Raw genomic sequence first — 122329 nt, 5'->3', positions numbered from 1 at the left:
ATTGGTGAAGATGATGTCACATTGGATCAGAGGAGGCACAAATCTAATGACTGGTGTCCTTTGGGACATTTGGACATAGACACACAGAGAAGGGGATGTCCATGTGACTGCAGAGTCTGAAATGAGATTTATGTTGCTCTGAGCCAGAAAATGGCAAAGGTGGTGGCTGCCTGAAGCTTGGTGGTTGGAAGGAGCCCCTCTTATGCCTTCAGAGGGAGGACAGATGTCCTGCCGGCACCTTGACTTTCAACATCCAGACTCCAGAATGGGCAGAGGACACGGTTCTGTTGTTTGGAGCCACTCAGTTTGTGGCTCTGTTATGGCAGCAGCAGGGAACCAATGCAGGGGCAATGGTATTTCTCAGTGCCAGGGAAACCCCCGGGGTCAGTCCCGTCCATGTCTGATGTGTGTGGTGCTTCCATCCACCACTGTGTATTGATGGAGAATATCGACTGCCCCATGATACAAAATGAGTAAGACCCTCAGCCCTGTCCCCAGGAGGCGGGACACACACATACAAACAGCAGCTTCCAGAGGCAGCAGGATGTGACAGAGAGGGCTGTAGGGAGTTGCATTGTGTGATAACGGCCACACCCAAGCTTGGTCCATCCTGACCCTGCAGCTTCCAGGGAGAAAATTCCAGGGGTCCCTCCCAGCTCAAACTCAGACTTGGTCCTGCACCTCTGGGTTGTCTGCCTCCTGGTCTCCTCTGGGAGACCTTCTCATGTAGGCAGATGTTTGGCATATAACAAAGAACCAACTACCGACCACCATTCCTAGGCTTACCACGAGTAATTCTCTTTAAAATCTGTTCCCAATGGGCCTGCTCAGCACAGGGCCAGCCCAGCTGCTGGGCCCAAGTAATACATTTCCACCAACTATATTAAGCTTTTCCACTTTTTGCCAATCTCAGTAGATGATTATGCTCCAGTTGCCAGGTGTTCAACAGTTCAGATCTGTGACTGGGAAATGATTTTTTGAAAATATTCATCACGTATGCACATTTGTATTTCTACTGAAACCACCTGGCAGCCCCAGGAAAATGTAAAAGGGAATCTCTGAGATGTGAGAGAAACAAGCCATGAGAATTGATGCAGGAGCTTTATTAGAATCTCTGTTATTCTTGCAGTCGGCGATTGATAAACTCATTCAGAAAAGCACTTGCTTTCAGGGATCTAGAGTCCACAGTCGCGTGTGCAATCTAGCTTGGAGTTTATGGAACGTGCCTCTGGAAAAACTGGCGTGCCTCTGGCGGCAGGAGGTCCTTTCAACAAGACAGGGGCAGGCTGCTCCTGTGGCGTGTTCCCTGGCAGTACTGCCAGCCTAGTCCGGGTCTCCAAAGACACCCTCTGTTCATACCTATGTTTCAGCGGTTAAGAAATATGAAATTGGCAACGTGGGCCTTGAGGGTTATGCCCTGGCATCCCAGGAAACCAATGCTGCCCATCAAGGTGGTGCTGGGCTTCTCCCCCAGGGAAGAGGACAAGCTGACCCTGACCAGCTTGCCTTGGTTTTTGCCACCTGGCACACAAGCCTGGAGAAGGTACCAGAAAGGCTGGTCACATGAACGATGCCCACAGTGCCACCTGGACCTGCAGCAGACTCCACTGCTGGTGGGTGGGATGGTCAGGCACACCCTCTCCTGAGCAGCGCTCCAGAAGCTTCTAATGTCTGCTTTTTTGGAAAAGCAGAGCACACCACAGCCTCAAGACAAGGACTAATCTAGTGCATCTCGGGGCAGGAGACACGTGTAGAAACTGCACAATCTGATGTGCCCAAGCAAGGGTGGGTGCAGGCGGATGTGTGCCTGGGTAGGAGGGATTCTGGTCTCAGGGAGACAGACCACGCTCTGGGGGATGTGGTGATCCCTGGGGAGGCAAAGGGCAGGCCTTGACCCCATCTCTCATGCTTTCAACTCTTGTGTGAAGCACCCCAGAGCTAGCTGTGTCCTCCTCCACCCTGGGAGGTGGTCACCTCCAGAAGGCCAGAGCAGCCCTAGAGGTGACTGCTGAACCTTGAGGTCTGCCTCCTTCTTCCCAGAGCCTGGACTGGGACGATCTCACTGGGCAAGTGCTCCTGGGATCCCCTGCCCACGACCTCAGCACAATGGCCTCTGGAAAGAAAGAGCCTTTTCAGAGCCGATCGCTTTCCTTTGTGTCCTGTGATGCTTGGGCACCTTGAACTGAGACCCTTGTTGCCCAGGGAGGGGATTCAGTGTCAGGTGCCTGCTCAAAGGCCCTCCCTGCGACCTGCCAGCCCAGCCCTTATGTCATACCCTCCCGTGGCCATGCAGACTGTTACGTTTTTACTAAAAAGCATGAAATGGTTGCGCTTTTCCTTAACCTTACTGAATCTTGCCACACTGTGCCCTCTTGTTCTCAGGACCACAGGCAGGACTTCAGAACACCGCGAAAACAGAATTAGGCTAAAGGGTGAAGGACTTCATTTTACTTGGGTCTCAGCAAATTCTGCTAATGGCACTTCTGGGGGAGGGTGCGAGGATCTTTTCAATGACATCCCGCCAAGACTCCTAGAATCCATTTGGGGTTTGAATGTTTCTAATTTTAAATATGGAAATTTAAGACAAAGGAAGGGGTGCTTGGCTTTGTCTTAGATTTCCCAGGTTGAGCAGCTCTTGGAGAAGGTGCTGGGTCTCCACTGGGGACGTCACAGGGAAGCGAAGCCAGGACTGCTGGGGTGTCGGGGTGCAGGTGCTCGTTCACTTGCGAGGCTGCTGGATGTGCTGGGTCCTGGGGGAAGGGTGCTTGTCTATGGAGGCGTGAGGCTTCTGGTGAGCCACCTGTGCAGCTGCTGGGGGGAAGTCCTTGTCACCCTGTCGGAGACAGAAATGAGCCACTGTGAAAGGGTGGGCTAGGTGCCAGGGCCCCACACCCAGCGTCCACTGGTTTCCTGCAGGGAGAGCAGAGGCTGAGGGGCAATGGGGCAGTGACCTCTCAGCAGCGAGGAGCCCCTCTCTTGTGGCTGGGAGCCGAGGCTCTCAGGGAGCCTCAGGACCAGGGGCCGGTGGGGAGGGCAGCACAGAGACTGTGTTCGCTGGCTCTGCCCCAGGTCACCAGACAGATGCACAACAGGACTGGCTCTGCCCTGAGCTGGGTGCTGGCAGCTTCCCCTGCTAGATCTTTGTGATCATCCACATTAGGGGCAAGAAAGGACCAAAACCTGAGCCTCAGATTTGCCATCATGGCTGTGGGCCAGGCCTGGGTGCTGGTGGGGAAAGAAAGGCACAGGAGAAGGGGCCTGGCTGTTTTCCAGGGGGTGGGGGGTCAGTTGGCTTCTTGCACCAACAGTGGGCTGTGACGGGGCTGGGGTGGGCGAAAGCCCTGGTGTGCTTGGTGGAGCCTGGCCACAGGGTGGCCTCACACTTGTGCTGGTGTGGCAGACATGTCTGTCTGCCCCAGGGTGTCTGGATGGCTGTGGCTACAGCTCCATCACAGAGCTGACCTCACTAGTGGCCCTTTCTTCAGGCATGGCGTGATCAGGACCTGGATGTGCGGAGAGCAGCAGAGCCCAGGTGGCATTATGGAGAGAGCCCGCAGACAGGCAGAGTGTAGTCTCCCCGGATGAGGGGGATTCGAAGGGTTAGGGTGCAACTAAACCATGGGTTTAACTCGGCAGAGGGCAGAAGAAAGAGCCATCTCTAGGACATAGTGGACGACGTAGCTGTGTGCTACTAAAGCTATTCATGGACACCAAGTTGTATTTCTTAAATTCTCTTGTGTCGTGACATGATTCTTATGTTGACGTTTAAAGTCATTTAAAAATGTGAGAAAACTTTTAGCTGAGGTCACTGAAGAACGCCTGACCTGGGGCATGGTTTCTGGAGCCCTGGCTGTCTGCAGAGGGCAGGGGCAGAGGCAGGTGGTCCCTGACCACGGGGCAGCCAGGTCCCCTCTGCAGCAGAAACGTGCTGCATGAAGGAAACGGGACAAAAAAGAAAGTCACAGGCCCCGGGTGGGTGGGGAGGGGGTGCGCAGCACTGCGGGTTAGTCTAGGAGGGGTTCCCAAGAACCAGCATGGGGAGGCAGTGTGATGCTCCCATCTGATGCACGGCGTGGGTGTTGCAGGTGCTGCAGGGCGGACAGGTGAGCTTACCCGGGCGATGACTCCCGAGATGAACACGGTCGGTTTAGGCGGGCTGGAAAACAAGGAGGGAAAGGCGGGTTTAACAGGCAGGCCTCAGAAGGCTGGAACGACGGAGGCTTCGGGACTGAAGAGGCCCAAGGAGGATGGGAGCAGACCCCTCCCTGGGTGCTGGTGTCCACAAGCACCAGGTGGTGGGGCTCTAAGTCTGAAGGCCCTTTGGAAAGGCCACTAGGAAGCTTTGCTCTGAAGTGAGTCCAAGCAAAGAGTGAGAGAGGAAAACAGGTGGCAGAAGACACAGCCTCAAAGAACTTCTTTTGGCTTGTTTTTCGGTCAGTCCTCAAATTCTCACTGTGAGGAAGCTGGGCAGTTCTGATTTGGTGGGATTGTGGAAACAGGGAAGTAGCTTGGCTCTGGGGTGAATTTCCCTCCCTCTCCACAAGGGGCTTCCCTGCCCAGTGTCCCCATGGAGTCCATGAGTTCCAGAAACTTCTAACCAGTGAGACCCCACAACCGATGCAAGCTCCTGGCACCTGTGGACCACCAAGCATCATGGACTCAAGGCCCTTATGATGGCAGCTGTCACTTTTTCACCTGTAAATTAATACCCATCTTCCCAAACTGTCAACGGTATTGAGAGGGCAGAATATGGCACCCTAGTAGCATATGGTCCTTCATGAAGAGGAGACAAACCAAAGCATGTTGGTGATGACCACTGTTAACATGCGGTCCCTGTCTGTGGACAGATGCACATGCTTTTCTTAATAATTTGAGCCTCCAGCTGCCCTGGGAGCCTCTCAATGAGATGGTCCCATCATGGCTGCTTAGTGGCCTTCAGACTTAGGGCTGAAGCAGAACTTAGCAGTAGGAATGACCCCAGTCCAGTCATCCCAGGGCTGTCTGCGGGAGCACCCACAGGAGGCCACTCCTGGGCCTCTAGCCCAGCCAACACACCCCTGCCCACCTGCCGAGGTTTAGCTGCCCTTTGGCTCTTGCTCATTAAGGGAGACAGTCAGTGAAACGTGTAAGGAACTCAGAGTAAAGAACATGCTCTGACAACAATCGGGTGACAGTGGAGAGGAAGGCTCCATGGGGTGCAGCTGCGCTGGGTGCGGCCAGCTTTGTGTTATGTTCTGCACAATGTGGCTAGCTAGGCTTCGGGGGAGGGAATTTCTGGATCATTATACCTAAAATTGATGGACACTTCTGGGTTAGGGAAGACAGGAGGGGACAGGTTACAGGGTTCCCACAGCAGTGGCCTCCCACAGGGTGGGGATATCCCTTTGGAAAGGAATCTGGAAATGGTAAATATTAAGCACCACAGAAGTAAATATTAAATTTTCATATTGAATTATCATTAAATATTTTTAAATGAGTAAATACTGATGAATAAAGAAGTAAAAATTCAAGTATCACCTTTCAAGCCTACTTTGGGGATATATGTCTTAAAATGTACACTGCCTATCTGTGCGCATCCAGATCACACATGATGGGCACCCATCGGTAGCGATGGGCATGCATCAAGAGCATCACGCAAGCTCTCCCGTCACCGGAGCCCACCGGGGCTCCAGGGAGTCAAGTGGACTGGAGGGAGGGCAGGTGTGTGCACGGTGTCTGCCACAGTGGCTCAGGAAGTGGCTGCGGCCACACCAACCCTGTGTCTCAGCGTTGCAGCCACGGCAGGCTCTGTTCACCCTGTTGGGGTTGGAGTTTGAGACTGAGGAGTGGTCGGCGTGACTCAGGGTCTGATGGCCACAGCTTAAAGGAGAAGTACAGAAAGGGTGTGGACCTAACCTATGTGCTCCCCTGAGGGCTGATTCTGGTCCGTAGCAGGGACAGTGATAGGACTGGGGGATGAGCTGTGTGCAGAGCAGACTTTGGGCGCGACCCAAACACTGTGCGTTCTATTAGACTAGCAGGCTCAAGGGTAGGGCATCAGTAACGCCTCAAAGGCTCCATCCTCCGTTGCTCTTCTCCCATGCCTCTGTTTGGTGCCAGTCAGAAATAAAGTAGTAAAAGAAATGAAGCTAATTCCTGCATATGAGGCATGCTCGCAGGCAAGGCTTTTACTTTAAAATGATACTTCAAAAATTAAGAATTGTGCTTGCACGTGCAGAGCCTTCTAGCCACGAGGAGGAGGCTGGGGGTAGTTTAAACAAGGACCCCTGGTAAAAAGTCAGGTGCACCGCTGTGCTTGGGAAACACTGGCACATTAGATTCCACCAGGGCCCGTGCCCAGGGTAACCTACTTTCCAGGTTCTATACAGCGTGAGAGCTGCTTTGAGGATTTATGTAATCTGATGAGATCGTCTGACAGGTGTTGTTTTGAAGATGCACCATTATTCTCTCTCAGGAAACGGAGACAGGGAAGACTGTCCTCCCTTGTTCCCCGCACCCTCAGGCCTTGGCAGTCTCACCCAACACACTCACTGAACTCCAAGGCACTGCGAGTCAGTCAGTCTGGATTGGAGTCCTGGGGACACTTCCCAACACCAGCAGGAACTGAAGCTGTGCCCAGTGGGGACGAGGCAGTGCTGAGCCTGGTCCCGTGTCTCACCTGATAATGACCACGTCAAACCCTCTACAGGGTCACTGGTCTTGACTGGTCTTCCCTGTTCCTTATTCTCTAAATTTCCTTGGTGAGCAAAGCTTGGCATTTTATGGACCCACAGACAGACAGGATGAAGTGCCAGAAACAGCACTTAGGGAGCAGCACTTAGGGAGTGGCGCCCTCCCACCCCAGAGAGCAGCTGACATCAACACTGAGCTCAGGGACTCAGTTCCCCTAGAGTCCCGAAGGCCGAGAACCTGAATTCACATTCTTTTTTTTTTTTTTTTTTTTAGAAAGAGTGTGTGTGTGTGTGTGTGTGTGTGTGTGTGTGTGTGTGAGAGAGAGAGAGAGAGAGAGAGAGAGAGAGAGAGAGAGAATTTAATATTTATTTTGTAGTTCTCGGCGGACACAACATCTTTGTTTGTATGTGGTGCTGAGGATCGAACCCAGGCGAGCGCGCTACCGCTTGAGCCACATCCCCAGCCCAATGAATTCACATTCTTAAACTCCGCTGGACTCCAAAGCAGCAATGACTGAAGTCAATTCCAACACACTGTATTCATGCCCCACTTACTACCCTCTCAACATGTGATTAATAGATAAATCACCAGGAAGACTTTTGAGTGTTCTAGGACTTCACGAAGATTTCCTGTCAGTAGGGGTCCCAACAACTCGGCATTTCTGCCCCGCCTCTGAGAGGTTCAAGCCACACCTCTGGCCTTAAGGGCCAGATGGGAACTTAGGGCTGACAGGAGTGCTCTTGTGCTTCTACAGGCCAAGGGTCTCGGTGACGTGAATTAGGGCTCCTGTACTCTGCCCGTAGGCCCTTCCCCGGGTCTACCCTCTTCAGTGGGACAGCCCTGCCAAATTTGAGGAAGTCTGCCATAGCCTCTGGGACATCCCCTTGCAGGCTCAGGGGTGGCTTCAAATTCCTTCACTCCTGCAGGCTGCCCCTCCCTAATGCATTCCAGTGTGGTTTCCAGCATCGCCCAGAACCTCCCCATCGCCCCACAGGTACCCACCCTGTCCTCACAGGGCACCCACGTTGACACTGCTCTCCCTGAGCAAATGATTATGAAAGGACCCACGGCTAATAATTGTCACACAGCATGGCTACTGCTAGGCTGCTGTGCTTGGGGCAGCCTACCCAGTGCCCTCTTCTCCTCAGCCAGTGGTGTGAGGTCCCCCTTCACCCTGGGGTGTGCTGCACCGCCCTTGGAAAAATGCAAAGCCCTCGCCACCCCAAACAGGATTCTGCACAGCAGGGAGGGTTCACTGCCCTTGGACTGGTCAGCCTGTCCTTCCCAAGCAGGCTGATAAGGACTGGGGTCGGGGTGCTACCCTGTGAGAGGATTTGGGGAGGGGGAGATGCACACCATGCACGCATGCACATCAGTAAGCCTGGAAACCCAGGCGCAGCGCAGGTCCTAGGGAAGGCCGAGATGGCGGCACAGGCAGAACCATTTTCAGGTTAGTTTTGACATGGGTTCATTTTCTGCAAATGCTTTTTCCTATTCACATGGACACCTTCTAAAAGAGCCAGTGGAGGTGTTTCTTGGAAAAATGCAAAGCCCTCCATCACCCCAAACAGGATTCTACATAGCAGGGAGGGTTCACCTCTCCATTTTCCAGATAAGGATGATAAATCAGAGATGGTCAATAATTTTCCTGAAAGCTATACAATAGCTAAGTGCTGGGAGCCAGACTTGGGACAAAGGCCATCCAGGGTACATGAGTGTGGCCAGGAGCCCACCCCCTCATTTTAAGGGACCTCAAATTATAGGTCTGTCTTCTATGATTTGGAGTACAGATAGTCATCTAAATGCAATATAAGAGTCTCTTGTTCAACCAGCTAGTACATTAAGTCTATCTAAACATTCATTTTCTAATGTGAAATGAAGTTTTTTTCTTAAAACTATCATTTATGTCTGTAGCACTTAATTGGAATGCAGAATACTTCTGCTCACCTGAGTCTCCTCAGCAGGTGTGATTTCTATTTGAAGGCGGAAACGGAGGGTCAGAGGGCGTTGTAAATGTGTTCAAGGTCCCGGGGCAGAGCTTGGGGACTCTCAGGCCACACTCTACCCACCTCATAGGTCTCTGTTCCCAGGCTTCAGGAATACAGTGCTTTCCTAACTGACCAGTCAAGATGCAGTGGTCAGGTTTACGTGGAAGGACAGGAGGAAAGGTGGCAAACCCACACCTTCCAGGTGGGCTCTGCTGTCAGACATCTATGTTCAAATCTGAGTCTGCCAGGGACCAGCTGGTGGGCGGGTGCTTGGCCTTTCTGAGGCTAGGTTTCCTCCTCTGTGGAATGGGCTAGCAGCAGACCCTACCACACCAGGTGACTGTATGCTTATGAGTACACACACACACACACACACACACACACACACACTGCTTAGCACACAGAAAGCACTCCATCAATGTTAGCTGTGGATGGTGACGATGACAATGACAACACAACCCCACCTGACAAGGGTTTGACAGGGTTTAGGCAGCAACTTAGCTTCCTAGCCCACTGAAGACAAGAAGAAACAAATGCAAGTAGCACGGTGGCCGAGCACCCTGAGAACTGTCAGGGGACCCTAGGGAAGAGGGCTGGAGGAGAGGGTGAGGGGCCGTCAGGGATGGGCCACCAGCTCCTCCTCCACTCCCACTCTCGATGCAGCCCATGAAACAGGGACAAAAGGAACACCACCCACTGATGACAGTGGTCAGTGGTGCATAGTGCCATCGGGAGCTGGGAAGGGGCCCATCATGTGCCACTTCCCTCTCTTCCTGGTACAAAAGTAGTCAGTGTTCAGAAAGGATATTCCCCTAAAATCTCCCTGCAAGTCCAAGTTGCCCAATGATCCAGGGGTGGGGTATGAAGCTATGTGCAGAATCTCAATTTCACTTTCTAAAGCAAAGCCACTCAGTTCCATGGAAAGGAGCTTATCTGAGGCCAAACCATAGCAAAGCCCTAGTTCATCAGCAGCACGCTTGGGAGGAGCGTCAGGCTGCTCCAAGACCAGGAAGCCCATGAGGGTATCTGTGCCATGTCAACAGAGGGGGGAGAGGGTGCTGTCATACCAGATCCAGTCCTACTAGTGGACATTTCCAGTGTGTTCCCATCTGCTGGTGGGTCAGGTGGGTGAGCACCGGCTGGAAAGAATGTGATCATCTCTGTGGGGGCTTCAAAATCATTCCCATGCTTCAATTGACAACACTGTGCCCTCCTCTGCACCAGGCAGAACAGATGGGGACAATTAAAGTCCACCAAGGACTCCAAGTGCCTCTCCACAGTAGAGGTTCTGAGCGCCTAGGGCAAGGCGCAGGCACCTGCTGTGGGAGTCCATGCAGACCCAGACATGGCCACTGAGCTCTGCATGTGTGCACATGAGTGTGCATATCTGTGTAAGAGAACAGAGAGCTCAGTTTCAGGAAGAAGGGCATGTTTTAGTTAGTATTCACCAGTGCGAAGTGAACGAGATTGGGGGGTGGGGTGGGGGGGCTTGTGTGGCACCCAGTTTGGGTGGGTGGGTGAGGTGGGGCCGCCTCTTGTGGCCATTCTCTGGAAAGCCTTCCTTCTACCCACCCTCCTAATGGAAGTGTGGGTTCTTAAGGCAACCCAGAAACAAATTCTGAAACTCTTCTTTGACTTTGCTCTGAACATGTGGCTTTGTGTTTTCATGAAATTTATGGAAAAGTCTATTCCCATCTGAGGGGCTTTCATGATCACTTTCTAGTAAACAGCCGGAAAACAAATGCTTTCCTGCTATTTTTAGTTCTTGAAATATCTTCCTGATCTGGTCTTACTTTACTGGGCTTTTTAATTTTCTGGACACCAAAATAACAACGAGCGTGGCTAGTGAGCAGAGGGACAGCCTTGCCCCACTTACGTCCCTCTGCCCTGTTATTCTTCAAAGCCTGACAGTCAAGGGCTTCGTTCCTGTGGCCTGACTTCAGGTGCTGAGATCACCCCACAAGATGGCACTGCTGGTCCTCTCAGGGCCCGCAAGGCTCAACGCTACCCCCAGGATGACAGGAACCAGGTGTCCCCTGCTGGCAAGCATGTCCTTTCTCTCTAAGGAGTCCCTTAATTGTCAAGTGAGTCTGAATGAAGGTGAAAAACAAAAACAAAACCTCAGCATAAATGCTTTAAGTATAATTCTAAACCCAGGAGAAAAGACTCTGGAACCCAATTCCTTCCAGATTTGGTATGTGGAATTTATAGTGTTGTTCAAAAGAGCCCTAGCAAAAGAACTTGGCTGGGGTGGAGCTTGTGAGCTCTGTTCAGTCTGGTTCAATGACATTGGATTTCCAGTGAGAAGATGGTGCTTCGTGACACCAAAATCCCAGTCTTCAGATCCTCCAGTGAAGGGCCCGTGACCCAGCAAACCAGCTCTGCTTTCTTAGTGATCCACTCCCTCCTGCAGAGGGGGGAAGAGGCTGCTTCCTTCATCAGGGCCGCAAATACACAAAGTCTAACCCTGCTGGTTCCCGAGTGTCTCCAGATGAGCAGGGGCCAGTTGCCACTGGGAGGACAGTTCTTGCCTGGGTTCTAAAACACTCCTCCCAGGTGCTTGGCTAGCTGTTGATGGACACTTGAAACCTCACCGGCCCCCTTATGCAGCTAGAGAAGACTTGAACCCCCACTCCTGAGTATGGGGTGTTCACGGCTTGCACGTAGAGATGGGGTCCACCCTCTTCATGGTGAGGAGGAGGTAGGCACCTGCTATGGGAGTCCATGCAGACCCAGACATGGCCACTGAGCCACAGGTGCTGGGATCTTCATTGTACCCATGGACATAGTTCCAGAGCTGCTTTCTCTCTTGACAACCAGAGAATTTGACTTGGGCTTTTCCCACTCCTTCTTCCCTCTGCTGTCACCTAGTCCCCTCCTTCCCTGGATGCAAAGAAGACAAATGATCACAGTATGTGTTCTGGTTACTTATCTTGCATCTCACAGATTTAATACAGTGATGGTCCAGGGCCACTGTGGGCCTCTACCTCCATCCCTACACGGAGGAGAGGACGTCCTGACAGGTGAGGGTGTAAGGGCTTTGGCCTAGCAGTTCTGCTGCTGCCCCTGCAGAGTGCAGAGCATCTGAAGCCCAGAGGAAAGCCCCATGCAGTGGTGCATTTAAGAGCCTGGGCTTTGGAGACAGAGAGCCCTGGGTCCGCACAAGAAGCTCCTCTGTGCTCAGTGTCCATCTGTAAAATGGAAACAACACCCGATTCATAGAATATTTGGGAGTTTTAATGAAATAACATTTTTAATTTGCTTAGAATGAACCTCTATTGACAAGCTCATATTTAGTGGTAATAACTGAATTAACTGACTGTATAAAGTCAGTCTAGAGCTGGGCATGGTGGTACATGCCTGTAATCCTAGCCACTTGGGGGCTGACGCAGAGGGATTCCAAGTTTTCTAAGGCCAGCCCTGGAAACTTAGCAAGATCCTCTCTCAAAAAATAAAATAAAATAAATAAAATAAAATAAAATAAAAAAATCAAAAGGGCTGGCGAGGCAATTCAGTGGTATAGAGCCTCTTGGTTCAATTTCCAATACTGGGGGAAAAAAGTCTAGAAGTTGCTAATTTTTCTTCTAAATTATAATTTGAGAATGATTTTTTTCTCCTTTCTTTTCTTTTCTACCTTCCTACTCCCTTTTCTCCCTCCCTTTCTTCCTGGGGTGGCTAAAGAATTTTGGGGTATCTTAGAGCATCTCCGAGGAACTCGAGGTTGCCCACATTGAGTTTTCTCTCCTTTGTTCTAAGCACCATGGGTACCACAGGGTGGGACTGGAGGTATTTCAGTGAGAAAAGATCCCTCAGTGCCACAGAATTTGGATTCCTCTGTCCCACCCCCATCCTGTGTGTCTCCAACAATATATCCCCACTAGCACACGGCAACAGCCTCAGTAAATGTGCCAGAGAGGATCATTTTTAGGGAGCTGTTAGGGAGGCTAAGATCAAAGGCAAGGCTCCTGTTTAAAAATGAAGCCATTCTGTGCATGTGTTTTACCAAGTGGTAGTGCAGAAGGAAGACGGTAGATGCTGGGGGTGGGGTGGGGAGCCCCCTGCTGCTCTGCTCCACTGCTAAGCTGCTGGAAGACCCCTGCCAGTAGCCGCCAGCCCCCAGTCTGCAGGTGTCTCTGGGATGCTGGGGAAGGCTCCCAGGCCTGGCTGGGAAGCGCCTGCTCATCACACAGCGAGGAACAAGTTGTGTGGTCGTTGGACAGTCTGTATGACCATGTTACATGTATTAAAACTTTACAAGTCACTCAATTTCAGTAAGTACCACACTTAAAGTGATTCCATCTTTTATTCTGAACACATTGATGTTTTAGGCTCCTTCCTTTGAATTTCAATTATGAGGAAGTGCCGGTGAATAAGCCGTGCTTATTAGACAGCTGGTGAAAATCAGAGCATTAATCGTTCCATCTTGAAATGGGAGCTTCAGGTTCAAGGGTCATGTTTTACAATGGTTTTGGGGAGGAGGGTATCCCCGGTTCAGAATGCAAAGTGTGTGGTTAGTACAAGACAGCTATTATGGCTTAAAAAGGAGAAGGATTACGTAAGTAGAAAAATTTCACAAGACAACTGCTAATAAAATTCCTATTAGAAAGGACATGATAATCAAATATAGACACTGAGAATCTCATTCTCTGCATCTCATCCCATCCCCAGAAGTACAGGTGGCTGGCTTTAAATGAGACAGCTGTCACTAGGTTTTTGCACAGAACTCAGAAATAAAAGAAGAGAAAAGTGATTTCCCTGCTCTCGTGTGCCTTCAGCTGCTCTCCTGGTGGCAGGAGTGTGCATCTAGCAAGGGCGAAGCTCAGCCGGGGACGGTGAAGCTCAGCTGGGCCAAAGCCCAGCACACTGAGCAATGGAGAGAGCTTTCTGGCTTCCCTGTAGCTGAACTGTACGGGAACTGTACCTGTAACCCCCTCTTCCATGTGCCTGCGGGAGGGGCTTGGTGACCTGGGAGAGCAGTTCTGCCCAGCTGGCAGATGAGCTGCCGACAGCAGTGGCCTCAGGATGTGCAAATCCGACAGCTGTCTGATTGGAAAGGCCAGTTCTGGGGACCACCTCAAACTACATCCAGTGCTCAAGCCTTTTCTGGAATTAGCAGAAGGGGAGCAGAGTCAAATATGAAGGAAATCAAACTCCACCAATTCTGCTTCCTTTCAACAGCAGCTGGTGGGGAGGACTTCTGTTTCATCCAGGAGCCCATGTGCCCTGGATGTTCAGAGCAAGCAGTGATGGCGGAGCATGGAGCACAGCAGTGTGGACTGCAGGCAGACTAGCACCAGGCCACTTCAGCTGTGGGGTCTGAGCGTACTCGGAGCACTGAATAAAGTCTCTACCCCTGTCAGTTAGTACCTCTGTCCTCTGCACTAACAAGCGTTTGGTGATCACACACCATACAGGGTTCTGGGCTCAGGGCTGGGGTAAGGACATGGACTGGTCCTGAAAGGCCCTTTGAGAGGCCAGTGGGACAGCTGTGAGGTTTGCCGGAAGCTGGCGTGGGAAACAGGTCATCAGGATTTTCTGGGAATAGGTTGTCCCTGTGTCAGTGTGGACAGCATCTGTCACAACCAAGAGGAAACTGTCCTTATGGGTGGGAAGAACTTCCACAAGTCCGAGCCTCTGTTGAGAGTTAATTCCCTCCAGTTCCCTGGGACATCCAGGGCACCACACAGCATCTCTTTAAACTTCTCAAATGAGGGTTTTGGGGGAGGAGTGAAGGAGCGGGTCATGGGCAGAGCAGGCATCAAGCCATGCACAACTTGCAGGTTGTGGCCCAGGGCCTCAACCTTCCTGCTTCCCCACGCTCCCTGAGGGGCTGCCCTGGGGCCTCTCCATGCTTCCCAGAGGACAGCCAGGTCCCATCTTACCCATGGGACAGTCAACCTGCCTTGTTATCTACAAAGTGAGGAGGCAGATGAGAGCTGAAGGGGCAGTCCCACAGGGGGACATGAGACCAGGGCTAGGAGACAAAAGACAAGTGTTCTAACCCAGAGCCAGACTGGAACTCCTGGAACTTCTGCTTCCTTCCTGAATCAAGGAGCCAAGCATCTCCTCTGGAGCTTGCATGAAGGAGTTTGGGGAAGGTCAAATGAGCTCCCAGACATTAGGTTTGTAGCACATGCAGTGTGACTCAGGAAGAGACCTTTTAGTAAGTGACATGTCAGTGGAAGCAGTTGTAGAGGTGAAATGAGAGTGTGGGGACAGCAGGACAGGATGAAGGCTACAAACGTCAGAGCAGACAGGCACTGTCCTTAGGTGTTGAGGATGCTCTCAGTTTGAGCTCGGGCTCTGGGACCACAGGGTGAAACTTCCCATTGCTCTGCAGGCAGGATGGGATGAGCAGTACCCTGCAGGACACTTGAGGAGCTGAGATGCACCCTGCCACAGGACAGAGAGGGGACCTGGAGGCTGGACATGACTTGCTTCCAGGGAACGACAGGGCTAAGTATACACTCACAGTTAAGAAGTTGGAGGAGAACTTATATTTGTAGATCTCACTTTGAGATCATGTGCGTGTTGAGACCCCCGACACTGGAAACTTCTGGCATGGGCCAGAAGACCCACTGTCCCACTCCCAGACTGGCTATTGTGAGCAGGGGGGAGTGCAAGAACAGTATGGGTGTTTTTCAGAGAAGTTTGGGAACAACCACTGGCCATCACCAGCCAAGGCCACAAAGATGTCTGGCCTAGAACGTAAACTAAGCTTGGGGCCAATGGGGGAGCTGGAAGGAGGCGGGGGTTGTGTTGGGGAAAGGCATTTTCAGTGACATGCCTACCTGGCGCTGTGGAGCCCAGGACACAGCAATCAGCACGAGAGGAACCTGTGCCCGCCATCACCTATGCTGTGGGGGCCCATCAGATACTGTCCCCAAGCAGCCCTCGGGCCTGCCACAGAGTTAGGTGCTGCAGGCTCAGTGGCTGACAACACAGATGGGCCTGCCCTGCTGGAGCCTAACTAGAGCAGGGTGCTGGGCTCCACAATGGTGTGGACTCAGGGCATCCCTGACCTGCTCTGCCTACTCACCCAGGGCCCCCGTGTCTCTGGATCACATGCTACTTTTCAGGTAACGCCACTGTCTTGCATTCTGCCATCTAGGACCAGAACACACTGCCTGCCATCTACCGGTCCTTGTGTAGACAATGGGAAAGAACGCAGAGACTAGCACTGTCCCAGAAAACCTGCTGTGTGGCCCAAGCTCTGGAGTAGCAGGCTGTGCCTGTGCTGCCCTGTTCTGAGCATCCAGGGAAGGACCCAGGGAGAGGCAACCCCAGGAGGAAAAGCAGGGAGTCTGGCTGAGGCACCTGGGTGCACGGCCAACACCTGAAACGTCTGTTTATGATGAAGACTTCTTTTTCCAAGAAAATAAAGGGCATTGTGTCTAAAATGAGCTACCTGGGCAAAGCCCTCAGAGAAGCTGATTGTATCTCTGCTGCTTGTTCTGCAGGGAAGGTGAGGAGGGAAAACAAGGCTAGCTAGAACACTGTGTAAAGGCAGTGAATTCTGTCATGCATGAAGAGCGCAAGACAAACCAGCAGTTCTTTTCAAGTTCAAGATTCAATTTGTTGCTTTTCCTGAGCATTTGCCTCAAAAGGTACCAATTTGAATATAAAGAAAACACCAGCATCTTTATGGTTCAATAACAGGGCTTAATGATAGTCCTAAAATGGTTATCAGGGACACAAGTACAAACATTTTTCTGCACTGTAGTTTCAGAATGATTGCAATGGCAGATGGCATTTGTATTTGTCTTCCACCCTTAAAAAAAAAAAAAAAAGACAACAAATGACCTGCTGTTTCTCCTCTGACCAGTAGAGGGAGACACTTCACTCAGGGAGACAGACATAGGCCTCAAGTGTTCTGCAGGTTAGTCATAGGATCCCAATTCCCAGAGTAGCTGGGTTCAGGTAGCTGTCCTCTGTCCTGGTATAATTACTGATAGTGCCTTCTTTCTCTCTCAAAGGTATTCCAGACTACACATGCTGTTGCAGTCACTCCAGGTTGAGACAATTCCAAAATGATCCTCAACTATACCTGGGCTCTCAAGAGTTTCACTTCTGATGGGAGAAATGTTGGCATTCCCTCTGCCTGGCACAACCTTAATGTTTGAGGCAGCTGGGGCACCAGCTTCAAAGGCTGGCTCACTTCTTAACTTTCCACAGTCTCCCCTGACCCTCCCAGGGCAGACCTTTCCCAGCTGTGTGGCTACAGGAACTTCCCACTCCTGCTTGCCTGACTCCCCTTCAAGGTCAAGAACAGGGTGGAGTTTGCTGTATGCCTAGCATCCTGCCTGACAGATGCTCAACAAATGCTGTTAGCACCATGAACATGGCTAGCCAGCGAGCCTTAGCTTGGTATAAGTTTGCAACAGTGGCCAGGGGGTGAATTCACCAGGATGGCTAACCTGAGCCATTTGTAGCTCCCTTCTTAGAAATGAAACTCCTTGTGCACAGTAAGCCTGAAAGCGCTGTAAGAGAGTCATCAGATGTATGTGGGTTTATTTCTGTTGACTAACAATCTGGCAGAGCTGGATCCACTGGTGATGGGGCACTGCCTTGGATTTCCCAAGCAAAAGGGCTCTTCCTGCAGCTTTTGCTGGACCTTGAAGATTTCCAACAGTTTTTCTCCCTCTTAAGAGGGAGCCCAGGCTAAGATGTACTTCTTCAAACAGTCTCAAGTTAAACTTGAGAATTATGATAGAACCAAGTTCAATCTTAACCAATGAGGTCGCTTAGCTGGGGGCAGGTAGGGAAAGAGGGTGTGCACCTTATCAAAGACCCCTTCCAAGAGACTGAATGAGTACATTTAATGGGGGAAAAAACTCCAACCGCTTTCCATGTGGCAACTCCAGGCAGTGGTGACAGCACAACATTCCTCGGCAGGACTCTCGCCGTATTTCCCAAACATCTGGAATGGTCCAGAAGATACAGGGGCAGACTCAAAGGCAGCTCGTCCTGTAAAGAGCTCAATGTGTTCTCAGTGTGTGATGTCACTCATGACAACCCACCTCAATGCAAAAGGGACCACAGCCCCCCGGGCATTCTCACAGGACTAAGACCTCCTGCCACAATTCTCACCCCTAGCCAGGACCACCTCGGCTTCTTCAGCCTGAAGGGTGCACACCTTAGTTTTAAAGTTCTCCTTATCCAGGGCCAGCCAGGTCATCACGTGTAACTCCTAGGAAACAGGCTATTTCCGTGACTTCCTTTTCTCCACGAGCACAGCTAACAGGAGCGAGGCACCAGAGCCTGTGGGAATGACTCTGGGGCTGAAGGCCACTTAGGAAGGGTGCTCCCCAAGTAGAGGGCGCACGTGGTGGACACAGTAGGGCTTTCCCAGGTCTCTAAGCTGCTGTGATTCACGGAATACAGGTGGCTATTAATTCTCAGGCTGAGACCTGAGACTGGCTGTCTTCCACAGAGCTGTGGCAGCCCAGGGGAGGGCAGGGGCCCCTCTGATTCCTGCGAGTAGGTCTATTTACTGTACACTGGGTGACTTCAACTCAGGGACAAATGTTCAGGATTCTATTTTAGAATTCTGGAAGTATCATTTCAAGGGAGTAGCCCAGTGAACTTAGCTCCAAAAAGACTCTTTCCTTTATTAATTAAAAGAAATAGACAGAAGGACCCACAAGGGATAAATAAATTATTAAACTATTAAGACGTTGCTATAAATATGCAATGGTGATTCAATAATTCATAATGGACTACTACAACAAGATTCTTAGGTTTCACAAAGCATCGCTGCTTTGGCGTAGCCAGCTTCCTGGGGCATGGGCCAACTGCTTCTCTACCCAGCAGCCTGGGTGCAGGGGTGCCAGGGAGCCTGTGGCAGGGGCAGAGCAAGGCCTTGCTGTGTGATGTTTCCTGTAGTGTGGCATGCACTCTACGAGCTTCTGCTTGATCCTGTTTCCTGTTTTGAAAGTGCTGATCTCCACTCACTAACCTGACTTCATGGACCCCCGGTGGGTGACAACCTAGTTTGAAGGAACAGGTTAAAGGAGCTTCCATTTCCTATGTAACCATATGCAGAGAGTGATGTCACTGTGGCTCTGCAGGTCAGTTCCTACGCTGCAGGTCTGTCGCAGGAATGGGGTTTGGGACAACAATCGACAGTGTTCTTAGAACCTGTGACCAGACACATTGGGAGCTCAGGGGACCAATCACATGTGCTTCTCAGGAGGGAATCATTTCTCCAACAGACGCAAGCCTTATTTAGCTGAATTTCACTAATTTGAAATTTGTGCTCATTGATTTAAGGGCCATAGACAACACAAACAAGATGGAAGAATATTAAAATCCCCCAAGAAAACAAGGTTGGGAAAACCATATTCTGTAGTGAAAGCTTACACACAAATAATTGATGTGCTTATTACAAATAATTCTATTTGTACATTGAATCATGCATCCTGTAAGAGGAATTTACTGGGCCCCTCTGCTAGACAAGTCTGAGCCACGGTGTGATCTGAAAGTAACACCACATTTCCTTATAAATATTTTATAATTTGGATTTTTAGAAAGCAGATCAATCTACTATTCACTATAATTAATACAAGATGGTGAGGTTCTACAGCACAAGGGCATATTTCATAAACGTTTCTATGTTTGCTATTCAGAATACGCACACGTGTCCTATAAAGACCCCTAGGAATCGCCTGCCATGGAAGACAAACAGGAGCCCAATCCCAGCACCCAGTGGGCAAGGTGCAGCTCCAGCCTGTGCACAAGACCCGGACCCAGCACACGAGGGAAGCAGGAAAGAGGTGAATAAGCCCCACTGGAGAGGTTTGATGAGGGTCCTGTAGCCCAGGTGGGCTCATAAACATTCCTCTGGGCTGCTTCATGGTCGGGCGGGTTTGGCAGGTGTGGGTTAAACAGGATGTGCGGCCTTCTCTCAGGCAGGCATACCCCTTGGCTGGGTTCTAAGCCCTGCACCCTCAGAGGATTTGTGTCGGTGACCCCTGGCCAGAACTTTTCATCAGAGTGCTTGACATAAATGGCTAAGAAAGATGTCACACAACAAAGAACATGCCCACACTCCACAAGGTGGTGACAGGGCTGTGTTAAAGAAGCTGAGAGTCACCTGTGTGTACCATGTCCCAGGCGATGCCTCAAAGGGAACAATAAGGTCTGCTGCCCCAAATTCGTCAGCGTTTCTCTCTTATTCATTAGGGCAGTAGGTCAAAGCAGAGGTCCAGGACTTAGGCATCAGCACTGATTCACCCAGGAAACCGAATCACATATTCTGAAGCCACACCCAGACACCTCCTTTGGAATCTTGGGGGCCAGTGACCTGCTTTGAGCCAGCCCCTGGTGATGCTGGTGTGGCCCAAGGTCGAGAATCTGGCTCTGCTTGGAGGGTCCAGTGCCCACAGGGAGGGGCAGTCCTGGGCGGTCTCTACCACTTCCACCTTTAGAAACAAATCAGGGAAAAGCCAGTACCCAGGGCCGGGCAATGAGAAAAACAAGGAAGTACTTTTCAGTTGCCCTCCTTCCCAGCCCTTTCTAGAGAAATCCAGTCCTGAGGCCCTGGGTGGAGCTGAGCAAATGTATTTCAGAGCCTGCTGCTGGCCAGGTGCCATTCACAGAGAGCCTTGGCCAGCCTCGATCATGGAAAATCCTATGGGAGGACATGACAAGGCTCAGAGCGTTGTAGACTCTCCAGGTAGAGTTTATCTGGCAAACACCACCCAGCAGCCATGGCAGACATGAGCAGGCCCCTGCTCTCGCCCTATGCTAAGCCCTGCATCAAGGTCCTCCTGGGAATCGGGTCCACGGTCACAACACCAGACAACACTGTGGGAGATTCTTAGGGGGGATCAGGGTGGCCAATGGCTCTGTGTGGAGTCATGCTGCCTTTGTCACTGGGTCTGGACACATAGTTGGATAGTAGGGAGCACAGGAAAGCTCAGAGAGGAAGGGAGAGAGGGACCAGCCTGGAGGACGGGCCAGTGGCCAGGCAGCATATAGAGAGTGAGGCCAGAGAGGCATTTCCAGGGAGGACAAATGCATGCGGCCTTCTGGGGACGATGGTGGCAGCGGGTGGGCTTACTCTGCAAGCCTGAGCCTGGCACAGCTGGGTATGGGCAGCTGGTGGCTTCCATGGGAACCTGGGCCCTGCCCTGGGGAAAATGACCAGGTTGGACGGCCAGTGTCCCAGCTCCAGCCCCTCCCAGGGTGACACACACGACCCCTGAGGACAGGTGGCCTGCTGTAGAGCACAGCCCTTGTCCACCCATCTCATGGCTTCCCCTGACCTATGCCAGAGCTGGCGAGGACTCTGTGGTGGGGACTCTGTGGCGGGGAGGTAGGTTAAAACACACCCGTCAGCACACCCAGGCTTAAAGGCTACTCAGCGCTCCAGGGAAGCCAGGAAGGGGCGTGTCACCGTGCTGGGCGCTCAGGCCTAGTGCTGGGGTCAGGAGGAGCTGGGCTCAGGAGGTGGGAAGGGGAAGGCTTGCGCATTTTACCGGTTGGGAAATGGCCCCTTGCCAGGGCTGGAGACACATGATGGCTGAGGCCCACTGAGGCCCCAGCGGCTCCCACACGGGGCCCCAGAGTGCACACAGGCCGAAGAGGAACTGAGATGAGCAACCAGCTCAGGAATGGGGATTCCCACTAACGGAACCGCAGAGCACCTGCTGTGAGGCTTACTTGAGTCACCACACTGTGACTTTGGTTACAAACATCTAGACTTTTTATCACAGGCACAAGAATCCCCTACACACAGGGCTGCAGGCGCACACACACAGTGGTGTGTGTGTGTGTGTGTGTGTGTGTGCATGCGCATGAACGTGTGGGTTCATGTTGGGGAAACCATGGGGCAAATGAGAAGTGGGTATAGAGGAGGGGCAAATGGGATTTGGTTTGGGACAATCCAAGCAAGATGACTTGGGCATGCGTGTTGGGGTGTAACCAGCAATGTGCTGCCGCAGGGCAGTAATAGGTGCGAAATGCACAGGGGTTCTCTGCAGATGCACTGCCTGGAAAGCTGAAGTGGAAAGGAGATCCCTCTGAGCATGTGTGAAAGGACAGGGGACAGAGAGGAAATGTCATGTGGTTGATCAGGAGCAACTGAGGGTGTTGGTTAAACATGAGTGAATGTGGGACTCAACCCCTTGAATATTCAAAATCTTTAAACATGAAACAAATCCTACCATGGGTACATGCTTCCAGGCTTGAGGACAGGGCAGAGGACAGGGTTACATTCCTCTGCATGTTGAAAGGCGCAGTGAGGGCTGGGCAGAACCAGGACTCAGCATGGCCACGGTTCCTACAGCTGCTCTGGGAGGTGGATGGTCTTCCACAGGGTTGGTCTGGAGCCTTTATGTTCATCATCCACAGAGGCCTGAGGATGGGTATCAGGGACCCCTCATCATCCGGGGAAAATCCCACCAGTCTGCATGTGTGTTTTCCCCTGCCTATTTGCAATGGAAAACATTAATTTAGACTGGCAGTGAGCAGATTTGCCAAGAGCCTCTTAAATGAAGACGCAGGTTCTTTCCTCAGAGGAGATACACATGGGGCTCAGAACCATCAGAGCTCCACGGAAATCCAGACCTTAGGAAAGCTGTCTGATGTCACAGAAAATCAGAGGAGACCTGATAGGAGTTTAGACATGCATGCTTTACTACAAAATGTACCAAGACATAAGGACAGATCACCTCCAACACATCCAAAAGTAGAACCCAGGGCACCCAGGAACCAGGTGGGGGAACCGACTAACGACCAATTGACCGTCCCTCCGTCTCTGCTTCCCCCAACATCTCATTGGTACTTGGCATTCCCTCTCGCAAAGAGATAGTAGCCCAGTTCCTACTTTAGAAGAGAGGGAAAGGAGGACCACACCTAAGACACTGCAGAGGCTGAAGAACTGTCATCAGACGTCCCATGGAAGTGTGCTGCTGTACCCCACCCTGTGGCAACCTCCTGCAGTAACAGAAATGCTGGCTGAAGTCCAAGAGTCAGGATGGCAGTGGGAGTAACTCTCTGGCCTGTCCACTACTGACACTCACCCATGTCCAGGGCCACTCGAATGCCTGGCCACACCTGCTCCAATCCACCCACAGGGACACAGAGCGTAGGCTGGATCAGTCCTGGTTCCCAACTCAGTGCATGTTGACCTGGAGAGACCCCCACACGCTGGCTTTAACAGGCAGCTCCTGAGGACCTAGCAAATGGCCTTCTAAAATAGCTGCTGCGTGACTTCTAGGTAAATAGCACCCCTCTCCAAAGCAGCAGAAGGATGCTACGAGTAAACGCAATGGTGGGAGGCAGTGGGTTAAGGAAGGCCTCACGAAAACCAGGAAGTTCGGGCAGGTTGCTCTCAGTGGGTGGAAGCCAGCAGCCTCCTTCACCCTCCGCCTCACGGGTGGAGTTTCAGCACCAGCTATTTATCACCTTCTGCACATGTCAGCTTGTAACATGTAACAATTAATTTGATGATACCAAACTGGGCCTGAAGGATGCCTTGATGGTTCCCTGGGCCTAGATTTAGCAGAGATACACACCCTTGCTGATTTCTCCTGCAGAGGATGCTGGCATCAGCCCAGGGCAGCTTTCCTTCATCCCAGTCCTCTCGCCTGGGAACCTCCTCCTATCGACCTGCTCCCTGTTCCTAATCGCATGGCCAGTGTCAGGACACACGGGCTGTCATGGACGTCTACTGACCACTTAACAGTTTAGAGGCAAAGAGGACATGAGGGGGAGAAACAGAAATTGAGTGCTGTCAATGGAGAATCAGAGGGAAACAGGCTCAAACTGTGGTATGCAAGGAGCAAAGCAAACCTCTGAGATCTAGATACCCGTAGGCAGCAAGAAAAAATAATATTATCCAGCCCTTCTCCCCAAACTAACTCTAAACTGTTGATGGCTGCATGGTGGCTGGCCATTGTCTGCCATACCTCACCTGGACCCAGATGCCATGGGAATGCCACCCTAATGAAAACCACTGGGGTTGGTCCTCAGTTCCTTCCTCACGAATCCTTTAAGACCATCCTGGGGAGGATGACACAGAAGCCACCATCAGCAATGCCCTCCCCAAACCCGCCACCCAGTGACTGATGGAGCATGCCAATTTTTTTCTGAAATTACTATTCCCCAGCATGCTTTAGGGAGTGCAGTTAGGAAGGAGCACACAGAAATGGGTATCAATCACAGGAGCCGCTGAGCCAGGCGCTCAGTGCTCCATGTACCGAGAAATCCTCTTTACACGTCTTTATGCTTCTGGCCATTGCGGCCGCAAAGTCCCAGCCATTAGAAGGGACAGCCATCTTTCAGAGCCGTGTTCCCTGGTGAAATGAAATGTCAAAGCCAAGGAAATCCAGACAGACACGCCTTGCTTGTTTGCTCTCTCTCTTCCCTCTTGCCATCATGTTCTCCTCCAAGAGAGTAAGTTATTAAAGATAAAAAGCCAAATATTTAGTTCCTCTGAAACAGCATTTGTGACAGACTTATGCTGACAGAGGGGGACAGATATGGTATTAATAGTCCACCAGATTAAAAAAAAAACTAGGAGAATGATAATAATCAGAGAAACTAATTCAACTCTCTCTCTAGATATTTCTTTTTCTATCCTATAAATATAGTTTGATTCATGCAAGGTCACTGGCCAGTGGTGGGACTGCCCACCTCAGGTCTTTCATCAGGAGTTTGATGGGGGGTCTTGCACTTCATTCACCCCATGCCTCGTAAGAAAAATGCAGCCTACGGAACTTTGCAAATAATGCCGGCTGCTCTGGTCAGTAAGTAGAGACCAGGATTCTGTTTACTGTGAGTGAGTACCTGGGGAAGGCATGGCAGAGAGATGGAGAAACAAGCAGTAAGAGGACCAGGCAGGAGATCAAACAAAAGAGTCCTGAGCATTTTTAGTAAAGAAAAAGACAGCAGGCTCTAGTCACTAATTAACACATAGCACTCTCCAAGGAGAGGCTCCAGCCCAGGCTGCAGGCCAGAAAGCAAGAGAATAAAAGTGTGAAATCCAGATCCCCTCTCATTAAACGCCTGTCTACCTTGGCTATACATTTCATTACCGTCCTTACTCCGCCCTCAGCAGTTCCCACAGACAGCCCCCAGCAGTTCCCACAGACAGCCCCGAGTTGGCAGAGCTCCCCAGGCTTCTGAGAACAGGCTGGTCCATCTTGCTGTGCATCACGGGGCTGTTTGTCATCCCCAGCATTTGCCAAGTGTCTATTTGGATGGTCATGGAAGCAAAGGTCACAACACAAATGACGCGTTGTTTGGGTGCGGAAGAGAAAGAAAACATACAGCTCAAAAGTGAACCATGAGGCTGGTTCAGTGTTTCCTGTGCTGCCCTACAATTGTTTCACAATCATCTCTGGTAAAAACCTTAAATTAAAAATATTTAAAGCACAGCACCTCTAATCCTGCATGACTGAAATAATTTTTGAACACCTACCCAGGACCTACCCTCCCACCAAAGCCGCGCACTGAGGACTAGCCAGCTCTGGGGGTTTCTTGCAGACTAACTTCTCTTTTCTTATCTCCTTCAGCGTCTAGTGAGGTTCACCCTCATTAACAGAAAACACACAAGAATGAGGCTGTTATTGATTCATGCTGTGCTTTTAATTCTTTTCATAACTTTCAGATTCTCATTTTTATCTCATCTTGTTTTTATCATAAAAGTCCTAAAAGAGGAGCAGACACATGCATAAATCGGCTACAGCCATGAAAACAGGTGCCACAGCCAGTGATTTACCTGAGCCCCCCCCCCCACAACTGCCTCCAGGCTTGTCCTAGGACCCTGGGGAGCCCAGGGCTCCTCCCCTAAGCTCAGGATGCTCCCAGACAAAAAGTGTGAAATGCACATTTCAGGAGGACAAGAGCAGGCTGACTTTTAGGGACTGTATGCACCTAATTTGCTTAATTCAGGGTCATTACCAAGGTCTCTGATAAAAAAAGAAGTTAGAAAGACCAACAGAGGAAAGGGCAGGGCTGTCTGGGTTGCTTCAAGGTCATGCCCCTGGCAAACACTTTCCTTTTCTGGTTCCATTACCTCAGGGATGTGGGGAGCTCAGGGACTCTAAGGAGGCAGAGCCCTTCTGCTCCCTGGGACCTGGGTTTTCAGTGCCCGTCACCTAGGAAGTGGGCACAGCCAAGCTCTGTAGGGCTGGTTTCCTCCCTCTTCCAGGAGAAGAAGGGTCCCACAGAGCTCGTAGGACCTGCCTTTCTCCTGTCCCAAGGGCGGTCCCTCTACCCAGCACCTGGCTCTGCCTTGCCACAGTTGGTCTGGTTCCTTTCTATCCACCCCCACATTTGGACCCTGCAAAAGGAAAGACACTCTTCTAATTCCTTAGCAGCTCTTGTCGGGGCCCAGAGGTGCCACCCTTTCCATTTAAGGGTAGGGCCCCACCCCCCACTAAAAGTCATCTTGAATTCAGTAGCAGGGACTCATCAGGTTTTACTGACTCCAATTTCCTTTTTGTGCTTTCCCCTCCGGATTTCCTTTCTTGGAAGCTTCCTTGGGGAACCCCACTTTCTGGCCTTGAAATCGAGGTGGGGGTGTCGCTGTGCCAGCAGGCAGGGCCAGGTGTTCCCCTGGGATGGTCCTTTTGCTGGTTCTGGGACTCCTGGTGTGGCGGGTGCTAGGGAGGGGGCAGTTCCACAGAAGCGATGCCCCTGCACAGCATCCTGCACTGTCCTGGTACCTTGTAAAACCACAAGCCCAAGCTGACAATCAGAGACGGAAAATAACAGAAACTCCTGCATCTTAACTGAGCTTGGGTGGAAGCCGGTGCCTAGTAGTGTACTCTACTAGCAAAAAGACCTCTGAATTTAAAATAGCAGGTAGAATTGCAGGTGTTCTTCTTAACCACACCCCCCAGTGCTTTAGAGAAGGACCACCAGCTGCTAGAAGAGAGATGGTGGGCAGGGGAGTGGCCAGAGCCTCTACAATCCACACATTCAGACTGAAATATTATTTTTGATAGTTCGCTGGATGACAATGGGCACTTCCTCAGCTTTCCACAGCAGATCTCCTTGACCATCCAGTGGGGTTGCGTCCACACCCCTATAAGATGTGAAGACAAAGGAAGGCTAAGGATGAAAGCATTTGCCATTATTTGGCTTCTAGACTTTTAGAATGATGCTGAATTGCTTGTTAAACACCAGGACAATATTCTAACCTTCTCATTCCCCGAGGTCACACGAAGATGAGGCCTAAGCATAAATTCAACAGGCTGAATGTCACACATTTCCAAAATACAAAAAGTCCCATGGGGAAAAAAAATCCAGTTCTGCTCTACCAGCAGCTCTCATTCACACTGTCTCCCAGTTCCCCTGCAGAGCACCTGTAAACACGGTGGTAATTTCTCAGCTACAACTAACAGGTAAGTTATTCACAAAGCGTTTCTTCTTTCTACAGAGACTGGGGTGCAGGCCTTAAAGCTTTGCTGCTAGTGTGGGTGGGGGGAGGCCCAGGCAGCACCACCATGGCCAGGCTGGAGAGAAGTAGCCCCAGGTCCTGCCCAGACCTGCTAGTGCAGAGCCTGAGGTTTGACCTGGTTCCCAAGTGATTTGCAATGAGAAGCTCTGCTCACTCCTCAGTCACACAGAGGAGGCAGGTCATGCAGAGGTCAAGGTGCTGGCCAGGGACTCAGGAGACCAGGATTCTGATTGTTCAGCCTCTGAACTTGCCACAGTGTGTGTGTGTGTGTGTGAGAGGGGGGGGTCAGAGAAAAGGAACATTTGTCACTCACAGCAAAAACAGACAAACCAAACCCCCGGATACGAGTGGTGGACTGGCATTTGTTCCTGGAGCATTGGTTCCTACAGTGACAGAGACAGGGGTCACCTGTGCATGCAGGGCCCCCTCACAGGAGAGGGGTCTGAAATCAGGGAACCCTCATCTTACGCAGGGCTCTGCTGACCTCCCTCCCTCTTGTCTGGAGAGACAGGGGCGAGGTGGCGGTGGGAGGGTCACTGCGCTGGGTCACCTCTGGGGAGGGAGGCTCTCTGAGCCTCCCTGGTCTGAAACTCCCTTACAGGAACACTGTTAACCGGGCTGCGGCTCTCTTTGCTCAGAGAATCCGAAGTGCAGGAGCAAGAGATGTCTGTGGAGAAGTGATGCCTGGTGTGTCTGTGTCCAGACGACAGGTGGCTGGAACACAGCAGCGGACAAGGCTGCTCTGCCCCAGGAGCTAGTAGCAGGGGGTGCCACATCAAGTGGCCCTGCTGGGACAGGGGAAGTCCCAGGTGTCCTTGGGAACACCAGGCCACCAAAGCCTGCCTCCCCCACCCTCAGCCCAGGGAGGTGGGGGAGATGCTGTTTGGGAAGGGTCCCCAGGGCTGCTGACTCCCAGCTGAGCTCAGTGTTCAGAATGGCAGGAGGTACATGGGAGGGGGCTGCAGCCTCGTTCTTGATGCCCAAGGACCTGGTTTATTCTGAGGTTTTGGTCATGGGGGGCTGGGGAGAAGGAGAAATAAACACCAATTTCCTGATCCTGGTGTGGTTAACTCAGAAATGAGAGCCCAACAAGGGTCTGAAAAGCCATGAGGAGAGAGAAGGGAGAGGGAGAAATGGCAGGGCTTACAGACTGAGAGCGGATCCGACTATGATTAGTAGGAATGAGATACAACATCAAGGAGGTGAGCTCTTTTTCTAGATGCCAGGGAGAGTGAAGTTTTATTTATTTTTTGTTTATTCACTAATAGTATTTACTTACAAATATTTACTCTTGTGAATCGTTTGTGTTCTTTTTAATCTGTTGGGAGTTTGATGTATTTATTATTCATTTATATGAACTTCCCATTCATTTGGACAGTCTGTACTGGGTTTTAATTATCATGCTTACTTTTAAGAAGATAAATATGGAGCTATTTAAAACCCTGGGGGAAGACTTAGACTTACCCAGGTACAGGCAAGAAAGATACAGTGGGGACCCTGGTGGCCCACAACCAGTCTTCTGCCCTACTCTTCAGAGCTTCAGGGAAAGGAGATACAAATAGATGTACAGAGCAGCAGATCCTGGGGTTAAGGAGGTAAAGCAGTGATACAGATTTATGATCTTACCAATTCTGAGTGCTCTTTAGAAACTCGGCCTGCCAGTAAGTCTAGGTGTGGAGAGTCACCAAACTCCTATGTTCCAATTCATGGCAAACCAGGAAAACCTATCCTGTCCCCAAATGCAACTGTTTGTGGCCCACACAGCACTTGGACCAGGGGCCCCTATCAGACACTGAAGCCTTGGGGAGAAATATGCCCCCATGATACCCTTATGAGAGAGGGGGAGGGGGAGGGAGAAAGAGAGGGAGGGAGGGAGAGAGAGGGGGAGAAATAGAGGAGGGAGGGAGGGAGAGAGGGAGGAGGAGGGAGAAAAGAAGTGAGGGAGGGAGAGAGGGAGGGAGGGGGAGGGAGAAAAAGAGAGAAAGAGAGAGAGGGAAGGAGAGAGAAAGAGGGAGGAGAAAGGGAGGAGAGAGAGAAAGAGAAAGAGAAGAGGGAGGGAGGGAGAGAGGGGGAGGGGCAGAGTGGGAGAAAGGGAGGGAGAGAGAGAGGGAGGAGGAAGAGAGGGAGGGGAGGAGAGAGGGAGAAAGGGAGGGAAGGAGGGAGGGGAGAGAGAGAAAGAGAGATGAGAGAGATGAGAGGGGAAGGGAAGGAGGCAGCCCCGTCCTCTCTCCAGCATCAGCACCAAAGATTCTGCCTTTTTCAAAAAGTCCATGGATGCACTGCCTCCTGACTAGCACAGACTGCCTGTGTAGCAACCTATCAAAATTCTACGTGTGCTTTTAGGTTCAGAGAGAATCACTTTTAACATATAAGTTAAACTGCTTATTAGTTAGTAACTAATGTTAATTGTCTGAGTTTTTCTCTCAACGCACAGAACTTACTTAATATTCCAGGTGCTGTGGTTGGATATGGTTGGCGTGTGTCTCCAAGGGGTCACGTGTTGAACTTTAGTTGCCACCTTGAGGTTTTAGAGGGTCAAGACTTCATCACACCACGGTGGTGCCTCTGGGCGCTTAGGGTTAGATAAGGTCAGTGGGGTGGGGGCCCCATGACTGAATGAATCCTGGTGGCTTTATAAAGAGAGGGGCAGAGACCAGAAGAGGCACACACACACGTGCACACTCCTTGTTCTTGCCATGTGATTCCATGCACAGCCTTGGAATTCTGCTTGCAGGAAGGATATCACCGGTTATGGCCCCTTGGCCTTGGGTATTTGGAACCAAGAGACAGAATAAACCTTTTTTTCTTGATAAATTTATCCAACCCCAGGTAATTAGTGAAAGTAATGCAAAATGGAGGAACTGCTACAAAGGAACACCTAGCAGATGTCACTCACAATCTTCTTATTCTCAGCGTAAATAAATTCCAAGTTATCTAGTTAGTGGTGGGAGTCCAGGTTTTTTGACAAATTCTTGGCACTCTGAAGATGGTGCTCTTTCTCTGGTGCTCTGTGGTTTTCCACTTGGGGATCTGTTTTGTAGAATACCAGGGAGGCAGCAGCCAACCAAACTCGGACCAGAGCTCCAAACAACTCTGATGTGACTGTGTGTTATTGGCAAAATCCTTAGCCTCCGACCTGTGGTCGGTCTTGAAGCCACACCCATAAGATTGCATTCTGGCTTTATTAGCAGAAAACTCTTTGTGGTGTGCAAGTCAGCAGCGGGGTGGAAGCGTGCTGTCATCCTGGCACGCAGCAAGAGCATGGCTCAGAGCTCCCGCCGGCTCCTGGGCCACGTCTGGGACATCTGCTCAGCATCCGTCTTCATTTCTCTCTTCCCACATGCGTTCTGCACAGGCCTTGGCTGTCATCACGTGGTTAAGAGCACTCCATCAGGCCGTCTTCCCGTGCAGTTTTCTTAGGAGTTGAAGCACCCAATGCCCTCTGCCTGCTCTGGTTTCTTTGCAGCACCAATAACTTAACTTGCCATGGCACAAATTCGATCATCTGTGTGCTTATCACCCCCACTGGACTGTAAGGTCTGGGAAAAGAGGGATGGGTTTTGTTTTGTCTACAAACGTGTCCCCACTGTGTAGAAGAGTGCCTAGTGGATAGCAGGTGTGTGCAGGGGCCGGAGGATAAGCGAATGGTCAAGGACCTCAGAGTTGGCCACGTGGATGTGTGCACCCTTGGAAATAGGTAACGGCTGCTGCTGAGAAATTAGTGACCTAACCTCTCTGTCCCATGCCTGTCTACTGGACAGTGGGGGACAGAGGATTCTAGGATCACATCCAGGCATCTCTAGTCTGTGCCGATGGTGCATGCAGGGACTGAACTTTAAAATGGTTTGGCTTTCCTCAGAAGCCCCAGTTTTCCACTCTGTGTGCCTGGGCACTGCTGTGTCGACCTCTGGGTTCAAGTGTGTGCATTCTGGGGACAGGTCTGACTTTCTTCGGGGCTTTACTGGGGGCACTGGGAGGGGAATCTTTCTGCAGTTTTTGCTGGAAGCCAGTTGTTCTCAGAGCCCGGGATGGGATGCTGTCCTCCTGCTGCCAGCCACACAGGGTAGGATCCTGAGCCCTGGTCTGGAACCCTGTTCCCATGTTCTTGTTGTAGGCTCTGATGCACTACTCAGCTGCCCTCCCTGGACTTCACTCCTTGTCTGCATATCTGGAGCACCTGCTCATCCCACAGGTCCACGTGACATTCCTGGCCTGGCCTCTGCCTGATGCCTGGTCTGTGGGACTGGTCTTTGTGTCTAAATTCCTCCCATGCTCTCCACTGCACACCGTGGGCCTAAGCCTGTCAGCCACGTTGGACTTAGGGAGTCACATGACCCAATCGTGGCCGATGGCTTTGTCAGGGGGCTTCCAGCAAAACTTGTCTTGCGCCTAAACAGAGATGCAAGAGATGCCTGTTTTGTCTTTTGGATCCCACTTGTCTGGGTGTGAGCCTGGACCAGCTGTGCCGAGCCCCCTGTAGCTGGGAAGCAACTCCAGGAGGAGCCCAGGGGCCCCACCTCTGCTGCAGCCAATGCCACGCTGGCTGGCCCTTCTTCACAGAACCCGGCATGCCTGCACCACCTGAGCATCCGCCCTTGCTGCACGAGGATGCCTTGCTTCCCACCTCCCCCAGGAGCGCCCTGGTGTCCTGGGGACTGTGACCATGTCCCCCAGAAGTGAGCTTCCACTTTCCCAGCTGAAAAAATTGGGCTAGACCAAAGACTCTTTATACATAAAGCCTTTTGTTTGGGGAGGAAACATTCATAGGACATGGAATTCACCATTTTAACCATCTTAAATTTTGCATTCACTATTAGATAGTGACTGGTCATCACTATCTGATCCTGGACACTTTCTCTGCTCTCAGAAGGAGCTATACACAGGCACTGCCCAGCCACTGATCTGCTTTCTGTTTTTATAGATTTGCTTCTTCTGGACATTTAACATAAGTGGAATCAAATAACCTGTGAGCAGTTGGGTCTACCTTCTTTTACTTAGCCTAATGTTTTTCAAGGTCCATCTGGTGCTGTGACAGCAGTCAGTACTTCATTCCTTTTTATGGCTAAATAATATTCCACTGCATGGATAGACCGTTTGTTTACCCATTCATCAGTTGATGGATGTGTGGCTTGTTTCCATTTTCTGGCTATTGTCAATAGTAAGATGATAAACATTCAAGAATACATTTGTTTTGAACACTTATTTTCAATCCTCTTGGGTAAACACCTAGAAGTAGAATTGTTGCTCATATGTGAATGCTCTTTAGCTCTTTTAGGAGCCATTTATAATAGCAGCCAGTGCTTCTTTGTTGTCTTTTAAAATTATTTTTTAAATAATTTAAAATTATTTTTAAAGTGGTAAAAATACATAAAAAAACTTATCATCTTAAACACTTTTAAAGTGTACACTTCTGTAGTGCCAGGTCTATTGACATGGTTATGAAACCAAGCACCAAAACTTCTCTGTCTTGTGAATCTGGAACTCCAGATATATGAAATGCTAACTCCCCACCCCTCGCGCCCAGCCCTCGGTAGCCACTGCCCTACTTCCTAATCTATGAAGTGGCCACTTTAGATGTCTCATAAGGGGAATTATACAGTATTTGTCCCTTGGTGACTGGCTTCTCTCAATCAGTTCCACATCCTTGTGGCTCACCCATGCCGCAGCCTGTGGCAGGATTTCCTTTGTTTACCCCCCTCTGTCAATGGACATCGGGCTGCTCCCTGCTCTTGGCTATGCACACAGTGCATCTGTGAATGTAGGAGATCCTGCATTAGGATACCTACTCAGAAGTGGGTGGGGGTTTGCTTTTAGCATGAAAGAACTCTGTGGGTCCTTACTGTTATGGTTTAGATGTGGTGTCCCCCAAAAACATATGTGTGAGACAATGCAAGGTTTAGAGGAGAAACAATTGGATTATAAGAACCTTAATCCAATCAGTGGATTAATCTCCTGATGAGGATTGACTGAGTGGTAGCTGAAGGCTGGCAGAGTGTGGCTGGAGGAGGTGGGTCCCTAGAGGTGTGGTTTATTTTTTATCTGTTGAATGGAGTGTCTCTGCTTACTGATCATTATCTGAGCTGCTTTCCTCTGTCACACTCTGCTGCCATGATGTCCTGCCTCATCTTGAGCCCCGAGGAAGGGAGTCTGCTGTCTATGGACTGAGACCTCTGAAACTGTGAACCCCCAAAGAAACTTTCCTCTTCCACAATTGTGCTGGTTGGGTCTTTTAGTTGCAGCCATGAAGAAAGCTGATAAGACACTTATCTGGCACATGTTTTGCTTTTGGTGTCTGAATCCTTCTGGATCTTCAGCAAAGTCTTGGATTTTGCCCCTTGGGGGTCCCATTTGAGAGCGCTAGGTCTGGGGATCCCTCAGGTGGGTCCAGCTCAGTCTCTGGGTACAGCTCCACCTGCATCCCTCAACATTACCTCCTTCAGTCCACATCATTTCTATATTCATGACTGTAGCCCAGTCTGATGTACACAACCAAAAATCAAGTAAACACACTGCCCAGAGAGAGCGGAGAGCCTGCAAAACGTGGCTACAAAGACTAAGAATTTTCTTCCCCAACACTGACACTGCCCCATTCACCCATTTTCATCAGCTGAAAAGTAAGAAGTAATTATGCTACTAATTACATAACTGTCAAAGAATCAAAGCCTAAGCTAATTTCACTGATGTGCCAAGCATTTTCAGAGTGCTGTGTGTTCCTACACAGTTGAAGTCAATGGGGTTTGCTTAGATGCTTAAGTTTCAGGCAAAGTAATTTTGAAGTAATAAGTTCAATAGAGGGCTCTTGTTTCTATGTAGTTATTATGTATTCATCCCATAAAATCCAGTTGCTAGACTGCTGATTTGAATCTGGCTCACACATTTACATAGAACACTCCTGATAGCCGCCATACAACAGAAGCACAGAGCATTACTTGTTGGGTGAGGCCGACTCCAGCACAGATGTGCAGAGCAGGGTCTGGGAGGGAAGGCCCCGGGCTGCACCTCCTATCTGTCCCTTCCCATCTGACAAGAAGGGCTCTCCTGGTGTGAGGCGGCTCAGAAGCTAGTAAATCACACCTGGTTTCCACACCTGTCACACAACCAGATGTTGTACAAACACTGCCACGAAGCCTCTCGCCAGCACCAGGGTGGAAAGAAGCCGGCCTGCTGGGCTTTCCTTCCCCCAGACTTGAGGAGTCCAGCCCAGATCATATGGGCGCCCATATGCTCCACAGCTGCAGAGCACTGGAATCTGCCCGACCTGGGCCTTCCTCTGCTGCCCATCCAGCGAGAGGAGGAATCAGAGACAGAGATCCTGACAGCACAGAAGCCGTGACTTCTAGTACATGGTGACATGTTAGAGGAGAAATAAGTGTCTGCATCCCGCACATCCTGATCTGCACTCACAGGCGACACTGGGCGAAGCTTCTTAAAACACACATATCACACTCCTGTTGATTGTGCTAAAACACACATGCCTGCAGGTTTTGGAATGAAATGTTTAATTTCTATCATGCACAACAATGAAACTGTATTGGGATCACCAGGAGGCAAGCAATGGTTAAGGCAATTCCTTCTGCTTAAGAAGGCTATGATTTAGATGGGAAATTGAGATCAACATGAAAATCTGTTCTGTTCACATTTTTTTTTTAATCCAAAGAAACAAAACAAATTGTGTTTTGTCACTGTTTACTATGTGCACTGTAAAAATTATCCACAGGCAAACTGTCCCTCAGCTGGCCCCATGGTCCTAAGGGCTCCTGAGGAAGATCTGGGGTCACCACCCTCAGGCTCTGTGTCCCAACACTTGCTCTCAGTGTCTTGAAACTCACACGGGACCGTGTCTGAGGGACAGGGTGATTGAATTCTCTGGTTCTATCTTCAATGTATCCCAAGTATGAGAATTATGCCCAAATGTTACATTATGAATGAATTTAAACTAACTTTTACAAAATGGACAAGTGGATTAAGAAAATTCCTGAAAGCCAGGTGTGGTGGCACATGCTGGTGATCCCAGCAGCTTCAGAGGCTGAGGCAGGAGGATTGCGAGTTCCAAGCCAGCCTCAGCAACTTAGTGAGGACCTAAGCCACTTAGTGAACCCTGCCTCTAAATAAAATATACAAAAGAACTGGGGATGTTGCTCAGTGGTTAAGCACCCTTGGGTTCATTCCCTGGTACAAAAAAAAAGAAAAAAGAAAAAAGAAAAAAAGAAAGGAAAATTCCTGCAAAAAAGACACTCTGGATGCTGGATGCTGACGTTGATCGTTGATCTGTATACAGCACAGCGAACAATAGGAGAGGAATGAGCTCACACCTCCCCTCATCAACAGCAGCACAGATACCAGGGATCTAATCAGACCTGACAAGGAGCACCCTCCCCCACAAAACCCGGAATCACTGGCAGGTCGTTAGAAATTCAGATTCGGGCTGGGGATGTGGCTCAAGCGGTAGCGTGCTCGCCTGGCATGCGTGCGGCCTGGGTTCGATCCTCAGCACCACATACAAAGAAAGATGTTGTGTCCGCCAAAAAATAAAAATAAAAAAATAAATATTTTAAAAAAAAAAAAAAAAGAAATTCAGATTCACACCCTGAATCGTGAATGAGAAACTTCACCTCAAGGGTATTTGGACTTTGTGATCTTAGCTAAGGAGAGTATGAAGTCACAGTGCTTAGCAACACATTTAAAATACTGCTTATTTCTCCTCTAACATGTCACCATCCATTTTTGTATACATGTTACAACCTACACATGTGTAATTTACATATGCATGTATGTTGGAGATGAATGCGGAGCACATTCCTTTTAACTTGACGAGCAGGCTAATGGATCGGCAGAGTGCCCGCCTGATTTGGAAGGCAGGCTGCTGCAGCGCTCAACGGGACGTGCTGGCCCAGGAGGAGGAGGGACTTGTTTGCCACATAGACCTCAGTTAATAAATTATTGTGCAGCCATTCATTCATCCAAAGGACTGGGGAGCGGGGCTCTGCCAACCAATGCCTACAGCAGGATTGTGCCCTAAAGAAAAAAAAGTATGTCAGAAGTCCTAACCCCCAGAACCTCAAAATGTGACCGTATTTGGAAATAAGGTTGTTGCAGATGTAGTTAGTTAGGAGGAGAGGGTTCTGAAGTAGGGTATGTGCCATAGGCCAGCTCTCCTTCTGAGAAGGGGCATTTGAACAGACATGTGCACAGGGAGAAATGGAAGACTAGAGTTCTGTGGCCACATTCAAGGAACTAAGGAGGCTAAGAGAGGGCCCTGGGGCAGACCCTTCCCAGCACCTCCAGGGGGAGCGCAGTCCTGCTGCTACCTTCAAACATCAGGCCTCCGGAACTGCGAATCAACAAATTTCAGTTAAACCACCCAGTTTGTGGCACGTTACTAGGGTAGCCCCAGGAAGCCAATAGTCTGTGCCAGAGGAGAGGCAGCCTGCTAGGCAGTGCTGCCCGTTGCGGCCTGCTGGCAATGAGAGCGAGTCAGCCTGAGCCTCTGCAGGGCAATGGACAGATGTGGCCTCTAGGGAAGGCTGTGGGGATAAGGCAGGCTGTCACCAAATCTCCCTCGATGGCCTCTGGTGATGCCACCTCAGAGGTACGTAGTGTGCAGTTGATGCTCTCAGTGGACCTGGGCTCTGGCGAGGGATGCGGGGCCTGAGCTGGCTCTGCCCACCTTTCACTGCCCAGGTTACCACAGGCAAATGATGACCTGCACCGCTCCATGGCTGGTATGAAAACTGCTCACTTCAGCAATGCCCCCTTTGCCTACAGAGTTAGAGCATTAATTCTGAGGCTCATGTGGACAGCCCCAATGGAAGAGCCACCTAATGGCCACTACTCTTCCCATTTTTCTTACCAGGGCAGACTGGATATTTATTACCGTTTTGTGCTGCCATAAAATTTACCTTTCAAGTGCTTTGGATCTGAGCATCTCGCTGTGCCTTCTGAGAGCTTCATTACTGAGGCATGTCAGTCCACAAGCAGGGGACAACTAATTAGCTACCTCATAAGGACATGGTATGTCACACAAGGCACTGAATACATGGAAAGGCTGCCTTTGGCAGGACAGGGCTCTGTGGCCCCTACACATCACACCTGGGCTGGCTGTTGCTGCCTTGTTGTAGGGGATCCAAAGCAACACTGGACTTGGTGCTGGCTGGCGCTCAGTATCTTTGCTCAACTGGTATCTCTGCAGATACCACGGGGAAAAGGATGTACTCTTTAAAAAGGCAGCCGACAACCAGCCTGTATACAAAATACGACATTGGGACTTGTGGGGGGTATGGACATTGGTTCGCCACAAGGAGCCATTAAAGTCACACCTGTAGACCACAGCTCTCAGCTCAAAGACAGACATTCTCAGGCAGGTAGGTCATGAAATCCTAGCTGGCTCACAGCTGTGCCACTTTTCAGCTTCAGAGATCTTAATATTTTATTTCTTAACAATTAATTTTATCAAGAGAACCTTTAAAAACTGCCATGGATCACAATATGGCATCTGTTTTGGGTTCACTTATATCTTCCAAAAAGAATGTGTTGAAGTTCTAAACCTCCAGGCTAACAAAATATGACCTTACTTGGAAATAGGGACTTCTCGGATGTAATCAGTTAAAATGAAGTCATCAGAGTGGCCCTGATCCAATAAAAAGGGGAAATTTGGACACAGAGACAGACACATAGAGGGAAAATGCTGAGAAAGACAGAGGGAGAGCACCGGGTATAGGCAGAGGATCCTAGGGATGCATCTGCAGGCCAAGCAACACAGGACAGCCAGTAAGTCCCCAGAAGCCAGGGGGAGGCTGGGAATGGGTCCCCCCCCCAAGCCTTCAGATGAACTCACTCTGTTGATACCTGGATTTTAGACTTCCAGCCCGAAGGACAGTGAAACACTATCCGGTTTAAGGTACTTAGTTAAGGCAGCCCCCCAAATCTAAAAAGCGTACCCTGACAGTAATAATTGTCAGGCAAAATCATCAGTAAATGCTAATGTAGCAGGTCAAAGTTTGATGAGAATCAGAACATTTAGATAGCCTCAAAGTTATTTCCCCACAAGACAAATACTGATAACCAAGGGAAAAATAGAAAGTTTACAGAGGAGAATCTTGGCCGAGACCACCAGGTTGATGAAGTGGACACTGCCAGGAGAGGGACATGAAGACATCATGTGCCTTCTGATTTGATGCATCCTATAGGTGTGTTATCCCTGCCCAACATGACTTGGACGCCATCTGCAGATTAGATAATTACTATTTTGACACTAATTTCCTGATTTTAATGCTCATGGGATACTTGTTTTAAGTAAGGTAGTTGAAGCATTCAAAAGTAAAAGGCTTTATATCTGGAACTCATTCTGAAATGATTCAGGAGAGAGTTCATGTCGACAGATGAAGATTTGATGTATACAATAGTAAGAAACAGAAGCAAACAAGGTAAAAATCTTATCATGCAGGAAGTGTGGTGGGGGTAGATGAGATTTTTTTGGTACTTTTTTTTGCAACTTTTCATTATTTTTCAAAACTGTATTTTTTTCAAAATTCAGTTTTAAAAAATAATGATTATCCTTTGTTGAATACCTGAAATGGTTTGAGGCATTAATATATATTTCAAATATAATTTCTGCCAGTACTCCAAACCTCACCCAGAGTACCATGGAGAGGCCCAGCAAGGTAGGAGAGGCAGGGGAGCAGAGAACCTTCCACTGTATGTCAGCATCACACAAGGGGCCTGCTGACGTCTGAGACCAGGACAGGAAAACAGAGACAAAACTCAGCACTCAAAATCTAGACCATAAGTAGTGGGAAGGTTATGATCCCACCTTCAAATCTTAACTTGAAATTTGTGGCCACTTGAATCCAAATAGAGGAATGACAAAGCCCTGGCCCAGTAGAGACACTAGATTGGCTCAGCATGCATTCACGCACACACACACATAACTAATGAGCTTGATCTGAAAGGCATACTTTTTTCTGGACTAGAGTAAAAATCATTTACATCAGTCTCCAGTATTCTTACTTCTGCCACTGCCATTCTTTCACATATGAGTTATTACTTCAACTAAAAGTTATTGGACACATGAAAAGATGATGTGATCCACTGTAAAGAAATAAACAGTAAGTAGAACTAGAAAACAGACCTGAAAACAGAACCAGAAAACATGGCCCAGATGTTGGATTCATCAGGTGTAAATCTAAAAATAACTATGATAAAAGTTTGAAAAGATAGGAAATTTCAGCAGAGAAATGGAAATGATATAATTTTAAAATTAAATTTTTAAATTTTAATTTTAAGATTTTTAAAAAAAAATTAGTATACAACCAGAGATATGAAAAATTGTGCTCTATATGTGTAATAAGAATTGTAATGCATTCTGCTGTCATATATATATATAAATAAAAAAAGAATAATGAAAAATGAAAAAAAAACTCTGAATTTTTAACTCTGAATTTTTTTAAAAGAATTTTTTAAAAATTTAAATGTTAGAAATGAAAAAAACAGGATATCAGAAATGAAGAATCTTTTTGAGGGACTTAGAATGAGACTGGGTACAACAGAGGAGGGAACTGGTGGTCATGAATACAGGGTAATGGAAATTAATCAGAAATACAAAGATGAAAAAGAGTTGGGGCACAGGAGAAGGACAGAGCATCTGAGACCTGAGGGCACACCATTGGTTTAATGAAGCAACTGGAGTCTTAGAAAAGGAGAGTGAAACAGAGGCAATTTTTAAAAAGTTAATGGCTAACAATTTTTCTAAATGGATAATATTAAACCATAAACCCAAGAAGCTCAGAGAACCTTAAATAAAACAAATACAAAAAAAAATCATGCTTATTGTATCACAAACTATTGAAAAACAAAAACAAAGAGAGAGTATTCCCGGAGATCCAACATGGCGGCGGGCGAGGAGAGATCAAGTCTCTGACCTCTTCAGCTGCGCGGGCATAGGGAGTCGTAAACTGTCTAAATGCCGTTTGCTCAGGATCACTAGGCAATGCTGAGCTGATGTGGATCTGGGGCAAACAGTTTGGGCCTCTCAGAACACATTCCGAGCCCGGATCGGCTGCATTCAAGCTCCGGTTCACCTGCTTCTCGTGACTCAGCACTAACGATCCCGCTGAAATAACTGGTCGGCCCTTCTGAACTTACAGAGGTAAAAGCCAACCGAGCCTTCATAGGCAGTGGCCACAGGATTGAAACGGGGCTTGGGAGAGACAGTCAGGACTCACCCGTTGCATTGGTCACCCGGCAAAGGGAACGAACGGTCACCATTTGCATGGGATAGCACCATGGCAGAGAACTGACGTCACGGGTGGAGGAGATAACTTCATTGAAACCAGCGGCAACAGGTGTGTAATCCCCTAGCCATCCCTCTACACACAGCGGGGAAACCTTAAGGGCCCCTCCCAGCTCTCCCGTGAGCACGATAGCCAGACCGACGGAATCAGGAGTGGCGGGGACTCGTGGCACGGAACTCCCCGCTACCGCTCCCACCAGTGCTGACAACTGAGGTCTCTTGCACCAGCTACTGGGGGCATGGCTACCAGAGGGCAAGCAAATTAGCTGGGGGTTCTCAGCCCCAAGCTCTACAAACGTAGGGTCTGAGGGAGGCAAACAGGGAGAGTGTGCCCAGGCGTTCATGAAAACAGGGCTCCCAGGAGCAGGAGACCTGGCGTGTAGCCAGTATTGTGGTGAGCGTCACAGGTGAGTGGGGCCTGGCTTGAGGAAACACAAGAGAAGGCCATAGACACTCAGGATTGGAGACCCGCCCAGTCTGGGAGGAAGAGCTGCTGCACAGTGATTGGTTCCCACCTATTGAGAGGAGAAGCTTGGCCCAGTGGGCACAGCTCCACCTACTGGAAGAGAAGTTAATCGAACTCTATGACTGCATTTATTATGATTATTATTATTATTTATTTATTTTTTTTAAATTTGGGTTTTTTTCTTTCATTTTCATTTTTTGTTGTTGTTCTTTAACTTTTTTTAATGTTTTTAATTTTTTAAAATTATTTTATTTTATTATTATTATTTTTTTAAATTTAAATTTTCATTTTTTTCTATTATCACTATTTTTTAAAAATTTTCTTTCTTTCTTTCTTTATTTTCTACTTTTTTTCTCTTTTGTCTTTTCATTTCTTTTCAATTTTCTTACTCCCCCTTCCTTGAATTCTACCTGCCTACTCTCATTCTCTTTAGTGACTTCTTCCCTTCCCTTCTAATATCTTTCCTCCCAAGCATCAAATAAATTTATAAGAGTAAACAGTAACTCAGCAGTCAAACAGAACAAGAAGTAACATGAGCAGCATCAAAAAGCAAGGAAGAAAAGGAGTACAAACAATGAAGGACAGCCTAAATATTCAGGAGGACCTAGAGTCATCAGAGAAATAAAAGAACTCAAGGAATACCTTAGACAGATGGAATGCAACCTTAAAGAGGATACAAGACAGCAAATCCAAACAGTAAAAGAACACATTGAAAATGAATTACATAAACAGATAAAAGAAGAAGTTAAGCATCTTTATCAGGAGATAGAGATTACAAAAAAAAATCAAACAATAATTCTAGAAATGAAGGAAATGATGAACCAAATTAAAAACTCAATTGAGAGTATCACTAACAGAGTGGATCAAGTATAAGCCAGAACGTCAGATAATGAAGAAAAAATATATCATCCTGAAAAGAGTCTAGCCAACTCAGAAAGGCTGGTAAAAAGTCACGAGAAAAACATCCAAGAGATATGGGATAACATAAAAAACCAAACTTACGAGTCATTGGGATAGAGGAAGGTACAGAGATTCAAACCAAGGGAATGAGTAACCTGCTGAAGGAAATAATTACAGAAAACTTTCCAGAAATAAAAAAGGAAACAGATATACAAATTGAAGATGCATACAGGACACCGAGCACACAAAATCACAGTAGACCAACGCCAAGACACATTGTTATGAAGATATCCAATATACAGAACAAAGAGAAAATATTAAAAGCTACAAGAGAAAGGAGACAGATTACATTCAGGGGTAAACCAATAAGGTTAACAACGGATTTTTCATTACAGACGCTGAAAGCGAGAAGATCCTGGAACAATGTATTTCAAACACTGAAAGACAATGGATGCCAACCAAGAATTCTGTATCCAGCAAAATTAAGCTTCAGGTATGACAACGAAATAAAAATCTTTCATGATAAACAAAAGCTAAAAGACTTTGCAGCCAGAAAACCAGCATTGCAAAGCGTCTTGAGCAAAACACTACACGAGGAAGAAATGAAAAACAATAACCAAAACCATCAGTGGGAAGTGCCGCAGTAAAGACAGAGGGCAGGGGGTGAAAGCTAATCATGGAGAAACAAACTAAATTTAAAAAAAAGGATAAATAATCAAACATGGCTGGCAGTACAAACCATATATCAATAGTAACTCTAAACGTTAATGGCTTAAACTCTCCAATAAAGCGACATAGGCTGGTACCATGGATTAAAAAAAACAAATCCAACAATATGTTCCCTCCAGGAGACACATCTTATTGGAAAAGACATACACAGGCTGAAGGTGAAAGGATGGGAAAAAATATACAACGCACACGGTCCTCGTAAGCAAGCAGGGGTGGCTATCCTCATATCGAATAAAATCGACTTCAAGACTAAGTTAATCAAAAGGGATAAGGAAGGACATTATATACTGTTAAAAGGAACCATTCACCAACAAGACATAACAATTATCAATATTTATGCACCAAATAATGGTGCTGCGACGTTCATAAAACAAATTCTCCTCAAGTTCAAGAATCAAATAGACTACAACACAATAATTATGGGTGACTTCAACACACCTCTCTCACCATTGGACAGATCCTCCAAACAAAAGTTGAATAAAGAAACTATAGAACTCAATATCACAATCAATAACCTAGACTTAACTGACATATATAGAATATATCAACCATCATCAAGTGGATATACTTTTTTCTCAGCAGCACATGGATCCTTCTCAAAAATAGACCATATATTATGCCATAGGGCAACCCTCAGTAAATATAAAGGGGTGGAGATAATACCATGCATTTTATCTGATCATAATGGAATGAAACTGGAAATCAATGATAAAAGAAGGAAGGAAAAATCCTACATCACATGGAAAATGAACAATATGTTACTGAATGATCAATGGGTTACAGAAGACATAAAGGAGGAAATCAAAAAATTCTTAGAGATAAATGAAAATACAGACACAACATATAGGAATCTATGGGACACAATGAGAGCAGTTTTAAGAGGGAAATTCATCACCTGGAGGTCATTCCTCAAAAAAAGGAAAAACCAACAAATAAATGAGCTCACACTTCATCTCAAAACCCTAGAAAAGGAAGAGCAAAACAACAGCAAATGTAGCAGAAGGCAAGAAATATTTTAAATCAGAGCTGAAATCAATGAAATTGAAACAAAAGAAACTATTGAAAAAATTAACAAAACTAAAAGTTGGTTCTTTGAAAAACTAAATAAGATCGACAGACCTTTAGCCATGCTAACGAAGAGAAGAAGAGAGAGAACTCAAATTACTAACATACGGGATGAAAAAGGCAATATCACAACAGATGCTACAGAAATACAGAAGACAATTAGAAATTATTTTGAAAACCTATATTCCAATAAAATAGAAGACAGTGAAGACATCGATAAATTTCTTAAGTCATATGATTTGCCCAGACTGAGTCAGGAGGATACACACAATTTGAACAGACCAATATCAATGGATGAAATTGAAGAAGCAATCAAAAGACTACCAACCAAGAAAAGCCCAGGACCGGATGGGTATACAGCGGAGTTTTACAAAACCTTTAAAGAAGAATTAATACCAATACTTTTCAAGTTATTTCAGGAAATAGAAAAAGAGGGAGCTCTTCCAAATTCATTCTATGAGGCCAACATCACCCTGATTCCGAAACCAGACAAAGACACCTCAAAGAAAGAAAACTACAGACCAATATCTCTGATGAACCTAGATATAAAAATCCTCAATAAAATTCTGGCGAATCGGATACAATGGCACATCAAAAAATTTGTGCACCATGATCAAGTAGGATTCATCCCTGGGATGCAAGGAAGGTTCAATATACGGAAATCAATAAATGTTATTCACCACATCAATAGACTTAAAGATAAGAGCCATATGATCATCTCGATAGATGCAGAAAAAGCATTCGACAAAGTACAGCATCCCTTTATGTTCAAAACATTAGAAAAACTAGGGATAACAGGAACTTTCCTCGACATTGTAAAAGCTATCTATGCTAAGCCTCAGGCTAGCATCATTGTGAATGGAGAAAAATTGAAGGCATTCCCTCTAAAATCTGGAACAAGACAGGGATGCCCTCTATCACCACTTGTATTCAATATAGTTCTCAAAACACTGGCCAGAGCAATTAGACAGACGAAAGAAATTAAAGGCATAAAAATAGGAAAAGAAGAACTTACATTATCACTATTTGCAGGCGACATGATTCTATACCTAGAAGACCCAAAAGGGTCTACAAAGAAACTACTAGAACTAATAAATGAATTCAGCAAAGTGGCAGGATATAAAATCAACACGCATAAATCAAAGGCATTTCTGTATATCAGCAAAACTTCTGAAATGGAAATGTGGAAAAACACTCCATTCACAATATCCTCAAAAAAAAAAATACTTGGGAATCAACCTAACAAAAGAGGTGAAAGATTTATACAATGAAAACTACAGAACCCTAAAAGGAGAAGTAGAAGAATATCTTAGAAGATGGAAAAATATACCCTGTTCATGGATAGGCAGAACTAACATCATCAAAATGGCAATATTACCAAAAGCTCTCTATAGGTTTAATGCAATGCCAATCAAAATCCCAACAGCATTTCTTGTAGAAATAGATAAATCAATCATGAAATTCATATGGAAAAATAAAAGACCCAGAATAGCAAAAGCAATTCTAAGCAGGAAGTGTGAATCAGGCGGTATAGCGATACCAGATTTCAAACTATATTACAGAGCACTAGTAACAAAAACAGCATGGTACTGGTACCAAAACAGGCAGGTGGGCCAATGGTACGGAATAGAGGACACAGAGACTAATCCACAAAGCTACAACTATCTTATATTTGATAAAGGAGCTAAAAGCATGCAATGGAGGAAGGATCGCATCTTCAACAAATGGTGTTGGGAAAACTGGAAATCCATATGCAACAAAATGAAACTGAATCCCCTCCTCTCGCCATGCACAAAAGTTAACTCAAAGTGGATCAAGGAGCTAGATATCAAATCAGAGACTCTGTGTCTGATAGAAGAAAAAGTTGGCTCCGATCTACATATTGTGGGGTCGGGCTCCAAATTCCTTAATAGGACACCCATAGCACAAGAGTTAATAACAAGAATCCACAAATGGGACTTACTTAAACTGAAAAGTTTTTTCTCAGCAAGAGAAACAATAAGAGAGGTAAATAGGGAGCCTACATCCTAGGAACAAATTTTTACTCCTCACACTTAAGATAGAGCTCTAATATCCAGAGTATACAAAGAACTCAAAAAATTAGACAATAAGACAACAAATAACCCAATCAACAAATGGGCCAAGGACCTGAACAGACACTTCTCAGAGGAAGACATACAATCAATCAACAAGTACATGAAAAAATGCTCACCATCTCTAGCAGTCAGAGAAATGCAAATCAAAACCACCCTAAGATACCATCTCACTCCTGTAAGATTGGCAGCCACTATGAAGTCAAACAACAACAAGTGCTGGCGAGGATGTGGGGAAAAGGGTACTCTTGTACATTGCTGTTGGGACTGCAAACTGGTGCGGCCAATTTGGAAAGCAGTATGCAGATTCCTGGAAAAGCTGGGAATGGAACCACCATTTGACCCAGCTATTGCCCTTCTCGGACTATTCCCTGAAGACCTTAAAAGAGCGTACTACAGGGATACTGCCACATTGATGTTCATAGCAGCACAATTCACAATAGCTAGACTGTGGAACCAACCCAGATGCCCTTCAATAGATGAATGGATTAAAAAATGTGGCATTTATACACAATGGAGTATTATGCAGCACTAAAAAATGACAAAATCATGGAATTTGCAGGGAAATGGATGGCACTAGGGCAGATTATGCTTAGTGAAGCTAGCTAATCCCTAGAAAACAAATACCAAATGTCTTCTTTGATATAATGAGAGCGACTAAGAACAGAGCAGGGAGGAAGAGCAGGAAGAAAAGATTAACATTAAACAGAGACATGAGGTGGGAGGGAAAGGGAGAGAAAGGCGAAATTGCATGGAAATGGAGGGAGGCCCTCATTGTTATACAAAATTACATATAAGAGGTTGTGAGGGGAATGGGAAAATAAACAAGGAGAGAAATGAATTACAGTAGATGGGGTAGAGAGAGAAGATGGGAGGGGAGGGGAGGGGGGATAGTAGAGGATAGGAAAGGTAACAGAATACAACAGTCACTAATATGGCAGTATGTAAAAATGTGGATGTGTAATCGATGTGATTCTGCAATCTGTATTTGGGGTAAAAATGGGAGTTCATAACCCACTTGAATCTAATGTATGAAATATGCTATGTCAAGAGCTTTGTAATGTTCTGAACAACCAATAAAAAAAGAAAAAAAAACAAAGAGAAAATCTTGAAAGGTACCAAAGGTAAACAGAATCATTACACAAAGGAACAATGATAAAAATCCCACTGATTTCTCACTATATACAATGGGGGCCAGAAGACAATGGAAAGTCACATTTAAAGTATTAGAAGAAAAAAACATAATTAGGAATTCAATAGTGAAAGCATCTTTTCAAAGTTAAATTCATTTTCAGACAGAGACAAGCAGAAAGAATTCATCCTTAGCAGATGAGTACCTTCTTACACTGTATTGGTACATTCTCTGTTACTATAATGCATCTAAGGCAGAAAAACTTTAACAGAAAGAGGTTTCATTTTGGCTCATGGTTCTATCCAAGGTCCTGGGTCTGCATCCAATAAAGACGTTCCTGCTGGCAGAGTTCCAAGGTGGTGCAGGCATCAAATTGCAAGAACAGAGTGCAGATGTATGGGGGTCTCCTCTGGTCTCCCTCCCCCTTCTTAAAAAACCACCAGAATCAATCATGGAGGCTCCACCCTCATGACCTTATCTACTCCTAATTGCCTCCTGGAAGCCTCACCTCTAAACACCACAGTCATATTAACTTTTCACCCTCCTAAGACCTCACACTGGAAATTAAATTTCATCACCTGAACTCTTGGGAGACACACTCAAGCCACAGCCAAATCAGAGTTCTACACTATGAGATGTTTTTGTGGAAATACATAATGGACCTTTACAAATACCTCACATCTTTCTTTAAATCTCTTTAAAACAAAAAATAATAACTGGTTGTAGCCACTAGTGTGCCAGAGTTGACTGGAAGCATCTCTTCACAAGTTCATGTTTAGTAACGTCATGTTGCTCACTTAAAACTGGCCATGGTGGGAGGTTTTACACCATAAAGATACTAACTGCCACAGATCAGGGCTTCTGTGCCTCTGTAGAGCGAGTGGTGAAGTAGTTATCTGCACATTATTCCTTGGAGTATAGGTAAAAGTAAAGAATCTGACAACAGCACAAAGTGGGGAAGAAGAAATTAGAAGTATACAGTTGTAAGGTTCTTAATTGTTTATGAAGTAGAACATTTTTTGAAGGTAGACTAAATTAAAATAGGGGCTGGCAAACTTTTCTAAAAGGTCCACATAGTAAGTGAGTAGACCATCTTCTCTGCTCACAGACCCCTGTTGCTATGCACTTGCCTACTTGCAAACCTTGGAGGTGCTCACAGGGTCGCTCACAGATATTCACACAAGCAGCAGAAACTCAGTCATCAACACGCACTTCCCCAGCTGGGGTCCCGCAGGTAACCCTTGCCTTCTTCACCCCGTAAACACATGTCCTGTTCATGGTTTCTACTGTAAAGACACTCTCTCTGTGTTATCTTATATCTAATAAATATATTGAAGAAAATACTTTGAGACTATGCAAATATTCTGGTCATTCTCAAATTTATACCCACAAACCTAATTTCCACTGGTGAATTTTGCTTATAAAAATTACTATACTGGGCTGGGGTTGTGGCTCAGTGGTAGAGCACTTGCTTAGCATGTGTGAGGCACTGGGTTCGATCCTTGGCACCATATAAAAATAAATAAATAAAATAAAAATACTGTGTCCATCTACAACTACAAAAATATTTTTTAAAATTACTGTAATTTTTGCCTACTGGTGATATTCTACTTCTCTCCTTCTTTTTTTTATTAATTGGAATTATTCAGTAAAAAGAGCTGTATTATCCCTTCCTTCTTTGTTCATGTCAGTGTGGACTTGTGGATATCAATTTTGTGGCAGACTGTTTCAACTTTGGCATTAAGAGACCCTGTGAGTGGGCCTCTGTGTGTTCTGCCACGCCTGGGCCTTTCTGAAGCACTCCCTTATGTTCTGGCATTACAAATGTTCCGGGGCTAATCTAGTCCTTTCCTTGCTGTGGTCCTGGAATCCACAACTTCTTCAAGGGACCTGTTCCCATGACTGGGAATACTGTGTAGAAACCAAGATGTCAGCCCTAGGTGCTTACGGCTGCATGGGTGTTAAGTTTTTAGGTCCCCTCAGTGAAGAGAGGCAGGGCATAGAAGCAGGAAATACTCGTATGTGTACTAACCCCTCATCTTCATTTATTTTGGCGCCTATGTCTGTATATAATGCATCTTCCATCCACCCACCCATCTAAAACCATCAGTTCTGACAGTTATCTCCTCCCCCATCCATCAGCACAAAGTCCGTTTCAGTCCTCCCTCTATTTGTGACCCCTTGTTCTGGCAGTGAGAAACTTGATCTACAATGTATTTACCAACTTGTTCAATTCTAGTATATACTTAGAGCTACCCCAACCCCCTGTGGGAAAACTGTTTACTAACTGTAGTATGACATTGGGGTGTGATGCTTTTTTATCTTCAGCCTTACAGTATCCAACCAAAATGTTGTTTCACAAAGTTACTTAGGCAACCTCCTACTCCCTTCCATGTGGTCATATTAATCAATTGTAGTGCAATCAGCCTCATCTGTTACTGTTTGTATGCAGGTTGGATCCCCCACTCCTGCATTTGGTTGATGTCAATGGTTTGCTTATTTCTTGGATGTGTGGAACAATACCATGGTTCTAGCTGAGAGGGACACAAAAATCCAAGCTCAGTGAGGAGCTGCTTGCTCCCTCCTGATCCTGACTGCTCATTCCATCCAATCATTCTTACTACTCTTTATTCTCCCAATCCTGGTGGCAACAAAGTGCATTCATTTGTTGCACATGGTGGCCCACACCTATAATCCCAGTGACTGGGGAGGCTAAAGCAGGAGGATCACAAGTTTAAAGCCAACCTCAGCAACTTAGAGAGGCCCTAAGCAACTTAGTGAGAAAAAAATAAAAAAGGGCTGGGGATGTTGCTCAGTGGTAAAGTGTCCTGGGTTCAGTCTCTGAACCCAAACCCAAAACAACAACAAAGTAAACAGCTCATTCATTTCTGGTTTACTCTTTCTGACACTCATTGCTTTTTAATGTCTTGTATTAAGCCTGGTTCATGGCAGGTCCTCTATAATACTCAACATTAATCGTTTCCTTCAGTGAATCCTGACTCTTGGAGCCCATCCCACACCTGCAGTTTCTCCTGTTCACAGTGAAGCTGGGCACATCATTTTATTATGCCCAACAAAAGGCTCTGAGGACAACCTCTGCTTTTCTCAATTGGGTCACTTATGAGATGGAATCTAGCAGCCACTAAGGAGAGCATAAGGAACCTTGTACTCTCCTTGGATGTCAAGACTCATAGATGACTAGAACGCAGCCTGATGGGAATTCTTGGGCAACATTTTCACATTCCGGCCACTTTCTTCTCCTTTTTTTAAAAAGGTACCATCTCAAAACAACTTAGCAGCATGAGATTATTTTTAAATTTCTGGAAAATTACAAGATTAAAGGGAGTAAGAATTACACAAATATTTGCAAAACAAAAGTAATTACTAGTAAAGGTTTTGGGATTTCTATTGGTCACATAATAACCTTTTCAATGATCCAAGTTTTCATTTTCTCTGTAATCAGTGTATGATTTCTCAATGAGTGGGGAAGGACGCCACCAGAAATGAGTTGGTAAATTAAGAACAGTTGTAAATATTTGGGAAATAAAAACAAAGAGTTTGTAAATGTAGATCTATGTTGAAAGAGGAAATTGGCATCCAACACAATGCACTTAGAATCATATCTGAAGAACTGTGCATCAAAACACAAAACTTTAGGATTGGGATATGATAAGTCATAGGCCATATGACATTTCCAAGAGGATCATTTCATGTTTTACAAATTCTGCAAATAAAAAGATCTTCCCATATGTAAAATAAAACCAGCCCCCTGAAACCCTGTTGTTAGCTGACAATTAGACCATCTCTGGATGGGGAGGCTGAAGATGGGTAGGATTATGGGTTTGAGAAGCACAGACAATGTCATAGGCAACCTCAGAATGATGAGGTTGAGAAAGGATCCAGACTGCAGGCTACGTTGATCAGGGGCTTCTGTAACAACTTGAGATTTGGGCTTCTGTTACAGTTTAGTTCTGGAGCCCAAAGGCTCATGTGTTGAAGGCTGGGTCCCTAGTGCAGCAGTGTTCAGAGCAGGGCCTTTGGGAAGTGATTAATCTATGTGCTCGTAATTTAATGGCATTGGGGGGTGGTCGATGGGGTGGGAGGTGGGGCCCTCTTGTCCTGGCCCCTTCCTCACAATACCTCCCACCCCCCCGCCTGCTTCCTGGCTGTCATGAGGTGAGCATCTTCCTTCTGCGGTGCTCTTCTGCCACGGTGTTCTGCCTCACCTTAGGCCCAGAGCAATGGAACCAGCTACCTATGTATTGAAATCTCGGAAATTATGAGCCAAATAAGTCTTTCCTCCTTTGAGTTGTCTCTCTCAGGTATTTTTTCACAGTGAAAAGTTGACTAACAAAGCTTCTAAGTCAAGACTGACTCAGGGATCAATCCTGGCCAGGCCACTGACTGGCTACCTATCATGGGGTTGGATAACCACCCTAAGCCTTCTTTCTTCATCTCTACGAGGGGCACATTAACACCAAGGTGTAAGTGGCATTAAACCTGATGTGAAATGGGAATCGGCAGGCACAGTTTCATAGCTAAGAGTGAAGAATCTGGACCCAGCTGCCAGCACTCTGCCACTTACTCGCTGTGTGACCTTAGAAAACTCACCTAACTCTGAGCCACCAAAAAAGAGATTAGAATCTGAAATGAAGATAATAATCACTATTCAACTTTGAAATAGTGAAAATAACAGAGCAGTTATGAGAATTCAATGAATTAAGGGGGACAGAGCACTTAGGACAGGCAGATTCCCTGCTCTCCGTAAGAGCTAGCAATGATTACCAATTAGTCAACTACCAACAGGAAAATGGGGTGGGCATTGTGGTAGAAGTAAACGGTTATACAGGTCCACGGCCTGATGCGAGGTTTTAGAGCTGTGTTGGCGACACAGGTCAGAAGCTGAAGAGCACAGCTCCCTGCACTCTGCGTGTTCTGTCACTGGTTTAACCCATGCTGAACAGGAGCCAGCCAGGGTAAAGAGGACAAGAGTGACACACTGCAGCTCAGCTGCAGAGACTGACAAGCAAAGCCCCTGACTGTGTCTGCAGACCCCACACAGCTGCTAAGTCAAGACAGACCCGGGGAGCGGTCCTGGCCAGGACACTGACGGGCCACCTGTCACTGGGTTGGATAACCAGCAGTCAGCTGTGGCCTGTACTCTGTAATCAGCTTGCTTTAAAACCTCAGGTCTACACACAGAGAGAGAGTGACCTTTCTGGTGAAGGAGGGATCTGAAGTGCAGGGGAGAGCCACCTTTTCCGTTTCCACTGTTCATCCTCTGGCACGGTTATTTAAACTGCTCATCTTCCATAAATGCTGTATTTGATTTCAGGGACAAATGAGTAGAAAGAAAACTGACAAACTGTTCTGCCCTTATTTCTAAGCATGCGACTTAGGCTTCTCAGCACTTGACTGGGCAGGGGACAACCATGTGTCCTTGCCCCAGTGACATTCAGAAAGGCACCTTCCCTACCCATGCAGGACCTCACTCCAGCAGCGCCTTCCCTCTCTTATCCTCTTCCTGCATCTTGAGGAAGGACGGCGGCAACAGGTGTCCTGGAGGAGGACACCCCTGTAGGCCAGATCCTCTTGCCCTCTATTCTGGAATGTTCTGAAATTGTGAGTTTTCCTATGTCCCCTATGGAGGCAAAACTTCACCTGCACTATTTACAGTCCCTACAGGTGAGCATTCAGCCCACCTGGCTGGAGGGCAGTGAGCAGCTTGTGACAGGTGCGTGTGCCCTGGCAGCTGGATGGTGTGTGCATGACTGCATCACTTGTGCATCACTCTCTAAAACCCCAACCTTTATGGAGCCTGAGACAACCTGGGCCCCAGGGTGTGGACCTGGAGGAGTTACTGCTGCCCTTGCAACCCATATGCAGCTCTGGAAAACAGTCAGTGAGAAATAATCGTGGAATTTTCTTTAAACTGCTTTCTTCTTTTAAAACCAGAATTTGAGTATATGCTTAGCATGTGCAGGGCTCAGAGTTCAACCCCAGCATCAAACAAATGGACAAAAAGAGTTAAAAAAAATAAAACCATGACTTAGGCTGAACTTTCTTTGACATTGCTGACTCAATTCAAAACGGGAAATGATTGCACAGAAACTTCATGCAGATGTCTTCCCCTCAAGTAGCGCTTGACTGGGTCTGTACCCTGTGATCAGCTTGCTTCAAAACCTTGGGTCTACACAGAGAGAGAGCAATCTTTTGGATGAAAGAGAGGCTAGAAACTGAAGCACCCATACAAGGCTTATGGAAAATGCCCAGTGGGGGATACCTGCCACCAGATACATGGTACCAAGTACACCTGCCTTCCTGTTGGTGTGCACTCCCAGGAGTCCCCTTTTGGAAACCTGGCCTTCTCTGAACCCCACTAGACTGCATTTAAATGACTGCTCTATTAACTGGGAAGGAGCGTGATGTGGGATCCCATTTCCTTGTGTGTAAATTGGGGAGAATACTACCCGCTGCTCAGCACTACAGGAGTGAAATGAAGTCAGATCGTGTGCCTGGCCCACAGGAGCAAGAGCTCACTGCTGTCCACGCCCTCCTTCTCTCCCATCCTTTGTTTCCTCCTCTGCTGTCTGGAGACAAGTTATAAGCAGAAAATTGGATGTTCACATTCTTCCTCGTGGACACCTAGAAAGGTGCATGTGTCTGTGGTGCCTGCTTGTACATAGCAAGGTCAAGCACAGCAAAGGACGAGGCCCTTGAGCCAAGTTTGAACTCAGAACCTCCAAGGAGAAGAGGTGCCCAACAGAAGGGTAAGCAGGGAGGTTCCAAGACCCAAAGGGAGCAGAAATGCCATGTAAGGTTTTCCCATAAACATTTCTTAAACCAGAAGTTCTCCATCCCAGCTGCGCAGATGGCCAAGATTCCACTAGTGTAGTATCTCAGGGTTCCCAGGGGTTTCAGAACGTAGCCCCAGTGGAGAACTGCAGTCCACAGACTGTTAGTGCACACTTCTCTGGAATAGTAAATGGAAACCTAGAGTGTACTGCAGTCCCAAGAATTAACCTATTTCCTCCACTTGGGCCTGGAGGGAAATGATGGTGGCTTTGTGTCCCCCCGGAGACCCAGGGGCCAGTAAGCTTCTCCAGGGTCTCCTGCTCCTGCTGGCACAGCCCCTCAGCTTGCAGGAAGGGAGGGGCCCTGACTTACCCAGGGCACAGAGAGGCTGACTGTGCCTGCCAACACCAGTGCAGTCCCTGCACCTGCCTGGGCTCAATGGGTTGTTGACAGAGTACTTTACATGCTCTGTCTCCTGCCCAAGTGCCACAGAACTCTACCTCATTGACAGGGAAAGCAAGAATACACAGCCCAGGTCCAGCTGCCCAGGAGTTATCAGAACAGAGGAAGGACAAACATTAATGTTTAACCGAATGATCATTATTTGCAAAGTTTGTTAAGAGTCACCAGACATCTCCCACCTGGGGCTTTCCCATTCCTGGTCATCCTTGTCTTTTTCTTCCTTGGTGTCTCCAGCATGTGGGTGTTTCTGCACAATCCGCATTCCACCAGCTTTCACTGAAATGAAAACAAAGGGCAAGTATGATTAGTACAGACGGGGAACTGCCTCGGAGGTTTGCCCAGTGGCCACAAGTCAGTTTGGAGACCCTGGCAGTGACAATCATTAACTGGGGGTAGGGGGTGGTGTGGTTTGGAGGAGATTCAATGTGTTACTTGTGCAATGCTATCTCTTATCATTATCAGATGTTAGAAACTTTCCAAGACTCTGGGGTCCCTTTTTGGTTACCTCTCACGTATTTTATAAGAACAGTCACATAACCAAAGTGTGAAGCATGCGGAGCAGTGGCTGCTTAGTTCTGCACATCTTCTTGATACAGGGGCTCCCTAACCCTTCCCTACCCTGTGAACATTATTTTCTCAAATACCAGTGATGCTTTTGATAGGTGACATAGTTACAGGTGACACAGAACAGCTACTGTGTTAGTCACAGAGCCTAGTCGGGAGTGGCAAAGATGTCCAGAGCAGCCCTTCCCAGGCTGTGCTGTGAAACCCTCCTATTGGTAGATGTTCATTCTGTTTTTAGAAAAACAGCCTCTTTGCAGTTGGGTATGGTGGCACTCGCGTGTAATCCAGCAGCTCGGGAAGCTGAGGCAGGAGGATTGTGAGTTCAAGCCAGCCTCAGGAACTTGGAAAGGCCCTAAGCAACTTAGTGAGACTCTGTCTCTAAATAAAACATAAAAAATGGATAGGGATGTGGCTCCGTGGTTAAGTGCCCTTGGGTTCAATCTCCCCTACCAAAAGCTTCATCAAGATCTAATTTATGTACAATTCACCCATGTAAATTATATAATACAGTAGTTTGAGTATATTCAAAGTTATGCAACCATCACTACAATAAATTTCTGTCACCCAAGCAGAAAATCCCATACCCACAAACAGTTGTTCCCTGTTCACCTGTCCCCTAGCTCCCAGCAACTAGTTACAACAGTTACTTGGGCTGGTCTCTTCTGGACACTTGGAATAGAAATGGAATCATAAAACACATGGGCTTGGGTGGCTGCCTCCTTTTAGATAGCACGTGTTCAGGTTCGCCTGTGCTGCAGTGTGAGGGCTCGATCCTTCTCAAGGACAAAACACTCCATCACACAGACTCACCGCGTTCCATTCCTCTGTTCATCACATGGTGGATATATGGGTTGTTTCCACTTTTCAGCTGTTATGGATAATAAGCTTTGAACACATTTATGTGACTTTTTCTGTGTACACATTTTCATTTTCTTAGGTTTGTACCTAGGAACGAATGGCTGGGTCACATATTGACTCTGCATTACACTGGTGAGGAACCAGGATTGCTTTTCAGTTGTGCGCCATTTTCCATTCTCACTTGTGTGAGGATTTCTGCACATGTGTCCATGCTTGTTATTGTCTATTTAATTATAGCTGTCCTAGTAGGTGTGATGTGCTATTTCATAGTAGTTTGATTCACATTTGCCAAACACTAACATCTTAATACTATCTTACAAGGAGGACGAGAGTGGAACATGGGACACCAGGATCTAATGGGTGTAGGAAATACTAGGTTGAACAAAAGCAAATGGGCTTCTTCTAGAGAGATTTTGGGGCCCTTTAGCATGCTAATGTGCATCATGAAGCTTTATGAGGGGCATGGAGCATGCAGTCTCCCCCAGATGTTTCTTTTTCTTTTTTTTCTGTGTGTATGCGTGTGTGTTTGTGTGTGTGTGTGTGTGTGTGTGTGTGTGTGCATGGACACAATGGGGATTGAACCCAGGGGAGCTTTACATTGAGCAACATCCCCAACCCTTTTTTAGTTTTTTTTCTTTATCTAGAAGTGTTTATTTTTTATTAGTGCATAATAGTTATACATAATAGTGGGGTTCATTTTGACATATTCATAAATGCATAAAACATAGTTTCCTCATTTCAGTCTCCTGCCTTTTTTAAATTTTGAGACAGGATCTCACTAAATTGTCCAGGCTGGCCTCAAACTTGTGATCCTCCTGCCTCAGCCTACCAGGTTGCTAGGATTACTGGTATGCCTGGCCCCAGACGCATTTGACTCAGTTTTTGTTTTGATCTATTTTTGGTTTTGCAGTAATGCTGTTATCATCTTTTAGCACCACAGTGTCCCATGGAATAGAGTTTGGAAATGCTAGTCATATATCCAAAAAGATGACCTCACATGGTGGTGTGGAGCTGAGGTTCTCTGAAGAAGCTGCACCCATATAGAAGATCTTGCAGACTGCTTGACTAGCTGAGCAAGAGGACTGTGATTGTGGAGAGATGGAAGATATCAGATCGGGATCCCAGGCATCTTGGTATTTCTTAGGCTCTTTAGTAGCCACTTAATTTCAACTCCTGTATCTGCCATTATAACTTCAAATAAAACTCAAAATAAACCACTAAACTTTGCAGACCTATAAGCATCCACCAAGCTAAGCATGTTTAAGGTAATGGCTAAACCTACAGGAAAGATTTTTCTCCCTCTGCTATAGCCAGCCTACCTGATGACCCGCCAAATGTTTGCTAAATGTATTGATTAGGACTTCCCTTGTTTTGTGGCTGTAAAAGTTGCATGGTGGAGTATGTCATGTAGTGCCACTTCCCAGACCACAGCCACTCCTGTTTGGCTTAGGATAAACTATTTTCTTGTTTCCTTTAAAGCACAGTTGTTATTTTACATGGACAGTGGTTGCTTAATCTGCATCAAGGGGAGAAAACTCCAAGATGGAGACATTCAAAGGAGGGAATAGCAGTCTACACCACGGGCCTCCTTTACCAATTCTCCAGGAGGGGAGTGCTTGATGGAAGGAAGGGCTGTTTTTTGTTGTTGTTGTTTGCATTTACCCCAGGTTCTTGATGCAGGCCTCAGGGAGTCCCACCCTTGCCCTACTCAGGGCAGCTACTGGGTCTTTGGCCACGAAGCAGCCACATCCCACAGTACTGTCCATTTGTCACTACAGCTCCTCCGGGGTCCCAAATCTGGGTGGACCTTGCTGGTTCACAAAAGTCTAGGGCAAGTTGATAATCTTGATGAACAGGAAGAGACTGAAGTCACCTCAGCCTCACATGCTCCAAGTTGATTAGTCTTCAATTTCTCAGACTTCAGGAAGACAATGACGCTTGCTTCTCAGGGACAATGGTACCCTAGCAGCTGTCCCTCAGATGAGGGCAAAACAGGCATCAAGTAAAATAAAGGGTTGTGTTTAAACAGTTTAAACAGTGCCCATGCTGGTCTGGGATTGGAACTACAATCTCCCTGTGCCCCACCACTTCTTTCATGGAGCGGGGGCATTCTACTTTGGAAAGAAAGAAATAGGATCCTGTTCAGTGATCTGCTTTTTATCCTAGGAATTCATTTCTAATCATTTTGCATCTGACTGTGAGAGCTTATGCGTTGTGGTCTCCAACTCATCAGGTCTTTACTTGATAGGCTCTGCTTCTTTTCTCATGTTTCCCATTATAATAAACTTAACCATTTGGGCACACTTGTATGTGCACTTAGAGTTGTATATGCAGATATTTTGTCACCTGGGGCCCTAGGAGTCAGTCCTCCTGTTGGTTTCTGTCTGCTCCTTCTTGCTCTCGTGCAGGCGACTGTGGATCACACACTTGTCTTCACCAGGCCTGTCAGGAAGATCTTATGGGGCCCGTGGTGTAGACAGCAATTCTTTCAAGAAATGCTGCTTGTGATCTACTAGATCAAGAGGAAGGTGCCTGAAAGTCCTTACCAAGGATTTCTTAGGATGGAACAGCCAGACCAGACAGTGTAATCTGAACCCCACTCATAGAAGCCGGCCTCATTTACCAATTCTCAAGGAGATTTGTGCTTCCATTCAGAGCCCATGCTGACATCCAAGGCTGTGGGGGCCCTTCCTTGCCATTCCACTGTGTTGCTGGGGAGGGTCCCCTCTGCCATGTGTCCCCCAGGGTTTGGCTTCTGAGCATGAAGCATTATGCTGCAGTCTGAGGTCTGTGGGCCAGCTCTCATGCTGTCTGAATTTCAGTTCCTTGTTTTTGGTTTCTAAGGATTTTCCTCACTTTAAACTCAGATTGAAAAAAAAAAGATAGCTGAGTACAGGAGGCTGAGGAAAGAGGATCACAAGTTCAAAGCCAGCCTCAGCAACTTAGTGAGATGCTAAGCAACTCAGTGAGATCCTGTCTCAAAATAAAATACAATAAAAGGGCTGGGAATGTGGCTCAGGGGTTAAGTTCCCCTGAGTTCAATATCTGGGGGGGGGGGGCGGGGAGAGAGAGAGAGAGAGAGAGAGAGAGAGAGAGAGAGAGAGAGAGAGAAAGAAAGAAACCTACTATTAGTGGACAGCTTTTAAATCTAAGATTTCCCAGCCTGTGTAGTACCCCATTAGAAATGGAGTTTGAAAATAAAATTCTGCAGTATAGTAAATGACTTTCCACTCTCTTGAAATGTGGAATTTGAGAATTATGTTTTTGAGCAAAAGAAGAGCCTAGAATCGTCCCATGAATTTTTTTTCTTTTTAAAATTCTTTTCATAGTTGTACACAGACAGCATGCCTTTTATTTTATTTACTTATTTTTATGTGGTGCTGAGGATTGAACCCAGTGCCTCACACAAGCTAGACAAGTGCTCTGCCACTGAGCCATAGCCCCAGCCTCCATGAAATGTTTTTCACAATACATTTTCCTTTTCTCACACCTTGATCCCATGCCCTTCAGAAATTGATTAGAGATGCTGTTATGTTCCACCAAAATGCAAACGTTGAAGTCTTAACACCTCAGATAGTGTGTGTCTTTAAAGAGGTAATTAAGTTAAAACTAGGTCAGACCCTGATCCAATAAGATTATGTCCTTATAAGAAGTGGGTACAGTGGTGCACGCCTATAATCCCAGTAGGAGGCTGAGGCAGGAGGATTGTGAGTTCAGAGCCAGCCTCAGCAACTTAATGAGGCCCTAAGCAACACAGCAAGACTTTGTCTCTAAATAAAAACATAAAAAGGGCTGGGGATGTGGCTCAGTGATTAAGCGCTCCTAATTCCCAGTACCTCTCTCCCAAAAAGGAAGAGATGCAGCGAATGCATGTGCACAGAAAAAAGGCAGAGAGAAAAGCCAACTGCCAGCCAAAGAGAGGCCTCAGGAGAAACCACACCTGCCCACACCTTGATCCTGGACTTGCAACCTCCAGAACTGTGAGAAAGAAAGGTCTTGGTATTCTGTTATGGTATCCCTAGCAAACTCATTCAGGTGCCCATTTAAAAATAATCTCTGAATCATTTCTACTTGGCAGACATAAAACCTTTGAACTGTAACTCACAGATGTATTCCATAAACTAACTAAAAGTCAAAAGGGCTGTGAAACCACTACAAAGAAAACTGATACTGAGCATCAAGGTGACATTTGAAATAATCAAGTCCCTGGAAGCTCTGTGGAAAGGCCTGTCCATTCTTCCATCGAAATAAGGGCTCAGTGGCAGGGCCAGTCACCCAGCATTAGCACTTGCATTGAATTCTGTTTCTAAAACAATTAACTTCATTAATCTCTCTCAGTATGTTTGGTGATTAATGCAGCAATAAGAAGTGACAATAATAATAATTCAAGGCTGAGACAGATTAATTTTAACTTGCAATACTGCCCCAAAATATGACAGCACAAATTTATTATGATTGTTGTATCCATGTCTCAAGAACTTTCCATTGGTAAAACTATAACGGCAGAATTATTTTCTCAGAAATCTTTGCAGAATTATTTGCCAATCTAGATATTTTTGTGAGACATTAGGAAAAAAACTCGAATTTTTGTAGTGGTGGTTGTTATTCAAACAAAAGCTTCAAATGTAAGGAAGAATTACATACTTTTCAGCATAAGTGCTATGCAGAGGAGAAGTGCGTGATCCTGGGGCCAGACCCTCGGGCTCACTTCCGCCCCTGCCTGCGAGTTTGTGTGCATGTGTGTGCACGCGTGTGCCCAGGCATCTGCACGTGTGTGAATGTGCCTAGCAAGCTGTCAAAGCTCTCTGTGCCTCAAGATCCCCCTCTGTGAAGAGAGTGACAGTATTCCTCCTCCCACAGACAGCTGAGGACTATGTGAACTGGCACCCTGGAAATCCCTCCAGCAGGCCTGGTACACAGAGGTGCGTAGCTGTTAGCTAGTCTCACCACGTGGGGTCTCAGTCAGCTTTTCACTCCTGTGACCAAAGCACCTCACAAGAACAAGTTTAGAGGAGGAAAAGTTTATTTGAGGCTCACAGTTTTAGAGGTCTCAGTCCCTAGATGGCCAACTCCATTCCTCAGTGCCGTCAGGGCCCAAGGCAAGGCAGCACACCATGGCAGATGGGTGTTGTGGAAGAGAGCAGGTCAGGACATGACCAGCAAGGAGGAGAGGAGAGGAGGGGGGCGGCGGGGGGGGGGTGGAGAGAGAGAGAGAGTGAACACGTGTGCTCCCCCTTCATGGACAAAATATAGTCCCCAAAGGCACACCCTCCAGCCACCCACCTCCTCCAGTCATACCCTACCTGCCTGCAGTCAACACCTAGTTGATCCCTAACAGGGGGTTAACTTGTCATTTCACCTCTAAACTTTCTTGCATTAACTCACAAGAGCTTTTGGGGGACACCTCCCAACTAAACCATGACAGGCAGGTTTTACAAATTAGAATTGCGTGCTTAGAGACCTCTACAGTGCTCAAATCCTTGGTGCCTGAATGTCTCCTCCCTGTGGTGACAGCATCAACCTATGACCTCCAGGTCATTGAGGAATGAAGGAGAGGCCTACAAAGTGCTTGGCCACTGTGCTGCTGCTGATCATGTGGCCAGCTGACCATCACCAGGTAAAGTTACCACTACCTCACCACCTAAGCAGGGAAGCTTCCAGAGACTCTGGGATCCTGGACAATCCTCCCACTTTCTGCTTTCTTTGCTGTCACTGTGCGGGTACTGCCCTGGGCACTCCTGTGCATGGTCCCACTTCATCAGCTCCCTGTGGGGCAGGGCCTGAAGCAGCAGCCACCATGCACAGGCAGCCAGCAGCACAGTGGGATGAGACCCAGATCTGCACTCCAGTCACACGCACATCTTCCTACGCTGGGGATCCTTCCAAGATGCAGAGCGTGGAGGCTCTTCAGTGATGTAGGCTGGGGCCTACAGGTAGGTCCAGAGTACTCTATCCCCTCCAGGAGGGAACTGTGAGAGGAAGCCACTGGCAGCTAGCTATTGGTAATGCTCAATAGCTGGCTAGAAAAATCTACAGCAGGAAGATGGAGGGGAAAAGAGAAAGGTCTTTCCAGGGTCACTCAGTACCTGAGGAGCCCTGTGAGCCCCAGTGTGGTGTCCAGCAGGGAAGAGGAAGGGCTATGGATGTACACAAATGTCCCCAAAGCACTGACTGTGGAGACTGGAGCATGACTTAGAAGTGTTGCTGCCTTTGTTCTTGCCTGAGAAGGGCTAATGAAATGTTATTCAAAGGGACGCTAATCCACTACAAGAAATGAAGATTCTGAGGATCATTCGGGTAGGAAGAACAAAAGAAAACAAGCAGAGTGTGTAGGTTAGGATTAAACCTGATGGCTAGGGCATTGTGGTAGCAGATAAGCACATGAAATCGGACCTCCTCTCCCCTCCAATGTGAGATTGGAGGGTGAGCCTCCTGGGAGGCACAGGGCAAGGGCTGCCATCTATTTTAGTCAAGAGAAATGGCTTTACTAGGAGAGAACCACATGGCAAGAAAAAGAACCCCCTTCGATGGAAGCTCATCACCCCAGGGCGGGAACCCTGTCAAGACAAAGTGGAAAGGATAAGAGGCCAGAGGCAGAGAAGCTGTGGGGCACTGGGTTCTGACATCTGGACTGAGAGCACACCAGCTGTGGGGGACTCCAGACTGTGGGGACGGACGGGGCTTTCTGGTGCGTACATACACAGGTGGAAGTGCTAAAACTTGAGCCCCCAATACGCTGCTGAACTTGCACCCCAGATGGAAGGAAGGGAAGTGCGTCTGAGCACTGAGAATCGACTGTGAAGTTGCTAAGGCACTCAGGCCACAGAGGGCCACTCCTTTCACTTTCCAGGACATGGTATGGCCCACGGGCCCTGAGGGCTTTGACTCAGCTAGAAGGGCTGGGTGTGTCTTCCATAGCTGTGTACTCCATTCAGGACACAGCTTTGACCTCAAGGACAAACTGGGTGGGGAACTGGAAGGGGACCCTGTGGGCAGATAACCATGTCCCCTTCAAGCTGAGAAGTGTGGGGGTCAGCAGTGTAGGGAACCTTGAATTTAGGGAAAGAAATTAGTTCTAAAAATGCCAGGGGAAAGTAGGATCCATTGCCTGGAGGTGCTCAGGAGAAGCCCGGCAGTGAGGATTGTTGGCTGAGGCAGGGACTGTCAGATGTTTGCCTATCCTACTCCCAGCGTCCCTTGCAGTTGGTTTGGGGCCATTTAACTGGGTCCTAGACAAAGGAATGGGAAAAGTAACTGGTGGGCAGCATAGTGTTGCTCATCCCAGGACCTCAGATGTGCTATGTGGCAAGGGGGAATCGAGGCTGGGAGTAAGAGGCTGATCAGGTGATCTGAACATGAGGAGATTGCCTGCATTATCCTCATGGCCCATGTGATCACAAGGGTCTTCAAACACGCAAGAGTAGAGAAAGAGTCAGGGTTGGGGGCTGTGATAGAAGAAGGATGTAAGCAGCCACTGTGGCTTCTGCAGACAGAGCAGGGGCCACAAGGCAAGTGGACTCTGGGAACGGCAGGGGAACCGTTCTCCCCCAAAGCCTCTAGAAGGACCAGCCCGGCTGACACCTTGACTCGTTTTGGACTTCTCACCTCCAGAATCATAAGATAATAAAGAAGTGAATTATTTTTCAGTTACTAAAACAAACACGGTGGCCTGTTTCCCATTTGACTTTAAATAAGTCAAATTTGACTTTAAAATCACGTGTAATGATTTTAAGTTTACAGTGGTTTTAAACTACCAAGGTTATTGTGTTTTGCTATAGTAGTCATAAAAACTAACCTAGTGAAGCATGCCGCTTGCAGGCCCCAAGCATGCACACTCACCCCCCTCTGTAGTGGCTTTGCCTTGAAACAGCAGCGTCCTGCAGCAGGAGAGGTCTGGGCCTCTGTACTGTTTCTTGCAGAGGGTCGCCCAGGAAACAAATAAACCTTAATTTGTTCAGCTCACTTACTATACTTTTTACAAACGTGAATATCCTTTATATAAATACAAAGACTTCTGAGGTTGAGAAGGGGAAACTATTCATAAAACCAAGTCAGAACGCACAGAGCATGGGCTGAAATGAAAAGGACACACATAGAAGATGTTAGAAGGGGAAAATAACCAAAGATGGCTAGGGAACAACAGTAAAATCTAGAAAGACTGTGGTCCAGCCTGACCAGAAGCTTCTTAAAAAAACAAAAACAAAACAACAACAATAACAACAAAACAACCACACAATAACTGAAGGATATTTTCCCCTTGGCATGCTGGAACCAAAAGCACACCTCTGACCTGCATCTAGCTCAGAACATGAGGACGCTGTTGGGCAGTCTGTGACTATATGCTTAATACAATAAAAGACAACGGAGCTTCGCATTTCTAGCAGTAGAATGGCCTAGATAACTTGAAAACCCTCCTACAGGAAGATAATTCAGGGAGAAATGTTACCCACAACCTTATAAATTCTCCCTTAACTCATGACTGACTGGTTCATGTTCATATTTTCACTTGACTTAGTTCTATGGGTGGGGGGGGGTGCCACCTACTTTTTGAAGAAAACTATATAACATTAGTAACATTCAATGCTATCATATCAGACTTATGAGACCTCACTGACACGTGGTTTTGGCTCCTCTGAAAAATGGGGGCAGGGGAATGTGGCCAGCAACATGTATTTATTCACATCACTGCCAAAACGCACAGAGACTGGCAGAGATGAGTAACAGTATGGCATGTAATCATGTCTTCCTTTCTGCTGTGGAAGGCTATTGCTGCTGTTGGGGGAAATAGCAAGGAATCTCACTACTTTTAACTTTGCTATTCCAGTTTTGCAAAACTTCTCATAAAATAAGCATTCTTCACCCCATTTCTCTGCAAATATTTTGTAGTGGAGAACAGTGGTGGGGTCTCCAGTCACTAAATGGATTTCTTCTGCAAAGAGTTGGCAGAAGTGGTGTAGGTCATCCATCACTCTCAAGTGACGATATTTTGTATCTGCACAGAACCTTCCTTTCACACTAACCAGAAGCCTTTACAAACTGCCCCAATAATATCACACCTTCAGAGGCAGCACCTGGCAAGTGACAGGGTCCCCTGTCTGACTGTAAGCAGCAAAGGCCCTTCAGGCTGGTCCCCTGGTCACTGGCTCAGAGGAGTCAGCAAGACATACTCCACATAGTTTAGACAGTTTTTTAAATGGCACTGTCCTCAGGGTCCCAATGTTAAGGTGACTACTAAATTTAATGACAGTGCCAAGTGCTTAATACTGGCACAGTATTACACTCAGCAAATTACAGTCACCATTTCCTGCATTCCTCAACCTAAATGAGGGAAGGGGACCACTTGCACCATTAGCACACAATGGAGAGGTCTCACACAGGGAAGTTGGAGGCTTACCATGCTTTGGGGAATAGAAGGTGAGAAAGGGCCTGAAGTAACTCCCAGGAGAAAGCTGTTTGTGGAATATCTCCTGCCAGGCACAGAGAGACCCCTGGAAGCCAGGAGAAGAGAGGCAGACAGGGGGAGGTAAGTGCAATAAAGAAAATGGGACTACTGTGGGGAGAGGGAAGAGGGGACCTGATCCAGAGAGCAATAAAGAGAAAACACAAAAGAACAGCAAGACAGTCACTGTAAGAGAATTTTATTATTTCTGATTAAGGATTTAAGCACAAGTCTGTTATCCAATTTAAGCACTTAATAAAAGTGTTCCCAAAGTTTTTAAGGCAATTATTTTAATTTATGAATTATGCTCTTGGCTATCTTTGATGATTATTATAGTGGATGGCAGAATGGCTTACTCTCTGGCAACACCAGACTGAAGAAGATTGGGAGCTTCCTGGGAAAAGAGGCTTGCACACAGATCCTCTGTAAACTGGGGAAAGCATGCCTCCCAGGAGCACCGCAGAGCCAATACTGCAATTTCCAAGTACTGTACCTTCCAAGTACCTGTCTACCTAGGCCTCTGGGCTCAGAGCCCAGGGCCTTTCCTTCAACTCTGGCCAAATCTTATTGGCCTTGAAAATGCTGTGAGACAGTGACAGCTACCCAAAGCACTCCTGCTAGAGTTGGGCCCCACAGTTAAGAGGTGTGCCCTGAAATCCCTGGAGTTTACTGTGGTTAACTGACCTGGGGGCTTTGATCTTGCGGAGGGCAGCTGAGAGCTTGGAAGAGTCACAGCAGCAAAGGCTGTGTGCTGGACCTTATACAGAGGAAGATCTTCATGCCATCCTGGGATTTCACAGATGAGGAAATCTGAGTCCCACAGAAATGGAGTGGCCTGTCTCCAAACTTGGAACCCAAGTTCACTGATACATAGGTGCAAATAAATTGCCTCTTCTCTTGTTAGGCATAAATAAATCATTATTTTTTTTTAATTCAAAAGCCTTGTAGTTTATAATTCAAGTAAAATTAGAATTCTGCATGAAAATTTCTCCCAGAGAGTTAACATGTACAGTTGATAATTCTGATCTTAAAAATCTCCATATGGATATGTCTATATATATGCAATTTAATTACTGCTACTTTGATTTGGTATCATTCCAGAAAATATACTTGAATGAATTCACTACCCTGGGTGAGTGGACAGCCTCAGGAAGACTGCTGCTGCAAGGTTCTGGGGTGTCAACCCTGCCATGAGGGTAAATAAAGGTGTTCCTCCCAACACAGAAGCACAGAGCTACAGGCAGCTGGGCAGGGACACCTTGCTATAGGAATTAAAGATCAGAGCTATCCTTAAAGGAAATCCCTTCGTGGGTGGTTTTGCTTGTGTTTTGTATTTTGTTTTTTCTGTGCTACCGATAGCACTCAGGGCACCAGGTACTCTATTACTTAGCAACACCTCCAGGCCTTGGGGGGCTCTTTGTTTTTATTGTTATGAGCAAAAGCTCCCAAAGCCATTTCCATTACAGTGGGACACTTTTCTAACACAGGTCCTGATAAGTCCTCTTAGAACAGTCAGCCATTTTTTTCTCTAGTGCAAGTTGTTGCTGTTGGGAGGCTGTCACTAAGTGAAGTATATTCCTCCTCTGCAGTGTAACATATTTAAAGAATTGTCCCTATTCCCTGTAATGAGGCAGAGAATTTGTGTCCTACAGTGGGAGACAGATTACGAATTCTTCACTATTAGATGGCATAGATGTGCCACAAAAAGAAGCCTCAGTCCTCTGAGGATTTGTCAGTGAAAGACTGAGTTCTAGTCCTGGCGTTTGCAATTAAGACCCTAAAAGAACCCCAAACCTGTCTTCTGTCACCTAAGTACTTTGATCTGCTCACCAAGTGTCTATCCATATGGATCCACTGTCCCTTGAAAGGGCAGCAGAAATGGAAATCGACCAGTCTGGACAACATCAGAGCAAACAGAACTGTGAGCAGAGAGAGAAGGCCCCAGTGAACCCAAAGGCTGCTTAAATTCCTATATTCTAAGAAAGATGGCTCTTTCCTGGGTTTAGCTTGTTTGGCTCAGAAGTTTAGCATTTTCTTTCTTTTTTTTTAAAGCATCTTTGAAAAAAAACGGGACGTGAAAGAAAGTGGGGTAAGAGAAGTCATATTGAGTGATTAATGATGAAATGATTTCCGCCCCTTTGGTTCTTTTATCAATACCCAATGCTGTCGGGCTACAATTAATCATCCTGATATTAAAAACACAGACTCCTGTTATTCTTTTAAAAAGAAAAAAAAAAGCCCTGTACATTCTTAGTAAACAATAACAGCTCAAACTTTGTCTTTTGTAAAGTTGTGCAACTGGGCTTAGGCCGTTGTCATTAGCAAGCAACGGCCACAGGTAGGCTACGTGTCGCACTCGTCATGACAGCGGGTCTCGGCGGGCGCGGGCCCGGGTCTGCCAACCGCAGCGGGTGGGGCAGCGGTGGAATCCCGCACAGGCCGGCGGACCGCGCGCCCGGGCGCCCGCACTCCCCTGCGCCCCGCGCTCGGGCATCGGGGCGCGCGGTTCCTCGGGGGCCTCCCCCGCCCGGAGCCCCCGAGAGTAAGCGGAAACGAGTCAGTACCGGCGGGCGGGTGTCCAGCTTTAGTCTCTAGTTTCCCTTCGGGAGGCGAAGACATGGTGCCACCGGAGTTCCGCGGGGCTGGGCGGCGGCGGCGGCGGCGGCGCGGCTGGCGGACCTGAAGGGAGTGCGCGTGCGAGAGCGAGAGTACGCGCAGGGGGCGAGGCAGCCAGGAGGGCGCGCCGCCGCCCGGCGGGGGGCGTGGCCGATGAGCGTCGACGTGGCACGCTCCGCCCTCCGGCACCGGGCGCGCCGACGTCACTGCGGCCTCCCCGCCCCGCCCCGGCGGCCTCCTGCGCGCGCGTACAGGGCATGCGCAGCGGGCCGTGCCACGTTGGGGATCGTGGGGAGGAGCGAACGGGAAGGAGGGCGTGGCGTTCGGTCGGGGCTCCCTGAACACTGGCAGAGTAGCGGTTGACTAAAAAGGGCCCAGCTTGAGAACACTCCCCACTCCACGAAACCGCTCCGCCCGCCAGTGTCCCCACGTGGACGGCCACGCGGTGGGAGCTGAGGTCTCGTCCTGAAGTCCTCAGCTAGACTTGAGACCCCCGATGGGGCCGGGGGTCGGATCGACGCAAAGGCTGAGCCTGCTCCCCGGGACAGAAAGGCAGCGCCGGAAACGGCGAGTTCCCGAGCGGCTGCGTGGGTGCGGCCTCGGAGCCGTGGTCTCCCCAGCGCCCTGCAGCTCCAGGGACTCCAGGGTCGCCGTCTCCGCGGTCGGATTAGCATTCAGACATGCCCAAGACCTTGGAAGGAAACACCTCAGCTCTCTTGGCTGTAGGTTTGTCTGTGATGACTGAGCTGTTCAAAGTGGTCGGGCACCTTGCCCCTTCTTACCAGCAGTCAACCTGGTTTTCAGTCAGCTCCCCTGAGGCTTCCCCCAGTTACGGGGAATTCCCTTAGTCAAGTCTCACATGACCTCCAGGCTGCCAAATCCAGTGGTCACTCTTCCACTGATTCTACTTGACCTCTTAGCAGTACTTTGAAGAAGCCATCCATCCTCCTGCTCAGCTTCAGGGATGCCATGTTAGTGCCTCGTCTTGCAGTTTTGGGGCCACCCTGGCTGCACAGTCTAGATTTCTAAATATTTGAGTGTCCCAAGCCTCAACATTGCCTCCCGCCCCCCCCCCCCGCCCCTTTCCCTAGGCTTAGATGGTGTCTTTGTCTGTGTTCTGCTGCTACAACAAAATCTGAGAAGGGGTTAAAGAGCTGAGATTTCTTTGGCTACTGGTTCTGGAAGCTGAGAAGTTCAAAGGCACAATGATGGCATATTGGTGAGGCCTTGGTGCAGCAACACCTCAGAGTGAAAAGTGAAAGGGTGAAGAAGAGGGCTGAACTCTCCTAATGAATTCACTGTAAGGGTGACCCTGTAAAAGCAAACTTGATTCATGGGGGCAGAACTCTCATGACTTAATCACTTCCTACTAAGCCCCCATCTCCTGCATCGTTGCATTCAGGATTAAGTTCAACACTTGAACCTTGGAGGAACGTGTCAAACCATAGAACATCTTGGATGCCTTCTATCATAGGCAAGCCCACGAGTATGACTTTCATCCACATGCTTACAGATCCCAGGCCTGCAAACCTATTTCTGTATCCTTGATCTCTTGACTGATTCATTCCATTGGCTCTGAAACTCCATCAAAGAAGATGCCTCCTTCAGGTCTGCCCAGTTCTTTGTGTCAGGCCATACACACTGATGCTGGCCATACGCTGATCTTGCACTCACCCTCCATGTTTCACTATCACTAATGGCTGTGGGCCATCTGATGGTTGTGATACAGTTGTCATTGTCTTGCATTCACATCAGAAATTGCAAACCAGTAAGAACAGCTTAGAAGGAAATCCTGGAATAACAGTGAAGCACTTTTCTCCTCTGTAGTATTGGGGATCGAATCCAAGGCCTCGCACATACTAGACAGGCATTCTACCAACCCAGCCCCAAAGTGCTCTTTTCACTAACACTCTTGAAGGAACAGAGAGAATCCGAAGACAGTGCTTTGGATTTTGAACTGAGAAGCTTTAAGAATACCTAACCAATTAATTTTATGAATATTTTCCTTTTTCTGTATCTATATGACTAAAAATTCAAGTCTTAACAATAATTATTTATTAATAATTATTAATTAAATAATTATTTCTAAGAAATACAAAGTAAAAACTTTAGTTTGAAAGAAAACAATTAAAATTAAAGTTTAATTGGCCATGTTTTCCCCTTTTTGGCACATAAAGTAGCAGGCATAAGCTGTGGCATCTCAGACTCAATAACAAACAGGATTATTAGGGAATGCTGGGGTAAAAGGAGGAGCTTTCTGAGGAAGAGCGGAGTGACCCCAGGGTCCGGGGGCCACAGACACCAATGGGATGGCCTGAGGTCTGAGAGGACTAGACTGATGGGGCCCTCTAGTGTAACGGCATGTACAGTGCCACATGTTCAGAGCAGAGTTCCTGGTCACCTACTTACCCACCAGGAGCTTCCTCTCTGGAGCAGAGGCCAAGCTTCTCCAGCAGTGTGCCAACTGGGCAGCATTCCTGCTGAAGAAGACACTGTCATTTAAGGAGGATTTGAACTTAGCTTTAAAAACACAGATTTTCATCCTCCCTTGCAGGGGGTGGTGAGAGGTCGCATTTCTGACCACTGAAATGTACTTGGAATCTGTGGGGGGAAAGCAGAGGGCAGTGTCCTGGTTTGGATCTGGAATGCCTCCCAGAATTTAAGAGATGAGGCTTTTGGGAAGTGACCATAGGGAGGTGGACCATAGGGACCATAGGGAGGTGGGACCTTGTTGGAGGAAGAAGGTCACTGAGGCCTTCCCTGGAGTGGTCTTTCTTCCCTCCTGACCCATCCCCTCTCTTCCCTGTGGCCATGAGCTGAGCAGTTTGCCTCCCCCACACCCTTCTGCCACGGTGTTCCCCCTCACCTCCTGCCCCAGGGCCGTGGAGACTTTGGACCACTGACCACTGACTGAGAGCTCTGAAGCCATGAACCAAAATGAACCTTTCCATCAGGTATTTTGATAACATAACAAATGAGTTATCACCTTGAGGCAGGCAAAGTCTTGAAAACCACACGTGGACGATGGCAGGGCACAAGGCCAAAGCACATGGGACTTGAAAACAAGTCCCTGTTATATGGAGACCTTGTGCTTGGAGGCTGTGTGGTTGGCCAGATGCAAGCTAGAGCCCTTGCAGCCTACCAGGCATAGCACAAGGGGGCCCTGCCCAGCTGTCAGCTCATCTCTCCTGGATCCAGTGGCCACACTGTCCCAAGTGATGCTCCTTTAGTGGGACAAGCTGATTCTTCCCTTCAGGCCTTAATATCAACCGTTTCCACCACTAAGAACCATCTCTCCAGATCCTGTGTGATCGACTCCTTCCTGTTTTGTAATCAGCTTCCTGAGGCCTTGTCTTGAACCATTTCCTGTGAAGAAGCCACCCAGAAGCTCAACTGATACCACTTTTACTGACTTGAATAGCTTTTCATCCTTGTCTTAATTCCCCCATGTAACTGTCTGCTCACCCACTGTCTTTCTCCATGATGACAAGGTCATCTCCATGAAGGGAGAGACCTCGTCCATCTGGCCTGCTCCTGTGTCCCAGTTCCCAAAGGCATGGTGGGCACCGCAGCAGTGTTCAGTAGTATCTTCTCCTCATAATTCTGGAGCACAAACGCAGGATTTCTTCCAACTGTTTACCTGAATGAAGGGAGCACAGGAGGACTGCATAGGGAATGAGGAGGATGCCCAGAATCAGAAAGCAAATGCCTCTAATCTTTCCTGATATTTACCTTCGCTGTAAACAAGCGAAGCGTGTGCCTGCCTGCCTTGCTTTGCTTTTCTCTTCTCTCCCTTCCTTCCTCTCTTTCTTTCCCTCCCTTTCTCCCTTCCTTCTCTCTCTCTCTCTCTCTCTCTCTCTCTCTCTCTCTCTCTCTCTCTTCCATGTGCTACTGCAGATTATACCTAGGGACTTGCCAGTGTGCTGCACTGGGTTACATTCCCAGCAGTTTTTAGAAAATTTGAGACAGGGCCTCACTAAGTTGCTATGATTGGCCTCACACTTGTGCTCTTCCTCCCTCAGCTTCCTGAGTGTCTGGGATTACTCAGATGTGTGCATCACTGTTCTAACTTCTAAGTAGGTTTTTCTCTGGACTTATGTTGTTTTGAAACAATGGCATCCAATCTGATACTCCTTAATGGGAGTACTGTAAGCACTGGGAAGAGTGTTTGAAGAAGAAACAGAATTACAGATTCTCTTTTCCATGGGTATACTTTGTAACCTTGGTGATATCAAGACATGAACTTGAATATCTCTTGTGCTAGTCAGCTAGTCAGCTTTCCACCACTACAACAAACAAACACCTGTGATTAATTTATACATATATAAAAAAGGTTGGGCTTTGGGAGAGAGCACTTACCAGCATGCCTGAGGCCTTGAGTTTGATGTCCAGCATTGTAAAAATCAATCAATAATAAAAAGTTTAAATAATAGAGAAAAAGTTTAAATAATAGAGAAAAATCTTCATTTTGGCTCATATTTTTGGAGGTTCTAGTTCATGAGGGATTGACTTCATTGCTTTAGGGTCAATGGTGAGGCAGCACATCATGGTGGGGGTGCATGGTGGAGTGAAACCATTCACACTGTGTTCTGAGGTTCCCTCATCCTCATGGACATGCCCCCAGGGCCTGAAAGCCTCTCACCAGAACTTACCTCTTAAAGTTTTGATCACCTCCCAATAGCCCCCCAACTGGGCACCAAGCCTTTACCACATGGGCTTTTGGGGACATTCCAGATGAAACTGTAGCACCTCCCCAGGAATGGAGATTTCAGGGCTTTGGATCAATGCACCTATCTCTGTGCTATCCCATTACTGCCCATGGGTTCCTGAGGCATGGCGACATCTCTGGCCTTCTTGATGGAGAAAATGAGCCTGTGAAGGGCGGTATTGGTACCTTAGTGGGAAGGCCCTAGAGAGTCTGCTTTTGCCACAATTCCCACCTCATGCTGCAAACTTTACTGTCCTAGAGAACGTACTGCAGTGGGAGTTTTTCACCAGCCTTCATAAAACACATGAATTGTCACATGTCATACTATAATGACCCCATGAGTCATTTTCGACTTTGCTTTGTAACATCCAGAATGAATCTACCTAATTTATTTTTCTTTCTTTCCTCCTCCTCCTCCTTCTCCTCCTCCTCCTCCTTCTTTTTAATTTTTTTTTCCAGTGATGGGGATTGAACCCAGGGCCTTCTTCATATTAGGCAAGTGCTGTACCACTGAGCAACATTTCAGTCTGACAGGATATTTTTTTATAATATATTACAGAGGCTTTAAATAAAATAAATTTAAATATAATGTATTTGGCATATGCACATCTATACTAGAATACTTGAAGAGGATACACACCTTCTGTCCCAAAGCCAAATAAAAACGATAGAGCATCACATATCACATATCTTGCCCCACCTCCCCCACATGAGGAATCTCTGGAGGTTTCATTGTCATTTAGTCACAGGGTAATTGAGAAACACTTTGGGGAACTTTTCAAAAGAAGTTCATCAGCTAATAAAGAACACAGAGATCAACTTTAGTCATATATGAAGTTTTACATTAGTAAAAGATATTTGAAGGAAAAAATATCCAATCTAAACCTTGGCAAAATATCCCTCTTATCTTTATTTGGAAGTTAGAAAGTAGAAACTGAAAAAAGATGACTGTAATGCGACCATGAATACTGATTTCCCATTGAATTTCCAAACACTTGAGCGTTATTTATGAAAAATGTGTCTTAGCGACAAACTAGGGAAGGGGAGGGATAAATTGTATTTCTGGCTCTTCCTCTGAGTCATTCTTTGACCTTGTGCAAGCTCCTTACATATTCTGTGATTATAATTCCACACTGGAGGCAATAATACTTATCTTACTTAGGGATTCAAATAGTTATTCAATATTATGTCTTAGCATTTATCTCCTTGTGTGAAATTTCTTACAAGGGTATATGAATTGCTATAAGTTAAAAAATAAACATGACAAAGACATCAAAAATAAAGAGGCTTTCAGCAAGACAAAATAATCTCCAGGGAGCCTGAAATTTGAAATTGAAGAATAACATGTTTTATTACCTTCTCCCCTTTTTAAAAAGATTCTATCTAGGAGGCAGCAGCATGGGGACATATTTTTTTCTAATCCCTCCTCCCTTAAACAAAACAAAACATGAAACATTTCAAAAGGCTCTTGAGGAGCCAGTGTGTCATATCCGGGGGCACCGTAGAAACAGGAGAAGGGCCGCTTATGTGCCTTCTCAAGCCCGAGAGGCTCTGCTCAGACTTTTCTCATGGGCTCCATCTGGAAGGAGAGCCTGCAAGTGACTGACCTAGGTGTCTGGACCTAGGGCTGAGACTCAGCCTTCCAGAATGCTCCATCCTCTCCAAGTCTCAGAGCTGCTGCCTCCACACAGGGAGAGTAATGCCCCCCTAGGATGTTTACAAGAGGCACAGGTGATAGTGCTCAGGATTCTTTGTCAACCGGAAGGAAATAAACAAATCTACTAGAAGCACATTGCTTGTTGGTGAGAGATTTTAGAGAAACAGCAAAGTGAAATAGACTTAGAATACGAGGCAGAATGTGATGGTATTCTAGGAAGGGTCTCACTGGTGCTGTGTGGGGAGGAAGGGTGAGGATGAGCCGATGCCACGGCAGGAGATGGACCTGGGACTTTCCCCTTGGCAGGAGATGGGGGCATTCAGACAGAGGAGAGCAGAGGGGAGGCGTGGAGGTGGGGACGGAGCCTGGCCCCAGCAGACCTGCAGGCAGCAGAGCTCCTGCCTGGGTCAGGCTAAAGGAAGGCAGCTGCCCCTCACCCGTGTGGCCTTCATTCTCTTGCCCGGAACCACAGGAAAATTCCACTGCACACTGGAGAGAGAAGAGTGGGAAGCAACAAATAATATCCCAAAACATAATTTCAACTTCAGTTTGGTGCAGCCACTCTGGAAAGCAGTTTGGAGATGCCTCAGAAAACTTGAAATGGAGCCACCGTTTGACCTAGCTATCCCGCTCCTTGGTTTATACCCAAAGGACTTAAAATCAGCAGACTACAGTGATGCAGCCACATCAGTGTTTATCGAAGCTCAATTCATAAGAGCTAAACTATGGAACTAACCTAGGTGCCATTCAATAGATGAATGGGATAAAAAAAAATGTGGTTTATATATACAATGGCACATTACTCAGCCTTAAAGAAGAATGAAATTATGGCATTCGCTGGTAAATGGATGGAACTGGAGACAATCATGCTAGGTAAAATAAGCCAATACCCCCAAACCAAAGGCTGAAGGTTTCTCTGATATGCAGATGCTAACTTACAATAAGGGGGGCAGCTAGGGAAGAATAGAGGTACTTTGGATTAGGCATAGGGGAGTGAAGAAAGGGTAAGGGGTATGGGGAATGGAAGGGTAGTAGAATCAATCAGACATTATTACTCTGTGAGCATATATGATCACATGACTGGTGCGATTCTACACCAGGTACAATCAGAAAAATGAGAAGTTATACTGCATTTATGCATGATGTGTCAAAGTGCATTCTACTGTCAGGCATAACTATTACAACAACAGGACAAAAAAAAACCCCACATAATTTGAACCTCCCAGATCCCCTGAATGGGCTCAGGGAACCTCCAGTGTTCCTCCTAACACACTTTGAGAACCGCTGTCCTCGACATTCCTTAGATACTTATTGATAGAAGATACAAAATTTTAAAAAAATCTGGATTAGTAATGTGACCACCACAGTGGGGGAGGGGTCATCAGCCCCATGACAGCATGACAGGCTGGGCCTGCAGCCCCAGTGGCCCGGTCAGCAGGTGGGGCTTGGGGCTCCCCTCTCCTGGACACCCACAGATGCTGGGGGGCACCTGGGCCTTGTCCCCCAGGGAAAGGCTTCCCTACACGGCAGCGTCTCCGGACCCACGCGGCCCCCATTCTGTGCTGTTCCGCCTCAGGGACGGTGGCCTGGGCCACCTCAGGGTCCACAGTGTTGAGGGTTCCGTTTCCCCCAGGGCTGTTTCCGCAGGCCCCGGAGTGTGGGTGGAATCCGCCAGCCGTGCGTCCTCCATAGCGCCCTTTTGTGCTTTCTCGCGGTGGGGCACGTGGTGTTTGGGCTAAGGAAGAGCTTTTCATGAGCACACTTTCACAGAAAAATGCAAAAGCAATGCCCTTTGTTGGCCACTTTCCATGGCCGTGAACAAACACCCCAGACAAACCCCTCAAAAGGAGGGAGACTGCTTTCCACTCACAGTTTCAGAGGCGTCAGTCTGTGATTGCTTGGCCCAGCGGCTCTTGGGCCCAGAGTGAGGCTGCTCATGGTGGAAGAAGCCCTGGCCCAGGAAAGGTGTCCAGGAAGAAGAGAGGGAGGGAGGGACCAGGGACACAATATACCCTTCATCGCCACGTCTCCAATGACCTACTTCCTCAGGTCGGCCCCGCGTCCCAGTTCCCAACACCAGCTGGGGACAAGCCTTCAACCCTGTGAGCTCTCGGGGCACATCCCAGATCTAGACCAAGACAACTTTCAAAAACCCCAACGACAGCAATGCCAAGGGGAACAAGCCCGGCGGCATCGCCCACAGCCTGCCCACGTGCAGAATGGGCCACTGACCACGTCCTGTGGCACGTCGCTCGGCTTCCAGGAAGCCAGGCAAGGGCCCTTCTCAGCTGTCTGTCTCTGTGGACTGTCCCTGGGACCCTGGCTGGTGTGCTTCCCAGGGGTCAGCAGCAGCTGGGGTGTGGGAGTCCCCTGTGCCACTGGCATCACCGTGTGTGGCGGGTTGGGGGGAGTGCTGTGGGCACCGCTGGTCACCGAGGTCATCGGCCTGGTGATGGTCTTGCTGGTGGAGGGTTGTGGTCGCTGTACAAGACTTCAGCTCGCGTGTCGGTGAGTTCAGCTCTTTATTAGGAATCAGTGTGAACACGGGCTTAATCCCTTGTATTGGGAGATGGTATGAGTGTCCCCCAAGAAGACTTCATGTGTTGAAATGGAATCTCACTGTGAGGTGTTGAGAAGGTGGAAACTTAATCCAGCCGTAGTGTGTAGAGGTGGGGTTTGGGGAAGGGATCATTGATCCTGTTGGCTTTGTAAGAAGAGGGAGAGAGACCAGAAAGGACACACATACAATGCGTGCTCCCTTTCTTGCCATGTGTTGCTTTGAGGCTGTGCCAGCAAGAAGGCCATCATGGGATGAGGCCTCTAGATCTTACACCTCCAGAACTGAGGGCCAAAATAACCTTTTTCTCTTTATAAAGTAGCCTGCTCCAAGTATTTTGTTGTGGCAATGCAAATGGACTAAATCAGTAAACTTAGAGTTTCTTAATAATTTCTAAGAGTCTATATTAACAAGCATATATCTGGACATAATTCTGGAAGATACTTTTAGGCTCTTCCCCTCTTTCCTTTATTCTTTCTGTCTATTCTGTGTTAGAGATGGCTGGTAATATCCCTAACACATTTAAAGGCTATTTTTCCAGCTAAAATTACTTGGGTTTCTTTTTAAACCATTTTTCTTCTCAGCAAGGACTTTCCCATCATTGATTAATTATTCCAATCAGGCTGAAGTATCTGCGTGTGACTTTGCGGGCTGGAGAAGGTTGTAAATAATGACTTCTGTCAAATCTCAGTCCTCAGTGTTTGCAAAAAAAAATCAGTTGTGTTCTTGTTCAATATTAGAAAAGGTCCAAACTGGGGAAATATGATTCCTATTAAATCCAGAGAAGAACAAATCTCAAACCCATCCTTTAAGTTTTAAGGGGCCCTCTGGGGCACCCTCCAGGAGCTTCTCACTGGTGCGAATTAATAAACTACTTTTGACCATGGGGGGAAAAAAAGAAAGAAAATACACAATTTCAGCAGCTCACTGGAGACTTACAACATGACCATTCTTCACCTTCAGCAAGAGCCATGGGATATCTGGGTAAAGGCGTGTCGCGAGCAACTCCCGAAGCTGGAGTGGATCACCTCCCAGGGGTCCTCCGATCGGCCTAGTATCGTCTTGCCCTCGAAGGTGTCCTCACTGTCCTGGTAACCCGGCGACGTACTCAAAGAACACACTGCAACCCGGTTGTCGTTTGCTTCGTTTATTCAGGTCACCACCGATAAAGCACCACACACACCGGCTCCGGAGCAGAGACTGGTCGGACCCACGAACGGCCAGATGTTAGCCCGTTCGAGGATGGCTCCCAAGTCCTCCGTGCCTCATATATATATTCCTTACTTTTAGCATTACATCATTTGTTTATACCTTAAGCATTACATCACTTATTTTTCACACATGTTTACGTCGCGGCCTATCTTATCACTAATACACACACTTGTTTACTCTTAAGTCAACAACATTACCTCATCTTATATCTTATGTCAACAACACACATCACTTCCAAACAAACTATTCCTTAACCCCTTGGGGTACTCCTAACAGTCCACCCCCTTGATACGGAGGGTGCACTGCACACGAAAGTATCAATTAGGTATTTAACATGCAATGTCTACAATTATCAAGGGTAAATCCAATCATGGCATGACGTATCACAGGTTTCACAGAGTCCCAAATTTCACAGCACACAGGATAAGGGATAACAGGTCCTTGCAGGTGCCTAATGTGGTCCTGCACCGCCTGTGGCAGTCTGGTTACATCCAGTACCGCTTCATGGAGGATCCTGCATTCCACCGGAATCACATCTGACGTATACAGGAAGATCCGTATTCTCGGGTCCAATCTTCCGAAAAGGTTTCCCGGAATCTTGTATCAAGTATCCTGAATCTACCAACGCTTTAATTTTATGAGTTTCACCTTCAAAGGTCGTAAGTAACTTCACAGTTTGATTGTGCACATTTTCTATTACTTTACCATGTTGATCATAATATTCTTTTAGTGCATCTGTAGCCTTTAAAGCCTGCTTGTATGTTTCTCCTTCCGGAGGTCTTTGTACAAAGATATTAAGTCCAAAGGTGTGATTAGAGATATATGTGACGCTTGTCAACTTCCGCTTACTGTAATCCTTCCCATACCGCACCGGGCGCGAGTACGGGCTCCGGCGAATAGTAAGATTATGGTGTTCAACCATAATCACATTTATGTGCACATGACATCCAGCGTCCAATGTAATATTATCAGAATAAGAAATGTTCCACCAACGTTCCACTACATATGTTGTAGGATGACATGTGACAAGTCTATAGTTACCTATATCCATTAGGACGCTCTGAGGGGTCGCTATGGTAATATCTGAGGTTAGAGGCTCATCCGAAATGAGGTTATATGCCAAAAACGTTGTTTTCCCTATTGACACGGTATTGTCCTCACTTATAAAGAAAGATGTATTATGCCATGTCAGCCAGAAGTACCGGTCATATGGTAACACCCATACGCCGTCCAGTAAGCGTCTAGGAAAAGCCTTTGTTGGATATCCGATGACAGCATTCTCCGTTGAGATTTGCCACAAGTGAATAACACAAGCTCCAGATTCACAACTAGACTCCTTGGTAGGGTCCAGAATGGATACATAAGTAGATGTTTCTTTACCTAATCCGGTTTGGAACAAAAGTTTCACATCTTCTATGGCAGCTCTCAACATACTTTCCACATGAGCGCATTCCTGTTTGGCTTCCAAGTTATCCAGTTTATCCACCAGGAACTTGTTTCTTGTGTTCATTAAGTTTTGAAGCATGTCCACATGTTCCTTTAACAATTTCTGTTCCAGTAGCATCCGATCCATCAACAGACTTACTGAGTGTAAATTCTTTGAGATGCCAGCAATAACTTCTTGTTGTCTGCCCTGTAATGATCGTAATGAGTTTATTTCCACTCTTAATTCTTCTGTCATGGCTCCTGCTATAGCCGCACCCAATGCTGCCCCAGCCAGAAAAGCACCGACTGCCGCAAACTGTAGTGGTCGTCGTCCAGCCATATTACGCTGTAAAGTGTAGTATAAGTCTGGGACCACGTCTCTCCATGAGGATGTCCCACAGACATCGGTGGACCGAAGTGCTGCACCCAGCGATAGCGTCAGCTTCACCGGTTGTATCACTGGTTCCACCAAAAATCTCCGTGGTTCCGCCATCAATGGCATAAATCCAGTAGACTCATACGTTCTTGGTAACGTATCAGCGTTGTTGTCCATTTGCGAGTACTTATGTCTGGGAAACAACACAGACCTGGGATAGTGTGCGGTCACCCACCCCCTGGTTGCATTGTATCCTCCGCGGTCAATCAGGCATGGGTTCAGCGACTCAGGTGTCATATAGCATTGGTCCATGGTTAGCTTTCCAGCATATATTACATGACTGCCAGCATATCCATCATATACATCAGTCTGATTGTGCATCACGTCATGCGTTACCAAATCATAGACTGCCCAGTCATTTCCATTTTTAGGTTCTGGTAGCAGCATGTAGAAGTAATAAGGTAACTTCCCGATGTGTATCCGCTTGGTCCATCTATCAAAATTCATACCTGCCCGTAGCCACCAGTCCAACGTCTTGTTATCGGCTTCTTCCACATGGTATCTGATTTTTACATCCCATATTGAATTTCTAGGGCATCCTTCTAAAATCCGCAGTTTATCATCCTCCGGTGTCACATCTGTGTTCCTTTCAGTCAGTAATCCAACCTCTTCTAACTCTGGGTAAGTATACCTCAGTTCTGTTACTGTAGGTCGAAACAAGGTTCTGTTAGGTTTCGGCATGCCCGAAAAGTCAGGGTCGTACATGCCGTTTATGATAGAATGATTCCATGCATCCATCGGCACATCGTAGACACTAGTGTCGTTGTGCCAAACAGTCCTATGTAGTCCTCTTAATACCTGTATATTATGTGGGAACCATGTGCATCCAGACCTTTCCAATGCAATAGAGACATTATCTGTGTCGTTATATCGCTGTTGCGGTCTTTCCATGGGTATGGACAAGTTATGCAAAGCACTCGCGATAGTAGCATTAGAGATATTAAATACTGGTATTAAGGATGTGAAGAATCCATCGTAGAACTTTATCTGGTCTGAAATGCTCCAGTAACTCTTAGTTGACAATGCAGATCCATTGTACTCATATACAGGCATCAGGAAAGTCACATTCCACTTGCGAGTATCACCTGGGGGTATTATCAAAGTCGGCTGCCACGATTGATTAGTAAATTTAGCAATTGTCGAACCCTTGTGTAGTCTCACATGAGTTGCGTTCATAAAAACCATGTGGTCACCTTGCACACAATTATCAGCACTAAAGTTATAACACCATGTCCAATTCCAATATTGGTATAAACCAGAAAAATTACCTGCTAAACTAGCTGACTGAAGTAGGGTGCTATTGAAGGTATATGACAGAGATCCGCCGTGACTTGTTGTGCTCGCCTTCGTGTCATGGATTCCATTATTAATCTCGTTCGATCCCCATTCACCTGAGTGAGGGTTGACTTTTTGAAAGATGTATACGCCGGTCACATTATCTTGCAGCGTCCATCCTGTATGGTGGAACTGCCGAAAAGCAGACACAGATTCTCCAGAAGCGCCTCCAGCCTTGCCTCCTCGAACTTTGAACGCGCACGGTTTCACCCCCAGTTGTCCCTGGGTGTCCCTGTTATTGCCTTCCAAATCCTTATACCACATCCTATAATTGCAGTATAGAATTTCATTCCTGGTCATAGTAAAACAAACACGACCTATAAAAGCCTTTCCGTATGTCATGTTCACCATCGGAGCAAATATAGCGCGGACGCAGACCACAGCCAATGCCGTGTCCTTGTCCTCCCACTTATATTTGGGTCCTGCCACATTATGTGTGAACGGTTGTGGTAAAGGATCCGTTAATATCACAGGGCTTCTCCATGTCTCAAATCCTAGTGTAGCCATCTTCCACCATGCATCAATGGTGGGGTAAGAATCATTCCTGATGTGCCGATCCTGAGTCGGGGATTGTAGTAATTCAAATTTTCCATAGATTGGTAAATTTGGAAAATCAGCCACACAGGAAACGAAATGTGTGTAATGCAGAGAGCGGTTCTGTGAGTCCTCTACATAAATAGTCATATTCCTCTCCGTCGTACTGACATTCCCTAAATAGTCTTGTAGTTCCGTAGGACAATGAGTACCATAAGGTTCCTGGAGAGTTGTAGGCCATATGGCCAATGGTCTGGCGCCCTGCAAGTATGCTGTTGTTCCAAAGTCATCTAGTGCTGTCTTGCTATCGTTATACGGTAACAACCGGATTGCTGGGTCCACTGTTGCTGCTTCGTAGTCACCCGAGGAATCTTCACTATATTCATATTCATCTTCACTATAGTCAAAACGACGGTCCCGGGCTGTCGGGTCGTTGTCTGCCCATGCTTGTAACTGCAGGGTGGCCAAGTCCAGTTGCGATGCTACATCACATGTGAATGGATCATCTTCTTCCGTTTGTTCCTGGAATGTATATACTTTGTTCCAATCTTCCTTCTGCTGGGCTGCTGTTCCATTATATGTTGACACCAGCATTTTCTTTGCAATTTTGCGAAAATGGTAGACGAAATGTGGTTTTTGTGCCCATGCATCAAGAACAAACTCCAGCAAATGGCATCGTAGTGGGTTAGTCTCAAATCTGTTAGTCGATCCTCCTTCCGCTGTGGTCCTAAATAATGGACTATAAACTCCAGTGGTATTCAGTTCCCAAAAACCTTGGCAACTCTTCGGGCTATACCACCGATTATAATGTGTACAAAATGCATGTGTGTGCCAATACAGGTATCTGACTGCTGTTATATTCTGCCAATATTTTTTCCATCTCCAATATTGTGGAATCACACTGCCATTGTTTACTTCCTGCAGTGTTTGTGGAAATTGTAGATAATGTTCGAACCATCTGTGCATAGACCATAATGCGGTATTGTCTTCCGAAAAATTACTTTTCAACGCCTCTAGCCACCTTACGGTGGCAGTGTTAGTGGTAGTGGCAACCTCAGTAGGGGTAACATTGGTAGTAGTAGTGGTAGTAGTAGTGGTGGTAGTGGTAGCATTTATGGTAGTAGTAGTAGTAGCATTTCCATGACCTTGCTCAATCATAAAGCGCAAAATACCTATATACAACAGGAGAGTTCTCGGTGTCATCACTTGAAGCATCATTATTACCATATACACACGGTGTAATTCAACATATAGCAAAAGAAAACATGTTTTGAAACATTTCCAATTACTGCTGGAAAATTACAAGTAGTATTAGTAGTACTGTTACCACCATTACCAGTAGTACTATTAGTAGTAGTATCAGCACAAGTGGTATTGGGGCATCCAACGGGATAGGCACAACCACCAGGTCTTTGCCAATCCACGCAATGGAAATGCCCCCCAATAACTAAACATCCATACACAATCAATATTGCTCCCAAAACATTAAATAAAACTTTACAACGCACACTGCAACACCATTTACCTAGGGGAGACATCTCTCAGCTTAACTAATTTTAAGTTTCCCTTATCGGTGGAAACCCAAAGTGTATTCCCAGGGCCATCAGCCAATGCTTCTCCTTCTTGTACCTGATTATCCCTCCTGTTACGAATCCAAAGTTTTGATGGTCTTGGGATATCTGATCCTTCCTCAATCCGTCTGAACTCAGTGTCTCCGGGGAATGCCTCCTCAAAGGGGGAACGCCTGTGCAGTCTTTGCCTAGAATTAAGTTCAAAAACTGCGATTAGTATTGCCTTATGAAAAAGCTCATCTCTCAGATTGAATAATTTTGTTTTCAGCAGGCCATTGAATCTTTCAATGTTCCCTGCAGCAGTTGGGTTATAACTTAAATGGTACTCCCAACTAATACCCATTGTGTCAGCCAATCGTCCCACAATTTTGCTAGTAAAATGCGTTCCCTGGTCAGAGGCTATTACCCAAGGACACCCATATCTTGAACACCAGGACCATACTGTATCTATTGTTGCCGTCACATTTGCATGCTTTGCTTCACGTGCTAAACCCAAACCTGTACAGCAAGCCACCATCGTGCACACATACCAGTTATTCCACAATGGTCCAATAAAATCAATCTGGACTTTTTGATTAAAACCTCTTGGTGCACTCGTCGAGTGCGGGTACGTGTGTTGGAACCGAGTTCCTGATTCTGCACACTGTTTACACTGTCTTATTGCCAATTTACATTTTTGCCATGTACATTTTATATTGCGGGTCTCCAGCCAGTGAAACAACGCATGCGTTCCAGCGTGACCTAAAAAGACATGCAACTTCAATAATTCTTCCAAAGTGATAGGCGCATCTGTATTGTTAACCACCTTCCATTCAGGATGCCTAGTTAATCCTATTCTGGCATCACCCGTATGCTCACTTTTCCAGGGAGCGTCATTTCGTATTCTGACTGAGGGCATAGCTACTTTACTTAGTTTATCTACCTTTTCATTCCCTTTGGAGACCTCATCCTGTTTTCCCGTGTGGGCATCCACGTGTCCTACTAATATCTGGATTTTGGCTTCCGCCAAGAACTTCCAAGTATCTCTTCCCCAAACGTCTTTTCCATTAATCTTGTAATCAGTTGTTTTCCATTTGCCTGACCAGATTGCTAATCCATTACATACTGCCCAGGAGTCTGACAAAATATGCACGTATTTTTGTCCTTCCTGCAGTGAACGTTCCACTGCTAGTCTTACTGCTTCCAACTCGGCTATCTGTGCCGACTGATGTTTCCCTTCTTTGGTCTCTATCCTTCCATCCGCTGCTCTATATGCCGCAGCTTTCCAATGTAAGATTCCATTTACCACTGCCGCTGAGCCATCTGTATACCACGTGTTTCCACTATCTGGCTTTGCTCCCCATTTGCCAATAGGCCTCTGTACCGGTTGTTTCATAGACACCGGTACAGGTACCAGTGGCTGGGCAATAACGTTTTCTGTCAATTTCAATATTTTATTATTACCAGTGACTGTAGCTTCCTGTGACACATTTTGTAAATACCATTTCCATTGCAATACCTTTTTCTCAATGGGCAACCCCGTCAACTTATCATCACTCATCTTTACCCAATCTAGAATAGGTGTTTGGCTTCTTAGTATTATCTCCCTGTCTAACAATGCAAAACCTAGGGATTGTAACGCGCTGCATGCCGTCCACACTGTTTTTTCAAAGAAAGAGTATCTATTTTCCGAGTACGGAAATCTTTTGGAGTAGAAACCCATAGGTCTTGTCTGACCATGGTGCTTCACATAAATTCCCCAATTTCCATATCCATTTGCATATACTATATCTATCACTATTGTTTCTCCAGGCTGTGGGGAGTAAAGTTGTGAATACAGAGTAATATACTCCTTTGCTTGCTCCAATCCTTTTTCCTGTTCTTTTCCCCACTCAAAGTCTGCCGCTTTCCTACATACCTTATATATAGGTGCTAGCAATAACTGTAAGTACGGAACATGCAATCTCCAATACCCTAGAATACCCATAATCTGCTGCGCTTCTTCTTTATTTTTGGGTGGTTCGAGATCTTGTATAACATTTCTTACTTTCTCTGGAATTTGTGGACCTGTTGAGTTCCAAATAACACCAAGATATTTTACTGATGTACTTGGACCCTGTATTTTATCCGGGTTAATAGTCCATCCTTGTTTTCTTAACATCTCCACTACCAAGTCAGTTGCTTCCTTCGTATTATCCTTTGATCTACCTGCTATTAAAATATCATCCACATATGTCCATAACCTAGTGTCGCTTGGCAGTTTCAAATCTTTTAGCGTTAACTGTATTGCCTGATGTGCAATGATTGGACTATTTTTGTACCCTTGTGGTACCCTCGTAAATCTATATTGCGTCGCTTCCCACGTAAACGTGGTCATTTCTCTGCTCTCCTCATGTAACGGAATCGCAAAGAACATATCTGATAAATCTACTGCTGCAAAATAGCTTGGGGAAAATGCCCTTATTTCTGCATATATTCCTTCTATGTCGGGAAGGGTACCCGGCATGCTTGGTGATAGCTTATTTAAATTCCTATAATCTACTGTTAGTCTCCATTTTCCATTAGGCTTGGCTACCGGCTATACAGGGCTATTAAATTTAAATGAAGGAGCTTTTTCAATAATTCCTCGTTCCTCTAAATCCCTGATCACCTCGCTAATTTCCTTATGGCCTCCTTTTATTGGGTACTGTTTTGTAAAACATTCTTGCACCTTAGGCAATTTTACCGGCTCAATTGCCACCTTTGATAACACAGCACCTACGCGCTTTATTCTTTTCAGCGGTAGCCAGTCACCGTATATTTGTCTTAGTTCCTCTATACCTAACACCGAATGTGGCACTGGTCCGCACATTACTTCCACATTAATCTGTCATATATAAAAAATTTTGCCAATATACTACACATTTCTATTGTATCTCCTGTAATCCCTTGTATCTTAACTGTTTGTCCCATTTTTCTATTTATAAAATCATCTCTGATAATCGTTACCTGACTCCCCGTATCTATCAGAAAGGAGTCAGAACATTTCTGACCTTCTACTTCAAAATTTAATTGGATGAACGGTCTACATTCCGTCCACCATACCATCCTGCAAGTCTTTGGTTGCTCCTTCTCATATTCACAAACCCCTGGCTTCTCCAGGGTTGTCCTGGCTTCACCTGTTTCCAATCTCTTTGTCTGTTCCCATTTCCTACACTCAGTCGAACTCGAGGGTTCCAGTCTCGTTGGAACCTTTTTAGTCCCTGGTTCTGTGCCCGGGGGTCTGTATAACCTTGGTATCGTCCCATGGTTCCCTGCCCTTGATCTCTTTTCCAACTCATTCTGGGGCGCATCATTTCTGGCCCAACGTTTCTGGGTCGCCGCTGGCCAGGCGTCGACCCTGTCACGTTTTTTCCCATAAAGGACAGGGTTGCTGCAAAGGACATTCTGCACTCCGTTTGTAATTCCCTATGCTGTTTCAAAAACTCTATAACATCCCACAGAGTGTTTGCTCCTGCCAGAGCTGTCGATAATATGACTCTGTGGTTCTCTGGTGCCCCCTTCAGGATTATCCTCCTTAACATCGGGGTTAGAGGGCTTCTTAGTGGTTGCACCTCCTGATTACCATATATGTAGCACATTACTCCCAACTTCTTCACCAGCTTTATTCCTTCTGAAGGGTTGTACCATCTAACCTTTCCTTCGAACACTCCTAGATCTAAGTTAGGTAGTCTTTCTCTCCATGCTAACCTAATCCACTCGAACAGAGGTCTGACCATCAAATTGTCCGTTTCTGCAATTCGCTGCAGTGCTTCCATTACTGATGGTTGATCTATTTGCAAACTTAATTGTCTTACTTCTTCTCCTGACAACCTGATGCTCTCTCCTCCTTTACTCCATACCATAAATAAATATTCCCCGTCTGTTTGCCCCTTCTGAGAAAAATCTTGTCTAAGTTGGAGCAATTCAGCACGGTTCATATTCCGAGTTTCTATCATCTGTTCCAACCCATCTGGGCGTCCCCGTCCGGGTGTGGACGTTTTGATAACAGAAACTGGCTCAGCCTTATACTCTGGGTTCCCTTCTTCTAATATCTCCATTAAAAATGGGTTCTTACTTCCTCTTTTCACTGCTTCTGCCACCAATCTTTTACCTTTCATTCTGTCTTCATCTACATCATTAATTATCTTCATTAATATTCCCGGGATTTCCTTTTTATCGGCCCTTTCCATAATCGGCTTAGCTGTTTGTGGATTGCTCATTGCTATTTCCACACTGGTCCCTTTTTGGAACGCCTGTACTGTCCTCTCTAGTGGCCGCCATGGCGACTGGGGCTTCAGTTCGCTACCCGACTGACCCCGTATAGTGCACTTCTTCAACATATGTCTCACCTTTTCCTTAAGGCCCATTCTACAATTCTACCGTAAACTCTTAGCTTCAATAGTCTAAAGTTCCAATTTATGCAGCTGCAAGTTTCAATTTCAGTCAATAATTGGTGGCATACACTATCGTATCTTACTTCTGCCCAGACTCCTATCCTCCTATACAACCAGCCCATGCACCGGGGGCCGCCGTCCTCATAAAGATTTCAGCGGGTGCGTTCCCCTCCAAGTATCTGACCTTCCTTGGGTGCCGGACGATCACGGTCACTCCAGTTCAGAATCAGATCTGGATTGTGCATGTGAGGGGATGCTTACCGACGAATCGATGGAGATCCTGCCGACTACGCCAACTGTCGCGAGCAACTCCCGAAGCTGGAGTGGATCACCTCCCAGGGGTCCTCCGATCGGCCTAGTATCGTCTTGCCCTCGAAGGTGTCCTCACTGTCCTGGTAACCCGGCGACGTACTCAAAGAACACACTGTAACCCGGCTGTCGTTTGCTTCGTTTATTCAGGTCACCACCGATAAAGCACCACACACACCGGCTCCGGAGCAGAGACTGGTCGGACCCACGAACGGCCAGATGTTAGCCCGTTCGAGGATGGCTCCCAAGTCCTCCGTGCCTCATATATATATTCCTTACTTTTAGCATTACATCATTTGTTTATACCTTAAGCATTACATCACTTATTTTTCACACATGTTTACGTCGCGGCCTATCTTATCACTAATACACACACTTGTTTACTCTTAAGTCAACAACATTACCTCATCTTATATCTTATGTCAACAACACACATCACTTCCAAACAAACTATTCCTTAATCCCTTGGGGTACTCCTAACAAGGCGGCTACACTGAAGCCCTCCATCCCAGGCTGTGGGAGAGGAACCCTGGGCATGGCGCCCCTCAGCTGCAGCACGGAGGACTGGCCGTGAGCAGGCTGGGCTTGGGCTGGGCTTCTTTACGGTTCCTTTGTCCCTAAAGGCTGCTTGATGTCATTCCCCCCATCTCTTTCCAAGGAGAAATCAACTCTGAGTTTCTAATTGGGATATCTGTGGAATTCTGGAGGAGCTTATGGAATCCAGGAGGGGACCCTTGCCAGGTCAGGAAGGAGGAAAACCAGGGAATCTCTAGAAATACCAGCAACAACCTTCTCTCTCCAGGACGTTGCCAGGATGACTCAGGCGATGGTCCATTTTGCGTGTGAACTTGGCTGGACCAGGGGACCCAGGTATTTGGTCAAACTTTATTCTAGATGTTTCTATAGAAGCTATTTTTTTTTAAGATGGGATTTAAAATTGGTTAATTTTGAGTAAAGTAGATGACCCTCTGTAATGTGAATGGGCTTCACTTGATCAGTTGAGGGCCTTTAGAAATATATAAATACCACCTATAGCTTCCACAATCCCACGAAACCAGTTCCTTACAATCAACCATTCTGTCCCCCTGTTGATCTGGGTCCCATCTCTACCTCTCCTTACCCACAAACACCCACAGCAGTTGTTCCTCTGGAGAGCCCTGGCTACTGCACTCTGCTGTGCCTGTCCCCCTCTCCGGGTGACCATTCTGATTCAGAGAACGTGTCATGTGCTGGTCTCGACTGCTGGAGCGCAGAGGCCGTTCTGTGAATGACCTGATCGACAAGCCAACGTGGGTACGACTTAGAACCCGGTGATCAGAAACAGGAGCCCCTCTGCCTGGAAGTCTCAAGCCACACTGAATCCTCCCAGATGCACCTACGTCATGGATCCTGCCTATCGGGTTTAACTGGAGTCTGATGTCAAGGACGCTCCTGTTCTCCAGCCCTGCCTTACTGGTCAGGAAGGGAACCCTTCGCCTCCACTTGTGCAACTCCACGCATTCCCAGCCCCCTGGCCCACTAGCACCTTGCTCCCTGTAAAATGCCGAGTTGATAAGATCTCAGCTTTCTTGTTGGAGGCCCACACTGTGCATGGTGACAAGTGACAGAGGCAGGCTCTGTTACTCTCCCGTGACACAAGCTGTACAGCTGAATAACACCCCGGTTTCTGAGGCTCTGCAATGTTAACATGCTGTGTTGTTTCTGGACAAATATTGGCTCCCGTTCCTGAGACACATTTTCAAAGCCAAGCCGGGCATCATGGCACTTCTGCTTCAGGCAGGGTGGCGGGGGCTGCGGGGGCTGGCTCGCAGGCCCCTCATCCCTTCCAGTTGCTCAAGCCAGGGCGAGCCTTTTGAAGAGACTCCTTCATCCTCTCTAGAGGAGTCAGTAAACCGTGGCTCAAGACCAAATCCAGCCGGCTGCCTGTGTTTGTCCCTCGCCCCTGGAGCACTGCCACACGCTCTGCACGTGGCGGGATGCTGCTCTCCCTAGCAGGAGCAAGGCTGGAGCTTGCAGCGAGGTGGTGCAGCCGCGCAGCCAGGCTGTCCATCTGGCTTTTTACAGGAGGTGTGCGGACTCCTCTGTGGAGCAGTGGTTTCAGAGTGTGGTCCCTGGAGCAGTAGCATCAGCTTCACTGAAGGCTAGTAAAGAAATCCAAGTTCTCACTCCACCCCAGGCACACTAAATCAGAAACTTGGTGGTGGGCCCTGCTGGTGAATCTGACCACACTGAAGGTTGAGAACCACCGCGTATCACGTGACCCTAGTTTCAAGGCAACACTAGCCTACCAGGAAGTTAGGAACCTGGAGCAGTTTTCCATTCCTAGTATATCCTTATTTTTCACGATTGCTTAGAAAATGAAGGTTGTGTGTTGTGACATGTTGGCTGAGGAATTTCAAGAGGCTGTTTGTAGTGGTGTTAATGATTAAGAATTGTGCTTCCTGCAGAAGGGATCATTAGCTGACTTCATAACACCCATGAGGGCTGATATTTAGTTCACTGATTTATGCACATTGCATCAATGTCCCTTTTTGAAGTTAAATCTCTTTAAATTAATTTTTGATCACACTGAGCATGAGACACTGACTGACGATGTGCACTAGTGGGCTGTGATAGTGAACAAGTCCCACGCTGTCCCGGGGACCGCGGATGAGCCTGATTTAAGCTGTCCATGAAAGGCACAGAAAGGCATGACTATGGGGGTGTCCCTCTGTTAGGGGTGTAGCGATGCTGCCTCCGATTGCCCTTGTCTGTTTGTTTTGTGCTCTGTGATGGAAGGCTGCAGACTGGGTGGTTCATGAAGAACAAACAGTTATTCCTCACCGTTTCAGAGACTGGAAAGACAAGGTGGTTTTGACTTTAACCTTTGTTTCCAGTTTTGCTTTATTCTCCTGCCTGTGTCTGGGGAGCACCCGCTCCCTGTGTGACCTGGCAGAAGGTGCCACGTGGTGATGGGGAGGGAGGCCCTCGCAGGGGGAGGGCGACAAATCCACTCCTGAGTGACGTCCGCTCTCCAGGAGCTCAGGCCTGGTGACCCAGCTGCCTCTTATGGGTTCCGCCTCTCAACCCTCTTGCTTGGAGGTCAGTAGTGACCCGTGGACTTTGAGCGAAGCCTTCAAACCACGGCCAGCTCCTCCTCTGCTGGGGAGAGTGCGGTACCAGGGCCACACACTGAACTGCGTTTCAAGGTTTGGGACATCCGAGAAGCAAAGGGAGGGATGACGTGGGAGGGTGAGCCCTGGGCGCCAGCTGCTGTCATCTCCGTCTGTGGCTGGACCAGGAGCGAGGAGATTCCACCAGGCTTCTCTGGACTGCGGCCTCCCGACTCTTGTGTCTAGGACTCAGACTTGAAAAGGCTTAACCAAGCCTCTTCCTTTGCCTTCGTTTCGGGCTTAGTAATTATCATCACCAGGATTTTCTCTCACTGACCTGTATCTCTCACGCAGATGGGATTTTCATGAGCCACCCAGTAATTTTGTTGTCATAAAATCAGCCAAAAGAAATGAATGGCACCCGCATTCCAGGTGCTTAGGTAGAGATTCGCGGTTAGGATGACAGGGAGAGATTTCGACTCTGACCACACTCACCTCACTGGTTCCACAGCTTCACACAGCTTTTAAGAATTATTATAGACAGCAGGAGGGTTCACAGATCACAGTTTTCATACTTGGATGGGGATGGCCGTTACAGCCTCTGAACAAAACCTGCATATTTACATTAACCTGCATATTTACATTAAAGCGTTGTGCACACATGTCACCCTAATGTTTGTCTGAAATAGTAGCACACTGGTTTGACTTTAACCTTCGTTTCCAGTTTTGCTTTATTCTCCAGTAGAAGGATTCAGGCTCTTCTCTACCGTGGAGTTGGTAAACTACAACCTGTGGGCAAGTCCTGCCTGTTTGTGCAAATAAAGTTTTATTGGAACTCAGCCATGCCCAATGGTTGACATATTGTTTATGACTATTTTTTGTGCCTCAATGGCTGGGTTGAGTTACTGTGACTGAGGCCATGTGGCCTTCAAAGAAAACTACCTTAAATGTCCCTTATGGAAAGATTGACAGCCTCTGCTCTTCTGTGTCACCAGCCAAGGCAGCATTTCAGGGCTAGAGATGGACTTATTGGTAGACAGTAAATCAGGTGGAGGATGTGTTCCTCTCAGTGTTGGCTTTGCTGTAGGTATCAGTGCAGAAGCAGAAGCGGAGCACTTTGTACTCAGTGTTTAGAATAATGGACCACGGTGAGTTTTCCATGATTTATTTTTAACCCTTATTCCTATTCAAACGTGATAGAAAAGGATCCTTCCAGAGAGTGCTATCTATCTAGAACTCTGAGCATAAACTCCTTATGAGAGAATGTCCTGGCGAAACGGCTCATGCTGTGTGGAAGCTCCTTTGACCAGAATGTGGGAGGCAGCCTCTAAGATAAGCCCCAGCGGCCCTGCTCCTGTGTTCACATCATCACATAATCTCCTGCCTGTGGGCAGGATCTGGAATCTGGCTTCTAATAAACAGAGTAAAGTAAAAGTGGTGCAGCATCGCAGCTGAGAGTGGGCTGTGAAAGACTGTGACTTCACCTTGGGTCCACTCTCTCTCCCTGTTTGCTCACCTTGGAGGATGCCGGGGCAGTCATAAAGCAACCCTGCTGCTATGGTTTGGGTCTGTCTCCTGCCAAGTGTGAGTTGGAAACTCAAACCCTAGTTCAACAGTGCTGGGCGTTGGAGCCCAATGACAGGTGTCCAGGCCACAAGGGTAGAGAGAATGGATCAATGACATCATCACGGGACTGGGCTCATTAGCAAGGAATGGATTTCACGTGGAAGGATGAGTTTAGTAGTTTCCTACCCACTCTCTCCCCTTCTCTTTATCTTTCAGCATTGGAAGGTGCAACAAAACGGCCCTTGCCAGACGTGGCCCTTCCTTCCTGGACTTCCCAGCTTCCAGAGCTTGGAGCCGATACATTTTTGTTCATTACAATTGCCCAATCTGCAGTAGTCTGTTACAGCAGCACAAACAGACTGAGACACTGTGAAAAGGCCCATGTGGCAAGAGACCAAGCCATGCCAATGACCACACAAGTGGCCTTGGAAGGAAATCCACACCCACCACTCTAGGCTGAGTCTCAGATGAGACCACAGCCCTGGTTGACAGCTGACTGCAACCTCATAAGCCACGCCTGCACTCTTCACCCAGAGACTGTGGGATTAAAAATGTTTGTTGTTTTAAGACACCAAATTTTAGGGTCCTTTGTTCCCCAAGAGGGAAAAACTCAGCTGAACTAGGGACTGATGCCATTTTCAGGCAATGTAATTTACCCAGTCCACTTTATTAGTTAATAGTAATTGACAAGGGCAAGTCAGCACTCTCTTGAAGTGCAGTTGTTCCTTCGTATTCAGGGGGAGTAGGTTCAGGGACATACCAAAATCCCAGGTACTAGATCACTTGCAAAAAATGGCACAGAACTGGGCAGGTGGCTCTGGACAGTGAGGCAAGAGGATCCTGAGTTCAAAGCCAGCTTCAGCAACTGAGGAAGGCCTAAGCAACCTAGAGAGACCCTGCTTCTAAAAAAAAAAAAAAGGCTGAGGATGTGGCTCAGTAGTCAAGTGCTCCTGGGTCAATCCCTGGTACCAAAACAAACAAATAAATAAATAAACAGTGTTTTTAGGTAGCCTATGCATATCCTCCCTGCACCTTTAATTATCTCAAGATCACTTATAAGTCTGAATACAATTGTAAATGCTATGTAAGTAGTTGTTATGTTTTAAAATTTATATATATTTTTTAAATTTAAAACAGTTTTAAATATTTTATATCTATGGTTGGTTGAGCCCATGGAAGTGGAGCTCACAGAGAGGCAGAGTTATCTGTTATTCCACAAGGTCCACATGTCCCTAACTACTGTCAACACGCCCAAGGCCTCGCTCCCGTCTCCAGGGTTGCACACTACTCTAGGATTGGCAGATACCGCGGTGGGTCTCCACTCCTCTTTATGCACAATCATTACGTCGTAGCTCACATGGCTAGCTATGATATATATAAGAGTGGGATAATTTTATGGGAAATGAAAGGCCAGAAATTGCCCACTTTGAAGAGCTATCTATTCTTTTGAAAGTGAAGCCCAGGCACGATACAGGTGCCAACATCTGTACTTTGTAAGATTCAAGCTTTGACCTATCTCCACTGTAGGGCCAGCCTCGTGTTCCGGCAGCCCCCAGCTCCTGCAGCTGCCTGGCAGAAGAGCTGTGAACAGCCAGGCCTGAGCAGCTGCAGCTGTCCCAGAGTCCCCCAGCCCATGTCCTGCTGGCCTTTGCTGCTCATCAGACCCCTGACAGCTGTCAGGCGGCCAGCATAGGCGGGGGAAGCTCTGTGGCCATCAGGGGAGCTGTGAGGGCAGGACAGGCAGTGCTCGCCAGCTGCCGGCCGAGCCTGGAGGCTGATTTGGTGAAGACAAACCAGTTCAATTTGTTCTTTACCTTTCTTCTCTCATGTACATCCGTGGGATCTCGAGGCTCCTCTGTGCATATGGACAAGTACTTAGGGGCAGGCGCAGACCATAGTGGCAGGGCGGCTTCCCTTGAGGGAGAATCTGCCCCAGATCTCTCCACGGCTTGTCAGGGGCCACCTTCTTTTTGTGCTTATTCTTGTTGACTTCCTTCAATGCATGTCTGTGTCCAAATTCTCCCGTTTTGTGAGGACGCCAGTCATATGGAATGGGGCCTCTGCCTCAGTGACGCACTTTCAGGCTTAATTACCTCTGTAAGGACTCTATTTGCAAATAAGCTCACATTATGAGACCCCTGGAGTCAGGACTCCAACAGACTCTTTTAGAGCGGGACACAGTTCTACTTGTATAACAGGGCCTTCACCCAAAAGATATTAAAGTATTCCATAATTATTAAATGGCCATAGCTAAGATTTTTGGGGTGCTTACTAGTCAAGATAAGTGTTTTATGTGCATTTTAAAATTTTAACCTTTACAGCAACCTTGGAAAAAGTTGTGTTATTATTAGTTCCAATTTAGAGATGATGAAAGTGAGGACTGAAGAGATCATGTAACTTGTCCAAGACCTCACAACCTGGAGATGGCAGGGTGGGACTCCAGTCCAGGTTGGGATGATTGCAGAGACCACAATTTTCATATCACGAGTTCAATTATCAGAGTGTTCTGCTTGTTAGGCAAGCACCCACTGTGCTTAGTCAATGTCTTTCTTCCCTATCTTATCGAGCTAACCTTTCCTCCTTGTTTTGCAGCCAGATTGACTGCATTCCCTGGTCAAAGTCAGGTGTGTGTGAAAGGTTCCCTGACCCTCTGAAAGCTTCACTCTTCCAGGAAGCAATGCCTGACTTCCCCTCAGATGATATAACCCTGCGTCCTCTGGTCACAGGGCCCATCTATCCAGAGCCTTCCTGTTTGCTGATGAACATCTTGAAGTGCTGTCCCCAGGGCAGACTGGAGCTGCTCCAAACACACTGGCTTGTTGTGCTCCTGGTAAATGAAACCTCCCAGTCCCTTTAAGCCAGACCACAGGCAGCTCCTTTTCCTTCCCCAGAAGTGTATCAGAATGTAGGCCAAGCAGGAAACTCTACGCACCTTTGATTTAAGCCCAAAGAACACTTTCCCTTGGCCTCATTGAAGGCCCAGTCATCAGCTGAGGCCAGCAGGCAGGCCCTAGGGCTTCAGGAAGAGTGAGGGCCCTGTTGTTGGGCCCTGCCCCAGTCAACAGCAAAGGGCTGCCTTTGTGGGCATCTCACAGCAAACTTGTGCACGTGCTGCTAGGCTTTGTCACTGGTGTTTGTTGTCTGGTCTCTTCCCTTGGTGTCTGTTATGGTTTCGGTATGAGGTGTCCCCCAGAGCCCCTGGGTCGATGCAGGAATGTCTGGAGGTGAAATGGCTGGATCATGAGAGTCCCTCCTAGTCTGAATGGCCTGGCTTGGAGGAAATCTTAGCAGGTGGGGGGTAGCTGAGGACGTGGGTCTCTAGGGGTGTGTTCTGGAAGGGTGTATCTTCCCCGTGGCTCCTTCCCCCTTCCCCCTCTCTGCTACCACGAGCTGAGCCGCTGCCTTCCCCACACCCTTCCACTGCCATGTTCTGCCTCCCCTCGGCCCGAGCAGTGGAGTCACTGAACCCACAAACACATGAGCCAACATGACCTTTTGCTCCTCTCAGTTGTTCTTGTTGGGTGTTTTGGTCATGGAGGTAAAAGGCTGACCAGCGTGGTCCTCCGTGAGGCTCTAGCGTGTCTGGAGGCAGGAAGGACTTTCCCTTTCTCCAGCTGGCTGTTTTCCTTTGTTTTTTAAAATTGCCCGTTAGGTGGTTTTGTAATTGAAGAGATTATCATTCTCCCAAACCCGAGGTTTTAAACTCGCCTGCTAAACTACCAAGGAGATTGACACTCATCTGAAGGTGCACTGCCAGAGTGTCCTGGGTGGTCTCAGCACCTATGATGGGGTAAGGACCCAGCTGCCAAGCCCTCCCTCCTGCCTCCCCAAATGGTAATGTGGCACTGGGATTGAATAAGACAGACAAGGTTGCTGCTCTTAGGGGCATTCTGCCTGTAGGTTGATAGGGGTGTGTGTGATAGAGTGTGTGTGTGTGTGTGTGTGTGTGTGTGTGTGTGTGAGATAGAGTGTGTGTGCGTGCGCGCGCCTCACTGGGCTCCTCTAGAGCTAGCTCCTTGATTCTGCTTCATGTCTCACTAGTTGTAAAGACTCTGGTGCATCTTGGTATCCACCATATCCCTGTCTCAGTCATCTTTTCTTTGCTGTGAACAAAAGACTTGATGAGGACAACTTGGAGGAGGAAGAGTTTATTTTGGCTCATGATTTAGAGAATTAGTCAGGGTTGGTCAGCTCCATAGCTCTGGGCCTGAAGTGAGGCAGAATATCATGGCAGAAGAGCGTGGTGGAGGCCAGCAGCTCAGGACACAAAATCCACGAAGCAGAGAAAGCGTCGCTCACCAGCAACAAAATATAAAACCCAAAGGCATGCCCCTTCCTCCAGTGACACCCTACCTGCCTGTAGTCAGTTACCCCCCAGTTAATCCATATCAGTGGATTAATCCACCGATTAAGTTACAGCTCTCATAACCTCATCATTTCACCTCTGAACATCCCTGCATTGTCTTACACATGAGCTTTGGGGGGACACCTCATATCTAAACCACAACAATCCCCCTTTATTTGCCAGGTGAAGTTCTGCAAAGGAGACTTTGAACTTACCATAGTTGTGAAATTTAAGGTATCACCCACTCACTCAACCAGCTTGAAGCAGGAAGCTCTTCTAGACAGCATTTCTAGACATCTCTGAACCATGCACAGTTCTGGACATCTGCCATGAAATGACCTGCAGAACCTCTGTGTTGTGAGAGCTGAGAGAAGCAAGCAGAGACCTGGGGAACTTTGGATTTGAGCAAGATGGCCTTGGCTTGCCGCCCCTCTGGCCTTTCATGTCCCTAGAACTAACCTCTCCAAGCCCTCTGCAGGCTCTGCAGCTTCCGTCTTTCCCACTTACCAAAAACAAGAAGAGAGTTTCTGTATCTATATGTGGTTAGAAGGAAGACCAGGATCAGGAGTGATGGTCTAGGAGCCTCCACCCAGAAGTAAACATGGGGCATTTTTCTGCAGCCTCAACAGTTTGTTTCCTCTAGAACCTTGGGCCTGGCCACCTGAGTGGCAGGTCTGGGATCCTGACAGGTCCTCGCATGAGGAAAGGGGAGCTTCTAGGCCAGCCCCCCAACCTCAGTGAGGCATGGAGGCAGCCAGAGTCGGGGTACACAACACAGTATGTGCTGTCATGCTGGGAAAGTCCTTCTGTGGGGAGCAGAGGGCCCTCAAGCCCTGGGAAAGAAAGGAGGCTCTCAGCAGGTCCCTGTTTTCCTGAGGCTCAGCTGGACAGATGTCCCCAGAGTCTTCCAGACACCTGTCCTAAGCCAAAATGGAGGTAAAAATTCTAGCAAGCTATTGTTTTGGTTTGTAGGTAATTTATACTGTGGAATAGAAGGCTCTGGACTCTATTCATGATCTCTCTTTCTGTTGTTTCTTTTTATTCACATGTATTAGTTGTACATAATAGTGGGGCTCAATGTGACACCTCACACATGCACTCAGTATGCACTGGTCAAATCCATACTTCCTTTGTCTGCCCTCCCCAAGACACGTCCCAACCCCTGTCAATCACTACTTCATACGCAGGGCGACTTTTTCAGCTTCTACATATGAGAGAGAGCATGCAGTGCTCGTCTCCCTGTGTCTGGCTTATGTCACTTAAATGTCCTTTAGCTTTTCATCTTGCTGAAAACGATGGGATTCTACTTTTCCTTATGTGTATGTGGACATGCAGGCTGATTCCCAGTCTTAACTATTTCAAATTGTGATGGGATAGATACATTTTGGTTCTGTGTATAAACCCAGCAGTGGGATTGTAGGATATGGTAGTTCTGTTGTCAACTTCTTGAGGGACCTCCCCTTATGCTTTCATAGTGGTTGTCCGAAGCCCACCCCACCGGCAGTTCACATGATCTTTCACACATCCAGCTGAACTGCCTAGTTTCTGAGCAGTCAGGTGTGGTGGGGGACCTGCTCAGCCTGGCCTCTGGTCCACCTTGAAATCCTACTCAGGGCAGAGCAGTCCCCAAGGACTACTTCCAGCCTACTCCAGAGTGGCCAGGGGATAGGGAATTATAACAAGAAGTGTGGGCCAGAGGCCATGCCAGGCTACTGATCACATGGCCCCCAGCTCAGCTAGGCAGCCGTGGTCTCCCCGTTTCAGCTCCAGGACAGAGTACACCGTGTCCTCAGAGTTCTGCCCTGCAAGGTGGCTGCTTCCTTCCCGTCTTTCCTCCCCTTTGCTTTTCTCTTTTTTCTCCTCTTGTGCAATTTTCCAGCTTGGTAGAACTCACTTCCTGTGTGCCTTGGCCTGTCATCTGGACCAAGCCACTGCCTGGCTTTCCCCCTGTGTACTCTGAGGCGAGACCCCACACTTCGGCCAGGAGCACATCCTTCCTGTTACTATGGACTCTCAGAGCCAGAAGCTAGAAGCAGGAAGTGGGAAGCAGGAAGCAGGAAGCAGGAAACCACACAACTATCGGTGCTTCTTCAGGAGTCCTTCCTCTGGGCCCTGGTCTGTGAGACTATGCAATCCCGACCTTGGGGTTTGCCATAGTTTGGATCTGGACCGTGTCCCAAAGGTACACGGAGTAAAGGCTTGGTTCCCAGTGAGGTCTCTGGACACGGGAAACCTTTAAGGAGGGGCCAGTTGTGCTGAGGTCACTGAGGGTGTGTCCTCGAGGCAGATACTGGGGCCTCCGATTTTCTTCTTCCTTTCTTTTACTTCCTGGCTATGGTTGAGCAGTTTTACTTCCACTCATTTCTGCCATCTGAGCTGCTTTGCCACAGGCCCCAAACAGGGCTAATTGATCATGGACTGAAACCTCCAACACTGTGAGCCAAAAAGAAACCTTAAATAAGTTGGTTTATCTCAGGTATCTGTTCGAGTGATGGAAAACTCACCGACATAGGGTAAAACTATACAGAATACTTGAGGAAATTATTGATTGGGATGTTGATTTCAGCTACTAGGAGGAAAACAATGTGAGAAAGAAAAAATATTGGAGAGACATTGGAAAAATAATGTTAATAATGATTATTTGAATGCACTATTGGAGAAACCTGTTACACACATTAAAAAAGTGTCTACGATTTTCTTCAATTACAGAAATTAAGCCTGGCTTAGATGTGTCCCAGTTTCCTGGTGTATGACTCTGATAGTATGATATAAAAATAACAAGACAGAATTACCCTGTAACAAACATGAGTTTGGACACCTCACTGAGACATATCATATCAAATACCATATTTGTGCAACTTCCTATTCATGGCTGATTTTTCATGGAAACACTGAGTACAAATTAAAGTGTCTTGAGTCACATAGTATTTTAAACATCCTTTAAAATCTGTATCTATTGCACACATCCTCAAAGGAGAGAGATTGCACATGGGGTGAAAATTTGAGGGGATACATGTGTGCAAAAACATAGTAGTATTTTTTTCATTCTTTAAAAAATTTATACTTACAGCGGAATGCATTATAATTCTTATTACACATATAGAGTACAATTTTTCATATCTCTGGTTGTATACAAAGTATATTCACACCAATTCGTGTCTTCATACGTGTGCTTTGGATAATAATTTCCATCACGTCCCACCATCATTTCTAGCCCCATGCCCCTTCCCTTTCCCTCCAATCCCTCTGCCCTATGTAGAGTTTGTCTATTCCTCCCATGCTCCCTTTCCCTATAACACTATGAATCAACCTCCTTATATCAAAGAAAACATTTGGCATTTTTTGGGGGGGATTGGTTAACTTCACTTAGCATTATATTCTCCAACTCCATCCATTTACCTGCAAAATTCATAATTTTATTCTCTTTTATTGCTGAGTAATATTCCATTGTGTATATATGCCACAATTTTTTCCAATCATCTATTGAAGGGCATCTAGGTTGGTTCTACAGTTTAGCTATTGTGAATTGTGCTGCTATAAACGTTGATGTGCTGTGTCCCTGTAGTATGCTGTTTTTAAGTCCTTTGGATATAGACTGAGGAAAGAGAAAGCTGGATCAAATGGCCCAGGAGCAATGGCCCAATTTTCCAAGAAATCTCCATACTGCTTTCCATATTGGCTTCCCCAATTTGCAGTCCCACCAGCAATGTATGAGTGTGCCTTTTCCCCCACATCCTCGCCAACACTTATTGTTGTTTGTATGCATAATAGCTGCCATTCTGACAGGAGTGAGATGAAATCTTAGAGTGGTTTTGATTTGTATTTCTCTAATTGCTAGTGATAATGAGCATTTTTTTCATATATTTGTTGATTGTATATCATCTTCTGAGAAGTGTCTGTTCAGGTCCTTTTATTGATTGGGTTATTTGTTTTTTTGGTGCTTAGCTTTTTGAGTTCTTTATATAAGAGATTAGTGCTCTATCTGATGTGCGAGGGGTAAAGATTTGCTCCCAAGATGTTAGGCTCTCTGTTCACAACACAGATTGTTTCTTTTGCTGAGAAGAAACTTTTTAGTTTGAGACCATCCAGTTTATTGATTCTTGATTTTAATTCTTGCGCCACAGGAGTCTTATTAAGGAAGTTGGGGCCTAATCCCGCATGATGAAGATTTGGGCCTAGTTTTTCTTCTATTAGATGCAGAGTCTCTGGTTTTATTCCTAAGTCCTTGATCCATTTTGAGTTGAGTTCTGTACCATTGGTTTACCACTCTGTTTTGGTGCCAATACCAAGCTGTTTTTGTTACTATGCTCTGTAGTATAGTTTAAGAGCTGGTATAGTGATGCCACCTGCTTCACTCTTTCTACTAAGGATTGCTTTAGCTATTCTGGGGATACACATGGGAAAAGAAGAACTCAAATTTTCACTATTTGCTGATGATATGATTCTATCCTAGAAGATCCTAAAAGTTCCACCAGAAAAGTTCTAAAACTAGTAAATGAATTCAGAGAGTAGCAAGATATAAAATCAACACCCATAAATCAAAGGCATTTCTGTGTATCAGTGACAAGTCCTCAGAAAGGGAAACAAGGAAAACTACCCCATTTACAATAGCCTCAATAAAATTAAATACTTGGGAATCAATGAAAGAGGTGAAAGATCCATATAATGAAAATTACAGAACCCTAAAGAAAGAAATCAAAGACCTTAGAAGATGGAAAGATCTCCTTGTTCTTGGATAGGCAGAATTAATATTATCAAAATGATCCTATTTCCAAAAGCACTGTACAGATTTAATGCAATTCTGATCAAAATGCCAATGACTTTCCTCACAGAAATAGAAAAAGCAATCATGAAATTCATCTGGAAAAATAAGAGACTCAGAATAGCTATATTCTTTTTTTGTTGTGGTTTTGGAACTGGGGATTAAATCCAGGGGCACTTTACCACCAAGCTACATCCTTTTATTTTTATTTTGAGACAGGGCCTCACCAAGTTGCTTAGGGCCTTGCTGAGTTGTTGAGGCTAGCCTCGTACTTGCAATCCTCTTGTTCCAGCTTCCCGAGTCACTGGGAGTACAGGTGTGTGCCACCCAGGTCTAGCATAGAACTCTTTTATGCATCTCTTCATGTATAAAGCAGAGATATAGAAATAATATCCCATATGTCTTTAACATTAAAATTTCATTGACCAGGACCAAATTGCCTAGAAAGGCTTGTTGCGGGACTGGGGGACAATGAAACATATTGAGAAATACTGCTTTGGATACTTTTGTAGTGCTCTTCTCTTTTGAAGTGTCACCTAATCATTATTTTCAATCAGGAACCTAGATATTTGCACCCTGGGTTTGCCTAAAATAAGACAGATCTACAGAGAATTTGTCAGGACCACGGGGTGACGTTCATCCCTCTCAGCCATGGTACCGAGGCTCCTGGGGGAATCTCCCAGTTGGGAAAATCTGTGCCATGCTATTATTAGATAAGAAAACTTCTTGCTGTCCACAGCTCATGGGAGCAGTCTCTATTATTTTATGATCATATCTCTTTAGTGGTAATTTAGTGGTAATTACACTACCGTATGTCACCAGAATCAAGGTTCCATTAATTGTAAGATGCACCATCAAAATTTGACACAATACTAGAATATCAAAGATGGCCAGATGTACAAACAATACGGCAGAAAAAGATAAGTATCTTAGGATTAATGAAATACAGAAATGGCTCAAACCGCTGACCTTCACCAGGTACCTGGTTATCTCATCAAACACTGGCCACAGTGATGCCTCTTAGGTGTGGGGATTCCTATCATCAACTCTAGCCTACACACGAGGGCCACTGAGATACAGAGAGGTTAAGTAATTCGCCCTCCATTGGTAGAGGAAGGAAGCAGCGGGAGGGCCCCGGGACCCTCATCTCCCTGTGCATTCTGGAGCACAGGCTGCACCTTCCTTCTGGTACCTGCTCTCCTCCCCTTTGCACTATCCCCACTGCTACCTGAACAAGCAGATCCATCTCATTTTCTTTCAATGCAAAGGTTTCTAGAAGGTGCCTAAAGTGGAATACTGGTATTTTTCAAATTCAAAGGGGGGACGTTCTTTGTCTGTTATGGAAGGAGTGCTTTGGACAGCACAGCGTTGGTTCACGCTCCTGACGTGGAGAGAGAATTCAACTTGGAGCTGGGACAACCTGTGCTTGGTCCTGACCCCTCTGCCCTCCAGCTCTGGGAGGGAGTGCAAACTCACCTTCCCCAGTCTTGGTTTCCTCACTCGGGAGCCCCTTGGGGTTGGGCTGGGGTGGAGTAACCAATCCTTTGCTGTCCCTTTCCAGTGTCTGCATGTATCTATGACTGAGCCTGGGGGTGTGGCACCCACCTAGAGTGACCTTACCCAGAGCCTGCATTCCTTTTCTCTAAGAAGCTGGAGTTCAACATTGATCCAGGTTGGAAGGAAAATGGTGCTTCCCGAACCCAGGCTCTGATGGTCCCACAGCTTCAGGTTGGCCCCAATCCCTGAACTCTGGCTTCTCGTGGGTACTGGCATTCTTGCAGGGGGGTGCTCTAGTTCTAGCCTCTGCCTGCCTTTGTGGATTGCCTTTCTGTAAAGGAACTTGGCTATCCAGAGGGCACTTAGTTCCTTCAGCTGAGCACTTCCTTAATGGTACAGAGATCACCAATTGTGTATTTTATATTAGAATGGAGGATTTTGCCTCCCTCAAGAATATTATAATCTTAACATATTGTGGAGGCTCCGTTGCTTTTGCATAAACACAGACTGTGTTTTCCCTTCCCTATGGTGGGCAGTTTTTCAAATGGACTGTAACTGGAGCTTCTCCATTTGCATTGGGAGTCCTCTCAGGTTCACATCCAGAAAACCTAATAAAAATGTCAGCCGCAAACAACTGGGTGGACGGAATGAAAAGAAGTTGTTTGGTGAGGGTTTTGCAGCACAGTGTGTGAGGTTGCCGTGGGCAGAAGGCCTTACGATTGCTCAGACGGGAGTTTGCTTCTGCTCCCCCCACCAGGCATTCCCGAAGGTTCAATGACCATTAACCCCTTGTGCAAAAGTGTCCTATGTGCGAGTCAGATCATCCTTCCACGTTGGCCTCACAGAGGTTAGGGTGCATTTCTATAAGATCCCCCTTTATCTGAACTTGGTGTGATATGAAACTGTTTAAAGTTACAATAAACAGAACCCAAATGAAGCAAGCAAAAGAGTGGATGTCTCCCCGAGTGCACACTGTAAATCTGTCATTTTGCCAACATCTGGACAGAAAAAAATTCCACATTTGTTAACTAAAATATGTGCGAGAAGTCAGGGGGAATTTTTCCTTCCTATGATTTTCCATTGTTCTAGTTTATTGGATGAATATTTTCAATTGAATAAATGGGTCTGAGCCGGGCGATGAGACATGTGTCATCTCCGTTCCTGTTGGCGTTGGGCATCCCGGTGTTTTGATTGATTCACACGGCTTGGGAGGCCTGGTCCCGGAGATGGCCGGTGCTGTTTATGAGAGCTGCCTGTCAGTGTCTCTTCCTAACCTCACTCTTCCTAACCTCACGCTGGTCGCTTGAAATTGGCCATGAAGGAGCATTTGCATATAGAAATTGGCAAATCCTGCGACTCGAGTTTCCTCTCCCCATGCCCAGCGCTGAATGCGGAATGTTTGCAGCTCCCTCGTGCTGGTGCCTGTCAGTTCTCACCGCCTCAAATTCTAGACGACAGGTGACAACTGTTGGACACAGTCACTGTCCAGAAAGCTGATCTGGGGCTTCACAGACAGATGCGGATGATTGCCCAAAGCTGGCCGTGGCTACTCCCACAGCCCATGCCACCACTCAGCTGAGATCGTAGCTGCTCCCATGTGTGAGTGTGCCTGTGCCTGAGTGAGCTTGTGTGAGCCCATGCTTGAGTGTGCAGTCATGCAACGACCTGTGCACCTTTACATGTACATGTGTCTCTAAGCATGTATATATGTGTATACACATGTATATACATGCATGTCTCTGTGCATCTATCTGTAGGTCTCTGTGCATTCACATATGTTCCTTTGCACATATTTGTGCTCCTGCGTACCTATGGGTACGCACATTTGCCTGTGTGTATCTGTGTGCAGGCATATATACACATGGCTATGCCTATGTGCACGTGTGTACACCTATGTATGCATGGGTATACATCTGTGCATGCATGCAGGTATGCCCTGCCTGTGGGCATAGATGTGTCTGTGTGTGCTGTGTGTGCCCATGTGTGTGCACGTATGTGTGCCCAGAGCCCAGCATGCAGTGAGAGATGAGGAATGATGTTCTCTAAGATATGCAGATCTGGGGTAACTCCCCAGATCTCTTCCTTGTCTATTACTCCTTCTTTACCACTCAAATTAATATGTAGGAACCTTCAATAAGGAAAGCATGTCCAGTTGGGTGGCTGGTGGGAATGAGGAAGGATTCCCGACTGCACACTGTAAATTTGTCATCATAGATGAATGTGGCCGGTTTGCCTGGAAATGCCGGAGAGTCTGAGGACTGGCTGTGGTGTCAGATCCTCTGGCCTTCTTTCACGGGGCCTCTGCCTTCTGACCAGTGAAAATGTAGTCTGACCTCAAGGACCTACAAGTTTGTCCGGCTTATAGTTTTTGTCTAGCCTCTGCAGCCATTGCTCAGACTTAGGGGTGGAGACCTGAGTCACCACCCAAGTTAGAATGTGGGCTGGAGCCCTGGCTTCCTCTTTGTGCCCTGAGACTGGCCTGGGCTGGACCTGATACGTGCTCACGGTTTGCCTGCCCTGCTCACTGCTGCACAGGCTTTATACACAATGGCCACTTTAAACCTCACAGGGACCTACCAAGCCAGGCCTCTTGGGAGACTGAGGTCCCAAGAAGAAAAGTAACTTGCCCCAAATCTAATGGCCAGCAAGTGGCAGAGACAGAGTGGGAGGCCTCAGTTCCAGGCTCACAGCTAAATTCTATTCAAGGACAGAAGGGACTTTCCAGTTTACTTGGTAGTTTTTGTCCTCTTCAGCGTGGATCTCTCTTCAGCCATCAATGAATCCAATTGGGCAGGCAGAAATCCTACCTCCCAGGAAAAGGGCAGGGTTGGCATGGAATGCATTAATGTGGGGCCTGCTCCACTCTAGGGCCTTTGACCCCAGCCCCAGCTCCTGCCTGAACTTGCAGCACGCAGGAGCCGGTCCCTGGTGCAGACTCAACAGGTTAGTGGTGGAGGACAGTGTCCCTCTGCTGACCCGGGCCCTTGCTCCACTCTAGGGGAAGTAAAGCCACGAGGGTGAGAGGTGTGCCCAGGGTAGAGTGCTGGACTTCAGCTCAGCCGGGTCAGCTCAGGCCTATCCTGTTCTCCTCCTGCCACCTGAGGGTGCAGACTGTGCTGTGCTGCTGGGTGGAGGTGGGTGCATGGGGGGCCCTCCACAGGGGACAGGAGGTAATGGCCATGACCACCAGGAAAGACTGCAGCAAGAATCGAGGAGCAAGTCAGAAAAGATCTAAAAATATCCCGTGGGCCCATTAGGGCTGCAGATACCATGTAGGTGTGAAGGGATGAGGAGAGGGGAGGCAGGTAACCACTGGGCTGGGCTCTTTGCACCACCGAGATCCTGACCTCACAGAACATCATGGAGCTGGAGGAAGATTGTTTCTTAACCTCTGAGGTGATGCTGTGTGCAAAGCAGGTGCTCAAAGTGTATGCTCATGGCTGAATAAATCAGCAGAGCAACGACACTAGCAGTGCCGAGGCCTCGCCTTTGGGCTGTCTTGGTTGGCTTCTTAGTCCAGAGTGTGCATCTGGATCAGACAAGCCCGGGACGCTCCTCCGCTGAGCTGCTTGCTGGTTCTAGTGAGGCTGTCGTCTCAGTGCATGGCAGTGAAAGGGAATGTGCTTGAATGCTACAAGTTTATGAATTTCATAGAGTTTGACTTTTAACAGGTGCCTAGGGCTAACTCCACACCTTCCTCCAGAAGGAGGAGTCTACACAGACACAGGCTCCGTTCTTCCTGAGCAGGCGCTTGGGTTGCTTCTGCAATCGACCAGAGGACGTGGGACTCTGGCTCCTTGATTCTTCCAAAGCAGACTGACCAGCGAGTCTTCAGGGAGTTTCTGGACTTCAGACTGGGGCTCCATCATCGATCTCCTTCCTTCTGGACCTGCAGCTTCTAGGACTGGGCAGCTACTGGTCCCTCCGTCTCTCCAGCCTGTTGTGGAGTATCTGGCTTGTGGTTTTGAAAGTCACTCTAATGAATCCCTTTTTCATAAACACACACACATATGATTATATCACACCTATGTATACATACATAAACATACATATAATATATATAATATGTGTACATACATAACCTGTTGGTTCTGTTCCAAAGCATTGCCCAGGAGGTGTTAATAGCCTTGACCTTGATGGTCTATTATTTTTAGGTGTAAGGGCTGCTATATTCTCTTATGCAAAATTATTCTCTTGATCTCTTAATCATCAAAGGAGTCTCAACGGTGCTTTTCTAGAGGTCCTACTCAGTGTGTATTAACAGGCTGTAAGAGGACCTATAGTTATTTCTCACAATCAGACCAGGGCAGTCTTACACACAGCTTTCTCTCAGGGCTCAAAATTCTACACAGGCAATGGGTAGCCATTCTCTACCCTTCCTTCTTTCCCTTCGGGACTCGCAGCTCTGCTTATCAGAAAGTGGCATCTGGTTTCCTTGATCCTGGGTGTGGCCTGGCTTGTGACTTGCACTGGCTCTAAGAGCGCAGCAGGTGTGTGGTGCAGCAGGCCTGGGCCTGGGCCTGCAGAGACCAGCAGATGTCTGTCACTTGCACTCCCCCACTTCACCACGGGGCCAGGGCCAGGACCAGGACAGCCTGTTGCAGGTGAGAGACCATGTGCACTAGAGCCGAACCGTCCCAGCCCAGGCCAGCGGAGACGGCCCGTCCCCAGCCACCCTGCCAGCAGACTGCAGGCTCCTGAGCCAGGCAAACTGAGAACATGGGGGCCACCCGCCTAACAACTGGCAAACTGGGGTTGTTAAGGCGCTGGATTTGGGGCATTTTGTTATCAACAAAATGCTAATTGATACAATACACATTTGGTAAATGTAGCTAATACTCTGTTGAGTTTTCCATTCAGCTCACCAAGGAAGGCTGGGCTTCTCCAGAGTGTGGCCCTGTCCCTTCCTGTGTGACTGTCCTCTCTAGTCCCTGCTGGGCCCTGCTGTCTGCTTACCAAGGGCATCGATGGCTTCATAAGCACCAAACATCATCTGCTTTCTGTTCTTCATTACCAATACAGAAAAACAAACCTAAGGAGAGTCTTCCTAGTGCAAGAAAGAACGGAACATAGCAAGTTCCCAGAGCCACACCAACCCCATACAGCAGACACAACGCGAGAGGTGACTCCACCCCGGAACCCTGTATGGCATGAACGTGAGTCCTCATCCTCACGGTTGTCCCGGGCAAGCCCTGAAGTGCCGAGCATAGGGGAACACAGGCTAAATGTGTGTGGAATGGAGCCGGATTAGAAGAGGTGACGCTCCTGCTAATTCTGGACTTGCTTCCTACGCGTGCCAGCTCCCTGCTGTTGGACCTCGGCCCCGCCAGTCTTCCCCTCTGAACGTGTTTCTTCTTCTGTGAAATAGGAGTGATCCTGTGCTCTTCTTACCTCATTCATCATTGAAAGGATTAAACTAGATGGCACGTGTGAAAATGCTTGTACACTCCGAAGAACCACGTGAGGCCACGTAAAGCGCTGTGAGGATTGCTACTATTTCGAGCCCACAGTGGGAGACTGGACCTGGGAAAAATGGCAGATGGCCCGGGGTTGTGGGGCAGGAGGCTGACTTGTTTGCTTATCAGTGGAAAACACACTCTGACTCATCCCAGAAAAGGAGCCTGGCAAACATTAAAAAAAAAAAAAAATTGGAGAAAGCCGATGAGCCCACAGTTGGGATTTTGGACTGGGGTTTAGAAACATGAGGACCAGGAGGCTGACAACATTGGATGGAGTCCAGGGAGAAGCAGCAGTCCCTCCAGAACAGAAGGTCCCACTCTCAAAGGAGTCAGCACGAAACATGTGAGTCTGGCTCCCAGGACGTTGCGCTTGTTGGCCAAAGTTCTTCTGTAACCAAATGCACGAGGTTCCCTCCTGATGAGCATAAGGCTGAAAGCACAACCAGGAGACCAGAGTGAAGGTAGGCTTATAGCTCGCAGAGGGCACTGCCCCTCAGAGGAAGCAAGAGGCTCTTCACGGGGGACGTCATACATATCCATGTGTGACAACCCGTCATCACCCGTAGGGCAGGCACAGTCATGAGCATGCTCAGTGGAGATCACTGGTCACACGTTCAAAAATAAACGGTGGGTGGAAGCAATGCTGTGTGGAGAGTTTTGTATTGTAAAGAGCAAACTTTACTCTCGGTCACCTAAAGAGAGTGAGTCAGAGTGACGAGGCGATTTTGACTGGTTCCTTGGAATTCTCTCTGGAAGGCTTTAGTGGAAACACAACACAGTACAAATTAGAACAGCAATGACCATCATTTAAAAGGGCAGTAGCTTTCCACCCCACATGCACAGAGGACTGTCCCTAAAGCACTTGCCTACCAGCCACCATGTCCAAGAGGAAGATGCTTCAGGACTATGTGACATGCTCTGGTGGGTAAAGTTCATGGGGCCCGGCACAGGACCCCCAAACTCTACCCCAAGTCTGGGTGAAGAAAACAGTAAGAAATACACCAGACAAAGGGGAGCCCAAGCTTTTCATGTGAGCCAGAATTTCTAGCAGTTAGGATGCTTTGGGCTGCAAGTAACAGACAAGCAAACAAAGAACCATTCAGGGTGAGGCCATTCATTTTCCCTTATGAGAAGTCCCGAGGCAGGTATGTACTAGGGTTGCTAATTCATCAGTTTAACAAAATCATCCAGGTCCGAATCCATTCTGTCTCCCCTTTCTGTGGTGCTGAGTGGGTGATCTGGTTTACCCTCATCAGTCCCTTTTTAAGATCAAGGAATGATTTCCCTGATGTCCCAAGATCTGCAGTCCTAAGGCCTATGATCTAGGAGAGCTAATGGTGTGATTTCTAGTGCAAGTGATTTCTAGGCAGGGAAGACTACTATCCCAGCTCAAAAACTCTCTCTCTCTTGTTCAACCTGTTGTTCTAGTCAGGCATCAGCAGATTGCACAAGGTCCATCTGCATTGGGAGGGGCCGTCTGCTTCACTCAATCTACAGATTCAGATGCTAACCTTACCCAGAAACACCCTTGTAGACATACCCAGAAATGATGATTAACCAAACATCTGGACACCCCTTGACCCATTTAATTTGATGCATAAAATTAACCATCACACAAAACTAATATCAGTCACAAGTGACTGTCAGACTAATCAGGATCCATGCTGGGACTTGAGAGGGAAGCCAGCTTCTGGAAACACAGGCCTTCCAATCCCTGAACACAGCTGGGATTCTGCTGTCAGGTAAAGAGAGGAAGAGCTGTTGGGTAGCTGCATCCTTCTGGTCCTTATGACTCTTAGACGAGGCACCCCAACTGCAATATGTAACAGATGCTATTAGTGCCATTGCCGTAGCTGACACTTTTTGGGCAATTATGTCTACTCTTGGTGCAGAGGTAATGTCCAGGAAGATGACACTGCGGAGCTGTCATCCCATTCAATCATTTCAGCTGCCTGGGGCTCCAAGTCATCGACTTTTCTTGTTCAGGGAGGAGAGAGGAGAGTTTAGTAACTGAATGTCCTTGGAAGAGTCCAGGGTGAATCTTCGTTATACCAAACTTCTCTGTATAAATAACTGTTTTGCTATGCTTCTGTTGAATTCCTATTTTTCTTTTCTTTCTAGTTGTTAACCTTACCTATCACCACCATGATTTCTACCTGGGTTGGTTTCTTAGATTGTGTCTTTAGCATAGGTGCCCAGAACTTCAGGAGTCAAGTGATGTGAAAATCAGCCCAGAGGGAAAACCCTTTGAAGCTCCATGGTTATTTTTTTATTTTTTATTATTTTTTTATTTTTTGAACACATAGTTCTGCAACAAAGTTGCAAGCAATACTGAAATTCTGTGAAACACAAGTTTGCTTTCCACTCTGGACCCTGCCCGGATCAACTCACCCATTAATCCCCTCCTGTTTATTAATGAGCTATTAGTAAGTCAAGGTGCAGGCTAGTTTCATGCTGGCTCTTGGAGTTCTATGCAGTTGTCTCTGGTTCCTTCCATCTCACACCTCCAACACCACCAGTGGCTGAGTGCCAACCAGTTGTCTTCACAAAACCTTTGAACTCTTCATTCCCTGTCCACAGCTGATAATCTTGGATCCATTGTGCCAGCCTCTATTGGTCTCACTGACTTCATTGTCTCCTTCCTGGTCTTTCTTCCATCTTCTGTAAGAATGTTTCTTGCACAGATTATGTTATGGGCTGAACTGTGCCCTCCCACTGCATCTTCGTGTTGAAGTTCTACCCAGAACCATATAATGGGACTGTATTTGGACGTGGAGCTCATGAAGTTTAAATGAGGTGTTTAGGGAAGATTCTAATCCAATATGGCTGGATCAAAAAGAGATTAGGACAGACATTTGCAGAGGAAAGACCTTGTAAAGACACAGAAAGAAGATAGCCATTGGCAAGCCAAGGTAAGGCTGCAAAAGAAACTAACCCTACTGACACTCTGATGTTAAACATTTCTAGACTCCAGAAGTGGGGGAAAACAAATGTCTAGTGTCTAAATTTTCCAATTGGTATCACTTTGTTATAGCAGCCCTACCAAACTCATTCTGTCTACCTATAACAAAGTCACTCATTGAAAGGACCCTTGTTTCTTATCAGAGAGGCCAACTTCTCATCAGGTCTCTCAGGGCCCTGCTGCTCTGACACTAGCCTGCCTTTCTGTCTTCTCTGCCTCTTGTTCATGCTCCCTGCTCTAGTGCCCCCCAGACAGATTTAATTCAGCAGACTCTACTGTGCTTCCCTGCCTCAGTACCTTTGCACAGGATCTTCCCTCCACACAAAACAGTTCTGCATTTCCAGACACGGTCTCCCATTCCTATGTTCTGAAATCACATGGATCCCTCCGACCTTGGTGCCAATTCCTTTATAACTCCATATGCTCTACCAAAGCCACAATCAAGCAGAATAGCTCTTTCACCTCCTCTGAAGCACTTTGCAAAATTCCACCACAGCCTCTGCCTTGCCTAGTGTTCCACTTTGGAATGTACCAACAGCCTTCCTGTTGTCTGTGATTCTCTAACTAAATGCTTCATCCTGTCTGTCTTTTAGCCTATGTCTAGGAAGGGCTAGATGCGTGGTGTATTTTCACAAGCGTGTGTGGAACTGAAAGGGCAGGCTGGATTGGAACACAGAATCCAAAATAGGGCCCCAAAGGAGAGTAATATCCATAGAAAATAGGAACTAGAAACAGGGATTCAAATGGCATTATCTGGCGTGACCTGGAGAAAGATGGAAGGGGAGAAGACAGCCTTAGCTGCCTCCCCAGCACTGCAGATACATCGAGAGGATACCTGTCTAGGGTAGAATTTTGGCTGAATATTCTGGAATGTTTTCTGATCCCTGGAGGTAACTCAACAGGAGTTTCACCTTGGAAAGCTGCCTGGTCATCAGAAGTTGGTGGGTGTGTGTGGGTGGGGGGGTATGCTCTCTTTCTTTCTTTTTTTTTTGCTCTAGAGACTAAACCCAAGGTGCATCTCACTAAGTTGTTGGGGGTGGCCTTGAACCTTGCAATCCTCCTGCCTCAGCCTCCTGAGTAGATGGGATTACAGGTGTGCACCACCACACACAGCTGGATGGAGGGGTTTCTAAAATCCTTTTGCTCTGTAATTTATTTGTTTTTGAAGTGTCTTATTAGAGGTAAGCAGGCTTTTGAATGTGAACCCATACTTCTAAAAACCATCTGCTGTGCAGAAATCATTAATAAATTCTAAGTGTGGTTTTGCTCAGATCTGCTGCAAGGTATCAAAGCAAAGTGGCTTATATAAGATCTCCTTCCCCATTTGCTCCTTTGGCTGTCATTTGGGTGAGGAACCCAATTAAAGATAAAACATAAGAAAAACAAGAAGCACAAAAATGCTACTTCTCTCCCAAACTCTTGCAAAATCAGGGGAAAAAAGAAAAAAAAAAAACACTTTCTTCTCATTTCTGCAAAAGAAAAATGAGATCGGAAACTCTGAGCCATGTGGAATCCAGCAGGGCCGATTTTTTCCCCTAGTGAGCCTTAAGGCAGCAAGAATTTGTCCCTTGCTTTTCCTTCTCTTTCTGTCTTCCCTCATCTGTCCCTGAGCGAGGCTTGCTGTCAGGGACTGAGCAGGTTCTCTCAGGCTCCCTGAGCTCCCCGACGCACAGCGCATTAGAATGCAGGAGAAGTTGTGTGGGAAGGGAAAGGGGCCGCGCAGCAGCATCGACATTCACTGGGGACGAGGAGGCTGGCGTCCTCGGGATGCTGCATTCTGCCGCTCAGTGGAGAGGAGCATTTGGCATCGTGTCCCGGGGTCTGCCTGACAGTGTGTCCAGTTCTCTGGCTCCTTTCTGGGGTGCCCTGGTGTCTGCTGTCAAGGCCCTGAGTTTTCTGGAGAGTCGGAGGCACCAGGACAGGGTGGAGTCAGGATCTGCAGTCACACAGGGATGGGGCAGGGGCCTCCCGGCTGCGAAGGGCCCTGGGTCCCAAAAGGTCTTTTATGGATGCCCAGTGACTTCAGTTGGGTTCCCCAGATGAAGCATGGGACAGGCCGCCTGTGCCAGGGATTGAAGAAGCCATTGTTCTGAGAAGGGAGGGGGCTGAGGAAAGGTACTGTTGGGGGTGGGGCTAAGTGGAGGGGGACTCCCTGGGCCTGCCCCCACTGGGTCCCAAAGGAGCGCCACAAGGTGGACCGTACCACACGGATGGTCCCTCTTGTATCTCCATGTTTGGTCATTTGTCACCGGCCATGGAGGTACCGAGGTGGGTCTTCCCACCAGGACAAGAGGAACAGTCCCCAGAGTGAAGGAGCAGCTGCGTTCATCTACTCGAGGGCTGTCAGCACAAAGCTCCTTCAGGATGCTTGGGACCAGCCCTGTGGAGGGTTTTGGATATTTTTGAAAATTTTGAAAGACTAGTATATATGTCATAAGAAATCTGGAGATGGGATTCGAGACCAAACACAAAACGCATTTATGTTTCATATGTGCCTTCTACACATGGCCTGAAGGCAATTTGATACAAAAAATCCTAGGTGTCTGCATTTTAACTGAAAGCCATAGGTGAGGTCAGTTGTGTTGTTATATTGGTGCTGAAAATGTTTCAGATTCCGGAGCATTTTGGACTTTGGATTAGGGACGGTCAACCTGTACCTGGCATTGGATGCTTCAACAACTGACTGTGTCCTCTCACCATCTAGAGGCTGGGAGTCTGAGGTCCAGTCCTGATGGGGATGGTTTCTTCTGGGGCTGCCCTCTTCAGCTTGCAGATGACCTTCCCGCTGCAGGTTCTCACTGCATCCTCCCTCTATAACGTGTGTGTCCAAATTTCCCTTTGTATTGGAACACCAAGTACATGGGGTTGGGGTGGCCTCTAACCACCTCACTTTAACTCATTTGTCACTGTAAAGGCCCTACTTCCCAATAAGGTCCCATCCTGAAACACCAGGGTTAGAACTCCAACACATGAAGGTTGTGGGCAGGGACACCAGCCACTGGGGGATGGACGTGCCCCCCAGGTGGTTCAGAGGACCGGACAGTCCTGCTCCATGCAGACCCTGCAGAGCAAGCGCCAGTGCTGGGTGCGCTTCACGGTTCGCACTGGTTTCCCCGGGCAACATCTTGTCACATATGGCCACCTCTGAGGTGGACAGTTCTAGAAAGCCCTTGTGGCCATCAGCACTCACCTCTTAGCACAGATTAGTTTTAGAAGATCACTTTTTCTTTACAAAGACATAGCATGACCAAGAAGCAGAGTGGAAAGTCGGGTGAAGGTAAAGTGAGAACAAAGGGGGAAGATTTTCTGACTTGCTGAGTTTGCCTCCGGCCAGCTGGGCAGAAAGGAGGCCCAGGGCAGGCCAATGGAGGCTCTGGTAGGAGGGAACAAAAAGCTGCAGGGACCAAGAAGCAAATGTCTTTGTGGAAACAAACCAGTGGAAGACGTAGGATCAGCCTTAGAAAGGGGATGGCGAGGGTGCAGGTCCCGGCAGTCGGGGTATAAAGCTTGGGTTTGCTCATTCTCATGGACGGGCAGCTGGAGTTAAAGCACCTCTTCTTTTCTACCTGTTGCTGTACAAGGGTCAGGGGTGAGGGGAAACTCCTTGCCTTTCCCTTAAGAACAAAGAGTAGGACCATTTTTTTCCTGATGGATGACCTTTCAGTTATGGGGCTGGGTGTGGGGTCTTACTGGGTGGACACATATTTTGGAGGCATCTTTGTTGTGAGAGGAGGCTGCATGGACAGGAAACGTGGGCTCAGGTGTTGGAAAGGAAAGCTAGAGATGGGAATGGAATAATGCAGCACAGAGGGTTTTGTGCCTTCAAAACCTGCTTGGAACAATTTCAGTTATTTACTAGGCATTTAAAATAAGGGGTGTGCTGGACTGAGGATATAGCTCAGTGACAGATCACTTGCCTAGCCTGTGTGAGGTCCTGAGTTCAATTCAATAGAACAAAACATAGATCTATATATAGAGAGACGATAGATAGATGAAATGAGGCATCTATATCATGTCATGCTCACACCAGACAGCAATGCTGGTGCTCTTTCCCTGTCACCTCACCTGTGTCACGTGCCTGTGTTTCTTCCCCATGTGCTCATTGCAAGCACAAAGCAAACAAGCCCTGGGGGTTGCTGGGTGGCGTCCCTCTCCTGCCTCCCTAACTTCAGTTTCCCTCCACCTCTTGGTCTTCTGCACTTGTTTGCTGGAGCAGCTGCGTGTTCATCCTCCAGAGCTGGGTTTTGCGGGTTTCACCCCGTTGGGCTTTTAAGCTGCTCAGGCATCCACTGTGCTTTCTGTGAAGGGGCAGGTGGCTGGACGGAGAGGGCTGATCAGATTCTGATTTGGGGTATATGACACGGTTGCATGATACATGCTGGGTGAACTTCCTTTCTGTAGGGTCACAAAGGTTGCTCTTCTGATTGGACAGCAAGGATGAGCTAGGTCCTCCAGTCCTCTAGTAAGGGTGCTAATCCTATGCTTACCTCATCACCTCACCCCTACTTAAAGACCTCACCCTTCTATGGCCAACTTGGATCTCAGGTTCTACCATAAGAATTTGAGGAAGATAAATATATTCAAACCATAGCATTTGCTGATTTTAATAGCAATGAGTTGATTACCAAACATTCTCGAAGGTAATCCAAAGTATTTTTGTTAGGCACTTAGGGATTTAACCATATGTAACATGTTTGGTATCTCTAACCAGGCTGACCCCTGAATATTTTTAAAACATTTTTATTGAGATATGTAGTTCATATGCAGTACAGTTCATTCATTTAAAGGATACAATTCAATGGTTTTTAGTATATTAAGAATTGTGCAACCATCCCCACAATCAATTTTAGAATACTTTTGTCATCTCCCAAAGAAACTCTGTGCCCATTAGCACTCATTCCCTGTCTCTCTCTAACTACCTTCTCCTCCCTAGAGCCCTAGGCACCCTACAGCTAGAAAACCACTAATCTACCTTTAGCCCAGAAATTTACATAAATGGAATAACGTAAGAGGGCATCTTTTATAGCTGGCCATTTTCACTTAGAAAAACATTTTGAAAGTAATCTACATTGCACCATGAATCAGTGTTTCATTTTTTAAAAATTGCGGAGTGACATCCATTCTGTGGGTGTTCTATGGATCATCACTTTCATTTACCATCCCCCTGGGTCATGGGCACATCTTGCCTCAGTGTCTCTTGATTGGGTGCCTAGCCAGCTTGACAGCATTCTTGCTTTCTGATGTGATAAAACGTTCCAGAATCTCCTGGCACATGTCTGCTCCAGGCCTGGAAGAGCCTATTCTCCAAGGTGCACCTGTTCTCTTGAGTGGGAAATGGACTGTTCAAGATCAAAGTCTGGGTGCTGGGAAGCCCTTAGCTGCTGGCATATACACCGATGACAGGACTTGCAGCAGATGCAGCCAAAAATATCTTTTGCTTTGTTTACTTGTTTTTTGCTATTTATAATAAACTATGTGGAGTTCATCCTGGAACTTCTAGTTCAAATGTAGGGCCATGGTGTTCTTACTTAGCCTCATCAACCTTACCTTTTTTTTTTTTTTATTGTGGTGCTAGAGATCAAACCCATGGTTTTTATTTTTTGCACTCTAAGATTCCAGATTCACAGTGAACCAACATAACCACTCATTTTTGTATTATCTCATAACACACACACACACACACACACACACACACAAGTTTCAATTCACAATACTAACACTTGCAGGAGCAATATTTTGACTGAAAACAGTTTATGATTTGCTAGCGGTTGCTTTTTCCTCACAGAAGTGCTGCTGGGATATTGGTTTGCAATGCGTTTTAACAGCATGTGGAACAGCTCCTCTGGGTGATTATGCTCTCAACCCGACACTATCTAATTTCATTTGGTTCACTTTACTTTTTATTTTTAAGGATTTTTAAGCTGTTTTTATTATGTATTAAAGTTAAATCTACAAAATAAGATTTGTCCAAAGAAGCTTAGCTTCTCTTCCTATCCCTTCTATTGTATTCCCTCATCTTTCTGTAGACAACCACTTATAGACATTTATCTTCCCAGGTCTTTTTAAAAATTTTAAAAAATTCTCTCTACATTCACCTCCTCCTTTCCTAATCTATTATAGTTGCTGGTTTTCATTTTGCTTTTTTAACTTGACCATAAATATTAGAGATTTATGGAAAACTTTCTCATTCTTTTTGACAGCTGCATAACCCTAGTACTGGGCAGTACTGTAGCACAGTTAATTCACTGGGCACTCCACAGATGGATAATCTGGTTGTCCTAAGTCTTATGCATCTCACAATTGGAGCTGCAATGAATTGAATTTACATTTTGAAATTTACATTTTCAAATTTTTGCCAGTATATTAGTGAGTTAGGTCCCAGAAGTGGGCTAGCTAGGCTGGAAAGCCTTATATTGTCAAATCTGGATTTTTTTCCCAATGCATTAATTCATTTAGGGTTGCAAAATGGTGATACTTAAATCCCAACACCCTTTATTCATTGATTGGAATAGTTCTATGAAGAGAGATTTCCTTTTACCACCTCTCAGCCCAAATTCCTGCTGGTTCACAACAATGAAGGTTCTCAGCACACTCCAGAGGTGACAATGAAGGTTTTTGTCTGTATGAATCATAAGCATATAAGTTTAGCCATATTTGATGTATTTCAATACATTGGTATCTTACCATAATTTTAACTTGCATTCCTCTTATGAGACAGGTAAAAGAAGTTGAATATCTTCCCATGTGTTGAAGAGTCAGTTGTATTGATTATTTGTTTTTTCCACAAACTAAGTGTTCATATTTCTGAATTTTTTTCAGTCAAGGTGTTTTTTTTTGTCTTTTATCAAAACCTTTTAATGAGTTAAGTATATTGATGGATATGCACTTTTCTCTTAGTATATCATCTGCCTTTTTACTTATGCTTTTTTTTCCATAATTTTTTTTAGTAATAAAATTAATCAATCTTATTGTTCTAGACACTAAACCATATTTACTAAGGTTTTCTTCGTTCTCAGGTTAACAATGAATTTGCCCAGTTTTTTTTCTAGGACCTAATGGTTTTCTTTTGGTTTTCCATTTAAATATGCAACAATAGAAACTTATCCTAGCATACAGCATTAGTAGATTCCACTTTGTTTCCCACGGGGCTGTACAGCTATGCAAAGCTGTACAGCTTTGCTCTACTGACTTAAGATGTGCTCTTTCTTGTATACTAAATTTTCATAATCATGTGAGTCTGTCTCTGGATTTTCTCTTCTGCATCCTGTCTATCTGAGCACCCACACGAAGCTTCTTAAAGGATAGACCCATCACAGTGTGTTCTGACATCCCAGAGGTCTGGCGCCTCCCTCTCCCCCACAGTGCTACTTTCTTAGTGTGTTAGTTATACTTGCTTGTTTTTTATTCTAAATGAACTCTTTCATCAGTCTATCTGCCCTCAAACAAAAGCCTGGGAATTTAAGAAAATTTAGATTGCATTAAATTTATTTATCAACTTGACAAATCCAATAACTTGTGTTTCCAATAACTTTTTTAATGCAGAGTCCCTTCAAAGAACACAGGTTGGCTTGGCACCTGTGTTCTAGTCTGCTTTTGTACCTTCCATGAGTGTTTTGTGGTTTTATGGAGGATTAATAATTAATAAATGAAGTGCTTTATGTTTTTTTTCACAAAGGGTTTGGACCCTGTTTTGTAAGATCCACACCTAAGTTTTTCTTCGTTTCCTTTTCCTCCAAAGGCGTGTACAGGGGTTTGTTTATGAAAGTAGGTACATATTCAAAGGGTCATAGGGGGCTCTCAAGAGAGACACTTTGGGGTAAAGCAAGGAATGCATGTTCAAGGGAGAATGCCGGCCAGGTTTTTATGATGTACACTTATTTTTCTCTGATAATTTTAAACTTGCTTCCACACTAAATTCTCTTAGGGCCATAATATCTTTCTTTTTGATTCTTTTGAATTTTCCACATATGTAATCGAAAAGTGAAAAAAGTGTTTTATATTAGCAACTCGAAGAAATGTTTGAAATCTGAATCTCTGAGACAGTGTGCCTCTTGGGGCTGGGATTGTGGCTCAGAGGTAGAGCGCTCGCCTAGCACGGGCGGGACCCAGGTTCGATCCTCAGCACCACATAAAAATAAAGGCATTGTGTTGTGTCTATCTACACCTAAAGAATAAATATTAAAAGAAAGAAAGAAAGAAAGAAAGAAAGAAAGAAAGAAAGAAAGAAAGAAAGAAAGAAAGAAAGAAAGAAAGAAAGCGTGCCTCTTAGGAACCATGTGAATGCAGTCGATGCAATTGCCAAAACTTGTGGGAAGCATATGAGGAAAAATATTGGCATGGAAAGCAAACAGAGCTTTTTAAGATTTGTTGTTTTATTGTTGTATTATCGTCACATAATAACAGCATTCATGGCCATATTTGTTCATGCATCAGTCACGTTCCCCAGCCTCTTTCCTCCCTCTTGCCAAGGTGCCTGCTCTACTCTATGGATCTCCCTTCTATTATTGTCATCATTATTTTAATTGGTGCATTATAATATTTACAAGAGTAGGATTTGTTGTGGTATAACAGACGATGACAGCTTTTTTAGGTGTTCATTTTGCAATCTCCAACTCATAAGGCCAGAGAAACGTTACAAAACGATGTCACTGTTTTCTTGGTCCCTTGGACAGCCCTTTCTTCCTGTCTCCTTTACTCTGTCACTGCAGCATGCAGGGTCTGCTTTCCTCACGGATTCTCTATCTTTCCACCATTTAGGGCTCATTTCAGCTCCTCTTTACTCTTCTGCTTGTGTCTCCTGTTTCTACTTCTCTTATTTTTGCCACATTTTTGTTTATGTTTCCATTGGAAAGAACATTGGACTATAATCAGGACTAAACAAAAAACATCCACTGCAGGACAAGTCTTAAAAATATGTGCAAATATTTCCAGACATGTCTTTTTATTTTATTTCTGGGAGGGGGAAAAAGAGTGTTTTTGTTTTGTTTTGTTTTGGTGCAAAGGAAATAGCACATTGCACAGCTTTTCCTGAATGCCATAGGTAATAAGAATGATCTTGAAGATCTCCATCCCATGGGCAGCTCCTCAGCGCCAGGTACACTGCCAGATATGGTGCTAGAAACTCGTCCACTCGAGGGACCGCTCACCCTGCTGGACATAAAAGGAAACCTCGGCCCTCACTGAACTTACCTTCCAGGAGGAGGACAGAAAGTTATGAAATGAATTGACAGACTGAAGAGGATCTTCTGCAGCTCTGCCTTTTCTGCAAAGTGGAGGTTTGGGAGGTGTGAGGCCGGGGCTGGGAGAACATAGAATGAGGACAGAGGTTGAAGGTGAGCTGGAAAGGGGTGTGGCAGGTGGCAGGTTCTCATGCACCGGAGTCCTGGGGAAGGGGCTGTCGAGGACGAGTGTCCGGGAATATTCACAAGAGACGTTCCTCAGCCTGGCCCGAAGCCATCTCCTCTGTCTACTGGGAAACTTCTCCCCACGGAAGTTAACTTCCTCACACTCCCAGATCATGCTTTCTGGTGGCCTGTCAGAAAGCCAGACCACTTTGTTGAGAAGGTGACGGGGCAGGGGTGACGCATTGACCAAGGGGAAAAAAGGAGGCAGTGATGACCAAGGGGGGGGACAGTTTGTAAGAGGGTGAGTCTCGTCACATGAACTCAGAGAGGTAAAGGGGGGGTGGTGGAGGGTTCTAAGTTCCCAGGAAGACACTGGCTTTGACTTGGTAGGTGATGGGGAACCACTGGGGGAGGGCCTGGAGCACAGCGCTGACCCGTCTGACTTGTGTTTTCACAGGGCACAAAAGCCCTGCACAGGCAGTGATTCATCCTCGAGGACGTGAAAAACTTCCTGGTAGTCACACAGAGAAGGTGGAGGAGCTAGGATGTGAACCCAGGTGTGAGGCTGAGATCCCCGCTGCACCTACGAGGAGCATTTCCCGCCTGATCTACTAGTTGCACTTTTTTATTCTTTATGTCTCTTTTACACCTCCTTTTCAGGTCTGTGCCTTTCTGGTTGGCGGAGAATGAAGCTGTGCTCAGTCTGTATTTTTTCCTTCGTGCCCCAAATACGTATTCATTTCTGCCATGTGCACGACACCATAAATTGCACCACGAACGATAAAAGAGGTGGACAGCGAGGGACTTTCTCTCAAGATATTTATAGGCTGGCTATGAAGAGAAGACAGGATTTGTCTTTAAATTGTTTAAATCCAATGATTTCCACTTTTGGCAGGGGGCAGGGGGTTCTTGCTTGTTTCATTTAATTATCTGAAAGAAAATCGCTATTTCTTTTTCAAGAACCAGCCCTATCCAAGAACCAGAAGCAGATAAAATATGGGATTCCCTCTTTGATTTTATAGATTTTGACTTCCAGCTTGACTGTTCCGTTAGCAGAGTAAAAGATGACTCCCCAGCTCCCCACCCCTAAGCCTTGCAAGCCCAACCTGTGATCAGGAAATCCAGCTGCGCGCATTCTATGTCTCGCCTCATTGCCAGGAATAAAGATCCTGCAATCCCTGCTTAACTGACAGTGTTGCCAGTGACACCTGAGGCCCAGCAGAAACCAGCTCAGCAGTTCTGCCGCAGCTGAGCTGCAGCTTCTGGGCAGCGGGTAAGTGTTCAGTACCAGAAGCTGCTCCTCTCTCCTTGATGAGGAGATGTGACAGCTGAGTGGGGGGTTCTGGGTCAGGAGACACTGCTGTCTCCCTTCCACTGCTCTTTCAGTTATTCTGAGGACTTGAGCCCGAGAGCTGTGCCCTTGGAGCCCCTGCAGGAGGCCAGGAAAGCATCACATTTTAGGGGAATCAGCTCCAGATGAGGATCACAGGTTTGAGGTCTATCCTGGTCACCATCTGTCTGTGGGGTGTGTGCCCTCCAAGAAACGATTCGTGGAGTCCTCCCATTTTGTGTACCCCACACATTTGGGTTTTGCAGAGTCCACAGGGGAAGCCAACAGGATCATACGTGACCTTTGCAACTCCTAAAATTCCTGTTTGAAAGCCCATCTGTGTTCATCTGAG

General features: G+C 46.8%; 1 protein-coding gene across 1 annotated transcript; it reads right to left on the bottom strand.

Moving 5' to 3' along the window:
- Positions 1 to 1080: 1080 nt before the first annotated feature.
- Positions 1081 to 67624, bottom strand: DAP (death associated protein). The gene is made up of 4 exons (XM_081289988.1): positions 67431 to 67624; positions 54185 to 54281; positions 4114 to 4156; positions 1081 to 2833 (listed from the first exon to the last, which is right to left on the bottom strand). Exons 1-4 carry the CDS (start codon positions 67483 to 67485, stop codon positions 2720 to 2722), a joined length of 309 nt encoding a protein of 102 aa, XP_081146114.1. The 5' UTR covers positions 67486 to 67624; the 3' UTR covers positions 1081 to 2719.
- Positions 67625 to 122329: the final 54705 nt, after the last annotated feature.

Source organism: Spermophilus citellus (genome assembly GCF_964194105.1).
Source record: "Spermophilus citellus genome assembly, chromosome: 1".
NCBI classification, from domain to species: Eukaryota; Metazoa; Chordata; class Mammalia; order Rodentia; family Sciuridae; genus Spermophilus; species Spermophilus citellus.
The sequence above is the reverse complement of the archived record's forward strand: the minus strand, read 5'-3'. Positions and strand labels throughout refer to the sequence as shown.

Excerpts from the sequence above, each read along its gene's own strand:
- DAP (XM_081289988.1), bottom strand. The coding sequence starts at position 67,485 with ATGTCTTCGCCTCCCGAAGGGAAACTAGAGACTAAAGCTGGACACCCG. Across the intron at positions 4,157-54,184 it reads CAGGAATGGGAAAGCCCCAG|CCCGCCTAAACCGACCGTGT; the intron begins GTGGGAGATGTC and ends CTTGTTTTCCAG. Across the intron at positions 2,834-4,113 it reads TCTCGGGAGTCATCGCCCGG|GGTGACAAGGACTTCCCCCC; the intron begins GTAAGCTCACCT and ends TGTCTCCGACAG.